General features: G+C 46.9%; 1 long non-coding RNA gene across 1 annotated transcript; it reads left to right on the top strand.

Annotated features, from left to right (window-relative positions):
- The first annotated feature begins 49233 nt into the window (after window positions 1-49233).
- On the top strand, window positions 49234-100180 carry LOC120888101 (uncharacterized). The gene is made up of 4 exons (XR_013431229.1): window positions 49234-49330; window positions 88877-88976; window positions 91346-91466; window positions 100010-100180. It is a non-coding gene; the product is annotated as an uncharacterized LOC120888101 (long non-coding RNA).
- Window positions 100181-144179: the final 43999 nt, after the last annotated feature.

Here is a 144179-nt window from a genome sequence, read left to right as displayed (position 1 = left end):
GAACGTGGCTCCAGAGCAGCAGAAGGGAGGACGGGCACTGTGAGCGGGTCCAGCAGAGCCTGGATGCCGTTGGCCAGGGAAGGCTTCCCTGGTTTCCCTGAAGGAGCAGGACGTCGACTCTGGTGAAGGCGCCATGGGAAGAGAATCCCACATGGAGTACTTTCTCTGTACAAGGCCCCGAGTGGAGAAGGGATGTGGCGATTCAGGAAGTGAAGGAGGCCGGAGGCCTGTGCACAAGGCACGAGGATGCAGGGATCCAACTCAGCTGGGAAAAGGTGGTGGGACCTTTGTCCTGCGTCCTGCTCTGGGCTAGGGATTTGGTTTCTTAACTGAAAGGAGAGGGGGATATTTTGAATGGCATGAAGCTGTTGTGACACTGAGACTTTAGAACCGTCCAATTCCGTGGCTACTAGCTGTGTGCCACGTGAGAACTCAAATGTTTAAAATCCCAAAATATCAAAAATTCAGCTTCCTAGTCACACCAGCCACGATCAAGTGCTCAGTGGCCACACAGGGTGCCGCTGCCACGGGGGCCAGCACAGAGGTGGGACACTCTGGCATCACAAAGGTAGCAGGGCTCAGTTCTGCCCCAGAAGAGGCACCTGGCTGTGGGGGATGGGGATACCAGGGGGTGTGGGTGCATTTGGATGGAGCATCCCAATATTCCAAGGGGACTTGATGGTCCTTCAACCTGAGATGGTGGTGTTGGATGTGGATGGGAGTGGACATATTTGAAAGCAACTTAGGGGGTCACTATGGATTTGGTTCTCGGATATTGGGGAGTTTCAGACTTGCTCTTTATTGAGCGCATCATCTAACATGGGTTGCTTACGTTGCCGGAGCCTCTGTTTCCCCGCCGTGCATGTGAACAACCCCTCCTGCAGTCGGGAGGCCATGGTATCAAGAACCTGGCTCCATGGGCATTCAATCAAGGGTACGTCTCAGATCCTTCTGAACCTCCAACTTGGAGTGGCCTTTAGATCCAGTTGAGAAGAGCTGATCAGGTAGAGTCACTTCAGAATGAGAAACACCTGCCGACCAGGTGGCCCATCTCTGGCTCCACAGTGGGATCAGGTGCCCCCACTCAACCTCACAGGCCCTTGCCCTAGAGCTGCCCTGTAGCGTGAAGGTCACTGGGAAGGGAACAGCGAGAAAGAGCCATACACAGAAAATGAGCAATTCTGTCCCCACCATGACGGCGGGGCGCCCAAATGGAGCTATTTTGCAGTCAGGATGTGGCATAGGGCCACACTAGGAGAGCGAGCTTGGGGGAGGCAGGGGGAAGAGCGTGCCATCCGTGTGGAGAAGATAATTGAATCCATGGGAGGTCGACTGGGGCTCATTTCACAGGGAAGCGCACAGTAGCACACGGCTCTCTCCAAGACAATACAGGTCTTCCAAGAGAACCGCTAAGGGGAGCACGTTTCTATATTAAGGGTCCAACGTACTCTGAGTGAGACACGCCGTTAGGCCTCTTCGTCCCAGCCACAGCCTGGAAATAGCCATAAAAGAAATGAAGTATATTTGCCTTGTTAACACAGTTTGTATTACATATTCATAAACCATTTTGTGAAACTGCAAGGGAAAGACTCAATTGTCTTGGAAGCTGATAATGGCCAAACAGCCATGCAGAAGGCAGGAAGCATGTGATAGAATTAGTTGCACAATGAATGAAACGCAACGCCTATAATAAACCCATTCAGATATAAATTACGGCAGAGTAGATGCAATGTTTGTTAAGCAATAAAGCTTGCCACCCTACACGGGAAACCAACTGAGATTTATCATAAAGTATGGTGCAGAATGCACTGAGAATCCAGCTCCCCAAACTGGGCTTAATCAAAACAATCTAGAGAGCAGGCTTCCAGGAACAGGAAACCAAAAGAAAATGATAGTGGCGGGTCCACGGGGCATGTTGACATTAAGATCCGAAATACTCTGGCTCTCAAGAAATTCCACAGAGGACTTTTGTGTTTTTATGAAATTTTGTTTTGGTTTTTCTTTGGAGAATGACCAAAATGTCTTGAGGTCTGGGAATACAAAATTTGAGCCATAATTGGTTTCTTGGTTGGATGGGGCAATCAAGCAGTTCAAGGACAGGGGACTTGTCCAAGTGACACTACACTTTGTTTTCCCTTGGGAATGGATGAGGTTGATCCTCCCAAGGTGACTGGCTCTCAGGCTGCACTGTGGATGGCCCACGTTTCACTGGGTCCTGGAAGGGTATGTGGCTTCTTTGCTCAGTAGACCTTCTTGAATCTTCCACGCATGCTGCTAATTGAGTATGAGGGAGTGCTGCACATTTCTTCCAGAGCTGGGAGCTTGAGTTTATCTGAGACCCAACTTGGTGGGAAAAAATAAAATGGAACCAAATAAAATAAAAGAAGAATTAACCCAGCACGATGCAGCCTTTCTGGTGTTGTTACTTGGAAATAACTGCAAATATTTTATGTCTTTACAAGTTGAAGTCAATGTTTTTAGTATACTGAGAACAATGAAAAATACCTTAGGAATGTATTAGAGTCCCAGAGTTGGATTAAGAGTGTTCAGAAGCCAAAAGGAATTTTCTGCCTGCTAATAACATTACTGGGCAATCTAATGAAATAATCTCTCTAAAGTCAAGTTTGTAGAATAAGCTGATTTCCCATTTGCTGTTAAACACAAAACACACCAATGTCCTCTGGTCAGTTTGCCACTCAGTCCATACACTGTTAAGCTGCTTCAGGTTGCAAAACTGCAAGATTCAACAGGTGAAGCTCAGAGACTGAGACTGGGGAATGCAACTGCACAGGACCAGCCTTCAGTGAAGTATTGGGAGGGTTTGAACGATTTGGCCACAAGCTCCAACACACTCCTAAAGTGGCTTTCAAGAGCATATATTATGGAGTTGTTACTGATGAATTCAGCTATAGCATGTTCACTGTGTCTTTCTTTCTGGTATGTGTATGTATGAGCATCCATATGTGCACATTCCTGTGTGCACACTTGTGCACATACCTTTGTGTGTACATGAAAATTAATATGTATATGCCTCTGTGCACCTGTGTGTGTGTGTGTGTGTGTATTTGGTTATATAAAAGGTGTATGTGGGTGTGGATATAAACTGTGTGTGTGTGTGTGTGTGTGTGTGTATAATATATACATATATATATATATATATATATATATATATATATATATATAAATAAATAAACTTCTGGGCCCATTAGGAACTAGATTCCAGAACTCACTAGCATATATATATATATATATACACACACACACACACACATACACACATACATACACACACACATATACCTATGTGTATATATGTATGTGTATGTATATATATGTGTGTGTGTGTATATATATATTAGCATATGTAATAAAATGATTGGAAAATATCAACACATAAGAGTATAAAACATTAATTCCCAAATCCCCACTTCCCTCTCCTCATTAAAACCCATTTCCTGCCCTTCTTTCCTAAGATGGAACAATAGCCAAGTATCTGGAAAGGCGATCATGGTGACAGGTGCTGAAATACAGCCAGTGCCCCTGCACATCCTACTGCCTTCAGGTGGCTCTTTCTGTCTTCCTTGTGCTTTTCCCATCTGTGCCCCATGGAGCAGGCCTCGCTGCTGCCATTTTACAGATGAGGAAATCAAGGAGGCTCATGTACCATTTAAAGAGAGAACCCTTTCGGGTGCCAGAAGCAGATGCCTGATCTGAAGTGGTAAAACCTAGGGATTTGTTTGTCCCATGTAACAAAGAGCCTTGGCCGTGAGCCTGTCAGATTGGATAGGGGATGCGACACACACCCAGCCCCTTCTCCCTTTCTCTGTCACCATCCGGAGACCCTCCAGGAGGAGAGAGGCGAAGGGAAGCAGTGGGAGCCAGGCTGCAGAGTGGGGCCCTCGTGGCTCGAATGCCAAAGCTTCCCGAAGCCTTTGCACACGTTGCACATTTGTTGATCAGAGCTTGTTGCTTGGCCTCCACTAGCTGAGAAGTGGCCAGAGAGAGGGGGCTATGGCACAGGGTCAGGACAGCAACCACAAGACCAGCCATGCTCAGAAATGATTCAGTGTTTACACAAGTGTGATTCTTACACTGTTTAAGTGAAGAACAAGGACCCAGGGACTCGGGTTTCAAAGTTGGTGTTCTTTTCACCACACCAAGCTACCTGAATTACAATAGCAATATTCCCCTTCCTTTTGGCTTGAAATTATACCTTTGTTAAAGCAAAGTTGTTTCAGGAACCAAGAAATATTATGCATGAATTAAATGTAAATCCGAATTTGCCCAATTGGCACCTTCTGGATAGTAGAGATCACACTGAACTTGACACGCCTTGGGTAGACTCTCCACACTGAAGGCTTTCAAGTCTTGGTTTATGATTTTGAATTAGTTTAATCAATATGGATAATTTAGCGTAATTTCTGAACCATTTGGCTTTTATGGAAGGACTTAGTGAGGCAGCTGTTAGGACTGATTTTTAGAGCCTTCTAAGCACTAGGGGCTCTACTTCCAGTCGAAAACTCTAATGTGCATTATATTCCTCTCTCAAATGAGCATTATATGGTCCTCACTCTAATGTGAACAGAGGTGGGTCGACCAGTACAATCGTGATTGCAAAACCGGGGTGTCAGCCATTTTCCCTCCTCCAGAGGACTGGCATCTGGGCACCGAGTTTCAGAGTCCAAGAGAATGAAAGGACATGATCCCCCTGAAAAGCCCCATTCACATCACTAATCTCTGTCTTGACTGTGGACACAGCCAGTTTGGTGTGGATGCCACGCGATGTCCACAGTTTAGTATGGCCACATTCCTCAGCACAGACTCTTCCTGCAGCACGTACGGGGAAGAGAGGCAGAGACAGAAGCTGAAGGGTACAACATGCTATGGGCTACACTGCCTTCTAAGGCAGCCTTTGCTTCTACGACAGTCTTCAGGGAAATATAGGAAGCAAGTATGTTATGGCCCCGAGGCTGCCAACACTCGGTCCACCCACAGGGTCTCTGTCTAACAGGGTTTGTCAAGGCAGAAACTTTCTCAAGGTTTCAGCTGCCTATTTCTGTACAATCAACCACCCTAAAGTTTAGGGACTTAATACAGCCATCACACATTGGCTCGGGGTTCTGCTGTCTCCTTGGAGTTGCACGGAGTGGCTCCTTCCTGTCTCAGGTGACATTGCAGTCCAGTGACTCACTCACCTGTGTGCTCCACAAGAGGCCCGGGGTGGCTCCGGGTGGCTGTCTCCTCTCTATCTCGGTCGAGTCTCAGCTTCTTTACATGACACATGGATCCCAGGAGAACGACAATAGAAACTTGCAGGCCCCGGAGAACTAGATTCTGGAACCCACACCAGCTCTGCCACGTCGTGTTGCTCTAGCAGCACACAGCTGGCCCAGATTTGAGGGACAGGGACACCCCTCCAGCCCCTCCTGTAAATCGTGGTGTGCACCCAGCCTTGAGGGAGTTGGTGGCAGTCCTTGTGGCTGACACCCTGGTTTTGCAATCACGATTGTACTGGTCGACCCACCTCTGTTCACATTAGAATGAGGACCATATAATGCTCCCACACGCTGCATCTTCTCCCTCTGAAGACTGCATTGACTGCTTCCAGGAGCCCCCCTTGGTCTCCTGGGAGCCTGTGTGTCCCACCCATGCAGCATCAGTGCCGGCAAGTTTCAGAGCCAGGGAAATAGAATTGGGTTTCTGGACCCCATGCCTTGCTCCTCTTTAAGTCTTAGTCAAGTTACTTAATGTCTGCTGTTACCTCGAATGAAGATAATAGCAGTTCTCAGAGGCAAGAAAGAAAAGAGCCTTTGTTCTTGCTTGTCTGTCTCTCTGGGACACTTTTCCATGTAAAGGTTAAAGGCAGTTCCTGACACATGGCTGGGGCTCAATGGCTTCGATTCACCCCATCTCCCTCTATCCTGTGAGCTTCCAAGGGCAGGACTGCTGTCTCTTCTCTGAACTTCTGGGGCTTTGTGGGATTAGAACGTTGCTGCTGCTCAGCAAATAGGTGCCATTCTAGTTTTGAATCTTCCCTAAGGTCCCACTGGCCTGAGCTGTGGTGAGCCAAGGAGAGGAATGGTCGCAGGACTAACCTGTGTGGGACCTTGAATCGAAATTTTACATGAAGTGCATAACAGACGTCGCCAAAGGAGTCCACACAGAAAAGTGGAAAATGGTTTTCCTTCCTTGGACTTTGTTACTGTATGTTTTTTGGTGGTAGTTTTAGGGGAGGGTGAGGAGCATATGTGATGGTGGTCTAAGGGCTGAGGGGAAGGTCCTCTTTCAGTTTCCTAGAGAAAAACCCCGAGTGTCCGGATTCTTTTTGCAGCAGGAATGAAATGATGATGATGATGCGTGACAGTGACAGCCATTTATTTCACTCTGGGTGCCAGGCCCTCTTACGTGCTTCACAAACATTATCGTGTTGGATTCTCACAGAAACCCAAGCGATCTCTGCCTCTGGCATCTTGCTTTTCCGGATGAACACCGAGACCCTGGGAGACGAAGTGTCTGCCCAAGGCTAACCAGCTGGGGACGTGAATCCGGATGCCTGGACCTTCTCTCCCCAGCACACATCAAAATTCTTCTCGTCTGCGCCTCCTCCCAAGAAGCCTCCCCAGACAGCGCAGATAGATGGGGAATGAAACTCGATGATAAGTTACAAGATGTTCTCCAGAACTTGCGGAAATCACAGGGTGGGAGAGCTGCACTGGTTTTCCAACAATGCTCCTAATGAGCAATTTAGCGACGAGCGGTGCACATGTGTGGCGGGTCCGCAGCGCAGGCTGCCTTCGGCACATTTGTATCATTGTTTTGGTGTCTGCGTGCAACTTGAGATTTCCAAAATGCTACCCGAGGAAGTGGATGAATGGCATTTCTACAATTTTATACATAAGGGGCTGAGGCAAGCTTAACGTTGGCCTCAAGTCACACAGGAAGATGATGGACACTGGGGAGGCCCAAGTGGAGAAGCTGTGTCCTGTGTCCTTCCATCTGATTGTGAAATGACTTGACTTGCAGATGAGATCAGTGTTTCCAGGAAAGGCCAGCTGGGTTGGACTTTGTCAATTAACTTCTTTTGTGCAATCAGCAAACACTAACTGCCTGGGGGGTCCCAGGCGCTCTATTAGGTTGTCAGCACTGAATGAACAGACATGGGCCCAGCCCTCCAAAGGCTGCCTGGTGGCTTCACCTGATCACCTACCATCCTCAGCATGTCCCAACTCATCCCATGGGTGGTCGAGGGTGTGGGCTAGATGCAAGCCCACCTGGGTTCAAATTCTGGTTGGTGTGACATGGAGCTATTATTACTATTATTATTAATGGTTTTCTCATTGATAAGATGTAAGATTGGTAGTACCAAAGCAAAAGAATTATTATGCAAATAACTGTTCTGTGGTTCTTTGAGGGTAAGCATCACCTAGAGTGCTTGCCAAAGTGCAGCCTCCCAGGGCCCCTCCCTCAGCAGTTCTGCTTCAGCAGCTTTGAGGCCCAAGACCTTGTTGTTTCATTTTGCTTCATTTTTTTCCAGTGTTTCAGGTGGCGGTTTTCATCATGCTCTCTGAGAAACACAGATGAGATGCAGAGCACGGGAAGCCATGGTCCTCATCCTCAGGTGCATGTTGAGCCTCCGAAGTGCAGGAGTCTGAGTTGCACATGAGAAATTCTATTTAATAGTTTGGAGGGGAACCTCGGGGTTTGCAATAGGCAGCCAAGGTGGACAATAGCTCCTATAAAGCATTAGACAGTGCCTAGCACAAACACACCGGCATTGCCTTCCTCTCGTCATCCCACAAGGACTAGAAGAGGACGATTAGGTAGGAAATTAAGGGTTTCGACTCATGCGGGAGCACCCTGAGTGGTTCCCTTCATGATGGCATTGACTCTCGTGGCTCCCTCCCTTGATCATTGTTGTCTTTTCCCTTCTCGATGCTAAGGCCCATGAGGAGCAAGATCACATTTCTGTTTTCCTTTCATTATATCCCCCAGAGACTTACCCAAAGCCTGGCATCTACAGTAGGTGCTGCCTAACTCTCCAGTAAATGGCATCGATGAATTTGCAAGGCATAGTAAGAACAAAACATGACAGGAATGGGGACAGGGAGAGTCTCAGATTGTCAGCACTTGCAGAATGATTTGAAGGATGTGGAGCATGGTGAGAGAGCAGTTCCCCTGGGGAAAAGGAGCAAATTCAGACGAGACCCTGTTTAGGATGTGCAGGGAAACACAGATTCAGACAGTGTCGGGTTTAGAAATATCACAGGGGTCTGAGCTAAGAGACCAGGTGGGAGAGGGTGGCAGAGGGTCTCCTGTGCCCTCTCCTAATTAATGGAAACCCAGGGACTCGCCCCTGTGGTTGGTCTGGGATTTGAAGCAGGCTCAGGTGACTCCACAACTCCAAGCTGCTCCACCCTGCTGTCACCTGCTGTCTCCTGGTGTCTTGAACAGCAGGGGATTGATGGAGGCCTTCCTGGGCAGATGCACGAGAACCTCAGCCAGACTTCCTAGAGCAGCATCTTGCTGGTTGTGAAGAGGGAAGAGGCAGAGGGGAGGAGCTAGGTTCTGGGAGAAGGGTCTTGCCCAAACCTGTCCTTGAGTAGGTGGGTGGCACACAGGCTTCCTACAGGCTGACAGATGCAGCCCCATCCGCTAGTCCCTGGACAAAGGTGCAGCTTCCCAGGGCCCCTCCCTCAGCAGTCCTGCTTCAGCAGCTTTGGGGACACATTCGCAGCTGAGTGTTCTGGCAGTTGACACGGAAAGGGCACAGGATTTATGGAGGGTGTCCAAGGAAAACAGAGTGGTCGCTCAGGGGCAGCTCAGCCCTTGCTGTGGCCGACACCAGAGGCAAGCCCTCCCTGTGGTTGGGAGAGCGAGGCACTCCTCCTCAGTGCTGACCCTCCACATTGCACTTTGGCCTCTGGATGGTCCTGGACAAGGTGACCTTGCCCAACCCTCAAGTATCTACTTGCAGAGTTTGGGGACTCAATATTTTAAAGCATTTGCTTTTGATATTATGGATGTCCTACACTACTGTGCTACTACATGTTGTTGTATACAGACACATACTAATTTTTATGTATGTATTAAGGAATCATACTTTTGATGATTCCACAATACATACATAACTCTTATTCCACAAATAAGAGTTGCCATTGTAAAGTAATATAAATCCCTACCATGTTCCATTTTATTTCTAGTGCTAGAAATATGAAGCTAGGCTTTATACATGTATATTACAAGTGTTGCTGTTAAATCTTAAGCATGTCTAATGAGTGTCTATAGCTACTATAGAGTATTAATAGGAATCTTGCTAGTTACATATTAAAACAGGATGGTAGCATCTCAGTTTTGTTCCTTTGAAGGGTTTATTCTGCTTTAACGATTCTTCTCACCCTTGGTGCGGAACCATGGGTTTTGGTGTTTGAAGCTGCCTTTGACTAATCTATCCACGAACTCTCCTCTATCCCTCCACCAATTTCCATGCATAAGGTGCTGCAAACTCAGCTTAAACATACCTTCTCGCTCGTCCAGTGTCATGGCCATCATTTCGACAGCAGAACAATATCAGGTGGAAGAAGAGGAAGTGATAAATAAATAGGACTTAGCACTCTCTCTGGTTGGCGCTGTGTATGTTACCTGTTGAACAAACAGCAACTTCAGGGACAAGTGACTGTCTTCCATCTCAAGGAGAGAAAGTGAGGTTCATAGAAGCCACACAGCCTGCCCAAGTTCACACAGCATGAGCAGCAGAAAAATCCAGTCTCTCATTTGACTTCAGTACCTAAGTCCTTTCCAGGGTAATGTTCATTTCCAAGGATTAAGATGAAAACGTAGATGCAGCGGGTTTTAGTTCCAGGTAAAGTGATGTATGGACACTCCATCTCATCTCTCCCAATGAATGAAGCTATAAAAGCTCCATATAATGCTAGAAGAAGCTATTTGAAGACTCAGAAAGTGGCAAGTGAATTGGGGAAGAAGAGCAGAATTCAAAATCCATTGACCCTGGGGTGAGTCTGCCACTTTCTCTCTACCTCTATCATAGGCCCAGACTCGAGGCAGCTCAAAACACCAAGTGAGCATCAATGAAGACAGAGCAGCCAGACAAGCCTTGCGGCTCCAGCTTAAGAAGCAGGAAGGGGCCCAAGGCTCAGAGAAGGTGCGGGAAATCCGCTGCTTTGGAAGTTGGACTTCATCAAAATTAAAAATGTCTGCTCTTTGAACGAAGGTACTATAGGAATGAAAAGATAAGCTACAGACTTGCTGGAAATACTTTCAGGTGATGTACAACAAAGGACTTATATCTAGAATAAATAACCAACTTAAAAATCAACTGCAAGAAAGGAAGTAACGCTTTAAAAAAATGGGGGAAAATCTTGGACAGATATTACACCAGCGAGGCTCTACAGAAGGCACATTAGCATATGGAAAGATATTCAATCATTAGCATGAGGGAAACGCAAATTAAAACCAGGAGGAGATATCGCTACCTACTGAATTAGAGTGGTAAATGAGAAAATAAAACACGCTGACAATGCCAGGTGAGGGCGGGGATTGGAGCAACCGGAACTCCCCGCACGCTGCCGGTGAGGATCTAGAATGGAGCCACTACCCGGGAGAAACGTGGTGGTTCTCGTCAAGCTAAGCACACACTCACGGGATCCAGTGTTCTTGCTTCTGGGAATTTACCTTGGAGAAATGAAAGCTTATGTTTGCATAAAAACTTGCACATGAATTTTTTATGATAGTTCTGGAAATTGTTAAAAACGCCCAAGAGCCCAAATGCCCTTTGGTGGGCGGAAGGGTGCTGTACAGGGCTCTGTCTAGTGGGGCTCTCAGCTGCCCACTAGAAGGAATGGCTGAGGTGCACAGCAGTCTGCATGTGTCCAGGACCTCACGCTGCGTCAAAGAGACCCGTTTGAAAAGGTTAGATTCCATTTATATCACATTTTCAAAACCATAGTGTCAGAGAACAAATGGTGGCCACGTGTTAGGGACGGAGGTGGCCACACAGGGCAGCACAGGGAGTTATCAGGGGTGTCTGTGTCTTGATCATGGCAGTAGTTACAGGGGACGACACACGTGTTGAAATTCATAGAACCCTACCCACAAAAGCCAACTTCTGGAGGCGAATCTTTAAAAAGTCTAAACTTAAAGGCAGCAGTTATTTCTTTTTAAATATTATTATTTTTAAAATAAGTTCATCCCCTAAATAAATTCTTACTGCAAAATATAATAATAAAAATGCCCATAAAATCCCTGTGCCACCTTGACCCATAGTGCCAGTCTTGCTCCTCGGCCAGAGTGGCCCCTCTCATGAGTTCACGTATGCACCTCCACAGTGGCAGCAATCTCGAGAGTTTGCAGTTTGATCTCAAAAGCTCGCCTCTTGAATTGTAAAGTAAATGAACGTGAACCAGGGAAACACTTGAGGGCTTAAATACATTGAGAATACTGGTGCACGGCGAAGTGAGGGAGTGACGAGGATGACATAGTCATAACGCAAGTCTGCCCACTTTGATTGGCCTAATTTATTGTTATCATTTTCTGTTGCTGCCACCACATTGGCTCATACCTGACTCCAGAGTTAGGCTACACTATTCACTGGAGGCCTGATTCATTCCTTTAACCCCATCCGAAACCTCCCCTGTCCATCATGGACTATCAAAACATCCATCTCGGGGCAGATGTCACCAACACACACACACAAAGGAAAATCCCAACAGGGGAAACAATCAATAAAAAAATCCTCCCCCTGTGTCTCCAGCTCAGTTCCCATGGTTCTGATTTTAAGCTTCAGCTTCATCCCTCAGATTTCCGTCATCTCTCCCATTTGGCATGAGGTCATTCCAGACTGATCTGCTGGTGGCACCCTTTGGTGCACCCTTGGGATGCCCCCATTGGCCAGCAAATGCCCCACAGACAGATCATCCTCTCACAGCAAGCAAAGCCCTGGCCCAGGCCTGGGGCCTTGGGCTTGGTTAGTCCTTTCCTGTCTTGCATATCCGCAAGCTGCATCTTTTCCTCTTTGCTCAATCATAGATGGTATCTGTGCCGCCAGCAACTCAACCATATTCTAATCACATCAGTTAGTCCAACTGACAAGCGGCAAACAATAGACCCGCCACTGAATAGTGAAGCTGAGATGGTTATCGAGTGGCGGGGTCCTCATGGTTCAGTGATGGTAACTGGACCAGAGGGAGAATCCGGGACCCAGTCATGAAGAGAAATGGACCTAACACAGTCCGTTTGGTCTTCTGGGGAGGGCCAGGCTCCGTTCTTTCCCCAACAGGGTGGCGGGAGCCCTTTCTCGATGGCCGTTGATGACCTGTGTTGACTTCTGCGACACTCCTTTGGTAAACAGTGTCCTTGAACCACCTTCGTCACAACCACAGGATGGTGGTGGGCTGCATGAGCTTCCAGCCCCCAGTTCCTCTGGCACTAATTATGTTGTTTAATAGCAAAACACGGGCCCGAATGAGTGCACCTGTAGAGAAATCAGCTTCCTTCACATTGAATCCCACAGGGCAGTGCCCTCCTCTCTGTCCACAGCTGTGTTTCCTGGCACCAGGATGAGGACTGCGGGTAGCATTCATTCAGCAGGCTCTGTCCATGGAAGGAATGGGGAGGTATGGGTATTGAGCCAGGCAGAGACTAAGGGAAAGTGGACCTTTGTTTTACTCTTACGAGGCAGGACAGGTTAGCAGCACTAGCCTGTGCACAGCACCAGATGCCTGCCCAGTGGCTTCAAAGGGCTTCACTGAGTGTAAGGTGTCAGAGACTCTGCCAGGCCCTTTAGTCCTGTGATCTTTTTAAAATCCCCACGGTAATTCTGTGAAGTTCATGATTCCATCTCTATTTCCCAGGTGGGAAAACAGGCTCAGAGTCAGGATCATTGCAAACCTAAAGTGACTTTGTTCAAACGAGACTCCTGGTAGACACAGTTGGCAAGTGGGCACAAGCGGGATTCTGGCCTTTACTTTGTCTCTTAGCTAGATATTTTTGTAGTGAGCAACTTATACAGCTATACATGGTGACTCAGAAAAGACAAGAAACTTACCCAAGGTCACAAATTTTAAACCACAGCTTTACTGAATGCGAATTTTCTTCCTGTTTTCACAAACTTCCTACTGGCTAATGAATAAAATTCATGCATTCCTTACAATGACGATATTCAATGGTGCAGACTTTTCAAAGATTGTATGAGACAAAATACATACAGTGGGTTTGTCCAAATTCGCTTTGATTTTCTCTTTACTCTGAATTTTGTAATGGTTTTTAAGTTCAGCCCCATCACATCCCAACCCCCACCTTTCATCTCCCCATGTCCCAACTTCTGGAGCCGAGTTCCACATCACCCTTGCTTTGTGTCATAGATAGGGCCCTGAAAATTGGCATTCTTCTAATGCAGTGAAAGCCACAACAGCATTAGAAGAATTCAAAGAAACTGATTTTCTTTCAGAAGCTCAAATACCCTGTGCTTTCCAAAAATATCTGCAGTATTGTCTAATGCAGATTTATAACTCGACTCCTAATAAAGCTTTATTCCCCCAAGTTGTGGTGTTTAAAATTCACATGATGCAATGCCGTTAACTAATGTTGCCATTTATTTCTATTTGAGGCATTATGTAGGGGAAGCATAGAAGAATAGCTTAACAGGAGTGTTTCAGAACGATATTAAGTGTTAATGAGAGCACAATAAAGTAAAAATGAGCTGGATTTTCTGACCCAGCTTGGAGGGAAGTTTTCCCTGAACCTTGTCCACCTCCTCATTAATTTGGAACAACGTGCCTCTCCCAATGGCCCCTCTACTTCTGCCTTATTGAGATGTGGGTCCATGATTCACTCTAGTGCCTTCAGAAGTTTGTGGTTAAGGGGCCTGTATCTGGAAAGAACCCAATGTGTCTATTTCATTAATAAATGGATGAGTATCTGGCATAGACAGGCAAAGTTGCTGATATAAAACACATCTAAAGAATCAACGTCAATGTGGTCGTTGTTCATTGGAAGTCAAATTCAGTGCAATGAGCACAGGGCTGATTTTGTCATATCCCAAATCTGAAAATGACAGGAGAGCCCGCCAGCAGTAGACGGGGCTCGGAGGGTTGGGCATGCTCAGGAAACCTTGCTGCCCTCACCTGTCTTCTCAGGACTCCCTAGTGTTAGCTGATTCCAAACTTATGACCATGTGCTCTCCCAGCCCCTGCACCCCGCCTGGGTGCACCCCGCACTTGGCTTGTGCATGTCGGCAGGTGCGCTGCCTTTCTGAGCCCAGGGTCCAGTGGGTGAGCTGCAGAAGTCAACTCTGATTGTGTAAGAAGAAATGATGGCTTGGTTTTTCCACTCCAAGTCCTTGGGAATACAAGAAGGGGAAACCTTGCCTCTTGCTCTGAGGCCTTGTATTCAGTGAGAAGATGCAAAGAAACCCTTGGAACAAAGGAAACACTTGACATAACATGATCTTTTGCTTTTATTGGCTTTTAAAAGAGAGAGAGAGAGATGCATATACTGAAAGCACCCCATGTCCTAGTGTCTCCTCAAAAGTCAAAATGGAAATCCATCTTTCCTCTCTCTCCTCATCCCTTGAGGTTTCTAGAATGCATGCTTCAGTAAGACATTTCAAGCCCAACATGATTGTTTTCTTCTAGATCAGGGATTGGAAAATTATGGCCCATGGGTCAGTCATGGCCCCTCACTGGTTTTGTAAATAAAGTTTTATTGGAATCCAACAGGAGTGCCAATTAAGTTACGCTATTGATGACTGCTTTTGCACCTGAACCACAGTGGAGCAGTTACGACGACACCCTGTCTGCCCCACAAAGCCTAAAATATCTGCCACCTGGACTTTCCATAAAATGTTTCCTGATCCCTTTCTTGTCTCCTCTTCCATCACATCTACCCCACAGAGGGCTTGCTCCAGCTCTTCCCTCACCCAGTTCCTGGGTATTTTCTTCAAAGCCTTTTTTCTTTTGTAACAGCTCAGATCCAGCATCTCTGCTGAGCAGAAGCCTGTTTTTCTCAACATCCACATCTGGAGATGGCATCCCTCTTTACCTATAGACTTGATTTCTGCCTGCCTGAAATTACAAGGCATAGGCTTTGCCGCATTTCAGGGATGCCTGTCATTCTTACTGGGTTGAGCTTCTAGGGAGACAAAAGGGACTCTGGTCCACAGAGCTCTGGACAGACAGTAGATTTGAGATTCCTGTTGGCTGGGTCATTGTCTCCCGCCGTCTCTAGTGTGTGTCCTCATCCATTTTTGGACTTATCTAGGGACTTCTCTGCGAGGCCAGGACCATGTGAGTTTGGACATGTTCTTAAGGGCAAAATGGTAGATCTCTCTTGGGCCTGAACATGGAAGTTATTTTTGGTCAGAAACAACAGAGTATGGGAATGAGAAAGTGTCAGCCAAGGATGCCCGTTAGCTCCATGTGAAAGGCCTTTGCCAAAATATCTCCAGTCTCAGATGGAGGCAAGGCCACCCTTGGGGCTGTATGTGTGCCTGCTGCTTAACGATCCGTGTCGCCATATTGAAACAAGAGCCTGCATTTTTATTTCACCCAGGACCCCACACACTGTGTAGCCAGTCCTGGGTGGAGAGGAAAATCCTTTCCTTTCAGACTCAGTAGGACCAGGGTGAACGTGCGGATGGGAGAGATCAGAGGTGACCTCCAGCAGCTCATTCACTCTGTCTTTATGGAACAGCTGCTCGGAACCAGACATTTTGAAGCCCTGAGGAGTCAAAACTTCCCCTCTGCGAGACCTGTGGCTTTGTCCCCTGTGTGAATTTTGATGTAACTGATCTGAGCCTCTGTTTCCACAGCTGTGGAATAGGAAGAAGGAGGCATGGGGCACAGAATCCTTGTTGTAGGGATGGAGTAAGAATCTGCACAGAAGGGTGCGGCTGTGGTCAGCACTTCGCCAGCGTCCGGTGACTGCTCTCCACTCTGACCTTCACCTTCACTGTTATGGGTAGCGCGTGCAGGGGGCCCTTAATCCCACCCAGGGAGAAGGGGCATTGTGAAGGTTTGTCCAGGGTAGGATGTTGCCTTTCGACTGATTTTGAAGAATGATGGTCTGTGTGTAGACTGGGGAGTATGCCTGTCAATGTCCAGGGTTTGTTTTTCCAGGAATTTTCCTCATAGTGGTCTAAATCTGCCTCTAGATCACTGGAAATGAGAAACACCATCAGAGGAACAGAAAATTACATGGCCAGTAGAATCCACTGGCCAAGTCCTTCTGATCTGTATCACAAACTAGACCATTACAAAGTCTAGAACATTCCATGTAGACTCTGGCCTTCTTATTCACACACTGCATGTGGTGGCCAGGTGGCTGCATGCTTGGCACTGCACATGGGAAGTACAGGAGAGTCTGTACAAAGATGGCGTCACCAGGGACCCCTCAGTGCTGGGAGGGAGCACTAGCCCCTGTGTCCTGCTGACTCTGGCTTCCCCCTGCATTCTGCCCCTTACATCTAAGCCCTGTGTAAAGGCGAAGGCACTGTGCAGGTGACTCCTGCTGCTCATTGGCACTCTAGCTTGTCATTTGTTTCAGACCACGGATTCATGGGAAGGTCTAAGAGAGCAGTGGGCTCCCTGAAAGTGGGAAGAACCGGGGCATGGAGACGTGAAGAAACAAGATGGATCAGGGAGTTTGAGGGAGTCATGCTGGTCTTGATGGGCTTGCTTGTTCTTCCTCTCCTCCCTCCCTCTTTCCCGCTCTCCCTCTTCCTTTCTTCTTTCCGTTAATTCAGATGCACTGGGCACCTCTCTGTGCCTGTGTGGTTTTGTAATGTGTCAACTGGGCTTAGGCCAAACTGCATCTCCCAGAACCCTTTGCATGTCTGTGGTTTGGAAGGGCCACAGGAGAGATCCTTGGAATTCACAGAGGGTGACAGGCAAGCCTTGGCCACTTCACAGCTCACATAGTTGTCCCCATCTGCCAGCTGGCCCTGTTGGCATGAGGCAGAGAGTCTGGTCCTACTGTGCTTCTATATCCCCTGGTCCTCCTCCTGCGGTCCAACTCCTGGGCCAGGGATATGTTGAGCTCAGGAACACAGGTCCCAGCTTCTCTAGCAGGCTTTCTTGCCAAGGTCAGAAGAGGCAGTAATGCCAAGGCCATCCTTGGTGTTCCAGATTGTGTTTGGGAGTCTTTGGTCTCCCCACTTGTGTCCATCTTTACTTCCTGACCACCTGACCAATGGACTTCAAGGTTCATTATTAGACCTGGTGACAACAGTGCTGGAGAGGGCTTACCCAGCTCCCACAACCACGTGAGGCCAATTCCCCCTAGCAAATTCCTTAATGTGCATGTATATTTGTCTGTCTGTCTGTCTTATCTATCTATCATCGATCTATGTATTATCTATTATCTATCCACCATCTCTCCATCTGTTTCTCCAGCTCACCTTCCCTCCACCTGTACATCTCAGTGATCCTGCTTCCCAGCGGAACTCCGACTCCTACAGTGACAGGTGCACTCTAGGCCCACAGAAACCTCAGTGGATGGGGAAGGTTCCGCTGTGAGGACAAAGCACAGGGAAAAAGACAAAAAAGAAAGAAAATGATTAAGGAGGACAGAGTCAGGTCACCCTAAGAGTTACCCAAAAATAAAATGTTGTCAAAAGATCCTCAAGAGGCCTGGACAGGGAGGGTGTGTGAGGTGTGTTTCACATGGCCACGAGGGCATCTAGGAAATGTTCAAAGTGACATCTGAGGGGCAGGACTCAGTCACGTCTTGATCTGGTGAAGAGCTTCCTGGGCACAGGAAACAGCAGGAACGGAGACCTGGAGGAGCGGGTGAACTGGAAGGGGACAGGAGCAGGAGCTACGCAACTCTCTGCCCTTCTTAGCCTTTCCACAGGCCAGTGCTAGAGTCAGCGCTCCCCAGGGGCTGTTGCATTTCATCTTTACTCCAGCTTCTGGTTGCCACCGCCTGTTTCATGCTGCAGGAAAGGAGGCACAGGGATGTTAACTATCTTGCCTAAGGTCACAGAGCTTGTGAGTCGGGGAGCATGTGAAGCCAGGCAGAGGGGTGCAGAGCTCTGGTCTCAGCCATCCGTAGCACTTCTAAAAGGTGCCCACTCACCATGCATGTGGTTTTCTTCTATCTCTGAAAAGTTCCAGGAGTGACCTTTGTCCTATGCGGTGAGACTTAGAATTGTTAGTGCAGATGCTAAGAAGCCACAGGCTTAGGATTAATGTGTGGACTCCGTAGAAGGACTCTGCCATTTTCTGCTAAAGCTTGACTGTCTGGGTTGCAGGGAGGTCAGGGGGTCACTGAGTCTGTTGTGCCATCCTGAAACAGTGGTCAGAAGTCCTGGCCCATCTCGCCCTTCCTGAGCTTCCATGTTACAGACCAAGATGGTGGATTGTGTGTCTGAGGACCTGCCCACCCAGTCACCTGTTCCTCTCTAGAGGCATGACCTTGAAAATAGCTACCTATGGTGCTTCCTTTGGCCATGAAGTTTGGTGGGTGTCCTCCTCCCAGTCAGGGTCCCAGTAGGTACTCCTTCCCCCTCAGTGCAATGACATGAATGGACACGGGATCCGACCCTGACATTCAGGTCTCATGCACGGAGAGAACTTCTGCTTTTGGAAAGCCATCTTCAGATCCATGGCTCCTCTCCTGCAGTGACCTGTGGTCACTAGCCTGGGTGTTGGGCAACAGGAGTGATTGGATTGGTAGAGACTGGATTTTCACTGGGAGTTGTAAAAGTCACACTTCCTAATGAGAAACAACATGGGGACTCCATCAGCCACGATCCAGGAAACCAGTCCAGTGGGTAACACCCTTGTAAAAGAGACTGATAAATAAATAAGCAAGTCATCCAGCTTGTCTTCTCCTGGGCAAATGAGATGAAACAGCTGGCCTTGGAAAGAGGCCCTGCGCTTTGTTAACTGGAAACAGATTAGCAAACTCAACTGGCTGACCGGTTTCCAGGCTGCGGCCTTACAACATTTGAAAAAGGGAATTTTTGTTGAATGTTCTGGGGCAAGGGCCAGGCAGTAAAATGACACTAGCTTGGCCTGAATGTTTCATGCTAGTGGGTAAAAATACCTTTATAAATTTTTTTTTTTAAATTTGGAGTCACATCTTTAACTTTCCTATGGGTCTTTGACAAAAACCCCAGGGAATTCTATAGAGTGCATGTTGTCAGTATTTTAATCAGCCTCAGCTGTCAAAATTCTTGTAACCCGCCTCTTCTATTTAAAATGTGTCTTCTAGGCATAAAATAATTAAAGGTGCAGGGCCATACAGCAGGCGCAGAGCCATTGCAATGTGACAAAACCCTATGGATGAAAGGTATTATTTCAGGAAGTTTTAAATATAAATTTTGTTTTGTCAGAAGGCTGCAGGGCACACATTTTCTATACTGTCAAGCTTGATAGTAACAATATTTATATTTCAAATAAAAAGATTAAATTGCAGTGTTACGTGTTTCTGGTTTTCGTCAATTTTTTTTTTTTACTAGTTTATCATAGTGCTGCATCTCCCAGTGTCATCGGAGACCCCCCCTTTTTGCTTTGCTGAAAATACTTTTGTTTTATTGAAATATTATGTCTTTTACTGTCGATCTTGGGACTGAAATAATGAAGGCAGACAGTGAGTCACTGGGGTTTGGTTGTTCTACAAACAAACGTCTCGCTTTGCACCTTGTGGAAGGTCCTGGGAAAGAAATGCCAAACAAGGAAACCAAACCTTAAAACAAACACTGCAGACCTGTGTGTTTAGCGCAGGTTGGAAGCAGCCGTGAGCATCTCACCTGGAGTCACCCGCGTGCCTTTTCATCTCGGTGCAGGGAAATGAGGCGTGGCCTGGCCGTCAGGGAGGGAAAATAAAGGTCTGCAATGCCCCAGAGCTTGTCAGGGCTGAGATCCCGTGTCCCCCAGGGGCCCGGGCAGCCAGGGGAGTTCTCAGAGCCTCAGGAGCTGCAGGGCTTCTGCACTGGCTCAGTGTCAACCCTTCAGTATCACAGTTGACAGAGCAATTGGGACGTGGAGAGTGACATCCAGGCCACCTGTTGCAGCGCAGCCTGAGCCTGACTGTGGTCTTGGCCCTGGGCTTGCTCGTTTTGAAACGAAGGGAGAGTTTTGGCCTTCAGATGGTGGCCTTTCTCTTTGAGATCCCTGTCCCCTGTTCTGCCCTGGTACTCTGCTCTGATGAGGAAACTCAACCAGTTATCGGAACTCTCCCCTCACCCTGAAGTCTCCCAGTGTGACCTTTTCAAGGAGGACACCCTCGTCTCTGAGAGGGCAGATCATACCTACCTGAGCAGGAAGGGATGTGTCCCCCTGTCTCCTGACAGACACGACCAGTCCACCTCCACACCTGAGAATGCCCGTCAACAGGGATCCCTCGGCAGCCATAGCCAAGCAGCCAGAGTTGACAGACAGCTCCGCCTTGCCAGCGTCCTCCGCAGGGAGCAGGGTCATTGGCCAGGTACACGTGTCCCCAGCAGCTCACGACTCAAAAAGCACTTGTTGTGACAGTGCAGTCCCGGCCCCCTGACAATCACACATGAGCCAGACTCCGCTCACAGAGTCCCTTCCCTTCCTAGACTCATGGTGGTCATCTCCATGTTGAAGAGGGAAAACCAAGACTTAGAGGGACTAACTCCTCCAGAGGCCTCCAGTCACCTGACACAGGCTGGACTTGACCTGGGTCTCCCAATCCAAAATTCCGAACAAGGGAATCTGAGCAGCTTAGTATTCCAAAGGAAAAGAAAAAATGAAAGGAGCAAGTGCTTGAAGTGGCTGGGAAAGGCCAGTGGGAGGGGCCGACCCTCACGTGGCCTGCAGGACGCTGGCTCTTTCCGAAGCCGAGAAGCATCCCTGAAGGGGTTGGGCCGCGGTTTCAGCCACATAGTCCTCTTTTCATGAAGGGAAGCTTCGGCTCTTCCTCAGGAGGAATGCAGAGGCTGAATACGCACGAGGCCATCTCTTTTCTGACCCTGTGACACTGGAGCAAACTTTTTTTCTGCCAGGTAGTTTGAGCCCCCACACACCCATGATGGCATCATTTCCAAAATATGGCTGTCATCTAAAAAGATAGCAGCCTTCTAGTGCTATGACCGTAGTTAGCACTTACCCGGGAGTTTCTCGGGCACCAGGCACTTTGCCTGGGGTCTGTTGGGCATTACTGAGTCTGCAGTTCATGGCCCACCCTAAGGTAGGGGCCGCACTCACAATAGTTCAGGAGCATGAGAGCCATGGAACTGACTTCCAAGTCACCCCAGGTACATGCATGAAGCAGGCAAAGGTCCCTGCAATGCCGAAGTCCCCGTGTCCCCCCTTCCACTACTGGCTCCTTACACTGTAGCCCCTCACAGTTAAGACAGATCTTGTGCTTTATAGTTTGCAAATAGAAAATCTGAGGTGGAGATAAATTACAAGAAGGTTGCACATCTGGGAACTCCATGGGTAGAGCTGGGCTGGGACACAGACAGGTCCCTGACTGTGGGTGGGGTACAGGATGGAGGAGGGGTGGGGGTGAGTGTGTGAGGAGGTTGGAGGGCGGCACGTTCACTGCAAGAGAGGGGAGATCGCTGATCAGGTGGGAGGCACCCAGCCCCAGGGGGTCCCTGGGACAGGACACTCTGTGAGGACGGTGGTAAAAACCCTGTGCCCATCCTTTCAGGTTTGTGAATGAGCAGCTCCTACTTCAACAAACTGATCCACTCTGAAAATCAATGCTGGGTGCTTCTAAATACTTCAGGGAAGTGGAATATTCCAGAGAATACATCTGTTCTTCCTAACAGTTTAATCTTTGATTTTTGTCTCCAACATTCCCTGGCACATATAGCCCCCAAAGGGGCCAATGGGAATTAGAAGAGAAAAAATGAAAAACAACAGACTGTGTGTGTGTGTGTGTGTGTGTGTGTGTGTGTGTTTTAAGTCTATCCCAGGAGCCCGATAACAATGCAGACACAGTGAAAGTGTGGTGCGGACAGAACCCAGGTGTGTGCGGGTGAAGTAGACAACATGGAAAAGGTGGACACAAAGCAAAGGGGCCTATCCCGTCCACGGTCAGGTGGCTTAAAACGGAACTGCTTCCTTCTCAGTCCTCTGGGTCAACTGGGGCTCTGCTGGTTGGTTTCTCTGCTGATCTCACTTGAGACCTTCTGCAGGGGGACTTCGCAGATGGCCACTGTGGAAAGATGGTCAAGAGGGCTCTCCTGGCCTTCTGGTAGCTTGGCAGGAGAACTGAGAGGCTGCACCAAGCAGGGATTGTTGGGCTCCTCTCTGCACATGGCCTCCCTGGGCGGTCTCTCCCGTGGGTTCTCATCAGGGTGGCTGACTTACTGCATGGCCAGGGCTGGGAGCTCTTGACAGCACAGGAGCCAGGGCGGCCATGCGACTGCTGCTGCCAAGTCTTGAGCAGCCTGAATTCTGCTCAGAAGGCAGCTACACTGGGCACACGTGCCTGGGGGCTGTCTTTAGAGTCCGTCTATCACAAGACCTGTCTGGATTCTAGCACGGATTTGAAGGTGACCTTTTTGCTCTGTGCCTTAGCATAACCACAAAGATCTCAAAATCTAGCTTTGATCCACGCAGGGTCAAAATGTGTGCTCTTTCCGTACCTGATCTTCTGTCTGCAAGCCTCCAATTTTCTGTCATTTCCTCATTGTTGTCCACCCCCTTTCATCACCTACTTACTGGAAAAGCAGGTCCCAGTGACCCTTGATGCTCACTCCTCGAAGAGTCAGGATGAGTCATTTCATCCCGAGTCTCTTGGAGCACCCTGGGAAGGAGGAGGTGGAAAAGATGGAGAAAAGGGAGAAGGTTGAATTGTGGGTGAGACCGCAGGCCTGAGGGCTTGAACCTATGATCAGATGAGCCCAGGCTGAAGGATTCTGAAACATTTGTTTTGGTGTGTACATTCGTGCACACACTCACATACTCACACGCATGGAAGTCAGCATTCAGAAGCTTGGACTCAGACATGATTCTCAAAGGAGTCATTCTCCCAATGTCTCAATCCCACGGCCTCCCTGGAGGCCGACTGATAATATCACCCATTTGAACACTATATTGCCACGGCATCTTCCAGGATGCAAACCCTGACCCCGGGTGCCCATCACATATCCACCTGTGTGTGGTGAGGGAAGCATCGGCTCTTCCACCTTCTGTGGGAGTCTTAGAGGCAGAGCCCTCTTGGCGTGTAAGAAACATAACTCCTTTGATCTTTATGTCTTAAGGTGCTCAGCAACAAAGAAAGAGCAAAAGGAAAAGGGGTTAAGTAGAAAGACACAGAGGGGTCTTATGAAAGCCCAGGGAGGAAGAATAGTCTGGCTTGGAGCCAGATTGTTGGTAGTGCAAACAGCAAAGGGGCCCCTCCCCAGAGGCATGTCAGCTTCTGTGTCCGATTCTGTATAGCCCCCTGCCCAGTTTGTGCACACGCTCTCTCTCTCTCCTCCTCTCCTCTCCTCTTTTTCCTTTCTCTCTTTGTCCCTCTCTTCTTCTTGTTACATGCAGTCCAGACATGGACATACCATGGAAAGTTCGAGATGTCCACAATGTAAGATCCAGTGTTTTATGCCCCGGTTCTATACTCTCAAGGGGAGGATCTGATTGGTCCATCCAGCTACTAAATATTTCTTTCCAGTTAAGGCACCCCTTTCTGCCCTCCCCGACATGACCTCTGTGGTAGGGAGGGGAACCTCTCCATGTGGCTTGGAGGCCCCTTCATGTATGGGGTGGACAAGGCGTTCTTAGATAAAACCCAGCGGGATGGATGGACAGAGATCTGAAGATGCTTTTAAGCCTTGTAATTCTTATTTGGTAGAAAAGGACGTGGAATTGAGAGACTTTATTTTTGGAGAAATAGGTTCTCGGCCACACCTTGCCTTTCACCCGAAGGCGATCCCAACAGGCTGTTGGCCAGTCTCCCCTGTATCCCAGCTTCTCAGAGTCTTGTCAATGTTTCCAAATACCAGACTTTCTTTTAGATCACAGAGGGGACTGTCACTATGACACAGCCTGTAGCCCACTGACTTCAGTGTTGACAGATCAAGGGTATGACCAGTCTGAAACAAACAAAATAAAAAAGGGCACTCCCCAAAACTCCTGGAGGGGAACTGCCACCTCCAGTTTCACAATCTCAAATTCACAGAGAATTTAAAAAGCCGTTTTGAATAGGTGATTAATAGACCCGGAATTACTGGCAAAGGAGGGTTAATTATCAAGCACCAAAAGAATCTTTGTGAAGCTTAAGCAGTGACGTGTCCTTGGGCAGTTTTCAAAGTTTTTCTCCACTTAGAAAAGTATGACAGAGCCCATTGTGGTTCACCTGGATCCATCAAATGACACCCAAGGCTTCATCCAGCAAACTATAGAACTCGTGTTGTAAAAAATGGAAAGAGAGGTAGAATAAAGAAATAAACAAAACAAAACTCAAACCAATATTCCAACTGTGTGAGATCATAGAGTTGGGATCTATTATGTGGATGTGTCCTATTTCTAAGAAAACATACAGGAGGACTTATTGGAGCACAGAGACAACAGGCCCCTTTTAGAAAACACAACCAAGAAGGAGCAGTGGCATAGACCTAATAGGCCCCCTGGACAAGCTGAGGGGGCAAGTTCCCGTTAGCTAGAGGAGGACTGATCTGAATAGTCATTTAATTGCAGGTCACCTCTGAATTGGTTTCCCAGGACCTGCCACAAAGGGAGAGATTCTGAGTCAAGTGCTTCTTGAATTAAAAAATTAAAAAAATTGAAAAATTAAATGAATATAAGGTTAAGAAAAGAGGTAAAAGTTTGCCTTATGCCTAAAGTCATGCTTAAAGGAGGAATTTATCTTTCCATTAGGGCACTTAGTTATAGGGAAAATAATGCCTACAAGGTGGAATAGCATAGACAGAGAAGATTCAGTCCTTTTAGGGGGAAGAGAATCAACAGGGAAGAATAAGGTGGGGGACAGGATGCTCAAATCCAACTCTACCATGAACTGTTATTGACAATACCCGCAAATTAATCAAGAGGCTGGCTGGTTTGATGATAAGGAAGCTGTCACTTTTCCTGCTGAGATTGGCATGCCTCATGACATCAGTATAATTGATGTCTGTTCAATAAAACTCAGATCTGTCCCAGAATCTGTGCAAGAACATCTGATAGTTGTGTCAAACTTAAAAGTGAAATGCTGGGGAGGAGAGTGGCCAGATGGTCACAGATGTTCTCAGATAAAATAAGATTTTTTTAAATTATTAAAAGCTGCTTAACAGATGCCATATTCAACAAAGGAACGGTTCATGGTGCATGTATTGGTTTTGGAGAGATATATGGGCCGGGCTGGGAGCAGGGACTCCTAGTTTCCTAAGAGGCACTAGCCCTGGCCCTAGCATAGCCCGTAGGAGATCAATTTGACTTTCTCTAGGGAAAGCATGCCTTCCTCCTGGAACATCTGTGGCCATTTGCTCAGTGAGAGTGGGTGTCTCTTCTTTTAGCCTCAATTATAAGTCAGCTCAAAAGAAACTGGGCACCCAAAGGGTCAGTTACTCACCTATACTGAATTTTATAAGATCTTGATTTCTGATCTAAATTCAAAGATCAGTATGGGAGGAGTGAACAGGTGAATTTGCACCACAGAGCAATTCTTTGCAAACTGTCTCTGGTATATAAATGTGTGGACAGAAATGACTGTGGAATTTTCAAGGACAGAGTCACTGGCTGCTTGGCAGTTACCCATAGGGGTGGTCTGGGATAGAGATCTGCACACTAAGGTCCGTGAACCAAATCTGACCTGCTGCCTGTTTTGTAAATAAAGTTTTATTGAGACTCAGCCATGATCATTCCTTTGCACAATTTTTTATGACTGTATTTGTATTGAATGGCAGAAGTTAGTCATTGGCACAGAGACTGTATGGCCCATAAAGTTGAAAATATATATTATTTGGTGTTTTACAAAAAAAAAAAAACCTGGTATTTTACAACAAACAAAATTGTAAATAAACACATGGTTTAGTTCCTTATTATTAGGATTAGACCTCTATCAGGAAAACCATTCTCCATGCAGAAGATAACAACTTTCATATATTATTTCATCCCTTCCACAAATATTTAGTAACTTCCTCCACTTTTCCTCTAATACATTTGATTTTTATTCTTTTTGGTGCTTGCGAAGGTGAATAAAACAATCGATAATCAAAATGCTTGAAGTATAGCAAGTAAAGTATTTTTTATCTGGTGGGCTGGGCTTCATTATCACTGTGGTGACAGGAGTGAATATCATTATTGGAAGTTACTCACATTTTTTGTGTGGTAACCTCGTGAACTGCAATATCTCCTTTATTGTAAAACTAGATACGAGGGAAGTAGCCATTGTCCTCATTTACAAATGAGGATGCAGTCTGCTGGTTCTTTGTCATTTGTCCAAGGTCATAATCAGAGAGTGATGGTCACTAAAAGAAACAGACTTTTAGTGGCTGCCCTGGCAGCAATGTTAATGTTGTCAGAATGGTCAGGATGGGTGTCTGAGCTTTAGTTCCACCTGATTCATATTTTCTTTGTGCTTGATCAGCCCCTGACCTGGCTAGGGACAGGGGGCAGAGACTCTGCTACTGTCCCTGAAAGCTATGTGTTTTCACCTAAGTTCAGCTTCGCTCTGGCCTTGGGCTCAGAGGTCCTGTCTGATTCCCTTCTTATGAGTATAGCAAGCCCTCTCCAGAGCAATACTGGGAGAACATCGCATATGTCCATTGATCTGCTGCCATGATTCCACAAATATGTGACTTTCTCTCAGGGATGAACAGTGAGAAAATGAAATGGGATGACTTACGTTTCTGGAATAGAGAACAAACCCATTGGCTTCCACAGCACACCCTGGCTTATCGTACTCCTCTAGGGTACTACCAACCAAGCGCTTGGGGTGTGCTAATTACTGGTGTCCCTCATGATCATAATCTCACGCTCCGACTCGGGACACCTGTAAGCCTCTCCCAGACCTAAAGGAGAGCACCTCAATTCCATTCTTCTCCCTTTGGACACAAGGGCACAGAAGCTGCTCAATAGCAGATAAGGTTTATTTGACAAAGCATTCTAAGCCCAAGGCACCCTGATCAGCCCCATAAGGTGAAAGTTCTGGGATCAATCTTTGTGGAACTCAATGGCCATATCTACAACATCACGGTCAGCTTTCTTGGATCCACAGAGGAGGAAACTTCCCCCTATCCCAAACTTTCAAAATCTCTTCTCCTAGAGGAAAGGAACTTCAATCAAGGAGAATAGACCTTTGATTCCAGAGTTGACAAAGTTCCCCATCAGGAATCAGGCTGTTATGAGCTTGTTGCTGGGCAACCCAATATTGAATTGAACACACCCACTTCTTCCAACAGAGAACTCAGTAGTTGTTTTTTTCCTTTCTTCCTTCCTTTCTTTCTTTTTTTTAATGTATGTTTCACGGTTCTCCTCCCCAAGTCATCCATGTGCCTCAGGGGGATGGACAGCATCAAAGTGAGTTTGGTTGTCCCAGGAGGTGGCTGCCCTGCCAGTGACTGTTCCATGAAGGACACATGACCCTGTTGGGCCTATAGGGTACAGGAAGTGGTTTGCTGGGGGCTTCCTCACTGTTGTGGGACAATTTCTTAGAGCTGTGTTGTCCCTCAAGGCCACTACTAGCCACGTGAGCCTACCAAGCACCTGGAATGTGGTGAGCTCCAATTGGTATCAGATCTCAAATAGTGAGTATGAAGAGTGAATGCAAAATCTCTTCTTAATATATTCTTTGCTATTGGTCACATTTTGAAATGCTGGCATTCTGTAGCTACAGGTTGGATAACTCTTATCTAAAATGCTTGGGATAGCAGTATTTTGGATTTGGGATTTTTTTCAGGTTTTGAAATATTTGCATATGCAGAATGAGATGTCTTGGGATGCAGCCCATGCCTAGACCTGAAATTCATTGATGTTTCCTATACACCTTATACACATAGCCTTGCATTCTGACTGTGACCTGTCCCATGAGGTTAGGTGTAGAATTTTCTCCCTGTGGCTTCATGCCAGTGCTCAAAACGTTTTAGACTTTGGAGCACTTTAGATTTCAGATTTTCAGACTAGGAATGTTCCTGTATTGGGTTAAAGAAAATATATTTAAGTAAATTTAATTTCACCTAGTTCTTTTTACTTTTTTAAGCGTGAGTACTAAGAAATTTAAAATTCTTTCTGTTGCTCGCATTGTATTTCCACTGCAGTCAGATGCACTAGAGCAAATCCCTCTTCTTCTGGATATTGTTGTGCGCAGAGTGGGGCCAATGACTGCTCCTGCACCTTGCCATCAAGCTGTGGGCACAGTCAGCACAGGGAGGGGGACAGATAGGGACTCTGATATGTGAAGGACCTTTGAGTTATACAACCCAAAAAGTATCTTTAGTACTCAAATAATTTTGAAAGAGAAGTTTCTTTTACCTGCTATTGAAAGTGTCTATACCTGTCCATGCCATGAGGCTGTTTGCAGAGAGCTTAGGAAACAGGTCTGCTGAGGCAGGAGTGTTTAGTCTGGAATTGGGAGCAAGCAGCCTGGTATCTCCCAAGTCTTGTGTCTAAGCTTCCAAGAAGCCAGGAGAGAAGCATGGATTCAGCCTCTCAAAGACAGGTATGAAGACCCTTATCAGAAGCCTGGGCACTTAGTGATGCCTTAGAGCCAGACGTCTCCATGGGGAGAAGTTTCAGAAAGAGGGCCATGGGACAAACACAGTGCACGGGACTGTTGGCCTTCCATACCTCTCCACCAACACCCCACAAGAAAAGTGAGGCTTAGACAACCTGAATAGATGAACCTTGGTGCTAGTAGATTCCCATTGTCTCACTTGACATCCTTCTATGCTCTCTCCCACTTGGAAGGCAAGATTTATCAAAAACATCTTTCCATTCTGGGCTTCAGTTGGGTTCAGCCAATGGCAAGCACCTTCAAGAGTTGAGAGAGACGGGGGTGTGGCTGGGTTCTCATTCTCCTGACTCTACAGGTCATCATGCTCTGGCTTCAGCCCTCACTTGGAGGTCTGTCTCCCTTCAGTTGGTTCTCTCCCCCAGGTGCCATACCCTCTGTTGCTATGTCAGGTCTAGTGATAAGATGATACTCCTTACTGCTAAACCATGTGGTTTACTTATATCTTGATTATATTTTCACCAATGGTCTTTTTGTTAAACTTTCTTTCAAGAACCCAATTGACTATGATTTTCATTAGACATCTGGTAGATACAATAGGGTTTCCTGCTCTCCCTTGACCAGGTTATTATCAAGTTTTCAGACCATCATATTCCAATATGGTGGGCATTCTTGAATCAGAGAGTGGCAATGTGACAAGATGAAGGGAGTTGACTCAAGGAACAAGCTACATGGGGTTGGAAAGGGGCATTGGATCCTCTGTGCTGATGGTAATGTAACTTTAGGAATGTCAAGATGGAGAGTCAGAATGCTTTGATCAGAATGCTTTGATCTTCAATCTTGGCTTGTGATCTTCAAACTCTGTCTTCTAATCACAGCCATATTTGGAATCTCTAGGTTACTGAATAGAGCTTCTAGAACCTCTCTTACGTGTATAGTAACTTCATATTGACTGGTGGGTGACCTGGTATCACGGTGTGGTTCAGCCCTGAGCAAGACAGGAAAGTTAGAAGTTGACATGGGTATTCTTACTTCTCCCACACAACTCTGCTGTGCCTCTTCTTCCACTTTCTTAAGTTTCTGAATCTTTGGAGGCTATTGACTCAGTAATTTTCAGATGTCAGTAATGCCTTTGTTTTAATCAGCTTTTTTGTCTCTGTGACCAAAAGACCTAAAAGAACAAGTAGAAGAGGAAGCTTATTTAGGGGCTCATGGTTTCAGAAATCTCAGTTCATAGATGGCCAGCTCCATTGCTTGGGGCATGAGGTGAGGCAGTGAAGAGTGTGGTGGAGGAAAGCAGCTCAGAACTGGCTACCAGGAAGCGGAGAGAACTCTGTTCAACAAGGACAAAATTTAAAACCAAAAGACAAGGTCCTAGGAACCCACCTCCTGCAGCCACACCTACCTGTCCACAGTAATCACCAAATTAATCTCTATCAGGGGATTAATGCACTGATTAGGTTAAGGCTGTAATAACCTGATTATTTCACATATAAGTTTTCTTGCTTTGTCTCACACATGAGCTTTTGGGAGATACCTCATATCTAGACCATAACACCTTTGTGTACTATTCAATATTTCTGCCAAATAATTGTAATTAATATTGATTTAATATTTTCTTTAAACTGATTTACTTTTTTGTAACTTTATATGACTTTCATGTTTTGTCCTAAGCAATGATATATGTGAAACCACATATTTGATAAATGACTTACACATACATGCAAATACATAACAATGATTAAAAAAAGAAGATTCATGCACCAATTAAGTCAGTCCAGGTGCCACCTGATATCTGGATTCCCCAGCACAGGAAACTCCCCACTGTCAGACTGAATGTGGACCAGCCCTGTCTGGAGAACTCAATATGGTGATCGGAAGTCCTTATCTGCCACAAGCCACTAGCTAGTGACACCTGAAATGTGGCAAATGTAGCTATGAGACTGGATTTTTAAATTTAGTTTCAATTAATGCAAATTTAAATTTAAGTAACCTCATGTGATGAGCGGCAAGCTTATTGTTCAGCGGAGCCCTGGAGTTGTTTCTGATTGAGGAACAAATTCTAGCAGAAGGGATGAACCCTGGGCCAGGTATTGTGTGAGCACTTTACAATTATTTCCTTGCTGGTTCCTAAGAACCTGGTGAGGGAAGTGTTACCTCACTGTGGTGGGTGCAATCAAGGATGGGCAGAGTTTCCACTGCAGCCTTAAATACACAAACAATGAAGCCATCCTGTTATTTACACACATGGAGACAGGGCTTCGAGTGAGCAAACTGTCATCTGAGCCCAAATACATTCAAGATTTAAAAGGTTGACATTTCCTTTTTTCCTTCTCTCTCTCGTTTTTAAACACCCAGACCTTCTCATTAACCAGATATCTTTATTCTCTAAATATTTACCACCCAAACGAAATTTACAGTTTAATTTGCTGTATAAAATCATTTATTGACTGATAAACCTCATTACTAAGCTCCAGCGCAGCCCGGGTACTCCCGACAGTTTTAATTCTTGTACCAGCAGGCTACTGCAAGAGAAAAACAATCCTGTCAAATTAACGGCGGGGGTCTAAATTATTCAAATACACTAAATCCATGCAGAACATTCCCCGGCTCATAATTTTTCTTTTGGAGCCAACAATTAACCGGCAACATTCTAACTTAAACAATGACAGTCCTTCTAACAGAATTCTGGGAACAGGGGACTCCGCACCTACCCACGAGTCCTTCTGTTCCTGGGGGCACCCAGGAGTGACCTCTGAGGAGCCCCTGTGGGAGGCTTCCTCTGCCCAAGTCCCTGACAGCATCAGAGATCCCCATCCTCGGTGTTCCTCCCTGCCCCAGGTCACAGAGTGCCTTTTGGACATGGAGGTGTGCGTCTGTGGGTCCATGTTGGTACCAGGTGCGCATCAGCCTGCAATTAGTTAATTGCGCGTGCACCTTTCTGCCTGTGGGAGAAGAAAGCGCCTCCAGTTTCCTCCCTGCAAACACAACCAAACTAATTACCGAGCTGCTGATTCAGACGACAGGCCCACCTAATTGAGGCTGCAATAAAAAAAAAAAAAAAATCCTCTAAAAATGATCTTTAGCTTCAGAACAATGCAGTGGAGAAGAAAGTCTTCCTCCCCATGTTACATGTCAGTCACAGCCTGCAAACTGAATGGCCCTGGCTGTCAGGGGACCTGGTTTGTTCGCCTAATTCCCCACAGTTTGTGATCCCCGACACTGGTGAATTCCTGGGCATGGCATTCAATGTCAAAGTTCTTAAACAGAAAAAAAAAATGCTGATCTTGACTGCTCATCCACTATCTGCTGAGCGTATGGTCCTTAGGATGTTTTTGGTGCTAAATGGATAAAGCCATGCCAAGGAATGACAGTTAAGACGTGGGGTTTAGCTTTGCCGATCAGGGTGGGTCTTAACTTCGAACCTGAATAACCTCAGAGGTGGGTTAAAAATGCCGATGAACTGGCCTGACTGCAGACAGCCTGGGCTGGAATCCCTGAGTGGAACCCAGGACTCTATCCCCAAGCCTGCCCCGGCCATTCGGCCATTCTCAGCCCTTCAGAGTTAGAAGCAGCCGCTTCATTCCTGCTGGATGGGAGGCACACCTCAGAGAGCCGTGGGCAGCAACGGCCCTGAGTGAAGTCCCAGTGACGGCGATAAAGACCAGACAGTAAGCATCACTGCGGGAGTACTGCATGCCCTGCCCAGGGTCTCCACCAGGGACAGCACAGGACAGCAGACCAGTGTGCACCGCTCCAGGGAGCGCCTTTGTGCAGTCAGCGGTGGTGGCCCCACCCATGGTGTTCAAGGAGACCTTTTTCCCCATTTTTATTTATTTTTCATCATAGTTTTGTTTAGTTTGATAAATGTTGTTTTTAACATTAGTTTTTATATATGGAAGAGTTGCCAGGACAGTACAGAGGGCCTCCACACACCTTGAACCCCGTGTCCTCTCTTTTAAAATCACACATTAGTGTGGTACATTGGTCACGATTAATGGCTTGATATTGGTGCATTACTATTTGCTAGTCTCTGTCCTGAGATTCGGTTGGGCTTTAGCTTGCTGCTCTTTCCCCAGCCAGGACATCACAGAGCATTTATTTAATTATCACATCCCCTTAGCTTCAACTCTGCTGTGATAGTTTCTCAGGCTTTCCTGGGTTTTGATGACATTGACAGGCGGAAGGAGGAATGGTCTACAAAATTGTAGAATATCCCTTGGTTCAGATACGGCCGATGTGTTTCTCGTGCTCAAGCTGGGTTATGGCTTTGGGGAGGAAGACCATAGGTGTAAGGTGCCGTTTTCATCACCTGATGTCACATTGAAGATGTACTCCATCGACACGACATATTGACCTTGACCTTGATCAGGGGGCTACAGCATGTGCCTCGGTTTTTCTACACTATAAAGTTACCTTTTCCCCCTCTTTTCCCACTGTCATCTTCTGTAGGAAGTCACTATGTGCAGCCCACACATAAGAGGTGGGGAACATGCTTGTCCTCCTTGAGCTCAGAGTAGCTACATACATTATTTGGAATTATTCTATATGGTGGCTTTGTATATTCCTCTCCATTTATGTACTTACTTAATCACTTGTGTCCTTATGAACTTATGTATATTTGTGTGGTCCTCTGGGTTGTCACCCAGCACCACAGTACTTTGGTGAGCTCTTTCAGTTGGCTTCCATGTTCCTTTGACACACCCTCATACTTTCATCTTGTGAGCACTTGCCTATCTATCTAGCACTAGAGGATGCTCCAGGTTCATCTTGTATATTCCCTGACCAGTCTTTGGATCAGACACTTCTCCAAGGATCCTGGGACCCCCCCACCACCCCTTGGAGAAAGATATTTAGAAACCAAGATCTGGATGATAGGTGTGTGCTCATTACTACTGGCGTGTCATGGCTTCTAGGCCCTCCTGGAACTTGGACAGGGTTGGGAAAGGCACGTGTGCCTACATGCCTCTGTATATGCACATATTTGCATCTGTATCTATCTATTTGTATATTAAGCTAAACTTGTGTCCAAACTGATGTCTCCAACTGTAATCCATGATCTCATGGATCATTCTAGATTTCCCTTCTTGTTTATCTTGACCTTCTACCCCAACAGTGAGAAGCCCAGTCCTGGCATCTTCTACCCATTTACTTATTTGTTGAAACTCAGTGAACTCCCCCCCCCCCATTTGTAGTGGATTCAGAGTTAACCTGTACCTTCATGGGGGCTCTGTTTTTACGCAGTGTCCATTTATAGTCAGAGTAATGTCTGTTGCCCGCAACCCTCTTTGGGATGCTGTGATCTGCAGGAACTTCTTATAAGGCTACAACACTAGAGATGCAATGAGTGCTCCGGGCCTTCCCTTCCTTTCTCTGATCTGTGCCTTGAGGTCAGGCTCAGCTAACACTGACTGCCACCACAGAGTTTTCCCAAGATTTATTCCAGCTGCCCTGCCTTCCTGAGCCCTAGTAGAGGCATCGATATCCATTCTAGAATCGCTTACTGCATGCCTAGTTTGTGCAAAGGATAGGGATATGGAGATTAATGTAAGTGTCCCTGTTCCCAAGTAGCTCTGTGATGAATTGGGGGAGGCCTTGGCCCTCATTGCCACTTTACCATTGTCACTTTGCTTCTCTCAGTGCCACACATAAGGGAGCATGGGAGGCCACAAGGGCTCAGAGGACAGAGCCTTCATCCAGGCTGGGACAGGTAGACCAGCCTCACAAAGGAGCAGCTCTTCAGCTGAGCCCTGAAGAATTGATGAATGCCTTTAACCTGCATCTATTGAGTGTCCAAGAGTGGACTGGGCACGGAGAACCTATGGAAGGGGTGGGGGAAGACCAGCTCACTGGTCTCGTGGAGATGCCCAGTAAGCGAATGCAGGCCTTCGGTAGCTTGAGTGGCAGTGAATCAGGTGAGGACATAGCGTTTCAGTCCTGAGGTTTTGCCTGCAAAGATTTCCTTCATTCCTCACATCTCTGCATCCCTGAAACCCCTCTGGGAAGATGCTCGGCACAGATTTCAAAGCCCCCAGCTTACCGGGAGCTGTGTGCTGATTCCTGCGCATCCAGCACAGGGAGAGGGGAGGGGACCAGGGTGCCGGTGGGACAGCATCCATTGGATCCTTTTTATATGTAAATGTGACTTTAAATAATATTTTGTAATGACCTGCATTCCTGTTAGGAAATATCTCTTGATGATTAATCTTTCTCTCTGCAATTACGACAGCCTAGTGATCTTGTTAATTAATGCCAAAGAGGGTTTTTCAGCACCTCATTAAAGGTTTTCCCTTTCAGGACACCCCACGCTCTGGTGTGCAGCCAGGGGCAGAGAAAGCCATTTTCTTGTAGGTGGAAGCTCCTCTTTTGATCCACTTCTTCCTTTCCCCCCTCACGTCTTCTTAGGGTGATCCTTTTCTCCAGTGCTGAGTCTTCCTCCTCTTCAGCTCTCTTTCTTATTCTCTTCCTTCTTTTATTCCAAATCAGAGCTGCCATATTGTTTTAAATATGTTAAAGTCCTTCCTCTTTCTCATGGAAACATTGTTTCAATTTCTCTTTAATCCAATCTATTCAACAAGTTTCATTGAGAATCTTCTACATTCCTACATTCCCAGTTCCCTTAGCACCAGGGAATAACGTCTGTGGGTGTCCCTTCAAAAGAGCAAGAAATGAACTAACAAATTGACAAACAAATGAAGGATTCTTTATCCAGTAAATTTTGTTAATGCTCTATACCTTGTCCCAGGGGGTTGGCATAGGACATTTTGAAGGCCAAATCCTGCCCCTTGCTTGTCTTGTAAATAAAGTTTTATTGGGACACAGCCACACCCTGTGGCTTACACAGTCACTAAGGCTGCCACAGTGGGAGGACCCTACAGTTTCAACCAGGAGCACCTGGCCCTTACAGAAAAGTCTGCTGACCTTGGCTCTCTCCCATTCTGGGGGATTCTGAAGGCTCAGTCTGTATTTATAGTGTGTGAAAAAAAAAATCTGCATCCAGGAAACTTGCTTTAGGTTCTTCCCATCCTTTTTCCCCCAACTGTACCTGACCATAGAAGCCTCTCCCCACCCACCTTTTTATGAGGTAATTAAGGGATATTTCCCCTGAACGCAATCGATGTTCAGTCTTAAATGCCCCCCCCCTCTCTGCTTGATTTCAGTTTGGTCACTGCTGTGCCTTTGTCCCCCCTCCTGGCCTCTGTAAAGATGCCCCCACTCCTAGGCACGGGAGGGAGAGTTTGCCAGCTCCAGTCTGAGCTCCTCTTTCCAGGAGCAGGGGTGAGCGGGGACACCTCTAACGGCAGAACGAGTTGGGTCAGTCTCCTTTCTGTCCATGGGTTTTTCCACTCTTGCCTTATCTGACTCACCTCAAAGAGAACTCACTGGGGTTGTGCTCCATTTTTCTGAGCCACTGTTGAAACCGAGATTCAATTGGTTTGATTTCAAAGACCAGCCAAACCTGAAGGAGTCGTGGTGGTGCTGAGAGGGCCAGAAAGCGCAGAAAGCCCAGGGAATACGGGAAGCACTCTGGCAGGAAGTCGCCCTCCCTTATCCTGGAAGACATAGAGGTGGCTTAGGGAGGAAAAACCAAACGTGACTCTTAAAGGTTACGATGAATAGGCTCCCACTTCACTTTCCAGCTCCGCCAGCTTTTTCCTTCTCAAAAGTGGGCCTGAAGAGAACATTGGGAGCCACCGGCATGGCATGGGGGCAGAAGGCCCTCATGAGGGTTGTGGGCATATAGTCAATAGGTATATGTCAGCCACAGGTCACCGTCTGAGCCAGGTCAACACCTTGAGGAATAAGGATTAGACTAACGTCAAGGGTCAAGCTCCAGGGCAGTGCAGCAGGCAGAACTGTAGAAGCCTGTTTCCCAGCCCCAAGAGCAAGGCTTAAGCCCTGGGGACATGGACACAATGGATGCCACTCCCATGAACTGTCTTTGCCCACGACAAAGGGATTTTGCAGATGTAGTTATGGTTCTGATCCAGTGACCTTAACCTGGGGAGGATGGTGATATTCCCCAGTCGGTGGCAGGATGGCAAGTCACAAAGACTCAACCCCAAGAAGACACACTGCTGCTGGCTTTGAAGTTGGAGGAAATGCCGTACAAGGACAGGGGTGCAGTCTCTCAAAGCCCGGAGTAGACCCCCTCAGGAGTGTCTGAGCTCTGAAGCCATAAAGACAACATAAACACTTTTTTCCTAGTAGTTGGATAAAAGCTGCCTGGAAATGGAGCAACACAGGGCAAACAAAATTTAGAAATGAGTAATAAGAACAGAGCCCTGATCCAGCATATCCTGAAGCTCCACACTTGGCAGAGGTCTGTGTGCCCTGTGAAACAAAGTAGTCACTGTCTATATGGGATTCGCAGTCTGGTGGGAGAGACATATGTCTATTTCTGCATTTGCTTGTAATTGTGATAAGAAAAGAACAGGAGGCTATGAGAGTAATTGCAAGACAATATCAGAGCATTTTAGAGGGGTCAGCATGCAAGTCATCCAGAGTAGGGGCCAGCAAACTAGGGCCTGGGGGCTGGTTTCAACTTGCCACTTAGTTTTATAAATAAAGTTTTATTGACACAGAGTCACACATATTCCTATAGGCATATCGGAGGCAGTTTTTGCGCTATACCAGCATGGATGTATAATTGTGACAGACACTGTGTGGCCCCCCTCAAAGCCTAAAATATTTACTATCAGGACTTTCAAGAAAACATTTGCTGCTCCTGACTCAGTACATTTTTAATTTTTTTTTCAGATGAGATCTAGCCAGAAATTACTTTTTGAGGACTATTTAATGAATAAGTGCAGAGTGGTCACAGGAATTCAGGCTTCCTGAACCTCAAATTTTGAGGGTCTCCTGGGAACCTCTTAAACATGTTGCAGTGGAGGAAGGAAGGGGAGCAGAAGAGCACAGGTGGGGGAGGAGCACTAACAGCCAGGTGTGGACATAGAAGTTGGCTGGGGACAGCTGAGGAGATAGTATTCCAAGGCCAAGTTGGACAGGTGAGGCCAAATTGGAGGGGAAAATCACCTGGGTGAGTAATGAGCTTACTGCTCCCCAGAGTGCATGAATGTCGACTTGGGCAGGAGGGAGGAGAGAGGCTGACAGGGGCAAACGAGTCACCACCCATTAGAGCTTCAGGCAGCAACCTTGCAAAAGGCTCACAAAGAGCCACTCCCTGCAGAACGCACGGTTGAAACGAAGGCTGAAATGGGAATCCTGGTTGGAGGAGAAGGCGTGGGGTGGGGGAGTCAGGTTGTGGGGTGGCAAGAGCCACAGATGAGGAGGCAAGAAAGAGCGGGAAAACACAAGGAACCCAGTGCAGGGCGGGGCATCCGGCATGGACAGTTTCTGCACCTGACCGCACTCTAGGGATACAGCTTCCTTGGTCATCCCCACGATAACGCCTTAGCTGGGACTTGTCTGTTCCATGGATTTGTTCAAGCGGAAGTCTCCCACCTATGAGAAGGGCTGCTGGTTCCTGGTCTGGCTCATGCTTTGAAAAAGAATAGGGTAGAAAAGAAAAAGAAAAAAAAAATTCACAAGATAAAACTTCTTGGTGTTAGCCATGAAAAATGGCCAGGTTTTCCTATGAGTAGTGATATCTTTTCACTGAGTTTTTTAGACTTCAGAGATTTTACTAGAAATGATGTCGGAGTCTGTTTGATTAAATGGCATTTATCAATGTTATATTGATTGACCTTAGGAGAAATATTTAAAATGGTGATGAATGGGGGAAGCTTCACTTGTTTCTTTCTGAAAATTCCAATGTAATAAACTTAAAAGTACAAAAATCCAGCAATTAGAGAAGGGGCGAGCGGAGAAGGCGGTTTTCCATTGGGCTGTGGTTGATCTTGCAGTCTTCATGCAACATCCAGAGACTCACCTTTCAGGTAAGCTAACTCTACTGCTGGGTTGGCGGACTGTTGTGAAACTTGTAGTCACTAATTATTTGGAATTTTTCTGCATAATATTATCATTTGAGCAAAAACGTAAGGTTAGCGTCTCATTTATTACAATGACTCCTCTTTATCAGGAATGAACATGGAATTTGAACATGGAATGAACATGGAATTTAAACACAATTTTCTTCTAAAGCTGTGCTACTTATTCTCATGAACATTGCCTGAATTCACTGGCAGGTCAAAAGCCAGCCTGTGGAGAGGTCCACGGCTAAGTCTGGCATGCCCTGGAAAATTCTCCAATGGGGCACCCAGAGAGCTCCTAGGCCTGAATTTAACTATGTCCCCAGTTTAATTTCCCTGAGTTGATTTCATACAAAAGCAAGTTTCACCATGGTTTGTAGGTGGTCTTAATTGAAAGGGAAGATCCTCCCCTTGAGAGAGTGTCCCTGGATAGCTGTCTTTGACACTGATCCGTCTCCAGCTTGGCCAGAAGCCACCGAGTTGGGCCCCCTCACGTTAGACTATTAATTGTTCTTCGCCAGGTCTGCACACACTGAGCTGAGAACTAGAGGCAATTATGCAAATAAGTCAAGCAAAAAAAACGCTCCATGTGCTCCAGTGAGCCTTGATTTTAGTTGACAGTGGTTTTGACTTGACTTGTCCAGATAATTGCTTCGAGTTCTCCATGACCCTCCTGCAAAACGTGTGAGCTCCTTCCCAGAGAGTGTGATTTTTTTTTTTTTTTTTGGCAATGCTACCATCTTCTTAAATGAAAGGGTGGCGGAGGGGTGGATCTACTGATGTCCTTTGTTTAAGTCAAATACAACCTCTGTTAGTTTGGGTTCCCCCAGAAATTAACCCTGAGACAGGAATTCAAGTGAAACTAAAAACTAAAGTCAGTCCAGGTGGTGATCCTGGGAAACACAGGCTGGGAAAATGAGGTTCAAATTACCTCCGTGGGTAACTAGTTTACTCCTACTGGGGGACTCTGAAGATCCACTGCAGACCTCTGCTTAGAGTTCTCACCTGAGGGAGATGAATTCCCAACAGTCATTGTTGGGGGCTAACTGGGGGCATTAACTCCATGGCCCAGGGGTCGGAATGGGCCCCAGCCAGCAGAGAAAGCCCTAGGCAAAAGGATACAAAACCTGACTTGAGGAGTCTAGCTGGCAACCCTTCAAGGAGAAATCTCAGGGAGACATCAGTGAGGCACCCACTGTTCTTCCAGACTTCCTCAAGCCCCAAGACATCAGGTTTTGTGACCCCAGAGTCAGATCAGCTTTTCTTCTCTTGTTGACTTTGAGAACAGGTAGATGTTTGGATGTGGACCTGATGAGTTCATCGTGTTACTCTGGAGGAGGCTGGTCCCTGACAGATGTAGACCTGATTTCTCAGTTTCCTGGTAAAGCTGAAGTGATTTAAGACACTCTAGTTAAAGTAACCACCAAAATGGCAGACTGTATTGGTGTAATGATTCCTCTGTAACACCAGCTCTGAAATGCCATGTGTTTTTCCTCTCAGCTCCTGGTTGGTTCCCCTGACTCCTCTTTTAAACTTTGAAACTGAAAAATCTCACTGTACCTGCTCTTGATTTGTATGTCTTCAACAACCTTTGGCCCAAGGTAATATAATTCTTCCCACATATTTTCTCTGAGCAACTACAAAAGTAGCCAGGCCATACCAACTCAACAAGTATTTATCTAGCACTGCATAAGTATCATGATTACATAAGGTAAACACTGTTAACCCACATACTGTGTTATTTGCTCTAAGATAACTCTAAGATAAACTTTTTTTTTTGCCTTGCCTGTGATATTATTGTCAAATAAAGTTAGGAAAGAAGCAGAAGGAGAGCTAATAATGGGTTTGCAGGGCAGAAAGCATGATTTCTTAGCATCTTGGTTCATGTAACATTCTTAGAAAACCTGAAATTTGGGAATTATCACTGAAAATATAGGATTTGATTGTAGCTTCTTTTAAGAATACTTGAGAATATCAAATTTATCCAGATGTGATATGCACAGAAATTTTGACTATTAATTTGACTCTAAAGGAGATCTACCCTGTATAGATAAATACCCAGAAGCATTTTGAAGGGACCAGTGCTTGTCTATGATTCTTACAAACTGGAGCATCATTTCACCCCTCCATCTATCCCATGATGCCGATCAGAGCGAACTGTGTTTCTGAGCCCTGGACAATCCGTGTGCCGCTCTATTATATTTATCTGTTTTATACCATAGATGGATTTTTTGAGATTTGATTTCTTCTGAATATGGATAATGTCGTATGCATTTTTAAAGTTTCCTCAAAGTGTTCCTTATTCTGATAAAAGTGGAGTGGAAAGAGAGAAAAAGCAAAGCAAAATGAAACAAGATCATTTACTGTCAGGGTGTAGGCTTAGCCAGCTCAGCACAGGAGGAAAAGAAATTTTAAAAGTATAAGGGTACGAAAGAAAGAAATACAACTATCATTAGGAAACGACATTATTGGAAAGTAGAAATCTGAGGGTACAAATAAACTACAAGAACTAATATGTGAATTTATCAAGGTTGCTAATTATAAAGTCAATATAAAAAATCAGTTGTATATCCGTATTCCAGCAAGAAATAATTAGAAAATGAAATTAGGACGAAGATGGCATTAACAATAGCATCACACACATTAAATTCTCAGGAATAGGCCAAATTAAGATGTGCAGGATTTGCCTGCTTTCAACAGCCTTGGTCTGAAGTAATACAATTCTGATCAGACATTTTCTTTAAGGGCTGCAAATGTAGACAGGCCAAGCAAACTCAACAACTATTTATCTACACTTAATATGTGTTGCAATTACATAAGGTAAATACTTCTAACACACACCACATTACACAGAAAATTATAACATTAGAGTTGCAAGAAATTAGGGAAGACCTAAACGAAGAGTATAAAGATGTGTTAATTGTTTCAGATTTACCTGTGCATTCAAATCGATCTTGACTGTGTGTGTGCCTAAAGGGGCAAACTTCTAAAATTTATATAACCATTTCAAGGGTTGCAATGAGGCAAGATCATCCTGAAGAAGAAAATTGGCTGTGGATTTGTGCTTTCAGATGCCAGGACTTAAGACAAAGCTAAAAATACTTAAGACTAAATGTGGGGCTGATGCACACAGACAGAAGTGAGACCATGGGAGAAAGGGGAGTCAAGAGGCACACCCATCTGTCACTTGCTTTATGGTATGGGGGACCCTGGAGTGAAGTGGGAAAGAAGGGGCTTTTCAATACATGGTGCCAGACCCATTAATCACATATACCCACAGATAAAAATGAAGCACAATCCCTGCCTCACACCATATACAAACCATAATTTCACGTGGAGAGCTAAATGTAAGAAGTGCAATGATAAAATATCTAGCAGTTTATGCAAGAGAAAATCTTGATGTACTTGGTGAAAAGAAAGAGTTCTTAAACTGGACTTGCATAACACAAACTTTAAAGGAATAGGCTATATTGAAATTAAGGACTTCTTTGTATTTTTTTAAATAGTCATTAAAAGAGTGAAAAGGAAAACTTGTAAAGTGGATATTTTGTCCAGAAAGGAAGTATTCAATCCATAAAAGAACATTTATTGAAATCCTAGCCCTTTTTGATGGAATTAAACTCACTTGGGAGGTAGTTTGAATTATTTAGTAGCCATGAGTAGGGAGGAGAATGAAATGGAATAAAATGAAGTCACATTTTCTCTGAATTATAGCAACTGTAGCACTCATTTGATTTTGGAAACAAAATAAAAACCTAAGGAGAAAAAGGATGGATTGAATCTATACAAATAAACAGTGGGTCCTGGTGAATCAGAACTTGCAGATCTTCTCTGGATCTAATGATATCTAGTCCTTGTCCCTGACGATACTGTTTGGGATAGTGATCACCACTGCCACTGTCAAGAAGCACCTGTTACATGTCCCAGTGTGTGTGACATGTGGCTGAATGTGAGGTCCATGTTGTGTCACTGCTGGGGGGTACTCTGAGTGGGGACAGTGCCCCTGGAATCTGACTCACAGGACACATTAGTAGTGTGTCAGCACCAGCTCACGAGAGGAGATGACACGCATTTCTTTCTACCTCCTTGTTTGGTACCTTCAGTCTCCTTAATGAAATGGCTAGAAATCAGTAGCCAAGAGCCCTGCTGGGAGTATCTACATCATGAAAACTGATAGAAGCCATGAGTGATCCCCTCTCCCACACCACTGGGCAGACAGATAGTGAAATAAGGCAGCCTATTGGCCTCATTAAAAGGTGTGGGGACAATTTTTGCATGTAAAGATTTTGTTTTTAAGTATGCAAATATGAATTGGATACTTGAATGGGGAGAAAAATCTCAATTGAGTCTCTATTTTGAGTTCCAAAGGACAGGAGTTAAAGCCATCTAATTTAATTAAAAATAATAATAATAAGAAGAATTCCATTGGTTTGGATTCAGTGAAAGGGAGATTTTTTTAAAAATTTATTTTAAAGTTCAATAAAATTATATTAATTTAATTAGTTCCTATCAATTTTTAAATAAGCTGTGGCTTAGATTAAATTTGCTCTCCCCTACCCTCTTCCTAAAGCTAACCTCCCCTGAACATATTGTTGTTCTTATAATTTTGCCAATGGAACTCCATGGGTGCTTATAAATCAAGTGAAGACCTTGGCCCAGGACTGTGAGGTGTCATTCCCATTAGGGTAGAGAATGAGGAAATGACATCAAACCAGTAGAAAAATAATTTGACTAGGTGCAGGAAGCGGGTTCCGTTTGTGGTGGCTGTTAGACTAACTAACTAACTAACATGGCACTGGGTTTCATGGTCAGAGAGTTGGTTTAAGAGGGGAGTGGAATTAGCAGGCACCACAGGAACAGGACCATCTGGGTCCACAGCTCTTGTACATATGTGGACATGAGACAGCTGGAGGAGGAAGGTGGGTCACACAGCATGATCAGAAGATGACCAAGATGCGCAGTTCAAAGATTTTGTCAGGAACATTAATAACTTAAGATTAGGACTGAAGCCATAATGGAGAGCAACAGAGAGGGAAAAAAAAAAAGTATCGATAAGTAACAAGAGTGGAGTCAAGTTCTGAGGAATGAAACTACCAGTACAGAAAGAACTTTCCCCAAATGCTTTCTTGCACACACTAGTGCTACCTGGTGCTTTTCACAAACAGGTTTGCAATCAAATAATTTAGCACGTTGGTGGCATACTTGAGTCCTCTTGGAAATGCACAATGAGCACTGCCGTATTTAAAGCTCTGCCAAGTGTTATCGTGAATCAAACTGCATTTTTGCTTAACCAACTCCTTTGAATACAGAATAACTTTTGGCTTCATAATATGCACATTCTGCAGAACCAGGTTCTATGCAAGACTGGTTTGAGGCATGGTACGGTGGAAAGTGCTGCACTTGGGGTTCAAATACACCCAGCCCAACTTCTAGCTGTGCCACATTGTAAGGGGAATAAATCTGGGGCAAGTTACTTCTGTGAGCCTCAGTTTCTTCATCTATCAAACCAGAAAGAAATAATACCTCACTTGCAGGAGGCAGGAGATAGGTTTGTCTAACATTGGATATGTAAACGGTCTTCAACGAAGGGTGGCCTTGGATTCTCCCTGCGCAGAGGCAGGTGTGATTCTGGAAGAGGCATTGTCCTCACAGGGAGAACAGGTGGGTTTCCTGTCAAAGGCGGAGGGCCTGAGAAGATCTCAACCCAGGATAGGAAAAGAAGTTTTCAGAGGCCAGTGAGCTGTCTGCCATCTTCTCCCAGATCTCTTGCTTTCCTGGGGCAGACTTGAGATCGACCATGTCACCCTTTGAACCTCATCTTCCCCAAGATGAACTATGTTAATCAGTGACAGAGTTCAGGGGCTCAGAAAATAAGTTCTGCACAGGCAATACGGCGTAAAATCACGCACGAGGGAGGGCCAGCTTCCTGGGTTTATGTGTGCTGCTTAGCACCTGTGTTCTTCCTTGCAAGCGTTCTGCAAGGAAGGAGTTCTCCATGTCTTCAGGAGGTTTCCCTGCTCTGAAATAAGAGGATTAAGTGAGATGATCTGTATACAAAACCCGGCATGAACTGCAGAGAAGGGAGAGGCTGTCTGCATTGTGATGATCCCCTAGATGTTTTAGGTGGTTTTACCTTGCAGCTTTTCTCAGGGTGGGGACTGCCTGGGGGAGGTGTGCCCTGGGATTAGCATCCAGCCAGTCTTTCTTCAGCTCTGTTTTCATTTTTTTAACATCACCCTAAATTGGCTGAGTCATGAGAGTTGGTGCAGATATTGATTCCTGAGCAATTGCTGTGCAGCCTACTCTGTGCCAGGCACGGTGCTTGCTCTGGGAGAACGACAAAGGGGAACAAGGCGCAGCCCCTGCTCTGGAGCAGCTTGTGATCTGGGCGGGGAGCAGATGCATGTTTTAACTGATGTCAAACCACCAGGCAGCGAATGCTGGGACAATCCTCCGAAAGGATTTAGAATACTGTCTGAGCACATGATAAGAGCTCAATGCGTCTTGATTACTATTATGATCAATATAATTATTATTATTAAACAAGCGGATTGCAACAGAAACCTCAAGGGGGAGTTTTGGAGGAGGGGTGGCTTGTTTTGCCTGGAAGCTCAGAGAAAACTTCCCAGAGGGAAGGTGATATTTGAGTCTTGATAGGAACATGCCCAGTTTGGCAGAGGGAACATGCATCCTAATGGTCAGAGAAACACACATATAAGCCTTGGTATGAATATTCATGCTGAGTATAACTGCAAAGATTTCAGCGTGGCTGAGGTCTGAAGGGAGGTGTGTGTGGGGGGATGTGTCAGTGCCAGATTAAAGTGGGAAGGCAGACGGCCACAGTGTGACAAGGAATTTTTCTGCTGAGGAATTGGGAGGAAGCCTACTTTCCATAGGAACAGGGCTTGCTGAGTTTTAAAGAAATGCAAATTAAAATAATTAAAAATCCTCACCCATTGATCCCAATTCTGAGAGTCTATCCTTATATAGCAGAATTGTAATGTCAAATTGTTAGGAAAAAAATTGAACAAAGAGGAATTGTGGAGTAAACTCTGGTTGGTCTCTATTATCCAATTATGTAACTATTAAGATCGTTATTAAAGAACAGTATTCTATAGCTTGGCAAAAGGCAAACAGTATAGCATCAAGTGAGAAAAGTCTAGAAATAAAACTGACTATAAAAAGAAGCTCAACTTTATTACAAAATATGCTTAGCTGGACAATTAGAAGGCAATCTTCTAAAAGGTTAAAGTTGTTATCTGTGGGTAGGAGGGATCGTGGGGAACTTTATTTTGTGTTTTATATTCCAGTGGGTGATGGAGGGGAGGGTCCTATGCCCTGAGGGAGACACCAGGTACATAGCCCTCGGGTTTCCACCTCCCCAAAGCCACAGGGCTTGTGCCAGTCTTCCCTGAGCAGAAAGATAAGTCTGGGGCGGTTTGCAAGTGGATCAGAACACCCTAATTCTGAATGGGGACCATAAGGCTGAATGGTCTCCAAAAGGCTATAGACGTCCGTAGGTTGGAGAGATCAGAGTGGCCAGGGTATGTCCAGGTGGTGGAGAAAAAACTGGGTTTTAAGTGTATGAAAGCTTAGATGGGGGGATGTAACCCAAAACCTCCTGTGTAGCTCTCCAATGAGAGGTTAACAGTCCTTCTTGAAGATTTGTCACTCACTGGTGCCATATCTATATGTCCGTGGATGCCTTTAGGGAGAAGAGCGCTCCATCAAGCCAGTGGCTGTTTGGAAACATGTTTATAATCTTAGAAACAATCAAAGAGCTGCCGAGGGCTGAACACTGGCTAAGCACTTTATCTGCCTTGCCTCATTAATGCTCACAGGAGCGTCTTTGCAACTTGCTGTGTTTGCAGATTGGAAAACTGAGGCTGGCTGGGGTGGGTGGACCATGGAGGCAAAGCCTAAGTGCTGGAGGTTGACATGGGGTTCTGCTCTGTCTAGCTGCAAAGCCTGGGAATGGGATCGTGGACACTTGGCAGCACACAGCGTTCCATCTGTAAACAGTGAAGCTCAACGACCCACCAGGTGTCTCAACTTGCCTGGTCACATCTGATGAGAGAATCCAGCCCTGTGACATGCTGCCCACACTAGGTGATGAAGGAGCCGATGAACATGAGGCCTTTGGGGTGTACTAGGGCAGGACTTGAGCTTGGTAGGTGGCACCAGTGTCCTTACTCCTGGTCAGATGCCAAGTCCTGAGTTCTCTAGGGGTGTTAGTGTGACAGCCTTGTCACCTGCTGGAGACACCTCTGAGCAAGCTGTGTGCCCTCAGGAAGATTCCTTCACCTCTCTGAGCCTATTGTTCTCACTAAAACTTGGTAGGGCTCAATTCAATGATTTCCAAAGTGTCTCTAATTCTTAGATGTGATTCTGCGTCACACCTTGGAAAAAAATATGGCTCCTTAGAACAAAATGTATGATTCCTTATAACAAGAAGCAGTGTGAAACTGCAGGAGTCTCCCCTGGAGTCTCAGATGTGTGAGCCAGGGGAGACGCTAGACTGGAAAAGTTTAACTCCCACAAATGGAACACTGGGTTAGAGACATGAAGCCATGTGGACGGTTCCCTTGCTAGTTCAGGAACAGGTAAAACGGACCTGGACCTACGGAGTCAGAAGTCAGGGTACGGGGTGGGGGGAGGGATGCTTCTGGGGGCCTTTGTTTCCATGGTGATCTGAATGCTGATTCCACAGGTGTGCTCACCTGGTGAGGTTTTGTTGACTTTGTCCTCTTTTCTACATGTTTTAAAAAATCACCTTAAAAAAAACAAATTCTAACAGCATCCAAAGAGAGTGATGGGGTGGGAAGTGCTCTCATGGGCGTCAGCGAGAGGACAGGAGCTCCTGGTCAGCAGGGGACCTGGGCAGGTCACCTTCTCTCCTCTGATCTGTGGGAGGTCACCGGGGCCACTGAGTCATTTTACAGATGGTCACCTGAGGGTCTGTGCAGTTATACCCCCAATCTGGAGCTTGCATGGGTGCAGGATGGGCTGTCCTGAAATCCAGAGCTTGCATGGGTGCAGGATGCGCTGTCCTGAAATCCAGAGCTTGCATGGGTGCAGGATGCGCTGTCCTGAAATCCGGAGCTTGCATGGGTGCAGGATGCGCTGTCCTGAAATCCGGAGCTTGCATGGGTGCAGGATGGGCTGTCCTGAAATCCAGAGCTTGCATGGGTGCAGGATGGGCTGTCCTGAAATCCGGAGCTTGCATGGGTGCAGGATGGGCTGTCCTGAAATCCGGAGCTTGCATGGGTGCAGGATGCGCTGTCCTGCAGCACACTGCCCTGAGCCCCGAGCCCTGGCAGGAGCTGCCAGCTCTCCTCAGCCTTCAACAGGTGGCACTCTTTGCTCAGCATCAGGATCACAGCCCCACGGCATCGGCCAGAGTGCTTACCTCTGAGACAAAGACCTGCCCTTCCTGGGAGTGGGTCTTGTCCCAGAGGTCCTCACTCAGCTACTCCTTGACTTAGACCCTCAGGGCCTCCAGAGGTACCCTGCACTGGTGGCCCCTCAGTCCCCTTCTGTGGGGAGCACTCCCCAGCCCTCTGCCTGCCTTAGCTTGGGCTCTGTCTGCAGTCGCGGTTGTCCTTCTTGGGGACTATCTTTGAAAACAAGAGAGAGAGAAATTTCTGGAAGCTTCAGTGAAAGCTCCAACAGAGAAAAGAGCATGAATATTTCATGAAGGCGGCTGCAGTTATTAAACAGCACTATGAAACCAAGTGTGTTGGCAGGAATCTGGGAAGACTTCGGCAGCCCAGAGTAGGGACAGCTCGGGGAGAGCCCCTGCAGGCCCCGAGGGAAGTCACCAGCCTTCCTCCCCTCCAGGTCTCTGAGAAGTGTCCCCTCTGTCCTCACTCCAGGCACATTCCAGAGTGGAGTATGGAGACAGGAGCTGAGCCAGGCAGGACAGGGGACAGCACTTGACACTAGGACTTGGACCCTGGGACCACAGTTCTAGAAGATGGGGCGCTCTGGGGCATTGCTTCCCTGGACTTGAGGGGCCTATAGGAAGAGGTGTTGAACTTGGGGTGCCCCAGGAGGCTGCCCGGGAGCCTCCGATGTCTCATCCAGGGGAGCTCATGGCTGGGAAGGCACGGTGGGAGCAGTTGCTGTGGGCCCTGGTGAGGGTGGGGCACACGGAGAGGCTCCCTGACCCCTGGTGCCCACATGGCCCCAGGCTGCCCCAGGTCCTTCTCCTCCATGCTTCCTGCTGGCCGTGGTCTAGGACACGCAGAGGCCTGTGTTTAGTCTCCCCCTAAAGAACTGAAACATTTTCCTGGGTCTCCTCTGTGTACCTCCCCTCTTCTAGAGCACCTGCCTTCTGCAGAGATAAGGAAAAGAGCAACACAGCCACAGGCTGGGGACGTCACTGGCCCAGACGCTGGGCTCACTTAGCACGTGGCGTACTTAACTTCTTGTACAGTTCTGAGGTAAGTACTGTTATTACCCTGTTCCACAGAGGAGAGCGTCAAGGGTTAGAGAGACAAAGTGAACTGTTCACAGTCACAGCACTAATGGATGTCAGAGAGGATTCGAAATCTAAGTGTGGGGAAGGCAGAGCCCACATCCTTAATCCACCTGGTTGGTTCCCAATTCCCTGATAGTCCCAAAAAGAGGTTTGGGGGAGGGGAACTTAGAGCAAAAACCAAAGAGCAAAGGCCTGGGAACCAGAGAAAGTCTGGGTCATTTTGAAGCCTGGTAGTTATGCTGAGCATGGGGTGAGCTGCAGAGAGTCTCCGTTTCCCCAGCTGCTACAAAGACTAATTGAAGAAAAAACTGTGAGTTGACAGTCCTGGTGCCTGGCATACAATAGGTACTCAATAAATGCTAGAATTCCTCTTTTCTCCAGGCTTCCCAGGGAAGCCCAGCCGGACAGAATTCTTTTACAGGATCCTTCTGCTCAGGAAGAGCTTCCTCAGAGAGACGGAGCAGAGGCTCCAAGCCTGAGCTAGGGGCCTACTGGACCTTCTGTCCCTGCCGTGGCCTCTCGTTGTCTCTACTTATCAGATAGTGCTAGCCCTCCACAACTGAGAGCTCGGGGTGGCAGAAAACATGTCTCCTCCGTTCACTGTGGGATTCCATTGTAGCAGCAGAGAGCCCAGAGAGGACTCAACAAATGTCTGCGGGTGGACAGACAGACTGATGGGTGGTTTTAGGGATGGACGGATGAGGGGGTGGGTGGGCGGGTGAGTGGATGGATCACTGGATGCGTTGATGGTCAGATGGAGGATCTTCATTTGCAGGGTTCTGCCTCACGTGTGTAGACACGGGTGTTTGCAGGCACACCGCCCTGTTTACTGCGAACTCCTTGTTTTTACCATCCTGGGTTAGGCAGGAACAATACCCAGGGCTGCCCTGCCCAAGCAGATAAGGCACTGTCCGGCCCAACGTCCACAAGTAAAATAACTCCTAGACCTTCTCCTCCTTCTCCAACTTCTTGGGGCGGGGGGATCCTCTCTGGCAAGAGTAGGTGCCAGACTCTATTCCTTGTTGCCAGGGTGGCCCTCTGTGCAGGGAGAGGGGCCACTTCCGACTGCTGGAACCTCATGCTCCTCTTCCATTTGTGTTTCTTTGGGTGCTGAGGGGAACTGATAAACACTGAGACCCGGCGGCTCATTGCTTTGCTTATCAGAAGATGGCTCTTCATTGCCCTGCGTATGTGGGGAGCAGGTGGTTCAAAAGGCCACATGATGTGTTTGTGAGAGGAGCCAGTGGCTTGGCAGGGACAGGGTCCCAGAGGAGAGAGCAGAGTTCAGGGAGGAGGGAGGAAAGGCGGGGCCAGAGGCATCTTCTGCAGATAATCTAATGTTCTTATCAGTGGCACGTTTCCCCAACACATGTGTTCCATGGACTTGACCTTAATCCCTGGAAAGCAAAATGGCGGCTTCAGTCTATTGGGCTCCAGGGGAGTGGACTTTGATGTTCTTGACCAGAGATAAGCCCTGGGTGTCTCTTGGCTGTGTCTCTCCCCCAACTCCTCCTGCCACACTCTTCAGCTTTCTTCTTCCTTGCAGAAGCCCGAGGGGGCTCTCCTCCCACCCACCCTATTGCCTGTCTATGCGGAATCAGATTAGGCAGAGCCCCGAGGTGCCCATGGCCGAGAGGCGCTCAGCCACGTCATCCTGCTGGCCATCTGATGGCCTGTATGTATTCGTGGAGTGACAGGTTCCCCAGGAAGACAGGCATGGCAGACTCCTGGGAAAGAGAAGCAAGACTCAGGAGGAAGGGAGGGAAGGCAGGGGAGGAGAGCCTGGCGGGGCCGAGCTCCTGGGGCTTCTGAGGGCCCTTTTGTGGTCTGTTATTACGATAAAATCCAAACCCCGTAGCTGGCCTGTGGGGTCCCTTCCCATCTGCACCCTGTTATCATTTTTAAAAATATTTTTTACCTTTAATTGAAGCTTGGTAATTGTGCACCCTTATGGAAGGCAGAGTGTACTTTCGCGAGTATCACAGTGTGTCTACAAGGTGGAATTATTGGACCCGAGGAACTGGCAAATCTGTCACCTTAAACAGTCATCACTTTGTGCTGAGCAGTCGAAGTCTTCTCTACTAACTATTTGAAATATTCAATGAATATCCGCTGACCATGGCTACCTTCTATGCGGCATGGAGCATTGAGAGTTACTCCTATCCAGCCGCGCCAGTAGCAGCGCTGACCGTGAATCCTCGTTCCCTACCCCCTTTTCATGCCCATGTCCCGGGGATTGGTTGTGCTGCCTCACTGGCAGGGCCCCTGTGCTGAAGTACTGACCCCACTCCCTTGTTCTGCCAGGTGTCCCCTCTTGTCCGCTGACCTGAGCCCTGCTGTCATTTCCTGGGGAAAGCATTTATTGATCCGCCATGTATCTCAGGTCCCCTTCTGCTCTGTGCCTTCTCTCCCATGTAACTCTTGTCATCACAACTGTATCTTGATTTTTGAGTTATCTGTTTTAAAAAAACGATGATAAACTCCATGATGCTTGGAATGGTATTGGGCTATACTATCCATTTCCTCTCTACTGAGAACATGGGATAGAGTCGGACATTTGTTGAATGAGTGAACAGACAGATGGAGGGAGGAATCGAGAGAGATGGAGGGAAGAGTGAAGAGAGGAAGAGAGGAATCAGGAGTGGAGGGTGGGGCTACCTCCAAGGGCAGCTGGTTTCTCTCTGAGAAGACATTCATAGTTGATCACAAATGGGAGGAGCAGTGGGATGTGATCCCAGACCAAAGACTCCTGTGAACTCCTTCTAATTCCCCAGGCTAAATTCTCACCCAAGCCCCATTCTGTGGAGCCCAGGAGTGGGGGACGCCATGGACTCTTGGCTTCGGCCACCCAGCTGGGACATTATTTATTGCTGTAGCCCTGCTGGCTGGTAAGGTGCCCATCCTCCATCCTTTTATCACGTACTTTCTTCATCAAACTGTAAACCAAGAGACAGGCTCAGCAATCATTAATCGCTGTTCTTGGATGAGCACTAGGTCATATAATTGCACATTTTACAGCGTCCACCCGGGCTGCGGTTCCAGCTCTGTAGTCATGCGTGTCCTCTGGAAGCATCACAAACAAGACTCCTTGCTAAGATCAGGGGGGCTGTGAGCGCCAGGGGGGCGGTCAGAAAGATCCCGAAAACAATTTACTCTCCGTAAAGTTGCTGAGGATCTTGGGGCCACTGCATTTTGGTTTGCTGCTAAGTGAATATGTAACTACTTTATATATTTCAACAAAATTAAACTTAAACCTACAGAATTAGGTTTATTAATTTCTGTCAGGGCTCAATGGGGGAATAAGAATGGCCATTCATTATGGACACACAATTACTAGAGACAAAAATGAAGCCCCGCACTATTAAGTACAATAAAAATGTTGAACACTGAGGAAATTTTCATTAAATATAATCTATTCTTTATATTACTACACTTAATCCTTGCTGTCTGCTTCTCTGTTTTTCTCCAACCTATTTAATTTTATTACTTAACTTTTTATAAATGTTTCTTAATATAATTATGATTAAATATTTGGGAGGAGAAAAGAACGTTAGTCTCTTAAAAAAAAAGAGAGAAGAAGGAGAGGAGAAACCTCCTTTCATTTCCCCTTTTGTTCACTCCTAAAATGGTAAAAAATGATTTTTTTTTTAAAACAAGTAAGTGCTAAGTGGGATTTTATATTGGGGCAAGGCTGACGCATGAGAGAAAGGGAGGCAATAAATAAGAAAGAAGCCCCAATCAGCAATCGTGGTTGAGCTCTTTATATTGCACATTTAAACAAAAATCCATCGCCCTGCTGAACGCGCCCATGGATATGAGCGGGGCTGGACTGTGTAATTACAAGATGGCCAGCTAATGTTATTGCTGGCACTGCGCGGCCACATTCAGGAACCAAGGACTCATTCTCCAGCCAGGATGAGTTCTGCTTCCTCTTGCAGAGGGTGATCACTGGTTCTGCTCACTAGAGGAAGAGGGTGGAGGGCAGGGATTGAGCACTGAGGGGTGACGGCCTCTCAGCAGAACCTCAGTGTTTTGAAAACAAGGTAGGCCGGTCCTGTGTCCGTGGGCAGAGGGGTCGGGGAAGCTGGATGGCCATGGTGCACATTTAATTTTCCCTGACAAAATGTGGCGCCGTGATCATCTTTAAGTTTCATGTCATGGCCTCACGTACTTTTAACACAGCCCGGTCAAGGAATAGTGATCATATAGGCAGGGGACCAGGGATATTGAAACTAAACAGTGATTCTCCCACTCACACCCATTAACGCTGCTTTAGGGACTTGCTCAGACCCTGGGGGCCTTGGTGGCACGGCCAGCTCACCTCAGGACTCTAACCTCGGGCATCTCCTGCACAGTTGTAAGATCCATCAGTTTCTGCTTTCTTCCAGCTGTGTGAGATAAGAATCAAGCTTTCCTTCAGACTCTGTCATGCATTTGGGCCCTATCCTTAGTGGACTTTGCCATCTTCCTTGGGTAGGCACTTGGCGTTTGCACTATAACGACTGCCATTCGTGGCTGAGACACATACGTGGAATGGTGACTTTTTTCCATTTATAAATTTGTTTCTTTGGCAACTGACATTGTTGGTGCCATTGCTATTATTTCTGTTTGTAGGATTCCCAATCTGGGTGGGTGGCTGGTAGCTGAAGTCTGGGAATCTCCTTTTACCACCATCCCTGGCCCTTTACCCCCTGGCATACTGGAGGCCTATTTCCTGAGCCCCTGGCTCTTCTCTGGAGTCCCCTGTGTGTTGCAGAGCATGTCTTGCAGGAACTCTCAGAGAGGGATGCGGGGACATAGAAATGCCAAGGACTTGCCCTGTTGGAGAAGTCGCCCCACATAGCACCATGGAAGCCTCTCCCAGCGTTTCCTACTAGATCATCTTATTTCAGACTTCTGCCTTATCTGCACTTGAGCTGACAATCTTCATATTATTTATTAGCTTCCTTTATTTCTTGGCTTCCCTATCAGGAAATCAGGTCATGAGAGCTGGGATCTTGTCTCCCCTGCTCACTGTGAGCCCTGTGCCAAGAACAGTAACAGATCCGCTAGGCACTCCATAAATATTTGCTGGATAAAGAAATTAATGAGTTGATTAGCGAGCTTGCTTAACCATAGGACTCTACCTGGAGCAGGGGGTATCGGGAAGTTTGGCCCTCACGGGATGTAGCTCACCTTCACACAGAGGGTGTGAGGTTCTCTAACAGAACCACAACACGCATCAGCCTTCAAAAATGAAATCAATAGCAGCCTCTGCCATGCCACCTGCTCCCAACACCTCCAGCACCGGCTCTTCAGCCAACTGAACAGAAAGCCCAGCCTTTGGGCCCTCGCCCCCTTGAGGGTTTGCTATTATTTTCTGAAACAGTGTGCATGAAAGCTCGATTCTCATCTTGCAGAGTTGGGAGAAAGTGGGAAATAGATTACGCTTGAAACTGGACTATGGTGGCCAAATTTGAGCTGAGATCAATTCACGAGAGGTCGAGGTGTACTTTCCAAGGATTCAAGATTCTGGATCAGTAGTCTCCAAACTATTTTAAAAATGTGTATGCGTGGTGTGCATGTTCATGTGTGTACACGGGTAAATAGGAATTGTGTACATGTATGCATATGCTTTTATAAATCATACCTTTATATCAACATACTAATATATTAAGACTATTACAAAGCATGTAAAATTGAATTTATAGTAGAAGAAATAAAAATAACGTTAAATAGAAATGTTGGTATTTTCTTTATATATCTGTGGAATCATTATATATATAACTTTTTGGAAACCCTGATTTGGGATAGTACTCACCATACTTTAGTTTATAAAGGAACCACCTCGAAGGCATCTTAAAACATGTGGATGTCTGGGCTATGGATGTGGCTCAGTAGCAGAGCACTTGCTTAGTGTTTGCAAGGATCTGGGTTCAATCACCAGCACCAGAAAACCAGAATAAAACACGTAGATTTCTGAACTCCTGTCAGAAGGTGAAGTCCCTAGGACTTGTGATTCTGCATTTCCTCCCACTTTAAATACTGACCTGGATCTCTGAGCATCACTATTTGGGCAGATTTAAGCAAAGCAACCTGTTGGAATCATGTAGCTTAGCTTCTGGTTGAGATGGCTTCATAAATAAGTAAGAAAATTGTAGGCTTCCGGCTTTGTTGGAAAGGCTTAGTTAACAAAGATAAGGGTCATGGGCCTCGCATTTCTGCAACTTTCCTTAATGGACTATTTTCAGTATCTTCCACAGGGGATATTGATGTTCTATAAGTCATGAATTCTTTAGATTTAGTGCTAAATGGTGTTGTTGCTTGAAAGTGGCCCAGTGACATTCACAGCCTCCTATTTTGGATCCCATACTTTAGGTCTCACTCAGTGCTAGTCAATTTTCTTTAGCACCCCCCAAGAAAGAGCGCCACGAGATTTATTACCAATTCACAGATGTGGAAACCGGGGTCTCGAGAAGTAATTTCATCAAGGTCTGGTCCCCCAAACAATACAAAGCAAAACAAAGGAGAACGAACAAAAGTCTCCTGGCTCCACACCTGCAGAGTGAGATATTAAAACCCAGGGAAAGTATAGAGATTGCGAAGGTCCACAGCGAGGGCTGGTCATGGAGCTGGCTGTTCCTGGGCCTCCTAAGTCCAGTTCCGTATGTTGTATACAACGCTGTTAGGGTGCACCCTAACACCCCTCAGCTGATGGCTGGCTGGACCTGCTGGAGCTCTTCCACAGTTCTATGTCCCCTCAGGCGCTGCTTTAGTCTCCTGCTCACTTATCACCTCCCAGGGACAATAGTGACCTGCTCACAGCAAACTCAAGCAGGATGCAATTCACCAGGCCCCACACTCCCACCAATGAAAGGACCCCAGAGCTCCGCCCTGGTGGCTTCGAGGTGCCACATTCTGCCATCCACGTGCTCAGCGGGTGTCCCCACATGCTTCCCTCTGCTCTGTCTGTGTGCTTGGCGTCAGTTAAGAGCAGCAGCCTGGTGCCAAGCGCTCTCCACCTTCTCCACCCGCCTGATGTTTTGGCATTGTCTACACGTGGCCTCGGGGGGCATTTTGATGGATGCTTTTTGCTTCTGTCACAGTAATATTAACCTTGTTTAATAATCTATTAACAAAGAGGATAAAGGTCTTATTAACATTCACATGTTTCTTTTTGCCACTGGAATAACAGTCTTTTGTCCATTCGAAAGACCTTTTTTTTTTTTTAATGACAGGTTGATAGATGTGGTGGAAAGGTCACTGGCAGAGACAGTGGGTCACCTGGTTCAGACCCTGGCCTGCCACTTACCGGCAGTGTGACCCTGGTGAGGTCCCCTGACCTCTCTGAACCTCAGTTTCCTCATGTGTGAAGTGGGGCAGTTGAAATCCACATTGCATCTTTCATTTAAAAGTTGAGAAAATGTATACACAGTGCTAACTTGGAATACAGAAGGCGCTCATATGTGTTGTTCTTCTCCCCACTCTTACACCCCACAAAATGGGTTTCGTGGATTTTAACGAATGCTGTCCACAAGTCCCCTGGTCATGAATGAGGCTTGACTTGGTTTTGATTTTATCCAAGCCCAGAGACAAACCCATCCTGTCCACACAGTGGGCTGCCTTCTCAGGAGCCCAAGAAGAACAGGAAAAGAAAGCAACGTGCAGGGCTATCGTGGACCTTAGGAAATAACCGGCAGGAAAGACAAATAGCCTACTACATATTTTTTTTTTTTCTGAAATGGCTCTTCCCATAATTACACATGTATGCCTCCATACCATCCTGAGCTGAGCAAATCAGGCTACCTCTCTGGCCATTAATAACAAGGCAGAAGCAGCCAAGGGGCAGACCAGCTAAATATTTGTAACTGAAGCCCAGGGATACTCTGATGTCCCCTTGTCCATCTCTGTTTTCCCATCATTCTGTCTTTTTCAGAGCCTGACTACAAACCCCCGCACACGTGGCTTCTCAAGGTGGCGAGTCCCCTGAAGCTGGGGAGACGGCAAAATAAACAAGTGACAGGGCTTCAAGTCACAGAGCCAAGTGCTAAGGGAGGACATGGAGACTCGAAACGCTTGTTAGAGGACAGAGGTGTCCTTCAGGAAGTGCACGTTTCTAAGTCAAAGATTTAAAATCCCTGAAATGCTAGGAAATTTGGGGAGAGGTTCAAAAATGCTACACACATCTATGGAGCCGCTCACACTCCACTGCTACCAAGTGGAGCTCTTGAGGAAAAAAATATCCACACCCAGCACATCCCACTACCCCTCCTCCAGGTTCACCCAGTCTGAGGTTCTGAGGTGGGATTCAGATGCTGACTTTTTAAAAAGCCTCCACCATTGAGAATAGTGCCCTGGCCCAAAAGGGTGGTGAAGGCTGGGTGGTGGAGGCCACTTGGGAGGGACGGACTCTGCCTCCCCTGTTCAGGATTATCTGGCACAGAAGCACAAATGCACTTATTTCTACAGGGATCCAGACTAATATTTGCATTTTTTTTTTAAAAAAAAGGAAAAAGTGCTTCCTAGGTGATATTTTTTTCCTTTGGTCAAATATATTCTTCAACAGAGAAACACTCATCCCCCCTTCTGGACTAATTGCAGCTGTTGCTGATGGTGTCTGCATTAAGTTCAGCGCTGCCTGCTGTGGTTAGGGATGAGCATCAACACGCAGAGGGGCAGCTGCTGTTGGGGGGAAATTATTACCATTTCAGATGTCACTCAGCTTGACGTGTGATTAAGGGGAACAGGAGGCCCCTCCTGTCTCGGCTGTGGGCAGACACAAAAACGGAAATCTGTTTCCCCAGACTGGCATGCCACTATGTCATAACCAATGCCTGGTACCCCAGCCACTTCCCCGCACATCCAGGAGCTTGAAGCATTTAGCTTCAATTATGGATGTCACTTGTCACTTCTGGGATGCTGACTACATTAGTAAACCTGTTTTTTTTGTTTTTTTTTTTTTTTTTTTGAGGATTTGATTCAGGTGTCTTGTGGATAAATAGCATTTATCTATTTTCCTTGCATTTCCATGTTGTGTTCACGGAACAACACAGAAGCAGAATCACCTTAATTTTCAAGTCCCTGGAGTGGACAGATGTGGCATTGCATGAAGTTTTCCAAGGGTCTGCACCATCCTTTGAGAGTTCTGTTTAACTGAATACACCGAATGGTTGAACCAGTAGCTTCCTTGTGCACCCAGGGACGCTGCGACCTTCAAAGGGGAAGGGACATGCTTGGCAGGATATGTGGAGCCTAGGGGAGCAGAATGGGGCAGACTGGACTCCCATGGGGAGAGTGTAGCTGAGCCAGGTCGGGAAGAGAAGGTGACCTGGGGGGTGGGGGTGGGGTGCATATTGCAGAGCTGGAGTGTCCTGTGCTAACATGGCCCAGCGTGGTTCCAATCAATCTTACTTCTGGGGGCAGAGGCTGTGGCAGTGCTAGGGTAGATAGGGTTAGAAGGAGCTGGGGTTGAGTCCTGACTCTGTCCTCAAGCACCTGGGTCCTGATAAGTCACAGTGGCCCTCAGTGTGTCCTAGAATGAGGAGAATTCGGCAGGTGACACCTAGGTACCAAGACCATAATCGTGTTGCCTCTTTGAACCACTTGGGTGACCTGCACAGCACATGGCAACCAAGGACAAGGTCACACTAGCACAACTCTGGAGCAAGGCCAGGTTAACTCTTTAGTGGATAGATTGTAGGGATACCTAGGAGAAACCATGTCAGCAGAGATGAGGCAGAGGGGACTATTACCGGCTGCACAGAGGTACTGCAGTATTTTATCTACTGGAACAACTGTGTTGGTCCAAACAGGATGAATATCAACCTTGGTACCATGGGTTGTTAACTGAGTGGCTTACTTTATTCCAACCTTCTGCTTAGACTAGATAATATCTATATGGAGAGGGATAGACTATTCCTCATGAATTCACTCAGAAGGTTCCTGGTGAGACCCTCTGTATGACTCACAAGTGCTAAGCACCTGCTGTTTACTAAGTATTATGTTACAGATTGATAAAGGTGAACAGGAAATATCTCAGCTCCCAGTGAGCTCATGGTCAAGGTCAAGGGAGGAAGACAGGCAGGTAAATAGGCAAGACAGAGCCTTCAAATAAATCAAAACCTCATGGAGGACAGAGGAGAGCATCTGCCAGGGGCACTTAGAGACAGTTTTAGAGACATTTAAGCTTTCCTCCTCCTCCTCCTCCTCCTCCTCCTCCTCCTCCGGAGTTTTATTTTGTTACAAGATAACACCAAAAATAAATACCACTTGTTAAAAATTAAAAGTTCAAAGATAAATCTAAAGACCCTTCACTTTAACTCAATCATAGATAACCATAATTATTAGTTTGATGTGAAAGTTTGAGTCTGTTGCTCTAGGAAATGGTAACAGTGTGTCGCCGTGTATGTCAGATGTGTGTGCGCGTGTGCACATAAGCTCTCATTTTGTGCATAACACCGTAAGCCTGTGCTTTGTTACTCTCAAGAACCTCCAATCTGCCAGGAGCTATGACACATGCCTACAATCCCAGCTACTCCAGAGGCTGATGCAGGAGGATCACAAGCTCAAGGCCAGCTTCAGCAATTTAGTGAGCCCTTGTCTCAAAGTGAAATATAAAAAGGGCTGGGGACTTTGCTCAGTGGCTGAGTGCCCATGCTTCCAATCCCCGGTTCAAAAAACCACCACCAGTACAGACAAAATAACCCTCTCCAATCTTCCGGTCCCTGTGGGGTAGTCACTTGAGTGTGGGTCCATAGTTTGTACACCTAGTCTCTCTTTGATGGTCAGTGGCACACATTATATTTTTCATATTATAAGCTGTACTACTGTTAGCATCCTATCCCTGTCTTCTTGTGGACCGTGTGAGTGTTCTGTGGGAGAGATGGAGATAAGCGTTTGTCGAGGTGTCAAGTGTGCCACAACCTCCCCACCCCAGGTAAAATCGATACACACACCTGTGTTTCACCAGTCAGGTACAGAAACAGGATTTTCCCGACCCCACTTTTGCATGGTGTTATCAAATATCTGCTCACTGTTTCCGGCAGGATGTGTGTTATCTCACGTCTTCACTGGCCTTCTGGAGTGTCATTTTCAGTGTGCACCAGCCATTTGTATTTCCTTGGACTTGGATTTAGAAGACGGTAGGCATGTTTGCCAGGGAAGAGAAAGCTGTCAGGGCTAAAGTAGCAAGTGCAATCAGAAGTCTGAAGGCCTGGGGTGTGCAGTGGATGAAATATGGGTACAAAGTGGGAGGGATGTGGTCGCCAAACCATGGGGCCAGCTTCTAGGTTTCTGGACCACACAGACAGTCCCCCTTCCATTCTCTCACCAGTAAGGCATATCTGGTACTTTCATGTCCTAAAGTTTTAAGATGAAGTTTGCATTTCAAAAGGGTGCCTTTGGTCACCTTTCGGAGGTTGGACTGAATACAAGGCAGAGTGGACAGAGAGACCAAGGACCTATTTCAGTAGGAATAGGACTAGGACAATGTCCTTAGTCTCCTATGGGATGAGGAGGGGTCGAGGCCAACCCAGCTGCTCAGCAGAGGTCTCGATTGCTGGTCACATCCTCTCCAAGTCTCATTTCTTCCTCTGGGCGCACCATTCTTCAGATGCAGGAGTGGCCACGGTGACTCCTCCATGGGGTGGAGAAGCCCGGAGAATTCAAAACAGGGAGCAAATATGCCCTCTCGTTCCAGATCCTGTCCCATCTCCAGTTCTACCCATGTCCCAGCACCTTCAACCTCACTCTTCTCGGAAGCACAGACACCTGTGTCCAACTAACCACGTGGCTTCAGCCAAGTGTCCTGCGTTCCGTTAGTTAGAAAAAGGAAAGGACAATTGTGTGCGATGGCCACCTGGTTCTGCTCTGTATGCTTGCATCACACCATTGTGTGTGGGGGGGGGGCGGGGTGTGTGTGTGTAACTGAGTTGAGAAAGATCTGAGGCTTGGTGTTAACAGCAGGAGAAAGTGCCAATTAATTGCTTAGAGTTGCCAGCTATTGCCACATGTTCTGTAAGTGCCCAGGTTGTCATTTGCAGAAACCTTCTCTTCTGACTCCACACACGTTCTGCCTACAGTGTGAAACGACACTCGGGGGTCTTGGGTTCTCTCTCTGTTCTTTCAAGATTGAATCCAGGCCAAGGGGAAATTCTCTTGGGCTCTGAGTGGAGTAGTGACATGGGAAGAAGGTACAGAGGAGAGAAGGGACACCTGATGTCGGCTCTGCACCGCAGAGAGCAGGTCTGGTTAACAGCAGGCTGGACCTTGGTGTTGGAATGGGCACTGTTTCCCAGCCACTCAACCAACGCCCTCTCTGCCAGGGGCCAGCCAACTCTAGCCCACAGGCCAGATCAGAGCTCAGCACGCCTGTTTTTGTACAACTCGCAAATGAAGAATGGTTTGTACATTAAAAGAAACAGAAGAAAAACCTAAAGAAGAGTATTTCATGACACACGCAAAAATTTTTGAGTGGCTCATAATGAAAAGTTAGACGAAATTCAAATGTCGGGGCCCATCAACAAGTTTTGCTGGAACACAGCTCTGCTGATTGGGTCAAGCACTGGGTATGGCTGTTTTGGTGCTGCGGTGGTAAGGTTGGCTGGTTGGGACCTCCATGGTCTACCAGATCTAGCACATTTATTATCTGACCCTGGGTAGAAAAATAAGTTGTCAACCCCTGATCTACTGAGCTGGGAAGCTGGAGGTTGGTGGTCACTCTCGCCCATAGTGTCAAATAGATGTCCTGGATTGACACAGCCTCCATGTGGTGATTTATTAAATTATTGGGAGGGATGGGGTAGTTTGGAGAGTTTTTCAATTTGAAAATTGGGCTTTGGGCGAGGCAAGGACTCAGGGAGCTGAAGCTCCTGCGCTCACACAGGTGTGAAAGAGCTTGCTCCTCTGCTGTGCCTTTCACCCAGGAAGGAGAGCAGAGGGAGGCACCATTGAAGAGGCCTTTGCTTTTGCAGGTGCCATTCGTTCCTTTTAATTAGGGTGTGGGCTGGAGAGGCCAACTCCACCCCAGAGGCATCATGGGAAGAGGGTGGAATCCACTTGACATCAAACAAATGGTTTGGGGTGAGCGCGTCTCACAGCCCGCGCATGCATAATCACGGGGCTCATCGCGCCCAACACGAGTTTGGGAAATCAAGATGCAGCTCAGAGTGGCATTTCCAACCTTCCCGGGAAATGGGGGGAAATCAGTTTTATTTATTAATTCCATCTTGCCGGCTCCCAATTTGGTGCAAACAGTTATGTTTTGCAGAGCGTTTCCACCATGCAACTAGCAGAGTTAATTTAATGAAATGAGTAGTCTTGTGGTGACCTGAAGGGGGAAAACACATTAATCTGGAAACTATCAAAGCCGTCTGACATGTATTATTGTAGGACTCAGAAAAAATAAACAGTTTATGTAGAAGATTAAGTGGCAGTGTGGATTTGCTTTTGACGTATCTTGTCTCCAAATCTAAGTTGGGGATTTATTATCGTGCTATCATGTCACAGCTATCTCATTTATATGATAACACATCTGTAATGTTTTACAAGTGCAGCACTACTTGTTCGGAATGGGGCTTTTTTAAGTCCTAAATTATAGTACCTGGAGAGGCTTGCATAATTATAGTGCGTGTTAGCAAATGAGAGGGTGCATTTCCTACCCGCGCTCAGCATTAATCGTCAGCACAGCGGGTGCAATAAAATCATAATTGCTTCTTCCAAACTTCTCATCTGAGCTGCTCAGGTTGAAGGCAGTGGTTTGGTGGAGAGAAGCTTACTTCGTGGTGGGTGGAGGCCTCGCTCTCATCTTCCAGAGGGTCCCTGGAGACGGCTGGAGACGGCTGTACAAGCAAGAGCTGCACAGGGAGGTCTCCTAATCCTGATGATACTCTCAAATTAGTACATGAGAAAACAAGGTTGAATGTTGATTGTGGGTCCTGCTTTGGGGAACTGGGTTTGGATTCCAGCTCTGCTTTTCAATTTTGGACCAATGATCTCACTTCTCTGCATCGCTGTCTTCTCATCTACAAATGAAAGATGGTAGTCCCTAATGCAAGGTGTTCTTAAGGCAATTAACATGCTTATAAAGCGCCAAGTAGACCTGCAATAAATGGTGGCTTTATTACGACTCTCCCTCCAAAACATTGTCTTAGCCTGTGCTGTCTGCTGTGGCCTCTCATGGCCACATGTGGCAACAGAGCACTTGAAATGTGGCCAGTCCCAACAGAGAAGAGCTATAAATCCAAAATACATTCCAACCTTTGAAGGTTTAGTATGATCAAAAAATGTAAAATATCTCAGTCATTTTTATATCGATTACATTTTGAAGCAATAACGTTTTGGCAATATTGCCTTAAATACATTAAAATAAATGTCACCTGTTCTTTTTTGTAGCTACCAGGACATTACAAATTATGTAAAAGGCTCATATTATATTTTTATTGGCCAGCATTGGTCTAGACAGATGAACACTGATCCAAATGCCCTGGATCTGTGTTTTGAGTTGTGACTCATATTTCTTGATATTGTTATTATTATTGTCATTGATTTATTATTTGTCTACTTTGGAAAAAGTATTTTAGATGGTTTGCTAGAGAAAATAGAGAAGAGTTAGCAATTTCCACAAACCACCTAATTTAACTCCAAGTACCCCTGTAGCTCAGGCAAATACAAGAAATCTACTTGGATCATATGGGGTTTTTAAGAAGTCTAGGGATTCACATAAGTTTGTTTGAAAAGAACAGCTTACTCTCTGGCACCGAATTTCAAAGGACTGTTTCCTGTTGCAATCCTGAAATTGCATAGACACCTGCACCTCTCCATCTTCCTTAAACAAAGCTTTTATGAACTTAGAATCCTATGAGTCATGCAAATGCAGTGATGATAATTACACCCCCTTTCGCTTATGTAAATTATCTGATTTGATCCTCGAAGCAGCCCTGCAGGATGGGCTGTGCAAAGACTGTTGTTTCTTTTTTATGGACGACAAACCTGAAGATCAGGGAGGACTTCATGACTTGCCCACGTTTTCATAGTCAGTAAGTAGCAAGGCCAAGGCTCAAAGCTTTGTTGCCTCAAGTGGAAAACTCCCCATGCTTTTGGCAGTCACATGCATTTTGGTGTGAAAGAGACTTGTAGCAGAAAGCAGAGCACAAGACCCCTTGTCAGGAAATGGGACACATATGCAACTAGGAGGTGGCTATCTCCAAAGATGAAGTTCGGCTTAACCACACAGAAGAAATAGATGTTTTTGCACACGCATTGCATTGCATTATTCTAGTAGGACACACCCAACTCAAAATATCCCATGTCTTGGCTTTACAATGACTGACAGGAAGGCACATTAGCTGGAAAGCTCCAAGAGCAGCTCTCCAATCACCTGCACCTGGTACAAGTCAGATTTTCACTCGTAGGCCCAGGGAGGGGCCTGGGAACTTGCATTTCTCACCAGCTCCCAGGTAATGCCTCAATTGTTGGTCTGAGGTTTGAATGAAGAAATTCAAGATGTTTATTATCTGCTTTCCCCCAAAACTGTCTCAACCATGGAGTCCTGATTCTTGACTTGAAAATAAACCAAAACATCCTTGGGGAATTTTTTTTTTTTTTAAATTCTGATGCTGGAGACCAGTTTTGGGGAATGGAGTTCTCAGAATGGTAAGTTCCCACCTGTCCCCAGGTGTTCTAGTATGCAGTGTTACTGGAAATATTTCAATTGGGAACCAAGGGGTTCACATAGCTTGGGCATTTTCCTCTAACCGGGAATTGACCAAGGGTTCCTCAAACCTGAGTACCAGCTACCCACAGAGTTCTTCCCCTTTTCTGTGTGACACCCAGTTGTTCATTCTTGAATTTGGTTTTTGAGGGTCCATGGTGTGCATGGCACTGGGTGCATATGGCAGAAACTATTCTTCCCAGTGTGTGTTTTCTAGGGAGTTAAAGTGTTGATTTGAGTGTATCTGGGAAGGGCAACAGGTGATTTCAAACAGTGATAAGTGGAAGAATGAAAATGGGAATGGATAGTCACTGAAGTAGGTGAGTGGTGGTGATTCAGAAGGGGCGACCAACTTTGAAGGGGACAGAAAAGTGACAGAAAGTTCCGCAGAAGGAAACTGGAGTGGGAGGAGACTCCAAGCTCCTGGAGTCTGGTAGTTGGGGTCCGCTACCAGTGGACCAAAAATCTGGGGACTCTATTTCCCACCCAGAATAGCTTTTAGGAACACTGGCAGAGAAAGATAAAACTCCAGCTCCCTGGGGCCCACCTGCAAGTAAATGCATCAGACTCCACGGAGTGGGCGCTCAGCATCTTTATATGGATGTTGTAAACAACCTGCAAGATCTGGATGGAGCCCCCAGCGTGAGAAGTTCCAGATTAGACATGGAAAAGCACCATCGTTAGCTAGAAGTCAAAGGGAGGGTGGGCAGCCCTTCTTCCTGCTCAATACGTGCTGAAATAGCTGGGCATGGTAGTCCCAGCAGCCTCCAGAATTCCCACATCACTCCCTTTCTTTTCCTTTGGAATAAACAGCTGGTGAATACGACATCAATTTAACTATAATGACTGCTTTTAATTTTCATCTCCAATCTATACCGTTACTATGTATTGGGATCCTGGCTGGTGCCAACTGCTCCGGCCACATGTCTGGTTTTCATTTAGGCTCTGAGTTCTTTTCGGGTAGTTGTCTACAGAGGCCTGGTTTAATGCATAACCCTAATTGCACTGTGGAATTAAGTTGGTGCTGACTATAGCATTTTCAGTTTCAGATTCAAGGAAAGTATCTATAGGAGGGGGAGAGAAAGGGCCTCCCAAGGGTTCTACCCTCTTACCAGCCCCTTATCTTTCTGTATTTTTTTTATATTCAACTTTTTTTTTAATGAAGTGCATAATATGGCTATAAAACTACAGTTTAGATAATGTGGTCAGCCTGCCAGTTTATGTATATGCATATATCTTCTCAGTTTCACAATGTCCCCTTCTCCACCTCCTAGGCTGACACAGGCCTCGTTTCCCATTAAAAATGCTGGCAGCTTTGACACGAGGATAAAAATGCAACCTGAGCTCCTTCTCCTGAGCTAGGCTTGGTGCTGAGTCCTCCTTGAGCCCCCACAGTCTTTGAGGGAAGCTAGGTTGCTAGCGGATACTCATTTCTAACAATGGTTGGAGACAGACATCTGCTACATAAAGGACGAAATGAAATATCCTCACCTCACTATGTAAGAACAAAAAGGATTTTCTCCAGGATGGCAAGTCCTTCTTGGTAAATTAGGATGGGGCCATGATGGTGAAACTTTGCCCACGTTCTGTCCTCGTTCTTGAGACGAGATAGAAGAAGGTACCCAATTAAAGTTGAGCAGTGGATGTAATCGAAGCTGAGTTGGAGCAGGAGGTTGGGATGGATCGAGGAACAAATCTGAATTCGGTGCAGCGCCCAGCCCTCTGCTGAGCGGAAGGCAGTCATTGATATACATATAGATCGACTTTCCTCCAAAATAATTCCCTTCTCGTGGTCCCCTCTTCCATTTCTTTCTCCAGGCTCTCATTCTACTTGCTGTTGGATAAGTCATTGCCATGCTGGGTGCTAGGGACTTGTGAGACCCTGCAAAGCACAGGAACAAGAGAACTGGGTTGTGTCCCCTCCCCTCCATGGGCCTTCCAGCTAGCCCTGGGACATAAAGAAAACCTGCAGTGAGAAATAATGTCAGGGGCGATTTTGTAAGAGGTGAGTGACAGCAAGTTGCCATCAGTTGTCTGCCCCAGACTTCAGGGGACGGGGAGACTGAAACTTGTGCCAAGAGACACTGAGTCTGAGACCTTCGGGGTGAGGGAGACTTGATCTCCGTGCAGCACCCGAGCACCCAGAAGTATCTGAAAGCTCTTGACAGCTCCTCCTGTCCACCCAGGGCCATTCTGCCTTCTCTGTGGCTGTCATCTTTCCGTTAAGTCCCATCGTGTGGCCTCACCTATTACCCTTCTTCCTTAGGCTATGTCATGCCCTGAGGACACTTGGGGACACCCAGTGGCAGGAGTGCCACATGTTCCACTGCATCCTTCCCAGGACACCTGCAGCTTACTTTTTCTCGGGATTTCTGCCGTACTCCTTCCTCTGCTCCCTGCCCCTCAGTGCAGTGAGTGAAGACCCATCTCCTAGTCTCCCAGCCCTCCGGGCCCTTCTCCTCTCCCTAGGCCCCCGTTATTAGGACTGCAGCATACTTGGACACCCCCTTTCTTCAGTTCCTTCCTGTCTTTCTTCCCTACTTATCCTCAGTACTCCATTCCCTCGAGTCTCTAGGTCACCCCCACATACCAAGCCCCTCACAACTTCTCTCCATCACCCGCCATCCCTGAGCTCCTCTCAGTGGTACTTACTTAACTGACAGTGAAATTTTATGTTCACACAGAAATCGCTAATCTATAAAGCAAAGTACTCATTAAGCTTTCTAGTGGTTACCGTTGTTTTACATTTGTAAACTCCCAACTCCATCTTGGACCTTGAAGTGCATTTATTTGAAAGATCACCTTATCCTGATATCAAAAGAAGGCTTGAGAAAGTCAGGACTTTATATTTGAGCCAGTGGGAGACTTGTCTAAGGCTTTTAAGCAGGAGAATGGCCTGACCAGAAGAGGCTCTGAGGTGGAGGAGGGATCAGGAGGTAATGAGGAGAGGGAGGAGAAATTGGGGGCTCATGTTCTAATGATGCCATGGGCCGGACCTGACCAGAGGCATCCGCAGGGTTACCAAGAGAAGGTGGAGGGGAGAGACTGAGGAGGTCTCCGACAGGGGACAGAGGAGGGAAGAGAAGGGGGGTCAGGGTGGTTCCTAGATTCTGGCTTGGACCCTGAGGCATACGGTGAGCCGTGGGTGGACAGAGTGGGTTTGTGTGGGAAACTGAGGAGGCTGGGAAGCAAAGCGCCTGGGAGGCCTGGGGTCACGAGAGGGGAGGGCGACCACCTTGAGCGGAGAGTCCCGCAGCGAGGCTCTGGTTGTCAGAGAGGCACTGTCCCGACACTCTCAGACTCAGAACACTCTTTTTTACCAGGTGTGGCCAGCAGTCATCGAGGACACCAGAGGGAAAGTGCCCAGGCCCTGTGACACCCAGCTCATAGGCTACTGCTCTTACTACTTCTTCACTCTTAATTTTCTCTTTTTACTCATTCCTTGGTTTCTTTTTCTGTGTGTATGTTTTATCCATTTGTTGGAAAACACTTCAAGTTCACCATGGAACAAAAGCAGCAAGAAAGAGAGGAAGGATGCTTGGTTTCTGCTGAGAAACTACAACCTAGCCCAGGAGCAGATTTGGCTTAAGTGAAATAGTTGGAGAAAATTAAAAAAAAAAAAAAAACAAACTAAACTCGGACCATGTCGTGAGAGTTGAGAGAAAGGAGAAGTGAGGGAAAGGGCAGAGCTTGAACATAGGGTTCTAACTGCGGGGAGGTTCCAAATGGTTAAGTTGAAAAAAAAAGGCAGCACAGGCAAGCCCTTCCAGTTCCTCCAGAGCCGGACACCTGACAGCCAGCCAAAGTCAATATGAGCTAAAGAGGTTTGGCCCCTGTTCAGTCTGATCAAAAATGAATTAGGAGGATGCACATAAACAGGGCTTAGGGGATGGACTCTCTCTCTCTCTCTCTCTCTCTCACACACACACACACACACACACACACACACATGCATGCCGTGAGTCAGGATAATAATTACAGGCTTTTAATAAATGCTAATGTGGTGATAACAACTTCACATAGTTAAGAGTTGTTTATGCCAAGATCTGACAGTAGATGATTTGGGATTTTCCCCATTAACCAAAAAAGCTGAGTGGTGAGCTCCTTCCTACCTCCTGCCACGCCTCTCCACCATGCCCCTCTCCCCCATGGCTCCAATCACTGACCTTGCCTTGGCTGTATCTAGGATCTGCCCAGGTGAACCCGCTGCTGGGGCCTGACTTGCTGAAGGTCACCTCCTACTTCCCTCAGTACTTGCTGGACGGTGCTTTGGTTTGTCTGAGAAGGGGACGTCCAGTAGCTAGCATGGACTTCAGAGAGGGTCCCAGTTTCCTTCCTCCAGTGCATTCCTGCTCCAGCCTTCTGGATCCTACATGTAAAAACAAAACCCAAAACAATGAAACAGACAGATGGGCAGGGAGCAAGCCTGAGATGGGAGGATCAAAAGTTCAAGGTCAGCCACATCCACTTAGTAAGGCCCTATCTCAAAATAAAAACCAAAAAGGGCTGGGGATGTAGCTGGATGTAGCTCAATGGTAAAGCACCCCAGGATTCAATCCCCAGTACCCTTCCCCAAAAAACCCCCAAAAAGAGAGAGAGGAGAGAGGAGGGAGGGAGGGAGGGAGAGAGAGAGAGAGAGAGAGAGAGAGAGAGAGAGAGAGAGAGAGAGATATTATTTTTTTTTCTGCAATTCTTCAAATCTGCAAAGGATGCACTGGGAGTCAGGATACAGAAAGAGGAATAAACCAGCAGCCCACGATTCCAGCAAAGCTTCAGCAGCAGAAACAGAACTCTGCACATTGGGTTGACTCTTGCTCTATTAAATCCAAAATTGTCCACCACGCACATTTTTATCAACTCAGACACGTTATTGCAAAGTTGGGCTTTAATTACGAAGGTCTGTGTCCAAACCCCAGCTCCCTGGTTTGCCCACTGCCATGGGAGACCAGCCCGATTCAGCCTTCTGCCCCAGGATCTTCATTTGCAAACCCCTTTGCATGGGATGAAGATTCAAGGTGAAGGGGAACACAGTCAAAATTCCCTGAGAGTGTCTGTTACATAGTAGGTCCTCATGAGAGTGTCTGTTATATAGTAGGTCCTCAGTTAATCACAGCCAGCATTAATGGGCCGGGCACTGAGCTCAACAGTGTATGCATGACATTTTTTTTAATTATTTTTATTATCTCTCCCCAAGTAAGTTTATATTATTATTACTTTTATAATCCTCCCCTGAATGAACTCCAAGAAGGCTGTGTAGGTATTCAACAAGTAATTGTTAAACGAACGGCCAGTTTTGTTTAAATTTCCAAAGAACCCTAAGGAGTTGAGTACTGTCAATGACTCCATCCATCAGGTGGAGAAACGAAGGCACATCAGTAGATGATCTGTGCGTGACCATGTGGGGCTGGCCAGCGCCAGACTAAGCATCAGATTGAAGTGCAGGCACTCTTGGGGGCTGCAGGCCTCCCCTCCCCACACTGACCAGGAGACTGACTCTGTGAACAGATTTATGGTGGAGAAAGCCGTTCCCCTGGCCTTCTCCCTTCCGCCTCCCTTCTCTGCCAGCTGCTGGTGTGTCGCTGGTCCTGGGGAAGTCTAGCTCAGGGCCTGGGTCCGGAGCCCGGGGGTGTGTGCTGTAAACACGAAACAGCACACGCTCCACCGAGTCCCACAGATGACGGACACCGGAGCCTCACAGAGGAGGATGCTGCAAGCCTCCTGCAGGCCCTAGCTCGTTCCTGCTTTGCCTGTGAGAAGGTGCCTGGCCAAGGTCAAGGCCACGGCCATCCAGCTGGCCTCTGGCCAGGTTTGAGATGGAGGAGGGGCTTCTTCCTGAGTTGGCTGCTGGGCCCTTGGGCTCTGTGAGAGGCCAGGTAGAAGGTGGGCCAAAGGGCACGGAGGGTGGGCAGCTGGAGACCCAGGTGGTTAGGGGTGGGGGGGTGGCAGTTTCTGGGTGTCTGACCATGGCTTCCCCCCATGCTTGAGCCCAAGCAATCTGGGTGTTTTTTTCTTTTCTTTTCCTTTTTCTTTCTCTCTTCCCTCTCTTCCTCTCCATTTCTTCTTGATCACTCCTTTTCCTCTCTTTCTCTCCTTGTCCACATTAGGTTCTCTTTTTAAAAATGCTCTCTCTCCTGTTTCTGTTTTCCTTGTCTTTCTCCTCATCCCTCCTTCCTCCTTTCTTACCCTCCTCAACTGAGGTCTTTTCTCAAAGTCCTTGCACCCTGGGGGAGTTAGAAAAATAGACCAAGGCATCTCCAACAGCCAGATTCCAGCAGAAGTCCACAGGAGTGTGGCTCTTAACATTCTGCAGAAGGGAGCAGTTAACATGCTTGGCCTTGACCTTCTTTGCTATCTGCCCTCGATCCTTTTCCCTTTGCTCTGCACATTACTCCCCTGTTCATTTCCACCACGCAGCAGAGGTTGGGTGGAGCCCATTCAACCACCCGTCCAGCCAGGTCCACTCTGAGGTGGGAAAACCAGTCAAGAGAGGAAAATCACCCTGAATACACAATAAATTCCCTTATCTGTTCCCTCCGGGAATGGGACTGGAGTCCACACTGCACCAGGCATGATTTAAGACGGGGTGGAGGGGGGGGATACTGCACTGAACAGGCAGAATCGGCCCTCACTCTCAGGGGCTTATGCTGCTCTCAAGAAAGGGACTAAATCTGCATGTGACGGTGAAGGGACAGATTGAATATCTGAAAAGGAAGCCTCTGACCTCATTGGGTACAAAAGCACAGGACTTCTGTTCTGGGATGCCAGGGCTTCCTGGAGAAATGGGGTTTGCTAGGAATCAGGTAGTTGTCTGTTTCCACAGAGAGAAGGTAGCCTGAGTTCTCCTGGTCAGTGGCTGGGCTCTGCTGGGGAGTCCTTGCAGGGCTCCGGGCTGCCTTCATGCACAACCTTAGGAAACCACGTGCCCTGGTCAGGCCACTCACACTGACACTGCCAGCTGAGCTCCCATCCAGACCCCGTGCCTGGGACACGCAGCCCTCCCCGTCCTCACAGTCACCCCGTAAGGATGAGCTCACTTTACAGCTAAGAGACTGAGGTCTCACTGTCAGACCTCTTCTGCTGCATCCTCACATCCAGAGCTTCTGGGCCATGTCCTACCTTGCTTCACTATTCTCAGAAACCCTTGGATGTCCTGTGATATTCCAGAGAAAACAGCTCTCCAGCTTTTTAAACCAATTGCATTGGAAAGATTCAAGGCTCCTGAAAAAGCATAGAAAATGTGGATCCTGGTTCCCCAGATCGGAAGCAGAACCTGGGGGTGAGGTGGAGGTTCAGCTGCCTCACTTTAACAAACGCTGGGACAGAGCCTCGCTTTCACCCCAGCTTTTACCAATGACAACCCAAAATCGTACATGCTGAAGGTAAGCCCTGTGACATTCTGATGTATGTATACATTGTGAACCGGTTGTCACCTCCCTGTAATGAACACACCCATCACCCCACAGAGTTACCAGCTGTACAAAAATCTATTTTCTTAGCAAAGTTCAAATATCATACAGTATTATCAACTGTTGTAGGAGGACGGGTCCCCGATGGCCTTGGTGACGCAGCTCTTCCCCTGCCCTCTCATGATTTGCAAAGTTCCTAGAGCACACCCAGAATGCCACATCCTGATCCCACAGAGGGGGAGGTGTCCGGAACAGTCCTGCCTGTCCTCCCCGCGGCAGGAACAGGGTATTCTGCCAGGCTCCAGCACCGAGAACTGAGGCAGGGGGAGGTCGATCCCTGGTCCTGTCTCCCAGCATTCCAGTGGTCAGCAAAGGAGCACATGAGGTCACAGGAGATGAGGGGCCTCGAAGGCACATTGGTTTATATCCAGGGTTTTCAGCTGGGGATGATCTTACACCCCCCCCCCCCGGTGACATTTGGCAATGTCTGCAGACGTTTTTTTGGGTGTCAAAACTGAAAAATGCTACCAGACCCCTGGGGATCCCAACCAAGGAAGCTGGTAGCCACCCTGTGATGCTTGAGACAAAGGACTGTGTGGCCCAGATGTCGGTAGTGCTGAGGTTGGTGACCCTGCTCCACGTCACGGAAGAGAGACTCAGATGTTGGGTTTAGAGCATCAGGTCCCTCGGAGCCTGGGTCGCTGGGTGGGTGGGAGTGGGTGTGGGGCTAGGGAAGTGCTGGGGGCACACCCTGGCTGCCTGGGGATCTTGGCTTGGTGGCGCTCAGCCAGCCCTGGCATTGAAGGTCTGTTTGGGATGGTACTGTCTGGGTGTCACAGGCAGAGAACAGGCAGACTCTAGGACAGCAGTGGCCTGCTTCAGGATCCAGGGCCACGTCACATGTTTAGCTTTTCGTCGGTGGCTTATTGAAGACCCACACTGTTGGGCCCTGAGGACCCTTGGGAACACAGAAGTGACTCACCTCCTTGAGTTTTCAGGCTCACAGGACGAGGCGATTTCTCCAGGGTCGGAGCTGTCAGAGCAAGTAGCATCCAGAGGTACGAGCTTATCGAGCTTATCGCGGGGAAGCGTGGAGCAGCCTGGATTCAGGCTTGGCCTGGGGCTGCCCGGGGAGCTGGGGCTCAGCCCTGAATCCTCTAGCACTGGGGCAGGCAGTGCACCCCTGAAGGAGGCCCATCCAACAGCACAGCAGACCTGTCCTACTGTGTGACCCAGTCTCATTTAAGGTCCATCAGGAGCCTAGGAATATGAGTAAATAACCAATCCTCAATTATGCCCAAATTATGTCAAAATAACTCTGCAGACACCTACTGTGAGGTGGCCATCGAGTGAGGCACGTTATATTGGAAGGTAATTTTCTGACGCACAGTGGCACTTACGTACCACCTGCCACGTGGCGGATGGTTCCTTTATGCTCACACCACCGATCCTGTGCTATAGCTGCTGCTGTTGTCCCATTTTACAGATGAGCAACTTCAAGGAGTGCCACAAAGGAGCTGCAGAAAGAGTTGGGGACCTTGAGTGCAGGCTGGGGAAAGATACGCTTCCAGGGAATGCTCCGTGGGAAGAGGGGAAGGTGATGTCACCGTGAAGGGACGGGAGGAGCTCACCACGGCCAGCCCACAAGGTCGGCACCCCCAGTGGTACTGATACCTTTGGCATCATGTGAGGAGAATGGAACTGTCCCTGGGTCCTCCTCTTCCAAACCCCTAACCCAGCCCAGCCTTGAGGAAAGCCTCAGACAGACCCCAGCCTGGGACATTCCGTAAGGCACCTCCTCGGCCCGCTGCAGAGCAGGCAGGTTCACCAGAAGAAAGAAACTCTAAGGAGCCGCCACAGCCAGAGAGGCCCCGGGAGCCATGAGGCTGATGTCACGTGGGACCCTGGATCTGCAAAGAGGAAAAACCAAGGAAGGCCCAGTGGAGATAGCTCACCACGGCCCTGCGCTGTCCTAACAAATGCACTGCGTCAGCATAAGGTGACAGCAGAGGGAAGCTGGGTCTGGAGCTCAGGAAAACTCTGTGCTGTGTTCACGTTTTCTGTCAATAGGAAACTACTCGATGCTTCAAAGAAAGTTAAAAACGAGTGGGAAACCTGACTTTATATTTGGGTGGAGAAGCCAAGGAAAGCTTGAGGGGAGACCTTGCATCTGGGTAGTATTAAATGAGCTGAGGTAGATGAGGAGGATCATGTAGACAGTCCATGGCTTGGGGTTGGTTGTATTCAGTTGGCACACGGAGATAAGGCTAGAAATCAGAGTCCAAATGTGAATATCCCTGAATAATCTTGAAGAGAGTTCAGACTTTATAGAAGGAAGAGTGAAAATAGAGAAAATAAAGGGAGACTACTGTAACATTAGAATATATTCAATTACACATGAGAAGATTGGAGGTAGGCTGGTTCAGTGACCCATGATGTCACCAAGAACTCCCCATTTTTTTCCTAAATCTTTGCTGTGCTACCTACATGCTGTTTGCTTTTCTTTTTCGAATATCTGCCTCGTAGTCACAAGATGGCTGCCATCTTGAATAGCACCCCTCCCTGCATTCAAAGGCAGAAAACAGGGTAAGAAAGGGTGAGAAAGACCTTTTCTCATCAGGAAGATCCAAACCTTCCCAAAATTCCCCAGCAAACTTTGTTACATTCCGCTGGCAAGAATCAGAGCCCATGGCTACCTTGGGCTGCAAGAGTAAGCCAGCTCCGACAAAGGGGAGTGGAGTTACGTTTTTGGCTTGGGTGAGTCCTGATTCATCTCCTGTGATCTGCACGTTAGTGTTTAAAAATATCCGGGTCCTATTAACAATAGGAAGGGAGAAAGGGCTGTGTAGCAGCCTCTGTGTCTGTCACAGCTGAGCCCTGTGTGTATGTGACCAGGTTTTCATATACATAGAAAGGAGGGGCGGGAAGGAGGAAAGAGAAGGAGAGGAAAAGACTCATTTGGATTTTTCAACTTTTATCAGGCGTAGATGTTTTATTCTACTATAAATGTTATGAAAGAGAAATGGAGATTAACTGTTGAAATGTGTTAAAGTGAGGGTGAAGGGGTGACATTTATTTCTCAGTTTTCATGATTTTCTATTATGAGACTCTGTCACCATGTAACTTTTTGCAGGGACTAAGCTCAGGGGTGATCCCTGGGGTGATAGGAGCTCTTCTAGGGTAGCGGGAGGGCTCAGGCTGGCTCCGCGGGCTGTGGCGATCACACAGGGCTGATGGTGCGGTGAGTCTGGAGAACATGGAAAGCAGAGGGGAGGTACGGAGCGGGGTCAGGAAGGCCTGGAGACTTCGTCTTGGACGAAGCATAGAAAGTCAGATAAAAGGCCACTCCCAAGGGGCAGCGTGTATGTGTGACCCAGCGGGAGCCACCAGCACAGCACAGAGTCCTGGGAAGAAGGGGCTCAGGGCAGAAGTGGAATGAGCTTGAAAATCAATTGGTTTCAATTCTTTCTTGGGAGAGTCAGGGTCCATGTGGGATCAGCATCCATTCCAAACTCATTCATCATCCCAGGTTCAGTTCCAGCATTTCCCCAGCTTCTGACTAGCTACAGGATCCTGGGCGTTTCCTTCACTCACCTGCCTCAGTGTCCTGCCGATAGACGTGGGTGCTGCTGATTCCAGCTGTCAGGGAGCGGGGCTCGGTGGGACAGCTCCTGTGGAGCTCATGGAACACACTCTGGACCTCAGCAGCTCTTGAGTAAGCATCGCCGTCGATGATGACGTTAGATCCTGTATTTTTCTTTGAGAAATGGACTTCATTTTTTGGGCTTTATTTGTATATCCGAATGTTTAGCAAAATCTTGGTGACCACGTAACAGTAATTCGGCAAACGCGTCCTGATGAGTGGTCTCACTGCTCCACCAGGTCTACACCTGTGAATTTTAAGACTCTCCTTCTTGCACGCCTTCTGCATCCATTTCGGTGGTTCCAGATCCTCTACAAAATAAAGCGAGGTCTGAAACATCTTTGAGAATCCTTCCCTAATTTCCCCAACGTTGTATAATTTAGCAATGCTGAATTACAAATAAAACAAAAAAAACAACTCCAAGCCTGACATGCGGTTTGTCCTGTGTCTGTGTGTCGGGTACTAGCCCTTGTCAGTTGGTTTTCTCTACCTGGGAAATACTTCCAATGTCTTTGCTCATTTGGCAAACTCCTATTCATCCTTCAAAACCTTTCTTAGACATCATCTTCTCAGGGATGTCCTCCTCGGGTGTCAATTCTTGTTGAATACTGCACTTAAACTGCCTATGTTATAGCTGCACTCTGCATTTATGTCTATGCTGATTTTGTTACTTTATTATAATTTGGGTTTTTTCTTTGTCTCTTCTTTAAAACTGTGCATCAAGATGGGAAGAGGCTCACTTATTCATCTCATGCCTGTAGCAGGGAACTCTAGTTTTGGGTGCATCAATAAATAAATGCTTGTTACTTTGCCAAGCGAGCGGGTCTTTTGTGCAGCAGTGACCCCTTGCATGTGTAAACTGCCACATTACCATAAAACAGCTCTTTGTTAAGCCTCAGAACCTGCAAGAGAGTCTCAGTTGCTAATGATAAAATAACTCTTTACAGATGCTCAGTGATTCTTCTAGAGTTGGTTCCCACAGCTTGCCAACTGTCTCCTGGCTTCCTCTTGTTCCTTCTGGGTTCAAACACATGGAGGGACCAAATTTCTCACTTAATTATTGCTAACAAATAAAACCAGGCTGTTCTATAACCCATGGCCAGACGACCGGTGGGTGGAGAGTGAGGGGCCTTCCCGTGTGGATGTGGGTCGTTCAGCCATGGCTCTGTGGTCACGGTCCCATCAGATATGGAAGGCTAAGGGGACTCAAGCCCCCACTTAAGATCCCCGTTTGTGACACGCAGGCACCCCTCATTGGCTGGGGCCGCAGTATGCTCTTGGCAACTGGCTGGATCAAGATTTAAGTCACTTGAAGGTGGCCAGAGGAGATACTGCTAAGGAGAGGACCAAGTCTCAGTGTCTGAGCAAAGGACGTTGTCCCATCCAGGGACTCACCAAGAGGTGATGCAGGAAGTCAAGAGCTGGGGTTTCAGGAGCAGGTCAGGAAATGGCCTTCATGTTGGTCCAAGACCAGATCTATGAAAAACATCGCAATTTCCCTTAGGTTCTTGTGGGTTGCCAGATCTGATTGTGGGAAAGGTCAGACGAGGATGAGAGAGAGCTGTCCCAGGCTCAGGCACCACCGATGGCCTGACATGACCAAAAGGGGGACCTTCCACTGCCTCTGCTCCCTGCCCAAAGCTGCCTGGTGGCTCTTCTGCTGAGTGTTCCCTGAAAACATTAGCAGTCCCCAGGCTCTGGAGGGAGAGGTGATGGGACAGCATTGAAGGCTTTGTCCATCACCCTATTGGAGTGAAATGTGTTACTTGAAAGAATTATTTAAACCTATGCAAATCAGTCACTATGAGAAGATAAGATTGGGGTGGGGGCAGGCAGAGTTGAGTCGGTGATAAAAATAGAGTTTTATCTCCATTTGGACTGATTTTGAAAAGGTTTTTTAACCATTGCAACTGAATCCCTTTCAGAACCCCCTCTCTCTTTTCTCTTTCGCGAGTTGCTATGAGAACATGAATCATCTCTTTAGCACAATGACAGCAAGTGTCGCATTTAGGAGCGGACCCTGATTTTTCACTGTTTGTTCTTTGCTCTCGACAAGATAAGCTGTTGTTATTTCTTTCTTCTTGAACAAGCACACCATGATTGCTGAAGTGGTAAGAATAATTGGACCAAATAGTCATGCGATTAATGCAAACAGAGAGAATTCATCTGTTTCGAGTACTGTAAATGCACTTCTGAGGACGGGAGCGCTGCGTTCTCTGTTTATTCTTGGGCTGGAGAACAAATGCTGCTGAGTTCCCTGCCACGGATCCCGGATCCGCGGCGCTTCCACAGGGTGGAGACCTTAAATGAACTGGATGAAGGGAAGAGGGTGGGGGGGGGGCAGGTTGCATTCAGGGGGCAAGGCTGCTCCGCCCCCGTGGCATCCTCCTCCCCACCCTCTCCAGCTGGGGGACCCAAGGCCTCTGCTTTCTCAATGATACATTGTCATTAAATGGAACAGGGATGCACTTCAATTACATTGAAACAGAAGGGCATTTTGAGCATGCAAGGTGCTTCACTGGCATTTACATACCACAGGCCTGAGGCCCGAGAAGGTTCTACCATCCACATTCTCCCCAGTGGATGGATAAGGACCCCAAGATTCAGAGGCGAATCTCCCAAACTTTTAAGGCTGGTACGTTCAAGTGCTGGGTTCGAATCCAGGGCTATGTGTTTCAGTGTTGTGGCGACAGTATATGCTCTGGGGATGGACTGCCTGCCTTCTTGAATCCTGGCCTGTCATGTGATGATGGTGTGACCTTGAGCAAGGGACTTGACCTCTCACTGCCTTAGTTTTCCCATCTGGAAAAAAAAAAAAAACTGAGATAAGAGTGTTTATCTAGTGAGGCCATTTTAAGGATTAAATGAGTTACATGAAAAGAACACAGAATCCTGCCAGGCCCAGGGAATGTCCCCAACACAGGCTGACCATGCTGGGGGTTAGTCAAAGCCCAGCAGAACACCTTCTGCCTCCCGGTGGGGTTCTCTGCTCTGCACGCAAGTGACCCGTCACACCTTGGCCAAGGTAATCTCCCTGAAACCCCACGTGTTCCAGATCCTTGATGACTTTGGCAGCTCCCCTGTGCCTATGGGGGACTTGACTGTCCACCCGTGTCCTGCCGTGTCCTCCTGGCCCACTGCTTTCCTTTGCCCCTCTCCTCCTGCCTTGGAGCGGCCCTCTGGACAGACCCCCAGCCCTCCCCACCTCTGGCCCTAAACTCACCGCCCTCCCCCCCCCACCGTGGGTCTGAATCCTGGGGAGTTTCAAGTCCCCAGCCCAACTCCGTGTTCTCCCAGAAATGTCCCTTGCAACCTGAACCCACAGCCATCAGCACCCTTCCTGGCTCTTGGAGTCCACGGCGTTGGTGACCCTGTCAGTGCTTCCCACCACGGACCAGGCAGGGAAGGAGCTCAGGCAGAGTTCCACAGGCGTGTGGGCCTGGGCCGCTGCCACCTCTGGATTGACATAGGAGCTGGGAGCCTGGTGAGGTGAAGAGGTGACCGTGAAGGTGGGAAGTGGCTGTCCCTGGCTTCCCGCCACATGGCCCCCCCACTCCACTTCCCAGGGCCTTTCTCCTTACAGTTGGGTGGACATTTTCACCATCCCCTCGTTTCCCGCCAGCCTTCGCTAAACAGAATGGAGACGAAATCCGATTAAATCGCGAAGCCCCGGTGCAGGCTGTGGCCGGGAGGGGCTCCTCTCTCTGCTTTTGTGTCTGAGGTCAGGGGTCTGCTGTGTCGTTGGCTGTAAGTGGACGTTCCCTCCCAGGTTGGAGAAGGTGTTCGCCGCCCTGCTAGAAGTCCTATTAGACCCAGTTTGGCCTTTGAGTTTGCCAAAGTACGAGACACTGGGGAACAGCTCTCCTGCCCGCCCCCCCCAGGAGCGGGCTCAGCCAACACCATTCTGCTGAGCCGCAGAACAACCCATACGGGTGCTGACCTCCTCCCTGAGAGAGGAGAATAGGAAGCTAGAAAAATAGAGGATGTCCCCAGCTTCGTAAGCCCAGTGAGAGGTGGTGGACAGCAGCTGTCCCCGGGGCCCTGCCCACACCCCCCCAGTGCACTGAACGTCCCCAGGCTGATCTCCCGTGGCCCGCTCCTGTGTCTCTCTGCCCAGGAGCTTCTTCTGCACAGCCAAGCCCACTCTGCCTGTTTCTGACCATCACCCTGGGCCAGGGCTGGAGGAAAGCCCCTGATCCTTAGTGTTGAGAGTCCTTGCCTGCTCTACACGAGGTCCCAGGGTCCCCAGAGGGTCAGCTCCTCGTACCTGCCGTGCCCCTCTCTTGACCTGGAGTTTTTTTGGTTCACTCTATTTCTTTCCTCCTCCCTCCCCACTCTTCCTACCTGTTTCCCAGGATTGACCTCCAGGCACAACTTGCACTGAAGCCCTGGTCCCCTGGTCCGCCTCTGATAGTAGATGGTGGCTGTGGTTGACTCTGAGCCACAGGCTTCACTGGGCGCCATGCTGTGGCCGTAGCACACAAAGGATTTCACTGGGACGGGACGAGAGTGGGATGGTGAACCCGCTAGGTTAGAAATGACCGGCAGAGTTTGCTCCAGGGCTCTTCTGTGATTGATTGGTGGAGGGGCTTCTCGGAGGATGAGTTTGAGCCTGTGTCCAGACAGTTAGGCACGAGCATCCTGAGAGCGTGTTGGGGATGTGCGTGCGCTGGACCTTTACCCCTGTCCCCGGCCTCAGCCCTGCCTGCAGGGAGCTTGCAAAAGGGAACAAGGAAGGCTGTGGCGTGGCACCCGGGGAGCGCTCAAGTTTAAAAAGTCCCAGTGAGGCATCAGCGGGAGGCGAGAGCCCAGCGTTGAACCTCTCAGGAGCCCTGGGCTGCAGTGCTGTGGAAGTGCTCCCTGGACAGGTCACTTTTCCCTTCTTTCTTTTCACTGATGGAGACATGAAGAGCAACTGCCAGGGTCTCTGTCACAGAGCTCTTCCTAGCCAGCGTGCCCTGGCCAGTGGGACTGGACCTGAAGGCCCCCTCTCAGGACTTTCCATTGAAATGGGCCCATCTTTGTTTAAATCGGTTGGGTGTGAGCCTTGTTCCTCTTGCAAACAAAAGCATGCCTCCCTGCCTTCCGGGGTGGAGGGTTGTGAGGTGCATGCCATTTCATGCCCTCGCTCGGCCTCATCTCACGTTGGTCTGACCTCAAGAACTCAGGCTCTTGCCTCATAATGATTAATAGGGGTTAACTCCTGACACCTTGATGGGCATTTCTGTTTTGAGGTGGGGGGAAGGCTCCTGCCCTCCTTCCAGCCCCCTCTTTGGGTTAGCACACTCAGAAACTCTTCCTGAGGAGCCCATTTCTCCGCTCTCTCCATCACCTCCTCCAGGATGTCTCTGCCCTGTGGCTGCAGCTTGTTCCTTTACATCATTGCACCCCGCCCCCCAGGCACTGTGATTGGTTTGGTGCTGAAGATGGAACCCAGATTAGAGAGAGTGGGGCCTTCGCTGGGTCTCCTGGAGTGCACCAACTCTCAGCCCTCTTGCCCCACTGTAGACCCCTACTGATGAAGTCCAGGCACCACCAATGACACCCTTGGTCAAGCCAGGCCTGAAGCTAGCCCTGTCTCAGGATGTTCCACCGAGATGAGCCCAACTGTTCTATTATTGTTTAAATTGGTTTGGGCTAAGCCTCCTATCTCTTGCAGACAAAAAATATGGAGCTAATTCACAGGTATAAGAATTTTACTGATGGTAGATTACATTTCTATGTTCACATCGAGTCTTGTAATCTTGTGGACTTCTCTTTGGCTCAGCAAACAGGAAACACAGACTTTTCCCTAGCATCCTCTACCTCATCCCACCTACAGTCCCACCATCTCTGTCTGTGACTATTCTCTTTCTGTCCTAAACAGAGAGAAAATGGACCTAAACAGCTTTTACATCCTAAGCAGCTGCATTTACTGTGGCCGTAAGAGGATTTCCCAGGGACTTCAGCCAGACATGAGGCCTTTGTGTTCTGAATTTACCAGTCGGTGGCAATTTGCTAAAATAATCGTCTTCACATTTGTTGTTAATAATCTTGCTTCAGGCTGTTACAACCAAATGGTTGGTCACTTCCAGTAATGACCAATTTTTCAGGGATTATTGGTAAAATGATTAGGCATATCGTGATTTCCCAGGGCACGTGCTTTGGAGTTGATCCATTAGCAAATAAAAGGCCTTCTGGGTTGATTTAGAAAGTGGGGGCGCTCATCTGAAGAGGTAAATATGTGCTATCTCATCTATTTTTTTTCCTTTAGCTGAGTCTAGGTTTTACTTTTTCCCTGTTCATTGATGGTTGATTATTTAGTTATTAGACAGACTGATTTTTTATTTGCTCTACACTTTTCACGGTAGATGGGAAATATCTTATAGCCAATCAGTTCAATCAGCCCCTTTTAGGAAGTATTCATTTATTTCTCTTTTCCAGTACTAGGGATGAAACCCAGGGTCTGGTGCATGCTAGGCAAGTGCTCTACAACCGAGCTATATCTGCAACTCGTTTTATTCTATTTTGAGACAGGGTCTCCCTACATTGAGACATTGAGACAGGTCTTCGGTACATTGCTCAGGCTGGCTTCAAACTTGCAATCCTCCATCCTCAACCTCCCGAGTAGCTGGGATTACTGACATGTGCCACTAAGTCTGGCTAGGAAGCATCCATTCCTGAGATCCTTAGAAATTTTGCATAATATCTCACTTAATACAACAAGGTCTTGTCACCATTTTGCATAGGAGTACAATGAACTCCTGAGGATTAATCACTTATTGCATGTCCTGCAACTAATAAACTTATGGTTCCTATTTGCATCCAGAACACTGAGCTCTCACCAAACCAGGAAGTCTACTTTGCTCATTCTACAATACTGTCTCTGGTCCCCACTGGCACCAGGGCCAAGCATGGCACCTGGGAGCCTAGCCAAGGGGGAGGCAGGTCAGGACACTGTCAGGTAGAGCCTGGGAAACCACAGCAGCAGCAATCCTGCTTTTCTTGTGGCTGCCTGGTTCACACCCAACGCCAGCCTGTCTGTTGCAAATGTGAGCTCTCAGCTCCAGCTCCTAATGCTGGAGAAACAAGAGAAGAGGAGACAGAGAAAAGGACTCTGAGGAGAGCATTCGAGGTAGAACTTGACCTGAAAAATACTCTTATTTACCAAAACAGAGGGAAGAAGGTGTTTTGACATTGCATGAGCAGAGGCATTTTATTGAACATGTCCGAAGGCCTTTATCTAGAAGTGGGGGAAAAGTCACATCATGATTCTTTGGCATTGCATGAATACATGCAAGAACAGATTGTACACAAGTGCGAGAGTATCAGGAAGCAATAAACAAAGGTGGGGAGGGTGAGGGGGTGAGGGAGAGACTGAGATTGTCTGGAATTTAAAAATTGAACATCGGTTGGGGCAAAGCTGGGCATTCTCTGCAATTTAGGATTTTCCTCTGTTACCAGGAAGCAGTCGCCATTCAAGTATGGGTCAACATGAACTCTAGGAGGAAATCCAAACATGACACATTAGTGAAAGGGAAGATCCCAACAGCAGACAGGTTTCCAGCCACACTGGGCAGATACTTCTCCAATAAGTTAGCTGCAGGCTTTGGCAGCCAAGAGCAGAACCACGCTGCACTTTTCCAGGTGCTGTATTGAAAAGTTTTCCTGTATGTATCTTTTCAGTTCTGTTTTTATTTTTTATGACAAAGTTACTACGTGTCTGCTTCAGAAGTTAAGAAAGCACAGGACCCTTTCCTAACTTGATAAAGATTGTCCAGCAAAAGGCAACCTCAAATGTCAGCCTTAATAGTAAAAGGGCAGAGGCATTTTAATTGAAGCCCTTAGGTGATCTTAAAAAGCTGACCTATCAATACCTACATTAAGTCTTAGTAAATTGTATTTAGTAAATGGTTTGTGGCATGAGCTGGGCCAAGTGCTCAACTCTGGCTGCTGGGGAGGGGTCAGTACTGCTCACAGTGTGTTGGCAGAACTACTTTCGGGGGGCTGAAAGGGAACATTTTGTACCTGGAAAGCAGACGAGGACTGGATACAGGTGAATGGAAATGTGTCACTTCTGGAACAAGATGGGTGGGATCCTTCATTGTTCTCCTCCTCTGCTGGTGGTGACTCCGAAACCTTGTGTTTCATATGGCTCAGCAAACAAGATGGTGGAGTTTCTATCAGCCTGAGTCCCTGAGTGACAGTGTGGGATGGAGTCCTCATTAACTGGGATCGAGAATCTTTGTGAAGTTAAACATTGAAATTTCATGGTTAATTTGATAATTTTTTTTTAACAACCTAGCCTTTCCTAAGACAGATGATTCTGCTGTCTCAGAGAATTTCTTTGGGACTTTCAAAGGAGGAATACCTGAAACCAAGAAATCCCTGATACATGCAGCCCCTATCCTTCTGGCCGTGTCTGACAGACCAGGACCCAAATGCCAGAATAGAAAGAGATCCAGAGAGGTTCCATTTTGCATAGTAGCTATTTACTACCTCGGATCTAAATCATAGGAAGAAGGAGAAAGAAAAGAGGTGACAAAATATTTTTTTCTACTCCAGAATGAAAAAAGAAAGTTATTTATAGGTAATCCAGGGGATCACCATAAGGACATACATGTCAAGATAAGGGCTTTGCCTGCATCTGCCACCTCGTGGCTGATTGGATCACTTGTATGATGATGCTCTTGGTTGTCCCCTTGTGTCCTGCTCACCCCAAGTCAGAGACTCCCAAAGTGCTCTGATTCAGTGGTAAATAAGTCTATTCCAGGCAGATGGTGACCAGGAAATACTTCCAAGGAGTGATGGCAAGTACCTGATGCAGAACCACTTACTGAATCAGAAACTCAAGGGCCAGGGCTGAGGAGGCTTCCTGTGAATCAGTTTCACAGTAACATTGTATCCACCAAAGTTTGAAATAACCACTCCAAATCCTCCATCTGGCTGACATGTCTGTTTTGTCTTCTGGATCTATTCTGGTGTCTTGACCAGATTATCAGCAGATGTGGTCTGTCGTTCTTTGCTCCTCAGCCACCAGAGCTTCTAAAGGAAACAAAGAAACACACTTCTCACCACGAGCAAAGGGGTCCTTCAGGTAGACCTGCCTAGTCCCAGAGGTGCTGGTTTGGGACAGTTCTCTGTTTTGCCTGTTATGCAGCCAGATAAACCACATCCCGCTCCTAGACCAGGTTCCCACAGGCGTGGGGGTGGCTGGAGAGGGTGAGTCACGCAGGCAGCGGGCCATCCTGCCTGGGTTCACATGCACCGAGATGACTGCCTCTCTCTCCCTGTGCACCTGCTTCCAAACCTCAGGCTGGGATTTGACTTGGGCTCCAACCACAGCGAGAGCCCAGGTTTCGTCACCTCTTCTGTCCTTTGTGGAAGGTAGGGCCTTCCGTCGTCACCCAAGACGTGCCAGAGATTCTGAGACTGGGTCTGAAAGGATGTCTGAAGGTGGGATTTGTGTCCGAGTCAGAGGTTGATCCGAATCCTTCAGAGCTGGCCAAGTGAGTCAGTTGGGTTTGTGTCATAACAGACTTTCAGAAGTTAAGTAAAACTATTTCCTAAGAGATGGAAAACCCTTTCAGATTCCGCTCCCCTCCCGGCACACTGAAAACAAACTCACCTCAATGAGATACCCACAAATGACCAAGCCCCAACAGATTTCAGGAATCGCCACTGGGTCCAGAAGTGTTCTCCTGGGTTCTCCTGTTCGTTCTCCAAACTCATCCAACGAGACAGCAGGGCAGGAAGGATCCTGGCCGTGCAGAGGGGGGCCTGGGGTACGAATGGAGCCAGCAGTCGGCCTGGGGACACTGCTCCCAGCCTGTGGCGCTCTGCGCTCCTGACCAGGAGCACTGCCATTTTCCTCATGAAGAAGCAGAGACTCATACTGAAATCCTGGCTCTGCTGCTTAATGGTTCCCCTTCTCTGGGACGTTTCCTTACCTCTCTGGGTCCCCCGTGTTTGCTTGTATAAATGACTATAATATCTTCCTCGTGGAATAATTGGGTGGTTAAATGAGATTTTTCAAGGTACCCAGCATAGCAGATGCTCAAGACGTCCACACAGGTTTCTCCTCTGAGTTCTTTGTTCTCACCACATGTGCTCAGGGCGTCTAGTATGTTCTGGAACTAGATGAGGCCCGAGGGACCGAGGAGTGAACAGAATGCACAGGATTCCTGCCCTCAAGGGGCTTGCTGTTAATTGCCACTGTCCCTTGAGCAAGGAAACCAAAAGCCTTTGTGACCTGACTCCTGAGCCTCTCTGTAAGCACACCCAGGACCACCCCTATTCCATCTCTGTCCATCCCCTGGCCCCTTTCTGCTTCTAGAACACACCAACCTCATTCCCACCCCAGGATAGCCACCCTGCTGGTCTTCCTACCCTGCTCTTCATGTGGCTGTCCCTAGTCCTTCAAGTCCCACACTCAATAGCCCTTCTTATCCTCTTAGCCTCTGTCATGGTTCACACAGGACTGTCCCCCAAACCTCCTGCGTTGAAGGTCCACAGCAGCGTTCAGAGGTGGCACTTTGGGGAGGAGAGGGGATCATGAGGGCTTTGCTCTCATCGGTGGATTACCCCACTGACACCCACTGATGGCTTCCTAGGTTAACAGGGGACTGGGAGACGGTGGAAACTCGAGGACAGGAGCCCTGTTTCGAGGAAGCAGGTCACTTCAGTGTGCCTTTGAAGGGTATATTTTGATTCCAGCCCCTGAGGTGAGCAGCTCTGTTCTTCCATGTGCTCCCACCATGATGTTCAGCCTCAGCACAGAACTGAGAGCAATGGAGCCAGCCAAACACGGCCTGAAACCTCTGAAACCATGCAACTAAAATAAATCTTTCCTCCTATAAGTTGATTTTTCTCAGGTATTTTGTCACAATGATGGTAAACTAACCAAAACATGCCTTTCCTTCAGATGACTGGCTGCAATTTATAGTTACCCTTTGATCTCTTTGCATATTCATTGGATTTTTGACTCACACAAAGCCATGAATTCCACATTATATATATTTGCCACCCTAGCACAGGACCTGGCACACATTATAGACTCAGTAGAAATGCAAAGAAAGTAAATATAAAGGAATGTGCCCTCAAACAATTCAAAAAATGAATTATTTAAATTTTATTTATGTATGCCATAAATAGTAGAAAACTATGGCTTTTAAGTGGTTCTTTGGCAAAATTAAACATAAGAGACATTTTCTCATTCATTTAACCAGAGTTGTGATGGCATGCAGTCTAAGAAGCTTTAAATTCACTATTTCCCCTTTACAAGTCCAAGGTAGACATCACTAATCAAATCTGGCTTCTTTTCCCCTGTTGAATGGAGACTCAGTTTTCTCAATACATGTCATATAGACACTGTCAATTGATTGCCGTGGGCCTAGAAGATCCTTCACACCAAACCTCAGACCACTGTAGTTGCTAGTAGTCCCTGCTCCTCATTCTTCTTGTGCCCAGCCCACCCTGATCCCTAGGCATCCTCTTGACCCACAAACTTCCTTAGTCATGAGGCCATCCTTGTTGTGGGAATGAATCTTGATTCCCAAAATGTGCATCATAGAAAAGTTGCTGGGATAGATAATACAGGCTTGAGTTGGGCATGGTGGTGCACACCTGTAATCCCAGCCATTCTGAAGGCTGAGGCAGGAGGATCTCCAGTTCAAAGCCAGCCTCAGCAACTTAGCTAGGCCCTAATCAGCTTAGTGAGACACTGTCTCCAAGAAATAAGAAATTATGGGGATGTGGCTCAGTGATAAAGCACCCTTGGGTTCAATCTCCAGTGCCACAAAGAAAAAGAACGGGGGAGAGAGAGAGAGAATGGGTGCTGGCTTCTACGACTGATACCTGTCTCCTTTCCCCGTTTGCTTTTATTTCCACGTGTACCAGTAAGAGATGAAGGTTTTCTCTCAGTCCTTTTGGAAATTGAGAAACTTTGTGTGTAAATCCCAGGCCTCCTGTCAGCTCTGCAAACACTACACTGCCAACTAGAACACAGGGAGCAGCTTTGGAGATTTCTCTCCCCAGGGTTGTGCTAAACCCACATCTTCCTTTCAACACGATTTCTTTGCTGCAGACCTTCCAAACTGTCTTCTTTGTGCAACTTCCCAGCTGACAGCAAATCAGTGATTTCTTGTGTTTCATGAATCCTGATTTCCCTGCAACCCCAAGCCACGGTTCCTATCCACCGGCTCAGTCTTTGGCCTTCCTGTAGAGCAGTCGTGTTTGACTGGGGTGGATTTTTGCCTTCTGGGTGCTGTTTGGTTGTCACAGTTAGGGGGCAGGGGATGGGGGCGCACTGTCATTTAGCAGGTAGAATTAGGGATGGTACTAAACACCCCCAATGCACAGGGCAACCACCCAACCAAGACTTACCTGGCTCCAAAATTCTGCAGAGCTGAGGTTGACAAACCTTGTTCTAGAGTGGTACCAAAGCCCCTCCTGACATTTCAAGGTGTCCGTCCCTAGAAATCTTATTGGGATTGGCATAGTCCACAAACACGGCCATTTCTTTTCTGTTCTCTGGCTCCGGCAAGCATGGGGTCATCAGGGGACGTGGATGCAGTCCATCAAGCACGTCTGTCTTTTCATCTGGGTAGGTATGATGACGTTGTTGCCTTAGGGAGGGTAAATTAAGAAGTCAGAAGGTGCAGGTACTGACCCACCTGGTACCTCCCCAGTCAGGCTTCCCCTCGGGAGCGGTTCTGGCTGCTTGTGATTCCCATTCTTCAAGGTTATTCTCCAGCACCGTCTCTGCAACACCAGGGTCTCTGTGCATGAGTGTTTCTTCTTCCCTCACTCTGTCCATGTGGTCATTGCCTTGGGAACCTCTGCTACCCCCAGCTTCAAATTTGTGGAGAGTGAATAGAATTTCATGTCACCATTTGTTTATGCTGTGAATACTCTTGTCCCTGTCTCCAGCTTGTACCTGGGGCTTCCATTTCCAAACTGTGAGTCCCTTAGCAAGAGGGCAGGGGAGCTGCGAGACTCCGGGACTTTCAAGGATGATGGTCACATCTAGGCTCAGGGACTCTTGGAGCACATTGCTTCTGACCATAGGAACCCACAAGAGCCTTTGCATGGGCCCCATCAGGACCAGAGAGATCATATCATCTTCTATCTATGGGACAGGAGCAGAATTTCAGGAAGATCCATGGAAAATCACTGGACCTGTGTCGTGGACACATCAGAGCCTATCTCCACACCTTTTTACTTGATGCAAGTTTACCAGGTACATATTGCTGGCTCCTGAGATCCATTCAACCCATTTTCAGATTTTTTTAAATCAAATTTTAGATTTTATTCAATGTTTTTGGGGTTGGAATATTTATGAGAAATAATTTTGTTTAAATATATTTACATGTCAGTTACAAAATGGACATCTTGGAACTACAGTGATTTTTTTTATAATAATTTATAGTGGACTTCAGAAATGTTTTATTGACGTATAACAAACACTCAGAGAAGAGCACAAATCAGAAGTGCATGTCACATAGACTTTAAACTCAAAGAATCTAATAAGACCCACAACCCAGATCCAAAATAGATAGTCACAAGAAGGACAATATCTCTATATATCATGTTATAAGTCACTTTGTGACTTTTCACTAGCTCAATGGTATCTTTGCATGAACAGACATTCTTTTTTTTTTTTTAAATGAGGGCCAATTTGTCAATAATATTTCCTAAGATTCATGATGTTTTTGTCCAGTTTATTATCCTATATTAAAGTCATAAAATGCACTTTCATTATATGTTAGAAACTTGACTATTTTAATTTTTACATATTGTTGTCAATCCACAAGGAACTGATATTTCTGTATAGCAAACATTGGAGTTAAGCCAGTTTTTCAATTAATTGATCAAGCTCCATATGTTGAACAAATCAATATATTGAACAAAACATTTCCCCACTGCATTTCAGTATCATTTATATATCATTTAAATCAAGTGATTACATATATATGAATCAGTTTCTTTACTTTCTATTATGCTTCATTAGGCTAACTGGGTCTTTTGCATTTCATATAAATTATAGAGTTGTTCGATTTCTACAAATATCTATTGATATTTTGATTGGAATTTATTGAATCTACAAATCAATTTGAGGTGAATTAATATCCTTACATCTTTTTTTATTTTCAGTCTCATATTATAGATACATCTCTTGGTAGCCCTATAAAATATTTTTCCGGTTTGATAATCTTTGTATTTTAATTTGGATACTTAGGCCATTTATATTTATTGTAATTACTGACATGTAATTACATTATATATATGAGCTAATATATAATGTGTTAGCTAATTCTAATACAATGTTTAATAGAAATGGAGAAAGCAGATATCCTTGTCTTATTCTTGATCTTAGAGGAAAAAACTTTCAGTCTGTATGTATGATGGTAGCTATGAGGGGTTTTTTTTGATACACTTTATTAGGTTGAGGATGTCCATTTCTTTTCTTAATTTATTGAACAGTTTCTTAAAAATTTTCCCTGAACAGGTATTGAATTTTGCCAGATGCCTTTTGTGTTTCAGTTGAGAAGATTTTTTTTTTCTTCATTCTATTAATATGGCATGTTGCATTCATTGGTATTTGTATATTGAGCTAACCTTGTCTTCCTGGGAGAGATCACACCTGATCACAGTGTGTAATTCTTTTAACATGAGGCTAGATTTTATCTGTGAGTATTTTGTTGAGGTTTCTTTATTATTGGCTTTTAGCAGACTTACTATGATATACTGCTTGGGTTTTTGTTTTGTTTTTTGTAAATGTGGTTTTAAAGTCTTTCATCAACTTTGGCAAATGCTTAGCTTTTGTTCTAAGCTTTTCTCTTTCTTCTAAGCCTTTCTCCTTCTCATCTCCCTGTTTGTCTTGGTTATGCACATATTAGACCTATGTCCTGTGCCTTACGTGTTGTTTGCTCTCATTTATGTGTTTTAATCTCTTATTCTCCATCTGCTTCAGTAGATTTTCTGATAACTTCCAGTTCCCCCAGCTACCCCCAATTCTTTGTGTCTAAACTGCTGTTAAACTCATCAGCCAAGTTCTTGGTTTCAGCAATTATAATTTTTAGTCCTTGAATTTCCATTTTAATTATATATATTTCAGTTCTTTTGCAAAACTTTCTTTCCTGTCATGATTATGTTAATATCTGTGTCTGATAATTTCAGGGTTTGCCTCCTGTGTCTTTTCCTTCTTTCAGTTTTTTTTTTTGTTGTTGTTGTTGTTATTGTTGTTGTATATTGTTTTGTCCCGACTCTTATTAGCCCTGGTGACTTTTTACTGAGTGCTAGAAACAGACTTTGTATTCAAACAGTATCTGAAGGTGTGCATGAGCCCTCAGCCCCTGGCAGGCAGTTGGGGCAGGACTGAGCTGCTCTTTCCAGCTGGAACTCAGCTTCCAGAAGATTCCATGTGTTCCCCCTTTACCTTAAATCAAGAGTGTTGTTTGTTCTTTCAGCATCCTGATGAGTTTTCCTCTGCTTGGCCTCTCTGTTGGAAGTGAAACTCCACATTTTATCTCCCTAGGACCATGAGACACCTAAAGCTCTATTTGCCTCTTTGGCCTACAGACTGTTCTTTCTTCTTGGTCTGTGTAGTTTTTGGACTGGTGCAGGGACCCAGCTTGGCATCACTACGACCATCGTGGTTGTGAGCACCATTTTGCCCACGAGGTGACCCTGCCATGCATCAAAAACCCTACAGGACAAACAAAGTCAGGTAAGCCGGGCACAACTGTGGCAGATGCCTGTAAACCCAGCTACTCAGGAGACTAAGGCAGAAGGATCACGAGTTCGAGGCAGCCTGGGAAACTTAGCAAAACCCTGAATCAAAATAGGAAAAAGGCTGGGGTGTAGCTCAGTGGTGGAGTGCTGCAAAGCCCTGGGTGCAATCCCCAATGTCCCCTACCCCACGGATTGTCATCCCCCCCCTCTCTCACACACACACACACACACACACATATGGTGCGAGGCCACAGTTGTCCAGAGTGGTTCTTAGCAGATATTGCATATGGGAGTAGTTTTGGGGAAAACTCAGGTACATTCTAATTGGCCACAGCACACCTGTGTCTTTCTTAATATATAAGCCCTTCCTCTCCCTTGGGGTGTGTGGACCCACCTGTTGTGGCTCTGAAACACACTTCTGATCATAAGGCCCAGTGCGTCCACTCTGCAGTCCTGGCTCTCTCGGCCTCTGTCCCTGCATGTCACGGCAGCTTGCTTCCGGTTCCCATGCCTCAGAACTATTGGCACAGGCGGGCTGGGGCTCAGGATCTCAGAGCTTCAGCCCTTTCCATCTCTGTTCACAAGACCTGAGCCCCTCCAGCCTGGCCTATCTCAGAAGTCCACCCTTGACTTTCTCCTCCTCGCGCCCTAAGCCTGTCCCAGCACCAGCCAGCCTTTTGGCTTCTGCCCGTGGACCACTGCTTGGCTTCCTGCTGTCTGCCCAGGATTCTTGCAAATTGGTAACTGCCCCAAAGGAAAACGCTCGCCTAGGAGGCCACGGCAGGGCAGGGTGTTTCTCTTCTCCCCGGGGCTGGGGCCCTTGTTGTTTCGGCTGCTTTGAGGCTCTTCGCGGTGGTGTTTGGGCTCTGGTCGTCCTCCGGGAGGGGTCTGCTTGCTGCAGGCCTCTCGGCTACTGCTCCAAGCGCAGCCCCCCACTGCTCTGGACTGTGAGCCCACAAACCCTTGCATAGGAGGACTGGTCAGGGCCAAGCGGACGCCAGGGAAGCTTCCTGGGTCCTGCCTCCGAGGGCCCCTCCTCCAGGTCTCATCACACCTTCCTTCCTGCCACTGTCCCTTCCTCCAGACGCTCTGTTTCCAATAAGGACCCTCCCGCCTTTCGCCCAGAAAAATCAGTGTTTCATGAAAGTATAAAGCAACAGGGAGTGGTTATGTTCCAGATGTAAACTCCTTATCTATTAGGCCTCCACCCAAAAGTGTTTAGAGATGGAATCCTGAAAACTCAAAATCTGCTCTAAAATAATCCTGCAAGGGGTTCGTTACTCAAGGTGATTCAGTATGCCCAAAATAAAAAATGAAAAAATTAGGCATGAAAAATCACAACTATGAAAAAATTACACCGACTTGCTATAGAATAAAAATCAGAAAGAGCTCCCAGACCTTTGTACAAACCCCTGCCTGCCCCTCCCAGCCCGGGGTCCTGCCCAGCTCTCTGGGGTTCCTTGCAAGTGCCATCGGTCTGCGTGCTGTCATTTCCTGTCTAATATCCTTTGACAAAATCAGCCCTCATTGTCCTCTTTCTTGTTCGGTGACAATGCTCAAAAGAGTTTAAATGGGAGCTCATAAGCCACTGGAGGGACAACAGAGCCCCCTGAGGAACTTTCTAAACCACCACTTTCCACAGAGGTACAAATAAGCAATAAGGCTTTCCACCATGTTCTGGAACCACGCCATCAACACCAGGACCAGCCTTCACCCAGTGGCCCGTGCAGGCTGCTAGGTGACTTACCGAGTTACTGGAGTGACTCCCCACAGCGCAGGCGTGCTGTGATTATTGATATATATTCGTCGTCCCTTTCACAGGTGGGGGGACTGAGGCTGAGCAACTCGGCGTGGCTGCAGGCAAGTTGAGTGAGTTACCTCTGACTAAACCGGGGCCGAACTTCAGGTGTCTGACACCAGACTTGCCCTGAACGGGAGAGTGGTTCTCTCCTTGCACGTGCATCCAAGTCCCCCAGAGGGCCTGTTAAAACCCGTGTGGCCGAGCTCCACCCTCAGCGTTCCCAATACAGTGGTTGGCAGGGCACAAGACTTTGTTTTTTAATAAGTTCCCAGGGGCCACGCTTTGAGGAACATGAACTAGGGTGGATTGTCTGAGGACAAACAGCAATGTCATTGGAGGCCCTGGGCTGAGCAGGACCATCTCAGCAGTGGTTCCTCTGGGCCTGGGGAGAGGCTCTGCTGTCTTGGGGGTGGAACAAATGACCCATGGCTTTGGGTGTCTTTGTTTGGCACTGGCCCTCTGGTCAGGAGACTGGACCTGCCCTGGGCCTGGAGTGCACTTGGAGTCTGCTGTGTGGGCTGGCAACGGGAGGCCACCTTCGCCTTCAGCATCAGCTCCGCTGGTCTCTGTCTCGGGGGCAACTTGATGATAGGTCCTTTAGCACCTCTCGGGGCTGCACTAGCGAATCTATTAGGTCCCTTCTTGGAAGGGCCCCAAATACATCAGAGAAAACTTGTGATTCTCTGCTCCTTTCCCAGCTCCACCTCGTGTCCTAGTTCACTCCCTCTCTTCCGGGGCTGGTCTGCAAGGTGCTTACAGCCAGGCTGGGAACGCTGCCCTAGCCAAGCCCTCCGTGTCCAGGAGGGGGAATTAGTTTCTGGTGATAGATGGGCTTAGTGGCCGTGAGACCTTACCACCCAGCGCTTAAGAACCTGCCTGCCTTCTAATCCAGCCATTGTGCGTTGAGCTGGATGGCCTCCCCAGTGCCGTGGTTTCCTCATTCAACAATTCAGACGATGATGCTCTGTATTCCACAGTTGCCCGGAGTGTTGAATGACTTATCATAGACACGGCGCTTCCTAAGGCGTCCAGCGCAGACTAAGAGCTAAGAACGTGACAAAGAGTTCTCCCATATTCATGAAGGACGGTGGGAGCCTGGACTCGGCATGAAGGTGGGCCTGAGGGCTGCAGCATGATGGGGTGTGGGTGACGCCCAGGCCTGGGGATTTGGGTGGGAACTGTCTCGGTGGAAGGGATGGGATAAACAAAGGCCTAATGTGGCCCAGGCAGGGAGTGTGGAGGGAGAGATTCTAGCCAGGAATTCCTTGCCTGTCCCTCCAGCCTCTCTTCGACCCACGGCTCACGCTGGGCTGGGAATCTGAGGACGTCTCACCTTCCTTTGGAGGCAGGAGCTTTCCAGCACATGACACCTGCCTTGTCTTCCCTGGGCTTCCTCCTCTAACATTTGGGGTGCTTTCCCTGATCCACTGGCAAAACCACCACTTCTTTCATACAACATTTGGTTTGAGAGCTTCTTGTGCCCTTTTGTAATGGTGGTGTGTGTGTTGGGGGCAGGGTAGGATATTCTTGTCTCCTTGTTGAACCAATTTTCTCCTCGTTCGTGATGAGATTTATCCATCTCTATATTCTCAGGGTGGAGTCAGGGTGGACCCAGGGTGGAGGTTTGGTAGAGGTCCATCTAATGGACAATGAATGGGCAGAGGAACGAAGGGGTGAGAGAAGAAAATATTCCCCAACTAGAGGGAAGTCCAGGGCACAGTGAAAACAGTTGCTACAGAGCCTTGATTCTTAACATGTGGTCCGGGGACCGGTAGCATCTGTCTCGTCTGGAAGCATGAGAAATGCATGACCTCAGGCCCCACCTCAGACCCGCTGAATCAGAGTCTGCATTTTAACAAGAACCTGGTAGTCCATGCACACCACAGATGGAGAAGACTGGCCTTCTGGTTACAAAAGCCCGGGAGACTGGACTTATTTCTGGGTCTGTGCTTTCCCTAGCTGCGAGGGCTTCCTGCCTAAGAGCCCTTGTTTCCACATCTGTCAAATGGACGTGATGGTGGAGGCTACTCCTGGGCCTCATTGTGAGGATCAAACGTGAGCCACAGATGTGAAGTGTTTTGCACAATGTGCTTGGCAAATGGTAAGGGCTTAACACATAGCAGCAGCTCTTATTATCTCTGTCCCTCCCATTGCCCGTGAGAAAGAAAGAGCAACCTGCTGAGGCTCTAGGCAGACTCTGTGTCCTGGGGTTTCCACACCGAGAGCTGATGGTGGGTCTGGCTGGCCTCTGGGCTGTTCCTTCCTGCCCGGGGCTCCCTCCGAGGGGCACTGCTGACGTGAGCAGCGTGGCCTTCCCCTCAGCTGTCAGCCACAAGCACGAGCTTCCTGGAGTGGAGGACACCAGCCAGACGGAGAGAACCACCCTTTCCCTGGAGCTGAGTCATGTTATCTCTATTCAGACTGGATCAGGGCAGGTGGGAAGCTTACAGGCCAGCAGAGATGCCCCAGGCGAGGGATTGGGTGACACGCTGGCCCGTGAGTCACTCTTATTACATAAGGGCAGATCAAGAGTATTCAAATGCCACACAAGCCCAAATCTGTCCCCACAGACTGAGAGGGGGTGTCAGGAAGGAAACCCGTCTACAGACACGTCCTGGGATCTCTGTGCCCGTGGACAGTATCTTCTTTATCAGCAGTAGCAGCGGCCCTCTTGATGTGGTTATAATTTGAAACAGACATAAAAATTCCATTTATAAGACCAAAGAAAAACTGTAGGTAAATTTAACAAAGAGATGGAGACGAATTAGCACCCAAACACTGGAGGTAGAGAAATTCAGTAACTCATTCCTAAATGCTGCATGAAAACAAAAATGTGGAGTCAAATAAGAAAGCAATTTAATAGAGGGAACGCATTTATTTAAAGAAAATGGAAATAAAGCTTTTACACTGATTGAGTTAACAAACATCTTCCTCTGATGTAAACATTTGAGGCTCCTGAACTGGGCAGGGATTGAGACCCACAGTTCCACCAACATGCAGGGAGCTACAGCAGCATTCTGGAGGCAAACTGGCCCTGGAAAAACTGGGGACACTGGACCTTCTAGGTTTGTGCCCACGACACTCTGGAATAACCAGTGTATTTATTTATGAAGAGGGCCACCATTGCTGAATTATTACTTATAATAGGGAAATTTTGAGAACACCTGATAAATTCAACTTTGTGCTTTGGTTTGTGATTACTATTAGCTGTGCCCCTGTGGAAGACTTGGAAATCCTTGGAGCCATAGAAAATGCTACTGATAACGTGCTGGGTTAAACTCTAAAGCAGAGGCAAGATTCCTTTTTAAACTTTAGGGCCAAAGCTGTGTTAACAACAACAAAAGGTGCCTTTACTTTGAAAAAATATCAAACTGTCAAAGACTTGAATGAAACATAATTCTATTACCAGTGGTTATTGGAATTCAGTAAAGATTTTCCCCCTTTGAGATAAAGTTTTTAAACTTTCCTTGTTAGCATTATTTTTATAACATAAATGTGTAAATACATATATGTGTAATACATAAATGTATGTGTAAATATATATATATAATTTAGTCAATATATATGTACCTATAAGTATCTATCTGTCTGCATCTATAAGATCAGTGTGGGTGGCATATGCCTATACTCCTAGCTATTTAGGAGGCTGAGGCAGGAGGCTGAGGCTGATTGCAAATTTAAGTTCTTCCTGGGAAATATAGTGAGACTCTCTCAAAATTTTATAAAGGGTAGGGGTAGCTCAGTGGTAGAGCACCCTGCATTCAAATCTTAGTACCACATGTACACACGCTTTCTCTCTCTCTCTGTGTATGCATACATACACACATATACATACATAAATATATATATGTATACATATATAACATATATAAACAATATGTGATATATAATATGAATACTCTGATAGGTATTAAACTGTAAGATTAAATTTGAAGGCAGACGACTCTGGCTAGTAGTTTATATCCATACATCGTATTTTCTTTTATGTGTATGTGCAAATGGTGATCAGCAAATAAAGATTAACAATATTCAACTTTAGCACTTAAGCCCAGTGAACTTTAGAAGAAAACTTGTATGGGTGTGTATCCTGTGCTGTTTCAATCCCCATGCACTGTGTATTTCTGTGTGGGGAATACTGACTGATTTCCTCATTGCTGGCCTCACCAGGCAACAGTTCTGTGTGGTGGGTACAGGTACTTTGACCTTACAGTGGTTAAATCAGGTGGCCACAGAATTGGTTCCCATTCCCTTTTATCTTTTCCATAAATGTCAGTGGCCTGGGTTCTTCTGGGTCATAGAATGTGCACATCAGGTCCAAGGAACAAATTGTTTGGCATTCCCAACCCCAACACAATTGAGGAATTCCGTGTCTCCCTGAATGTCAATAGGTCTGTGTTCCTACAACCAAAAATATAAAGGGAGCATACCCTACCTCTCACATAATCTCCAGAAATTTATTTTAGGTAAAATCTAACTAATTAGAAGAGAGTGGGCAAAACCAGACACCAATGTCCTGATACACCAACCTGGCTCGTCTACTGGTTCCGCCAAGCAGGGGGCTTCTGAACACACATATGAATCAGGAGGCACAGAGCCCTTTCCAAGCTCCGGCCCACCAGGAGAAGTATAGCCATGTCCGTCTCACAAAGGCCCAGCTCCTCTCCTCTGGTGTCCCCTAGGCAGGGATCAGCAAACCATTATCTATCTATATACCTACCTACCTACCGTCTCTCTCTTTATTTTTGATAAAATGTTTGGAATTCGTCATATAAATATGTAAGCTGCCTTTTGACTTCAATTTTGCCCAGAATATTTACTCTCTGGCTCTTTAAGGAAGCATTTCCTGAGGATTTGCATTGTTCCCACCCCAGTCCCTGGCTATTTCCCGTCTGAGGTCCTGTGCAGTTCTTATTGGTACCCCTGGCCCACTCTGGTCCTCCCCACACTTCTTTCTGTACAAGCATCCAAAATACAAACCGGAGTATGAATTTCCCTTGTGGAGAAGCTTCTGATGGTTGCTCACTGCTCAAATGAAAGTCAAGCCCTGCCTTGCTCTTCCAGCCCAGAGCCCTGCCTGCCTCTGCCCTCACCAGCCCTGGCTCTGTTGTCCCTGTGCCCAACCTTTCTTTTCCCTCTGACACGGAGCCTTTAAACATGGCCCTAGAATATAAGTCTTGTGAAGGCAGGGACGTGGTCTTGGTAACATTCCCCAAGAGGGTGCCTGGCACTTGATAGGCATTCAACACATACTTATTGAATGAAAGCAAATGACCTTGAATTTTCACAGCAAACTTTTGAGGTAGGATTTTTTTTTTTAAAAAAAAATCTCTATTGTGCAGATAAATAAAAAGAGGCTCAGCAGAGAGGGCAATATAGGAAGTGGTAGAATCAGATTGGAATGAGATCTCAGAGCTTTCTGACATCTTGCTCCAGGGAGCGCTTCATTCCAACACCAAAGTGATCCTTTGCTACACCCCCCACCACCAGTCACTAGATCTTTAAACGTGAGATCTTCTTCTAGAGGAAACTCCTTGGTCTTTGTGCCAGAGTGGCCTCTGCATTTCCTGACTGCAGGCTGCCGAGCGGTGCCACATGACTGAAGGTTTGCCTGCAATGTGCTGTAATCCCTGAAAGCTGGGGTCTGCTTTGAGCCTGAGAACCCTGCTTTCCTGCTAGAACCTTCCCATGTAGAGGGGGTCAAATACCCCTTGTCCATCCTTGCAGCACAAGGCCACTCCTCCACTGCAAGTGTGACTTCTGCTCATGTCCAAATGCCTCCTTGGGCTGTACCAGGCTCCTTGGTGATGGGTCGGGGTTGGTGGTTTGGTGGAGGGATCGGACACAGCGTTTTAGTCTTCCTGTTCATGTGGACTGTGTTCTTCAGTCTCCATTGTCACATAGTCTCCCCTGGGCTTTGGTCTTGCTCTTGCTACCCAAGAGGGTTCTACTCTATTGGTTCTTCTCCTAGACCATTATGCACTTACAGTTTTCTTTAAATCGTGCAGTTTTTGACTTGTCAGTTTATACAACAGTCTGGGACACCAGACCAGATCCCTGGCCGCGCTCAGAAGTCCATCCCAATGTGCCTGGCCTGCATCCAGGCCCTGCCTCACCCCTCTCCACGTCTCACGAGAACTGCAATGTGGTCCATTGTGAGCGTGGCCTACCGCGTGTCCTGGCTTGTGTGTGCCTCATTGTAATAATTCTCCCCAAGGAGCCTGCGCAGAGTGAGGAAGCTGCCCCTCAGGGGGGCGAGATCACCAGTCAAATGGCACCTGTTTGCTGCCTCTAGGGACAACTCCTTCATCTGAGATGGCCTTCCCTTCTCCAGGTCACAGTCCTTCAGACAGGAGTCCAGGAGCCCCAAGGATGCAATCCTTTGCTGCTTTTCTAAAACACTCAACAAACAGCTTGCACCTGGAGGACCCTATCGATGCCCGGTACCTGGGTCGCGGAGTCCCAGGCCCAAAGTGCTATTGTGTTGGACAGAGGAGAAAAACATTTTATAAAATGTTTTTTTTTTCACGAAGAGACAGAGAGTAGGGATGCGTTGGTGAACCTCCAAATCAGCAACAGATAAAGGGGCCTGCTTCTTTGCTTTTTGAACCTGGTGCAAACTCCGCTTTATCAGACGACACGTTTGCTTTGCAGCCAGCCCGCCATTCACTACCTTTTCTTATACAACAGTTATTTGTAAACTAATCAATAAACTCTTCTTGTTTTGTTTGCTCCTTTAGAACTCTTAGCAGCTGCCTGCTGAACCATGAAGAAACTTAAAATAGCGAGGATCCCCTTCCTCGCTGCCGCCTCTTTCCCCGTAGAACCGGCGAGCCCATCTGCGGTGTTTACACTCAAGGCCCGGTGAGGCTCATCTGTATGGAAATAAAGGATAGAAATATTCAGATTGAGTTTTACTAAGTGAACCTGAGGTTTTTCTCTTCCGCCAAATAGGCCAGGTAAATGTGTTTCTGATACAGAATAAATCACTGGTTGGAAGACCGGCAGTTCCCTTTCACCATTTTCTTGGAAGGAAAGAATTCACAGCCTTCTGCCTGGACAGTGGGAAGCACCAGTCCCTCCCCCAGGGAGAAATCTCCTGCCCTGACGGGGGCTGGAGGTGCTGTGGTCTGCACAGAGGGCCAGGGAGGGAGAGTCAGGGAGGTGTCTGCACCTTACAAGTCAGGCCCTGAGTCCTCACTCTGTGACAGGACCCCCATGTCACAGAGTAATGTCACAGAGCACCTAGGGGTGAAGAATTTTCTCCATATTTCTAATTTGTCTTTTGTCTGACCCCAGAGACTGGCCTTATTTGAATGATTAATGATCAACCTCATAGATCTCTATATGAAAGTCAGGGGTAATCTTATGGGGGAACTTGCCAAAATTCCATCGCCAAATCCTTCTCTGAGTTATGCAACCAGAGATCAACGTACTTAAATCTTGCTTTGGACAACTGTCCAGCTGTCAGTCACTGGGATGAGTTGCACACTAAATTAGTGGCCCTTAATACTAATTTCAATGGAATTAAAACTATTTACACATAGTGTTTGTGTCTCTGTGTAATAGAAGGCATCAATGAATTCTTCCAAATTCTGATGTGTCTGATATGAGAGCTTATAGGCAATGCTAGGAGACTAGAAAAGCAAGCTACTTATTTTGCATGTATTTTGATATGACATAGTTCTTTCCCTTCATATATTTAAATACCTTCTAAATCTGGAAGAGTTAAAGATGGTGGATAAAGAAATTAAATGAAATGGGAATGTCCACACAAGTGGATGCCTTCCCTGTGCTTCTTATTGAGGCTCAATGATAACATCTAATAGGAATGCAAAAAAAAAAAAAGCCAGAGTGCTAAGAACATTCCCATTAATATTATTTTTACCAATAATGTCAGTCATTACTCAAAGAGTACATATTTGGTGCGTACAATGTGTGGTGAGCAGTGAACGTGATAGACAAGATCCTTGATTTCATGGGGATTATTTTCTAGTGAGAAACAGAGACAGTGAGTGTGTAGACAAATATACTTAAGATGGAATTCGGGGTAATGAAATGTCCTTTAAAGAAAAACAAAGCGAGGAATGAGGATGGTGAACAACAGATTGGCTTAGGAGGGTAGTCAACGATGCTTCTCTGCAGAGATAATGTTTGGATTAAGAAAGGAGCAAAGTGAGTGAGTGAGTGAGTCATTAGGAAGTTTCAGAGTGGGGAGAGTGACAGGCAGAGAGAGAGGCAAACACAAGGAATTTGGTATGTAAATGAGCAAAAGGGCAGTGTGCAGTGAGTGCTGTGTAGGAGATGAGTCCAGGGAGGTGGTGGTAGCAAGATCATGAAAACTAAAGGGGAGAATCGGGATTGTACTCTGTGAGATACAAAAATACTGAAATTCTAAAAAAAGAAACATAGCATCATCCAATGCTTACACACACACACACACACACACACACACAGGTGTGTGTTTTTTGTTTCTAACCAGGCTCACTTGGGCTGTGAAGAATCTACTTCAGAGGCAGGATTGGAAGTAGAAGGATATTACAGGGGTCTGACTTAGGAATTCATTGAGGCTCCAGAGTTGGTCATGAGAGACAAACTTTTACATTTGTTAAGGTTAAATCCAGCAGAACTTGCTAATAGACTGGATATAAAAAGGATGGAGTGAAGTAAAAGAAGACTAACTTCTTGGTTTTTGGATTGGGCCACTGAGTACATGGAAATGATATTGACTGAAAGAACAATAAACCAGTTTAAGGCAGGAAATCATGAATTCTGTTTTGCATCACCAACACCTGAGATACTTGTGAGGTCTCCGAGTAAAGATGGAAATAGGAGTCCAGAGTTCCATGGAGAAATCAGATCTAGATGTGTAAAATGTGAATTTGGAAGTTCTTGACACAGAGGAGTTATGGCTAAGGGACTAGAGAATGGGTTGTAGATGTGAAAGAGAAGAGGACTAAGGTCAAAATATTTGGGTAAAACAACTTAAATATTGAGAAAAGACCTAAGAGTTGTATCAGCCTGTGGAAAGGGGGGGGGGGACCAGGAACATGTCATGACTGGACAGCTAAAGGTAGTGAGAGATCTCAAGAAATGACCTTAGTGGGCCAAGTGACACTGAGCTTGAAGGACAATGCAGCCTGCGATGTGGGAGGTGGCCGATGAACAACATCAGGGAGTTTAACCAGAGTTGTTTTCGTGGAGTTAAAGAGGAGAGCGTTGAATCCTGCTGATGGCCTGGCACGGAAATGGTCAGCGCTGTTGAGAAGTGGTGAGGTCAAGTGGGCTTCCTTATTTATAGATGGGAAGTCTTCTGGCATGTTCTAATGAGGATGATTAGAATAGAAATTGTAGGAGTAAAGTCCTTGGGTTGATGAGAGAGGGTGAGTTCATGAAGCAGCAGGGATAGCTGAGCCGCCATCATGATGGAGGAGAAGAGGCCAAGTCTCTGTGTAGAGGTACAGGTCAGAGAAAATGCTCTTCTCATTGCTTCTGTTTTCTCAATAAATTCAAGAATCCAGGTCATCTGTTGGAGGAGTGAGGGGAAGATCTCACTTGTCATCTGGATAAGGAGGAGGAGGTTCTGCCTGGGGTCTGTGGTTGGCCTTTCGAGTGGTCCTGGAGGCCCACTTGAGTCATGCAGTCATAGATCTAAAGCGAGGCCAGGAACCGAGGCTGAGAACTTTTCTGCAGTCATCGTGCAATGCTCAGGTTCAGGTATGAAGCAAGAAGAGAGATGAGCTTAAACAGGGGTGAGATGGACAGCAGCAGTCACTGAGGGAAGGGAGTGGAGGGTGGGAGGGGGTGTTCTTATAAAGATGAACCATGGAACCCAAACTGGGCAAAGTGGGGTGGTGGAGTGTGAGGCTGGGACTGGAATCTCTAATGGGATGTAAGCACTTTTGTTGGGGTTCACTGATTGTTGGGATTCAAGTGGGAGCGCTCTGATTCTGACCTGAAAAATCTGATGTTTGAAATCCAAATCAGGTCTAGGGTAAAACTTAGGAAAGGGGTAGCTAATATGTGCAGGGGGAAAATCACTAGAAATCATTATCAATTTGGAGAGATAACAAGAAAATATTGACATATTATTTTTGGACAGTGGCTACTGAAAAAAAAAGGAACATGGGAACTAATTTCTAATTTGAATCACTTACTTCTGTGGAATAGTGAGTCCCACCAAATGCATTAAGTCTCTTCTGAGCTGTTACTTTTTTTTTTCTGAGCAGCTTTGAGGTCTGATCATGCCATTTGTTGCTAATAGTGAAGTATTAACATTTGACATAATGCTTCTTTTTTTTTTTAAAGGAAAATAGACTTGAAGTTAATCATCATAATAAGCTCACACTATCTAGCACACATTGTTCATTTATTCTTGAGAGAAGATGGATTTAGAACAGAGTGGAAAAATGCTACAGATTCCACAGCTTCTCTTGCCCACAGTGTAAAATGTAGTGAGTGACCTTGAACTTATGTGCCATTAATGGCTGTGGTAACTGTGAATTTTTGTGGTATTTTGTATTTCTCATGCAATTCAGTGGGGGTGGGATGGTTCATGAACATCTGGATACCCCATGCATACATGTTAGTCATGTGAATGGCATCCACCATGAGTGTTTATGGAAAAATATGTGAGGAAGATGCTGTGGGCTACTACTCTAGCAGACAAAGCGGGAGCCTCTGATAGAACTGGCCCTGTGAATCACCCCTCCCTGGGCACATGCTACTTTGCAATGTGACTTTACCACTCCTTCCACTGAGATTGAGAAGGCAGCTTCTTTCTCCATCCTGTGAGTCTAGCTGAACTTGCAACTTGCTGGTATCACTAAAATGTGGTCAAAGTGCCCTGATGTGACTTTGAGCCTAGGCCTCAGGAGGCCTTGCACACTTGCTCCTGCTTTCCTGGAACATGGCTGCCTCCTTGTTGACACTGCTTCTGTGGAGGATGGAAGAGAGATGGAGTAAGAGGCTCAGCAGGCAGCCAGCACCTGTGAATGAGGCCTTGTTGGATCAGTCAGTTCCTGCTAAGTCCTAGCAGACTACTGCCATATAAATGACCGCGCGCTTGAGACCAGCAGAAGAATCATCCTGCTGAGCTCAGCCCAAATTTCCAACGCTTGGAGTTGTTAGCTAATGAGTGACCATTGTTTTAAGCCACTAATTTTGAGGGTGATTTGTTACACAACAATAAATAATTAATGCAATCATTAAGCATTATTAACAACAAAGACAGGGAGAGAAGTGGTGCTTACCAAGTACCTACTTTGTGTTAAGCAACCCTAAGAATATTATCTTGATTTTGCTTGATTACACCTCTCTGAGGAGGTATCATCTTTCTTCACTGGGTGAATACTAGAGGTCAAAGAAGTTCAGTAACTGGCCCAGAGTCACCTGTCTAGTGAGTGATAGAGCTAAGTTAAACCCAGGATCTGGCCACATGCCTGAATTCGACTTTTTAGATGATTTTTTTTTTCTTGAGTCGACAATATCTTCATAAGTTTCAGCGGATCTTCCTACTACCTAAACTCATATTTATTATAAATTATCTTCTTTAAATTGACTCACTGGGATATGAAGCTAAACAAACACATATATTTAAAGAAGAAACATTATGTTACTGTGACTAATAACCAAGTCAGATGTCTATTGAATGCTTTCCCCTAAGGTGAGCTATCTCCCGATTGCTTTGCGTGAATGAATTACTTTAACTCTTACCACAACTCTTTGAGGCTGGAGCAATCATCATCATCATACCTATTTTACATATGTGGAAAGTGCAGCCTGGGAGATTAGAGTTGCTCAATATCACCAAGATGTGCCTGGTTGGATATAAAATCAGATCCCAACATTTCACACGTATTCCCTTGGCCAAGGGCCTTAACCAGCAGCATTTTGCCAGGGGACGTTTGGTCATATCTGGAGACAGCTGCTCTTTGCCTAACTGCAGGGTGTGATACAGGTCTGATGTTGTAGGTAGAGACTGGGGATGCTGCTAAATACCTGACAGTGCACAGAACACCCCCACCACAAAGAACAATCCCCAAATGTCGATGTGCCGAGGCTCACAGGCCATGTTCTAGACTATTCTACCCTTCTAAATGGTAAGAAGAAACAAGTTGTTTTTGCAATCAATAGAAAACCATCAAAAAACAATGGTAAATGATCTCTCTAGAAATCATTGCTCATGGAGGCTATGAGGCTTGGGTTTTTGTTTGTTTGTTTGTTTGTTTGTTTTTGAGGAAAAATGATCTGCAAACATTAAAAGGACAGTGAAGACCAGCGCTCTGCAGAGGCTTCCTTCTTAGTTCATTGGAAGATGATAATGCTAACAATCAGAATTAAAGCTCATTGTGTGATGTTACGTTACTTGCACTTTGACTGTGTCTCTACCAAACCATCCCACTACCCACTGGCATTTATCCCATTCTTTTGGAAATGGGATGCTGTATCTAAATGGGAAAAAATGTTCTCCCTGGGCCAAATCCTTCCCATTACCTATTTTGCAAATAAAGTTGGTCATGCCCCTTTATGAATACACTGCCTATGGCTTCATTTGCCTGACAACCTGAGTCACAGAGTGATAGCAAAGACCCAATGGCCTAAAAAGCCCCAAATATCCACTGTCTGTCCAAATACAGAACACCCTTGCCAACTCCTGCCTAGAACTATGCCTGGCACACAGTGGGCACTCAGCAAATCCTTGCTGAATGAGTAAAGCCTTCAAAGACACCACTTGGGGCTGATGTCCTTGTTCTATATGATTTTGCCGAGTTCCCCCCACTAGCACCCTTCCTCTTGCCCCATCTCACCCAGCCGGTTGGTTTGTTTGTTTATACATTTGCCCTCGCCTTAACACGAAGTGACAGCTCCATTCTTAAAACAAACACTTGTCTGCTGTGTCGTTGATCACTGTAAGCTGCTCCGTTTTAGGGCTCAGAGATACAAATGGATCTGCTTGAGAGGGGACGGTGATGGATCACCATCTTCTCGGGCCCGAGTCGTTCCCTTCCTTGCCGTGGCTGTTGGCATTCACTGCAGTCTCTCAGCTCCAGCGCTAAGGGATATATAATAGACACGGGAGGGCCCATAAAAGTAACATCTGAAACTGCCGCAGAGCTCAGTATTGATTTATTCATTACTATAAATTTTTTGTCATTACTATGCAATTGCTCTATCTCAGGAAGAATTGATAGATGCGGTGGAAGCTGCAACCCACTGTGCAAAACTTTTTCCCCCTTCTATAATTTCCTGCAACTCTTCTAAAGAATCATTATTCCTTATTACATAGCCCTGGCATGCCACCTATTTAGATAAATGCATGAACAAGTGTGCAGTAAATATTCGTAGTGGCCCATGTGTCAACGATATATGTCACTAATTAGATAATTTAGTGGTTCAAATAAATAAATAAGAAAATAGAAGCACACCCAGGAAAACAGTGAAATAAAACACAGATTTCCTCGTGGGAGCCTGGGCATATAGGGCAGCTCTTCAGGCTAGCATTATCTAGTGTCTCGGGAGCTTATCTCAGAGTCACAGGAGAGTTTAAGGGGACTGGTTCCACATGGAAAGAAGACAGGCCCACAGCACACAACATCTGTTTGCTGTTTGCTCCTTCCCAGCAAGCCGTACACTGTTGCCTGAGCAAGTCCACAGAGGAGTGGTCTTAGGGGATTTGAGGGCCTTTTTAATTGTTTATTTTGAGACAAGGCCTCTCTAAGTTGCTTAGGGCTTTGCTAAATTGCTGAGGTTGCCCTTGATCTTGGGATCCTCCTTCCTAAGCCTCCCACCTCACTGAGATTACAGGCATGCACCACTGCACCCGCTTTCAGGGTCTTTTTAAAAGACTCTTCTATCCTCTTTGTTTTGTAGAATCTTCTATTTATAACTGTGTCCATGCAAAGAGGACTGAGATCAGAGTCTGATGGTGATGGGTTCAAGTCCCGACTCTGACATGCCATGAAAAATCCCTTATCCCACTCGGGGCCTCACTGTTGCTATCTGCAGAGGGCGGATGATTATTATTTTGATGAAAATGGCAACGGCAGAGATGACAAAGCTCCCATGAGGCAGTTTAAGTTCCAGACAGTCCACGAGTTGATTTCAAGTCAATGGAAACTGGGAGCTAGGCCTGGAGAGCACCTCTTCAGAGAACTAAGAAATTAGGAGCTGCTGTTTGCTAGGTGCCTCCTTCGTCTGCTGGGCGGGTCTTCCTATGCTAGAACCCAGCTAGGGGAAGGAAAATCTGCTTTTCTCATTTTACAGACAGAGAAACCGAGGACTAGAGATGCCCAGCGTGACTTACCCAAGACGGCAGCACTGGTAAGGGGGACACTGTCAGGCTTCACACCCCACATCCGCCGCGTGCTGTTGCCTCTAGGTTTACACCTAAAGGACTTTATTTTGTCTTTTAAGAAATAAAAAGTTTTCAGTCTGAGTTTTCCAGATAGCCTGATGGTATTGACCAGACTCACAGAATGATCCGCCCCATTTGACACGGGTTCCACGGACAGAGTCCTGTCCACACACACGTAGTCAGACTTAAGTCAGTTTGATTAAGGGTCTCCGTGGTGACCTCATCAGGCAGTGTTCAACAGAAATAATTGAATCTCCTGAATCCTGAGATCCAACTGATTAGCTCCTAATGCAGGGATCTGGCCGCGGGCCTCCCGGTGATGTGTTAGAACATGAGGCAACAGGTTCCCTTGCCAGAGAGTTAGAGCTGTATCCCCAGACGTGTCTGGTCTAGTCATGGCCTCGTGTGGGCACATTAATTTCTCAAATGTAGATGGCATGGATGCTGCACACTGCCATTAAGCAATCACATAAAAGCGAAATCACTCCTATCAGCTAAATTATCTGATCGAGGCGCTACCTTTCAAGTTCAGGTTTATCTAGTCATAACGAAGAGCATGCATTAATTTATTTGGCAAATATTTAATTTACACTTGCTAGGTGTCAGTAGCAGAGGAAGATACCCAAAATTCAGGGATGAGTCACATTTAAATGATTTTCACTTACCTCTGAAATTCTAGTTAGGAGCACCTACTATAACTGTTGAACCAGGAGGTGGAGGGGTGGATAAAATATGAGTCTGCGGGTAGGTGAATTGGTGGGTGGATGGGTGGAGGGATAGATGGATGGAGGGACTTAATCATGGAACCCCTTTCTAAGCTTCTTTCTGACCCAGAGGAAGTCCCAGGACTATTAGTTAATATGTTCTTTGAACTAAATTTCGTACCTCTTTTGAATGAACCTCTTTGTGGTTCATATCGATGTGACCCTATTCCAGTTTTTTCCTTTCTATTGCCAGCTGGAGTTCTGGATTAGTCTTTTGTCTGGGTTCTGTTGTTTTTAGCAAAGTCTTGCAACTGGCATTTTGGTTGTATTCCCTGCCTGGATTTAACTCAGGGTTCATTGCTATGTGTCTCTCCCAGCAAACCTGAGATCCACCTGGTACTCAATCCAGTGCCCAGGGGAGGGGAATTCTGGGTAGTGGATGAATGAGTAGATGCTGATCTATGACAGGTTGGTGGGCGAATGGGGAATGGGTAGCCATATTGTTCATCCTTGTTCCTCCAACATCAGCAACAGTGCCTGGCTCACGATTGGTGCTTATAAATCAGATGAATAGGTGGTTGGATGATTGAGTAAGAAAGTCTTTAGGTGACAGTGTGGCATTGGTGGGTGACTGAGTAAGTGATGAATTAAAGAAGTTGCTAAGTGGATGAATGATTAAAAGGGAGTTTTTTGGGGGCTTCCTGCACTGTAAACAGATGAATGAGTCAATAGATGAATAGATGCACAGGATGAGGGGGGTGACTACATGGATGGACCGCTGCCTGGGTAAAGCTTGGGAGGGTCTAACATGGAGTGGATAAAAGAATGGATGATGGGTCGAGTGTCTGGATTCTAGCCCCAGCCTGTTGGGCATGGGGGAAGAGAGGCTGAGACTTCAGCTCTGCCCTGAGTATGGCCAAAGTAAACAGCTCTTTTGGTTTAGGGAAATGACGCTGCTGCTTTGGGAAGATTAAGGGCATCACACACGGGCATGGAAAGTCTGGCTGGCTGGCCAGAAGAGTGATAATGACCCCTGGTTTCCAAGCACTGTTTATAAAACAACCGAAAAGACAATGAGTGTGTTTCTTGGGTTCCTTGAGGCCACAATGAGCAATGTAACCTGACAAGGGAGGCCAGCCTCGTACAAAACACCACAGCACAGACTCAGGGAACCTGGAGCTCCAAGGCCCACTACTGATCAGGTGGACTTAGCTAATTTTTGCTTCTATCATCTATCTTTCTCCAACTTTCTCCCTCCCTCCTCCCTCCCTCTCTCTCTTTCTCTCTCTCTCTCTCTCTCTCTCTCTCTCTATCTGTCTCTCCCTTTTCTCTTCCTTCCTTATTTTCTTCTTACTACCAGTCAAAGATGACCCACATCCAGAGAGCAGAGCTTTTAAGAACGGACCCATACTGTGCTGTAAAATTTGGAGGTCAGTTTAGGCCTCCAGGTGAGCTGGCCAGAGGCCGGTAGCCTCTGATTAACTGTGAAGAGCTGGGACTTGGTGCAGTGAGGGAGGCCCTTGGAGTCAAGCAGATATTATTGACGAGTAACCTTGGAAAGTCTCTTAGGCTCTCAAAGTCTACTTTCTCTGCTAAAACCGATGGAATAAGTATAGGAAATTAAAAACACTTGCTCATATGGTCACCATGAGAATGAATGGAGATGATGTGGAAAAGTCAGTACTGAATTAGCACATACTAGGCACCACATATAACTTAGTCGTTCTTTTTTGTTAATTGCTTAGCTTCTCTTCCATGGTCAGGGAACATCAACCTATTTGAGAGCTGGGCAGCCATTGAAGACTGGTGTCCAGGAACTGCAAAGGCAAAGGCTCTGATATACCCACATCCATGTGCTCAGACAGCCTGGCTAGGCTGGTTAATGCCAATGTGTTTGAGCCATTCTATCCCAGGTTGGAAGAGAGGGACCATCGATATCAGGTAGCTTTCTCCATGTTACTAGTGGTTTTTATTTTATCATTAGTTCCACTGAGCTCAATGAGATAGCTAGCTATTTACTCACTGTGCCTTAGACCCTCTAGAACCATTGAGGGCTGGGACTTTCTAGGTCCTGGATGAGATTGTCCTTGTCAGATGTGCCCTGAGCTTTTGCTCTATAATGTTTTCATGTTGTACAGTGATTTCTTATGCACTGTCTCTCTTTCCACTAGGCCGTGAGAGCCCTAAGGAAACAGGCAGCATCAATTTGCTGGTTTCTAGGAATACACATGTGGTACAACCTCCAAAAAAAAAAATGTTCTTTAAAAAATGAATAGCCAACTTTGGTCTTATTTAAAGTATCAAAAGGGGTTTGTTCACCATTGAATCCCCAGCTGCTAGTACAACGTGTAGAAAAGGAGGAGAATTCAGAGTTCTTTGAATATAAGCAACAGAAACGAACTCCGGTGAACTCATGCCCCAGATGGGGGTGTGTGCGAGGCTACCGGGAAGGCCCCAGGTTACCAGGAAGAGGGCGGGCTGTTAAGAGGTGGGAAGGATAGCCGCGGAGGATTTCCAACCAGTCTCTTAGCACAAAGACATTGGGAATTATTCTGCTGCAATCTCTTTTTGACTCAGTGTTTCCACTCAAGGTTCAAATTATCAAGTGACAGCAGCTGGCCTAAGTTCTTGGTGGGAGGGATGTGGATTTTTAGACAGATGACAGCGGTGGCCCCCAGTGATGAGAAAAGAGGTAGTGTGGCAGGAACCTTTACCGTTCCCTGACACTTAGAAGCATTGAAAAGATGCCTGCATCCGACTGGGAACCCACAGAACAAAGTGAAGACTTTGTCCTGCAGGTAGCATGGTGTACGTGGAGAACCAGCTGTCTGCTGGAATCCTGCTATGGTGCATGAAGCACTAGAGCCACAATTATGGTACTCTAAGGACAAAATTTCAGACTTTGCTCTGGCTTTTGTCAGCTTAAGACTCTTAAGGTAGTTTACACAAAGATTTGTGTGTCTGAATTTTTTGCTGGCAGGTTCTCATTATGGCCTAGATAACACAAACCCCAAATACTTGTGGTTAGCAACAATAAGGAATTTTGAAGTTGTCTGACATCTTCTGTCCACATAGATCACCACCTCGGATCAATATTCAGCCCTGAGACAAAGGAAGAGAGAAGGATCACGGGGCATTTCCACAGTTTCTGCAATGTCTGAGTTCACACTCCTTCTCTCACGCCTTCTGTCTTTCTCTCACACACTTAACCCATGGCTTTTTTCCTCCAAAAGACAGGAAAAAGAGCCGTGCAAAGGAAAACGCTGGTATATCCCTTTAAGGCCTCATCACCTAAGAGCCAACAAAACAGAGCAGAACACCCTGCTGTTTCCAGGCCTGCAGAGGGTGGAGGGGCATGAAAAGTGAGGCTGGGGAGTGTCTTTCCTTCACCATCTCCCAGTCTGGGTTGTACCCTTTGCTTCTGGATCTTCCCAAGTTAAGCAGAAGAACTATACCACATCGGGTAAACAGAAGACTGTTTACACACAAAAAAATATAGATTTCTTTAAGCACTTGGCTTAAGTCTTCCCTACGTCGTATTTACATTATTATTGTTTATGTTCCCAGAAGTGGGCAGGAGAAGACGGAGCTGCTGTTCCTGTGGTTCCGTGATTCATCCTTGAGGAGGCAGCTCGGGTGCCGGGCGGGGATGTGCAGCGGGGTAGACTCAGAGAGGCACAGGGGGGACTGCAGCCGTGGGATCTGCAGCCAAGGGCCTGAGGATTTCTGAGTCAGTCTTCCAAATTCCCAGACGGGTTTATCAGTTTTGAGTTTCCAAACTGGCCCACCCAGGGTAAAACCCTCTTGCACCTGATGTTTCACTCGGGCTGTGTGCTGGGGATTCCGAGAGAGAGACTCCTTCCCCAGCTGTCAGTGTGACAATATTCAGCTACTGTGCAGGGCTGCAGAGTCCTGCGAGTGCCCCCATGACCTGTCTCCCCACCCTCCTCCTTCCTTGTGCCATGGCGCTGTGCAGAGGTGCTCCTGGGCTTGGATGGCTTGCTGGGAAAGGGAGTCCAATCCCCTGCACCAGTCTTTCCTGGCTTCTAACTTGGCCTGCTCGGGATCACATTCTATAGTCACAAGCCAGGTTTCAAAGACCCAAAGGGGACAACTAAGAGGGTGCACATGTCCTCTTTTAAGAAGCCTTGAGATGGGATGGATTCAACCCCACACTTTGGATACACTGTGAGTTTGTTTTCCAACTGTGTTATTCCTTCTTTATTTGTTTATTTTCTTTTTAAGACAGGTTCTGCTACTTATTAACTCCATGGCTTTGGGCAAATTTCTTAACCAACTGTACCTTCATTTACTCATCAGTAATTGGGAGATACTTTGTACCTCATAAGTTTCTGAGAGGATTAAAGGAGATAATAAATCTAAGACATTTGGCATCATACCTGATAAACGATAAGCTCCAAGAACCTGGTAGCAAGACATAAAATATTTTTGTCACGTAAAGGTAGCAAGCAGGAAATGAGAGGTATCTGAAGTGGTCGCAAGTCAGAAGGAATTAACTGGGTCGTGTTTAGAGGCCCTCGGGGCATTTGTGTGTGTTCTGCTAGTGACTCCGGTGTGGAACTCCAGGGTATGTAGAGAAGCCCCGTGTTGCAGGCTTCCCGAATCTCAGGCTACTTCCATGAGGTTGCAGGTCTGGTTAGGGGCTCTGGTCCTCAGAGACTTCACAAAACCATCGTCTCTCAATTTTTCTGGGCAGTATCTGTCCTGGACACTTGATATTTTAACTTATAAGCCTTCTTTGATCAGATAGGGTTACTGGAGCAATTGTGTTTGAGAACAGTGTCTGTTATCAAAGTCTACTAACTGGGACAACCAGTTCTCCACCTGAAGCCAACACTTTAATTCTCATTCCTTTCTTTAACAAGTGTCTCTTGGGTATCTACTATGAACCAGCATCTGTACCCTGTGCTTGGAGTATTATTGTAAGCAAAATACATGAGAATGTATTGTCATTGAGCATGGATGAGTGAGAGAGACAATCACAAATTATCATGCAATACCTAAACAGAACAATTTATAGATTATTAGAAGTGCTATGAAGGAAAAGTACAAGCTCCTATGATAATATAGGAGGACATCTGAGAATCTAAGCTGAGGGTTTTCAGGAAGGGAGTTGAAGAATAAGAAGGAATTGATAATGGACTGCAGGTAGATAGAGAAGAGTCATAGTGTGTTCTGCTGCTATAACAAAACATCCCAAAACCTGGGGCAAAAAACAAATGGATGATAACAGCTCCCAGATCTGAATAACTGGATTCAGCTGAGCCAATTTTCCTGTAGTTTCAGTCTGTTGTTGATTAGACTGGAGACCTGTGATAGTGGAAGGCTGGGCTGTACTGACAGCCAAATGACTTTCTCATGTAACTGGGAGTCGCTGCTGGCAGTGGGCTGGGAGCCCAGCTGGACCTGTTGGAAGCGGTCTATACATGTGGCGTCTCAGAGAACTTGGATTTCTCCTAGCACGGCAGCTGGCTTCTGACGGGGAGAAGCTCACCAAGGTGCTTCAAGAGCCTCAGGCAGAAGCTACAAGTCTCCTTGTGACCTAGCCTCAGCAATCCCAGAATGTCACTTCCTTCCCATTCTGCTGGTCAAGTGTGGCCAAAGCCAGTCCATATGCAAGACAGGGAGCAGCAGCTTACACTTCTTGGTGGGGAGGAGGATGGACCTACAGTGAGAGAGGAAACCATTGGTGGTCATCTTGGAAATAAGTCACTACGGGTGGCCTCTTGGCATCTACTGTTGTTCTTCCTACGGCCTGGAGTGGTCTCCCCCAGTATTCACATGTCCTGCACCATCTCAGTTTAGTACGTCTCACTTCAAACTAGCCTTTCCCCAAATCCTCCTCAAGAGTCGTTGACCTTTGCAAGTAGTTACTCTCTCTCCCATTCCCCTGTTGAAGGTTTACCCATCACTGTGATCTGACCTCTTTATTAGGGTTTTACTTGTTTTCTACCTTCCCACAACTGCGAGACCCTCACACACGTTAGCCATAAAGTCCTTGAGACCAGGCTCTTTGTCATCAGTGCGTCCCCTCGAAAAGCCCCCGACATTTCCTGGGCACTGAATGCTTATTTGCTGAGGGAAGGATCAGGTTTCCAGGGTATGAGCAAAGACCCCGAGGCAAGGAGCAAGAGTGGTAATTTGCAGAAGTGAACAAAGCTGAGTGTTAAGACCCCGGTGGGAGGAATAGCCACACGTGAGGACTTTGGGCACTGCAGCTTGCTCCACCATGACCCATCTGAGTGGGGTGACCCTGACAAGGTCACCATTTCTGAAATGCAAAAGCTTATTTCTGGTATGCAAGTGCTTCATTTTGAATGTTTCCATTGTGAATCCAAAAGGGGCTTATTTCATGGATAAAGGAAGCCTACTGAATTTGGATTCCTTCTCTCTCTCCAAAAAATAAATGAAAGAAGAACAATAAGGAAAACACCAGCAACAAAGTGGTGCACTGTCCACGTTCAGGGCCGAAGTTTTGCCGTGTTCCGCACAGATGCCAGAGCATCGTTCCATGGATTTCTGACAACTTCTCTATGGGGTTGGCATTCACCCTTGTCAGCACCTGAGGCTCGTATTAACTTATAACTTCCATCAATGTATATTTTGAAAATAACTTCCTTTGTATGATATTAATTTATGTTATAAAAAGCTTATTGTACTTGTGGTTCCGGAAGTTCCAGACCAAGATCAGGTGGCCTCTGCAAGATCACACCCCAAGGCCAGCGCACAGCAGGAGGCCAATGGCTTCATCCTGAGTCAGAGAGCCAAAGGGAGACAGGAAGAGGCCAGGGTCCCACAGTCACTTCAAGAGCCGCCCTCCAGTCACCTAATGACCCTCCAAGAGATTCCAAATCCTAAGTCCTACCTCTTCCCAAAAGCACCCCCTGGGAGACTGAGCCTTTAGCAAGGGGCCTTTGGAGTAGGTTTGCATCCTCATTAGAGCAGTATTTTAACTTCAGATTTAAATTGGTGGATGACGGCTGGAGCTTGGGAACCTGCTGAGTTTCTCCAGTCTAGAACCCAGAGATACTAGGGTCTGATGTGCGCTGTTTTTCCTCAGAGCCCACAGAGTCTGGGCGATAACCCAACAGAAGGAGAAAGAACTCAGGGAGGCGAAATGTCCAAACCTAGACTCAGAATGATGGATTTTCCCCGTGGCATTGAACCAGCTTGCTGAGCCCCACAGGGTAACTGAGTGGGCCCCAAAGGACAAGAGGCCACGTCTAACCACTAGTCCAGGATCGGGTTCCTCCTCAGTTACAACTGAATAACCACCAGTCGGGAGGCAGGAAAGGGCCGACGGGAACCAGGGGCTGAGAAAGGTCTGCTGGTTGCCAGGGCTGGGGATGAGGGCGGTCACAACTGGGGACACTGTGGTCACCCCCCATCCAAACCATCAGCCTGTGATGTTGGTGACCAGAGGTGAGGCAGGGGGTGTCATGGGGGACTTGTCAGTGATCCGTGGGGGTTAGCGTGGAGGGGAAAAGGAGTCTTCTCTCCTGAGACCTTGCAAAGTCAACCTCACTGTGGTTGCAGCTGTGATGGGGCAAGGCCCGGCCTTCCCCAGAGCCCCTTACCCTCCTGGTCAACGAGGCCTGAGCCCTTCATCAGCACAAGTGAGCTTCCTGTCCTGGGGGCCACTCATCCTCCAGCCCCAGGGTTCTCTGCCCTCCCCCAGGCCAACCAGGGTGATTTCGACGCTTTTCTGCGCCTCAAGGGTCTCCCTTGCTGTCTCGGTGGGTGTTCTGAACTGTTTTCCCCTTTACTTTTGTTCCATAGGCAGAAAACGTAAATCCGTTGTTTCACGGAGATGGCTGTGAAAACCTTCCTTAAGTCAGACCATCTGTGTCATGGAAAATTTAGATTTTTGTCTGGAAAACAGAAAGTTTTTCTTTTTTGTTTTGTTTTGGTTTTTCATGTTCTTTGGAAAATCCAGGGAACAACAAAGGACCATAACAGAAATTTCAAAAGGAAAAAAAAAAAAAGTGAGTGCAATTAGGATGCCTAACAGAAAATTGAGGAAAATGTGAATAATCTGGCATTTCCCTGGAGGAATGCACAAATAGAGAGAGCACTCATGTTACCAAGGCCATTGCCCTGGTCCCAGGGCGCCATGGAGCACGCGACTCATTTCTTCCCTGACACGTTTGCACAATGGCCCAGGTCAGTTCCCCAGAAGGAACAGTAGACAGGTTTGGACGTTCAAGAGAAAGATGGCGGTGGGAGTCCAGAACTCTTGGTCCCAGAGACTGAAGTTCTTGGTCTCTCCTTGAATCTTTTTGTCCTCCATCGACCGGGAACCTTCCAGAAGGAGCTCAGAGCCTTCAGCCCAGTGCTTCCCCAGCCCATCTCCTTCCCTGGCTCACATCCACCACCATCTCTGACACCCGACTTCACACTATGAACAGTGAAGGTGGATGGAATCAAAAATGGACTGAGGAGGTCACAGGACTCCCACCTGCTGGACCAACGTGCCCACGACCAAGGACACTTTACTGGATGCTCCAGCTTTTTGTGTTTTTTTTTAAGTGCTGAAGATCAAACCCAGGGCCTCGTGCATGCTAGGCGAGTGCTCTGCCACTGAGCTACAGTCCTGGCTGATCTTTTTTTTTAATGCATATTAATTATTCAGAATAACGGATTTCATGTTGGCAAACTCATACATGTGTGGAACCTACTTGGTCCCCCTTCTCCTCACCCCTTCTACTTGCATGGCACCCTTCATTGTCTTTTTCCAGTCTTCACGTATGAGAGAAGCACACAATATTTGTTCTTCTGAGTCTGGCTCTTTTAGCTTAACCTGATGCTCTCCAGTTCCATCTGTTTTCCTACAGATGACAAGGTAGCATTCTTCTTTATGGCCAAATAATACTCCATTGTGTATATGTACCACATTTTCCTATCCATTCATCCCTTGACAGGCACCTAGGGTGATCCCATGACTTGGCTATTGTGAATTGTACTCGATACACATTGGTGTACCTCTGTGGTGTGCCGACTTTTATCCCTCTAGGGCAGCCCTGTGCTCATGGTAATGTTGCTATACCCAGGCAAGAGACCGAAGTGTTTACAGTAAGGTTGTATAAAAACTCCTCCAGTAAAGTAAAACTTCTTGAAGTGATTTTTAAAGGCCTTTGGGAAGCCTCAGTCTTAAGTCAAAGGGTAAAAATGAATTATAGCAAGACTGGCAAGAAACAGTGTTTAAACAGGTGGAGTTGGTGAAGACTGTCCCTCCAGTTACCTAACTTAAGTCTGTTTCTCTATTTGGTCCAGTAAGTGGTACTTGTTCAGGAAGCCAAGCCTGGAAAGGACTTCCTTCTACCAATTTGTTGTGTGATTCAAGGGAGTTGCCTGCCCTCTCTGAGCCTGTTTTCTAAGATACAAGTGAAGAGTTCAGTGGTTTTTCCAATCATGCCCCTAGGATTTCCCAGAGTAACCCAGAGGGCTCCTGGGTTGTAACTGCTCATCTCACTCCAGCCGGATCATCTGTTCTTATGTGCTGGAAGTCTGCCTGAGATTTTGCTTATGAAAGAGTTGTTCTGTTTAGACCTGGTAAGGCTTGATGGTCTCCAGCTTGGTGATTCTGAGACCCATAGATTCACCTGGGGTCTCATGGAAATGCGACTCGGTAGGCCTGGGGTGGGGCCAGGAAATGCACATTGCTAGTGCTCTGTGTGGCCCAGTCCTAGATACTATGCTGGGTCTTGGATGTAAAATGTATTGACCTGGGGTTCTGTTTACACAGCAAAGTGACCACAGAGAAGCCTCACCCCCAGGACTGGAGGAGGAAACTGTTACAGGGTCATTTTATTTGGGGGGGGGGATAACTCCTGGGGCCATGGGGCACAAGGGCAAAGCTTTCCAGCAGGTGGCAGCTTCCTCAGGACTCAGGGTGGGAGGTGAGGTCAGTGAGAGCCTCGTGGTCTCTCGTCCTGTCCCCTCCCTGTGATGATGGCCGCAGTGGTGACTTCTCCTAGTTCTGGGGAACAGGATAGAGATCTGATTCCAGACACAGGAAGAACAACAACCAGGGTGGAATGTGGGGCGAACAGGCAGCAGCCACAGCCTGTTCCAGTCCGTCTGGGTATCAGAGGCAGCAACAAGAGCAAGGGTCGTGCCATGGAAGGTTCTAGAAAGGCCAATAGTTTGGAGAAGCTCTGATCCTCCAGACTCCACAGACCCCACCCAGTCTGACGCCAGCGGGGAGGTGGCGGAGAGCTTACCAAGGGGCTTCCTCCAGTGGATTTGCTCCTAGGTCTGAGCGAGTCCGTCAGAAAGTACAGAGGGGGAGTGGCGTGGGATCGGAGTCATGCCGATTAATTACTGAACAGAACCCACCGCACTCCATACCCAGCTGGTGGGACGCTCGGCTTCATTATTCGACCTTATCTTGTCACTGTTTTAATCCATATCAGCAACTTCAAAACTCAACATGACTCAGAGGCCGACGGTCCACGGGGCACTTTCCCTGCTAATGAGACAAGATGAGACGCCGTCTTTGCTCTGTATCATCAGAAATAAAACCGAGAAGTGACAAATCGTGATCAAAGGGGAAAAAGAATAGGATCAGAAGAAAACAGAGACACAGAGGGCAGGTCGGCCCCGAGACCACAGGCCGAACGAAGAGGGGCCAGTGACCAAGAAGCCTCCCCAAGACAGAGCAGGGCCTCCCGCCTCCCGTTTAGCCTCTGAGATGACCGTCCTGGGAGGCCGAGGCTGCCAAATAGGCTGAGGATCGACTTTTAAAAAGTGGATGTTTTAAATGAAAAATGGAAGAGAGAAATAGGCACGGAGGTTTTGAGATCTTAGGCCCTGGAGGTACTATGAGGGGGTTTGAGCTCTCTGTGTATGTGCACGTGTGTGTGTGTGTGTGTGTGTGTGTGTGTGTACATGTGCGCGTATGTGCATATGTGTGCATGTGTGTGTGTGTGTGTGCATGTGTGCACATGTGTACACGTGTGTATGTGCATGCGTATGTGCACATGTGTGTGCATGTGTGTTTATAAATGTGGGAGGGAATTAGGATACAGGAGAAGAAAGGATCTTATTTTCTTACGTAGTTTTTAAGTGTTGATTTCAACTACGGGCAAGATACGATAAACCCACTTCATGGAAGAGGACACTGAGGCAGCAGAAACGCCACCCATGATCCGGGTCTCTGGGAGCTCACGGCCCATTGGAGACTGGACACTCAGAATGTGATGCACACATCCGCCTCCAGGGGCCTTGTTAGAATGCAGAGTGCTGGGCCCAGCCCCAGACGGCTGGGAGTAGGATGTCCTTTTTAGGTGGTCCCCAGGCCCTTTGTAGGCACATTAAAAAGATGCGTGAAGTGTAAGCGTGAGGCACAGGGAGAAGGAAGTGGGCAGCCCAGGCGGTGGACCCGCTGTGTACAGGAGATGAGCCATGGGAGCACGTTCAGGAGACGCAAGCCCCTCCGTGAACCGGCAGGGAGGGGGAGGGGGAGGGAAGTGCTTGGAGCCAGAAGCAGGGAACACTCAGTGGTTTTGCCTCTGGCCAGCTGTGAAGTCTCACCAGCCTCAGTCTCCCTGTCTGTAAAGGGGGCTGATGAGGTGGTTGGTGAAAAGTCACAGTATGTAACATACTTCGGAGGGTCTTGACCCCGAGTGTGATTTTTTCCTATGCACAGCTGCCCTGAGGACTTCCTGTGTGGGACACACTGCCCCCTGGAGGGGTGGCAGCTGGAATGAAGCTGGGCCCAGTTGGGACTGAATGAAAATGCCCAGAGAGGCTCTTTTAAAAGTTAATTGTTATGGTTGTCACTGTCCACGTTTATGGGCGCAGTGTGGTGATTCAGCACGTGGGTACAATGTGCACTGATGAACGAGTTCCATCTCCTTATCATTTCTCGTGTTAGGAGCCTTCTAGCTCCTCTCTTCTGGTTATAATTGTCTCAAGAATCACCCCTTTTAAAGCCATTTACTTTTTACATTTTTATTAGTATGAATGATGTCCCCTCGAATCACATAATCAATCATAGATAATAGCAGTAATGATAGGAAGCAACGTTTGTTGAACAGCTATTATCTGCCAGGCACCGTGTAAAACCCTTTACAAGCATTATCTCCATTTAATTCTCTGAAAATCCTTATGAGAATTTGAGTAATTTTCCTCCTATTTTTACAAATAGGGAAATTGAGGCCCAGCAGACAAGAACCCAGCTGTTGATGAGTGGCAGGAGGAAGGCCCGGGAGTGTCCACTCCCAGCCTAGATGTCCAGGCCGCAGCCTGCTCTCTCAGTGGTAGAGAGAACCCCGTGGTGGCCCCTCAAGATTCCCATCCCCTGACTGTTTGATATAACGCAGGTACTGCCGTGAGTCGATGTCTCAGAGGTCATTGAAGTCCCAAGCCAGGGTGGAGGTGACCCAGGTGGGTCAGATCCAATCAGGGGAGTCCTGGTGGTGGCAGAGGGCAGTCAGGGAGACAGAGGACAGAGACTCCCCGTGCCATTTCTAGCTTTGAAGACGGAGAAGGCCATGGGATGAGGACTGAAGGGGCCCTCTCGGCACTGAGAGTGGCCCCAGCTGATAGTCGGGAGGGAGCGACCCTCGTCCTCAGGCAGCAGGGAGCTATGTCCAGTGAACACCAGGTCCCCCACCAGGAGGAGCCCGGCTGGCAGCACCTCGACCTTGCAAGGCCCTAAGCAGAGAGCCTGGCCAGCCCACCTGGAAGCTGTGGGACAGCATCTGTGTGTCATTTACAGCCACCCAGTTGGTGGAGACTTGTCTCCTGGTGACAGAAGATGCATGCAGTCTCCATTCAGGGATACCTTACGGACACCCGCAGTTCAAGTGTCACGCCGTATCTGTTTTGTGAAATCTAAGGACATCATTCTGCTCTCCTCTCCAACAAGTAGACACAAAAGGTGATCGAAATGTTTCCTGAGAGAAAGAAGAGACAAGGTGCAGCGGTTTCTGCTTCCAATCCCAGCTTCTGGAACCAGGACCCCCTGATCCCAAGTCCAATTTCCTCCCACAGGACTTGCGTGGCTCTAGTTATTATTTTTTATCAGTCTCCCTGGGCCTCAGTGTCTACGTCCATAAGATTGGGATAACAACAGGGTTGTTGGGAAGATTAGAGGATATAATACTCGTAAAGGGTTGGCCGGGTCGCCCAGCACAGACCCATCAGTGCTATCTGCACGTGTGATCTTTACTGAAGTGGTTCAGGGAACACTCAACTCCAGCAAGAAGAGACAGGATTCTGGGCACAGGGCTCAGGTTTTGAAACTCAGACCACACTTTGAACTGGGTCAGATCAGCATGTATTCCTGAATCTGGAACCCGGATGGATGGTTCCCACGTGGGTCAGGACCCTGAGATGCAGGATCAAACCTGAAAGGAGATATTTGGTCAAGCAGCTGCAGACCCTGCTCAGGGGCCAGGATGGCTGAGTGGCTCATTCCGACGATGCCCCTGCAGATGTTGGAACCACTGCCCAATAGTCAGTCTTCCAAACTACTGAGTCTACAAATGAACCCCCTCAGGGGGTCCCGGAACAAGAGGACTGTGGGTTCAATAGAACTGTTTAGCCAGCAGCCCCAGGTAGACACAGCCAGACTCAACCACAGCCTCCTGCACAGCTGTTTATTTCAAATCTTGCCAAGGAGCTGGAGGTGGAATCTATAAACCTCTCTTGTTTTAATTGAGTGTTACTCCTTTTTTTTTTCTAAAAAAAAAAATCTTTAAAAGACACTGGGACAACATGTTTATGGTTTACTTTTTTAAAAAATTCTATTGTGCTTCTTCTGAGAGAAAAGTTTTGTCACTTAAAGAAGGAGAAGGAGAAGAAGAAGAGATGTGTAAGGTGAAACAGCAGCTTGGCACACAGTGGCCACTGGATTTTTTAATTAGAGTTGAAAGCAACCTGATGTCATAAAATTCATCATATGGGGAGGGAAGGAGAGGTTCCATCCACACCCAGATGATGACTGAGTCTCTCTTGCAATTTGACTACCAACTTGGGGGGCTCTAGTGCGTCCCCTCTCATTTGCAGAGCCAATGTGCAAGTCCATCCCTCGTCTTAATTTTACCAAGTCGGAAAACATCGAGGCGCACTGCGGAGGAGGGAAATGGAATATTTGAAAATACCTGGTGAATGCAAAGATCCATTTCACTTGCGGGGAAAAGAAAGAATGCAGGGTGGTGCACCGTCCCTGTACAGGGGACACTCACAGTCTGGCGCACAGAGGAGGGAACACAAGCTGCTGCGAGGGCTGGCGGAACAATGGGCTGTCACAAGCACCGTGTTATGTAACTGGGTTATTTGAATTCACAATTGTGAAGGCGACGATTGTAGGAGGAGGCCTGTCCCCCTGCTCCACCATGGAGCAGCCCTCCAGCTGCCCTGGAAGCAGACTGTCCCTCCTGGTGACGCCAATAGCTGGCATTCAGGAGAGAAGAAGTGGATTATTGCTGACGCCGAGAAGGTGCTCATGCACTTTCAAGTGTTTTTAATAATAGTGACCATAATAAAAGGCAGTGAGAAAATGAGGCCCCTTCTCCACTGTAGCAATTGGCCGTTTGCAAATGACCTGATTCTTGGCACTCTCCTGGCCGCCCTCTGGGCTCCGTGATGTTTTCTGAAGGGTTCTCTGCAATTCACATGCTCAGTTCACAGCTGGGTCCAGGCGTGGGGATGCGAATATGCAGAAGGGCCACGGAAGGGGGACATCCTGGGATGCCTCTTGCATTTGGAGGTAAAGACACCCTGTGCCATCCTCAAGGTCATTTTCCCTTCCAGCGTCCTACACCTGGTGCTTGGTAAACTCAAGCATGAGCAGGGAAAGAAGAGTTTCCCTGACCGGCCCTCTGGGTTTCAGGTTGAGCTGCAGCCGCGCCCAGGGAGGACCCTGCACGTGCTGTTCCCTGGGCCAGGGACACCTCCCAGGCCTCACCCTTGAAGACCAATCTGTGGAATCCTGCTAGAATCTCACTCCCCATACAGCCCTCCTCGGGCACCCGCCCTCCTCCTTGGGCACCAATAACTTCAATAACTCTGTGGATTTAACTGCAGAACTCCCCCCACCACCACCACCACCATCATTGTAGGCTGTTGGCAAATCTGCCCCCCTTTACTTGAGTGTACCCCATTTGAGGCTAGGTGGCCTCATAGTGCTTGGGCATCAGGGGGTTGTCCCTAAACCCTGGGTGCTTGTGCAAAGCTGTGGAATTGATAAGATAACTAGCAGGGGCAAGGCTCAGACTTTTTTTCCTTTGTAGTGTGGTTGTGTAGTTGTAGTGTGTTGTTGCGTGGGTGTGTGTGGATGGCTCCTCCTGTCTGGGCCATTTGCAGTTCCCATGGGTCACCATCTGCACAAGGAGGAGCTTTCTGGGTAGGAAGGGGCAGAGGGACAAAGGGCTCAGAGACTTGCTCTCTCCTCGCCTGGCAGGTGGAAGTAGATGGTGAAAGACCAGGATGACAATAATCAGGCACATGAGTGAGTGCCTTGCAGGGCCAAGTACTTTCCCTTCTTTTTCTTGTTTAGCCTGAGAACAGAGGGTAGACAACTTGCCCACTGTCACAGCTTAGGAGAGTCCACCCGAGCCCACGCAGCAGCCACACTCCAGAGCACGCTTATGTTTACAGGCATGTGTATGCAGAGGGACCTGGTGGGACGGTGTCACGTGCTTGTGTGCACATGGGTCAGGGTGTGCTGGGGCGTATCTGAAGTTGCTTGACACGTTTCAGATGTGTGTGTCTCTGTGCCCTCATGCATCAGGAATAGCATCTGGGTCTGAACAGGGCTCAGATTAATATGGTGGATGATTCCTCCAGGTGGCCAGTGACCCTGCCCCAGCTTCCTTGGCCTCTTTGTCCACTTGCACAAGAGCACCTTGCCTTATCTGCATTTGGTTGGGTGGGGACTCTGTCCTTACCCCCAAGCAGTGCTGCAGAGAACTTGCAGACTATGGGAGGTGAGCTTCCACTAGTGAGGACTTGCTTTTCAATGGCAAATTTGCATTTAAATGTACCCTGTCATTTTTAATCTCAGGCGCTTGGCACAATTAGCTCCCAAGGAGCAGGCTCTATTTACAAAGTCTGCTTCAAGTGGGGAGGACCCAGGCTGCAGCAAGCCCACTGCAGACTCTAGGGCCCTGTGGCGTGGATGGGTGTGGATGGAGAGGCCTGGTGATGTATGCAAATTATACTGTCAGGGGCAACTCAGATGCGTCCTGAGGATAGTGCCAAGAGGCATTTTGTGTTACCAGGCCATGGGCGGTGTCCCCTGAGACAAGATTCCTGCAGGTCGGAGGTGGGACCGCAGAGTGGCTTGTTCAGTCCTATTAAAGGTGAGAACGCTCTGACAGGGTGGAAGAGCAGCTGTTTGTCTTCTAAAGAGGAACAGTTGACAGTTCAAAGAGAGAAGCAAGCCCTCCCACCACCTCTATCCTGGTCTCAAGTCCTCTATTTAGGATTTAGGGCACAGAAATCTTGGCTGCTTTCCTTTTTCTTTTCTTTTTTTTTTTTTTTTTGTTATCAGAAAGTAAACTTGCTTCTGGGTTTTGTTGTGCTTTGCTTCATTTCTGTTTGACTTCATTGCAAATTATTTTACTTCATTTGGACTTTGACGTTAAAGATGACCAGCAGTGCTCTCTTGATGAGGCAGGAAGAAAACCTATACCAGGTAGCTTTGGCTTTACCCCTTGTACCTACCTGAGACATCTCGTCTGAATCTGTGTAAAAGCTTTGGGTTTTACAAAAGTCTCTATCTGAATTAAAGTGCACAACTTCTTTTATAGCATCAAGCACTCCAAAAGAAGTTTTTAAATGTTTGCTGTGGGTCTGGAGCCATGAAAAGCCTTATTGTTCTACCCAAGAAGACACTGAACTGAGGGTCTGGCGACGTGCCTGAGGCCACTCAGGGAGTGAGGAAAGCGGAGCAGAGAACCCAAATGTGATGCAAAAATATCCAATAAAAGTTTCCACTCATAAACTTTGGCAGACCACAGGACGATATGAAATGAACACCATTAGGAAGAATCAATTAAGAGAGGAGAGGGCCAGAAACAAGAGATGAACGGCAGGTAGGGAAAAGACTATGGCAAAGGGAAAGCTAGCTATTGATCTTTGAAATTCTGAAACAATGCTTCTCCATTCTAGAAACTCTGGAGGTAAAATAGCCAGAATGTATAATAAAGGGTTACCTAAGTGTTTTTTGCTTCTACTGTTGCTTGGATTCCTTCTTGTATTTTTCTCTACTCCTCTGAAAGTGTTGATAGCAGAGTTGGAGGAGGGTGGGGTCCTCAGCTGGCTGGGTAGGGGGAGGCAGGGGGATGCAGGCATTGGTCCTGAGTGCAGGGACTGTGCACATCAAATAGGACTCTTTCACAATGGCACTGATCCCATTCTCCAGGGCCCCACCCTCAAGCAGTAATCACCTCCCAAAGTGGTCACCTCCTGATAACATCTCATTGACGATTAGGTTTCAACATAGGATTTCAGGGGAAGGGGAACACAGGAATTCAGACCATACCAATGCCTGAACACCAGTGGATCTGGACAAACTCAAAACCTTCGTTCATAATTAGATATCTCATTTACGGCGGACGGAGGGCCTCAGCATTGTCTGTATTTAGAGTTTCCTAGTTTTATTCTTGAGATAGAGCAGGTTGGCTTCTCTACACCCTTAGGAACTTGGAGATGTACCTAAATAATGCCTTTGCATATCATACAACAAAAAAAGGAAGATGTTTTAGAAATGCCTTTAAAAGAATTCTTAAAAGAATTTAAGAAAATAATGTGGGTTGTTTAAAATGTTTAAATCTGTATTTTAAATGTTCTTCTAAAGCTCTTTTTTCCACACTTATCTGTGACCTGTTCACTGAACCCAGAACTAAGAAATCACCATTTCTGGGGTGGGGGCCCAGGCACATGTAATTTTGATGACCTGGGAGTGATTCCAGTGGCAGTCAGGCTGGGGAAACTTTGACACCAGGTCACCGGTTAGAATGCCTACCATCTCAGGTGTGCTATCAGTGGACAGGCCTCTAGGATCCCCGTGTCCTCCCGTGGCTTCAGTAAATGATGATGAGGTAAGGAACATCTGCTCACCTTTCACACACGGAAACCTGGTCTCTGAGACTTCTCTTGCCCAAATACACCCCATCACTAAGAAGAAGTGAAGTTAGAACCGGAACCTCAGAATCTCCCCAGGAGAGGACGGTCCCTATTGTCCCACTGATCCCTCTCAGTCAGGGTGGCTTCAGGGTCTGGTCAGGAGCACTGAATCTGCATTGCTGCCTCTGGAGTGAGCCAAGCCACCCCTGCCTTGGATGTTTCCGATTTCTCGCTTGGCAGCTCCTGGTATTGGTCATGGAGGAGACAGCAGAGATCTTGCACACGGAAAGGCTCGGAACATTCTGATAGAAGAGATGCATGGAGCCATGGAAACCAGGTCCTAAAGTCAACCTGGATTAGAGAGGGAACCCCTCTGGGCCGCGGCTGTGTTAGGAAACAACCCCGTGAACCACAGTCTCCACACACAAGGCCACTCCACCACCCAAAGTGAGCTCTCTGGTGATTCCCACCTGCTCTGATCCCCTGCCAACACACCTTTGAGCATGCCACCTCCTCACCTGGATTCTCCTCACTGATACTTTTCCCTTGAACAATTCCTACCTTCCCTGTAGGAGGTCAAGGTTCAAGCTCTGCAGGCAGATGGCGGCCTCTCCTTCCTGTGTCTCCTGTGGCTGCCCATCTTCCCAGGAACGTCTCCTTCCCTCTGTGACCCAGCATCACCCCCGTGGGAGTTCAGCTCCTGCAGGGCCGGGCTTGGCCACGTTCACCTTGGTATCCCAGGGTCTGGATTCAAGGTCAGGGTCTGGCAGGTCGCAGTTTCCATGACTTTACAAAAATAAATAAATGATGAGTCGGTAGGATGTTTGAGTCTTCTGAACTAGACCAAGGGAGCTCATGTCACCAGGAATCCCTGCTAGTTCTCCAACTGTATTAAAAATAAAAACACCAGCGAGACATATGGGGCCGTTTGCTGTCAGCCTGCGGTTCATTTTATCATGGGAAAGTCACATGAGCCTGGAGCCTGAGCCCCCGCTGTTTGGAGCATGTCCTCAGCCCCATTAAGAGGATTCCCCCCAGTAATTGCAGGGTAAATGACTTGTTAAATCCGGAGCCCTGACAATACATCTCTCGACATGCAGTTCATATTCCTTGGGCAGCTCATCGCACTTTCGGGTAGTACATATTTTATAGAGGGAGAGCTCTCCAATTAATAGTAATTGTGATCGAAGCAGTAATGCTGGTCTCCAGCCGCGTTCCGCAGGAGGAGACTGGAAGGCCCATGTTAATTGCCACAAAGAGCTCTGTCTATCTGCAGCGGTATATGAATAATAAATTTGAGGCAGAAAGCACACTGCAACTGCTGTGGTCTTGGAGGAGGTACGGATATTTATGTGGTGCTGATTGCTAAAAAATCTTCTCTGAGTAATTATTAGTAAATGTGGAATGTCTACATTTGTAAGGGAGTTTTAATTAAAGGGAAGGTGGCTCTCATTATGGGGAAGAAGCAGCGTTTGGAGATTAACATGCAGGTCCAGGACCAAAGCGCTGGGTCTGATTGGCTTTCCCCCGTTGCTACTTGGACACCAGCAGGAAGCCCAATTCCTCTGGGTTCAATTTGCCCTGGTTTTGAAGCCAGAGAAGATAAGGCATTTGTAAGTGCCTGAAGTTGTTGGGTAAAAAGTCCTACGGGTGGAGTCTTCTTATCTGGTTCAGCCCAGGGTTGTCCAACAGGGCTGGGTCAGATATCCACCACTTCCAGGTTGGCTTTATATGGAACAAATGAGATCACACGTGCAGAAGGACATGGAACCATTTCTGGTATATCACGGACTTGTAACGATATTATGAGAGCGACTTTTGGTCTATTGGTTTAGTTTCCTTTGATGTAACTGACTGGGCTCTTGTGATTCAGGTTAAAGTAGGACATTGCTCTTGACCCTAAGCCAATCACCACATGTAGTTGAACGAGACACGTGAATGAGATGCTCTCAATTCTTTTCCATAAGATCACTTTCTGTGTCATCGTAGTGAATCTTAACATCTGTGTTTATTTGGAGGTGGGGTATGGGTTGATGCCAGCTATTCAGTCTCTCCCATAAAACGGCACACATTTTATTACACTTATTTTGTGAATCCCTGTGTTGACATAAATATACCTTTCCTTAAGGACCCGGGAGCTAGAGGGATAAACTAAGGAGCCTTCCAGAGCTGGGATAAGGAAACGGAGGCAAAAACGGCCCCAAGTGACTTAACGTGCCTGGGCATTGTGGGAAGTTTGCCTCTTCCCCCCGCAGGAAGACAAGGTAATCTCAGACCCAACCAGTCCTCTTGCCAACACATCCAAGAGGAAGTGTTCCGGATGTGCATCCATCAGCAGATGGCCAGGGGTTCTCCTGTGGTCTGTGGGAAACACTGCAGAGTCTCACCTCCCCACTATCTTAATTACACACGGATGCAGACAATCAGGGGAAACTGGCCCTTGGAAAGGCAGGGCCACAATTCAAGCAGAAGAGGTCACATACATGGAAACGGACTCAATAGAAGAAACAGAGAAGTTTAAGTGAATCTAATGTCTCTCGAATGATTAGGTGGACAATAGCATTAATATTAAGGACAACTCTATTGTTAAAACTTTGAGTTCTGGGAGGAGAGGCCAGCCCTTCAGTTAGTTAAAGAAATAACTGGAAAAAAAAAAAACAACGCAATCAAAGATTAAATGGATAAACTAGAGCAGGATGACGAACTTCTTAAAGGACTGGAAATTAAATATTTTTGGCTCTGTGGGTCAAAGTTCTCTGCCACCATCAATGGGCGGGACTCTGCTGTTTGTCCTGAAGGTGGCCACCGACAACACAGGAACTGGGTTGAATTTTATGTAACTTTCACCTTCGCTATGTGAGCATCCTCATGGCTGGTGACGCACTGCTGCACTCCGTGTTTTGTAAATGGTATCTCATTTCTCATTCCCAAGTAATTGAGAAGAGGAAAGATGAAGGGGAGAGCTCAGTCCTCTACTGCTGGTAAGGGGCAGAGCCAGCATCAGCACCATGAATGGAAACATATAAATGCTCAAACCGACTCACCAAGCCTTGGAAGTTAGTAACTTCATTACTCAGTTTTTCATTCCATACAAGTTCAATTTGCAAGTCTGTGCAGATGTAAGGGAAGCCTTTATATAACAGTAACAGTGGCTGGCATGTTTGGAAACCCCACCTGGGCCAGAGGCTAGGCTGAGGGGGTCTCACATGTGATTTTCACAACAGCCACATGGTGGAATCCTCAGGAGGGTCCTAGTTCTGCAGAGAGGAATGGACGCTTCCCAGCGAAGGGTTCTCATCTACGTGTTTTCTGTGTACCCTGAGTTGAGAACAGGGCCCGGTACATAAGTAGATTATTAAAACACTTGCAAATGGATGGAATGGGTGAAGGAATGAATCGATAGATAGGCCAGTGGGTGAACCAGGGAACCCTGGGACAGACAGTCAGTGCCAGGGGATGACTAGCCAAGTGTCCACACCTCTTTACACTCCTAAACACAAAAGTGTGAAAAATCACCTAGAGCCAGAGGGGAGTAAGGAAGAGGGCGGGCTGCCTCTCTGGATGTGCTGGGAGCTTGTGGAAAGAGGCTTTTGGAAACCCGTTCCCCACTCTCATGGACAGGCCCATCTGCAGAACCAAGTACTACGCCTACCGTCAGGATGTGGCAGTGGGGTTTTCTAAAGCACCTCTTATTTTCTTAAGGTGTTATGAGCAACATAGCTCCTACAGGAAGAGCTTCATACAACATTGGCTGCTGTTAGGGGTGGTGAGGGGGTGCCAGGGGTTAGTTGCTGTGCCCCAGGAGGAGGAGAGTACAGCTCCCCAGAGCCTCACATCCGGGTGCCTTCAGAGGGTGACGAGAGGAGACAGAGACAGGAGGGGGAGGGAGAGGGACGGAGGAGGAAGGGAAGGGGAGAGGGAGGTAGATTGTTGATGGGAGCCCAAGGACGGGTAGACCAACAGGACATGGGCGTGCCCGAGACTGCGCAAGGGTGTCCGGAAGGTGAAAAGGGAAGGCCAGCCTGTGGGGGAGCAGATGGGATGCTCCTGGGAGATGGAACCGCGGTACCCGGGACTGGGAATTTATTAGGTGACACCATGGATCAAAGTTCATCGCAGTCACCAAAGCCACCTTGGTCAGAAGACCCTTCCTCTGGTCCTGCCGGAGTGCTGGGCTGCTCTCCGTCAGTCAGGCTGTCACAGTGGAGGCTGATTGGCCTTCGAGCTGACGGGCCTCTTAAAGGGTTCAGCCCACACCAACAGAACCAGCGCCATTCCCTCAGTGTGTGAGTCCGTGTGGTCACAGGCACACACCACCAACACGTGCTCACAAGTGCAGAGAAACAGGTGTATACCCCTCACTCACACTCCCTTGCTCACTCCGATACACAGACACACACACACGTACTCATACAGAAATGGCCCCCCAGAGTCCCACATGGTCACACTGATGCAACCCCCCACTGTACACTGTCACACACACGGGCACTCACATGTTCCCACGTGTTCCAACACGCAGGCTCGTGGCACACTTACAGTTACACATGCAGGTACACACACACACTCTCACCTGCATAGTCCCAATACACACATGCATACCCAGACCCTCAAATTCACTCACAGTCATGTGCACTCGCACACACAGACACCCATACTCACACACTTGCACACACTCAGGTATCGTCTGGACAGGTTTCTTCTTCTGGAACCTCTGAACCCATTTTCGTCTCGCGAGAAGAACTCAAAAGAGTGCTGTGTAAATACTGTTGGTCACTCCCAGAATTCCCTCTCGGCTGAGGGACCCTTCTGACAGTGTGAGGCTTCCTGCCCAGCTCAGGTTGTCCCTTCCTGCCAGAAAACTCTTGAAGAGCAGGTCAGGCAAGTGCGTGGAAACCCCGGAGCAGGCTGGGGGAAGGGCCTCGGCTGGTCCCCAGCACGGCCATTTGTGCAGCCGCTATTATTCCCTGCCTTTGTGTCATTCAGAAATCCATACATTGTGTTTGCCTTTTGTGCCCAGCTTCCAACAAGCCTCCCTTTGTCCCTGTCACAAAGGCCAATAAACTCTGTGTGGCAAATAAGTTTCAGGGCCTGCTGGACATTATGACTAATTGTAATGCAGTCTATATCCTGGAGCCTATGAACTGATATCGGGAGACAATGGCAGAGAGAGAGTCCATTGAGTTGAGAGAGCCCCCTGGTAACCCCACGGGGGCCGAGATGGGCAACAAGGAGGCCATTGACGATGGCAGCCCCAGCACGGAGCTGGGCGAGGGGGAGCGGGCGGCATGACCACATTGCTGGGCTCCAATGCTGCTTCTGTTTGCCCAGCAGTGAAAACTGGCACATTAGAATTAGTTCTGCTTATTTTTTCAGCTTTGTGGAGGTAGGGGTACAAGCAAAGACTGTGTTGTGCAAAGGTGTACAATGTGCAGACTTGACACTGGTACACAGGGCAGATGACAGTCATCATCACGTTAATTGACACCACCCATCACCACCCACAGGTACCATTTGTGCATATACAGTGTGTGTGTGTGTGGGGGGGGGAGAACACATAAAGCCTGCTCGCTTATAAAATTTCCAGTAAAAACTCCAGTGTTATTAACTGTAATCACCATGTTTTACATACATCAGAACTTAAGACAAAAGTTTGAATTCTCTAATCACCATGTTCCCAAACCCAGGATTATTTCTGTGTAGATTGTTCAGAAACTTGGAGAATATTTAAAAAAATAAAAAGTCCAGAGAGAGGCCTTCCCAGTCCCTTCCCCAGCCTTTGTGTGCTACCTGGAGTTGCACTGCAGGGGCCTTGGGGCAAGAATCAGTGCCAATCCTTCAGTGTGTGAGTGCATATGGTCACAGGCATGCACCCACCAACACAGGTGGGTGCACAGCCACAGAGTCACGCTAAACGGCAATGGATGTTAAAGACACACAGGAGTGAACTCATCGATGCCTGTCCCACTTACTAAAACATACCTCTTTCACCTGGGGACACCTGTCCACCCTAGGTGAGCAGGGTCTGGACCTGCCCAGATCTCCAACACTGAATTCCCAGGAGAGGGCCGAGCATCCTCCAGAGGCAACAGGCCTTGCTTTTTCACTGAGCAAGTATTTATCCCACATTTTCTGGACACCAGGGGAGAGTGAGGTACCAGAGGAAGAGTAAAGAGTGAAGCTGGAAAACGTCTTGCAGTCTTTTTTTTTTTTTTTTTTTTTTTTAGTAATAGAATTTATTTGATTTATTATTTTTATATTGAAAAAAAATCAAATTGTCATTAAGATTTTTTTTCCCTGCCACAAAGCATCACTGAACAGCTAGCTAGTGCACGGTGTTCCTTTGTACATTATCAGGAAGGACCTGGATTTCTAAATGCAAACCAAATATTGGATTATGTTCATTTTGATGCTCTTTCCCGTTAAAGTGGGCCTCCAACAACTCCATCCTGGATGCACGGTATTTCTGTAGAAAATGCATTGTTCTATTTTTCTGTTCTGATCGCTCATTAGAGTCTCGCCACTCCTCCCCTCGGAGTCTCATTTCTACTCGCCACTTGAGAATAGGATGCACCTCAGCTTCCTGTCCTATTTTTCTGCTGAAGGCTGAGAAAGTGAAGAAGGCAGTGGACTCCTGAATGTCACAAAATGTCAGAGACTGCTACATTTGAGTTACTTTCCTTACAAGAAGCACGTTGGCAAAGGAAGCCTCTTCCCAGCAAAACACCCAAACTTCACCAAAATCCTAAAAGTCTATCTATTTTAAACACATACATAAGCATAAGCTTAATGTGACGTGCATGTGCGGTTGTCAGGTCAGTATTGCTGTACTGTTAGTAGTAAATATGGTGATGGTGTGGCCTGGTCTATTTCCTCCCAAACAATAAAGAATTTAAACAGAGCAGAAATCCATGGGTTTGAGGTCGACTTCCTAAGTCCCCACTGTTTTCCAGGCATTAGTACAAAGAGAAATGGAAAAACTAAGGCAGGTCTAGTATTATGGGAAAAGTAGGCAAAAAAAAAAAAAATCAATGATTTTAATAAAATAGGACAGGTATATTCCAGGTACTGGAGAATACCAGGGAAGCATCAGCCAGGTCAGGAGAGGAAGAGGACATCCTTAGATCAGGTGATAGGTGACCAGGGCAGGAAGTTTCCGATGACCATGAATCAGGAAGAGCAGAAGGGGATGTTGCAGCTCCATGTCCAGCATCTTCAAAGGCCTAAGGGTGTGTGCCCTTGGTGTTTCCAGGGACATACAGGTCAGCTGGACTGGAAGGAGCAGAGGTGGGGTGCTGACAAAGAATCAGGCAGCAGGGTCACCACTGTGAAGCTTCTCTGCAAAGCCAGACGCAGAGCAAAACCTTGGAAGACAGTCTCATTTGCCCTCAGCCATTCCGGGACTTGGTTCTGCAGAATAACAGATTCCCTTTGCATGGAGCTCCGCTGAAATTTCAGTTTTCATCATTTGCCCCCTCAAGCATCCTTCACTGTGCCAGAGTACATAGAAGATTCTGCAGACCACCACAGCTGCCCAAAACTCAGGTGTGACCCACTCAGGGCCCCAGATCCCTTGGCTGGCACTCTAAGAAGTCATCATCCAGCTAATCCAATTTTCAAAAATTAATTACACTGAATAATCCGTCAAAGAGATAGGCAGGGTGCGCGATTCTTTCTTTCTGGCATTTAAAAATTATATCACGTATCTCTCTCCCGGATGGCTGTAATTTGTCACGGGTCTCCAGGGCCTCAAGTCTGGCCCACCCGTCACGTCACCATGTCCCTGCTCCCACACTTTAGCCAAATGAATTTTCCAATACGCTAATCAGATCATGCATCTCTCTCCTCCCCCAAATGATCTCAGGAGAAAAGTGCAAAGTTCTTAGGGGTCACGAGGCACCCCAGTCTCGGATGTCTTCCACACTCCCTGGCAGCTTCTCTCCCAGGTCCCCCAGTCACCCTAGAATCTTTCCAGCTCCCAGAACATTCCAGACGTTCTCTTCCAGATCCTCAAATACTGCAGCAACCACGATGAGCCCCCTGTTGGGAAACCTCACCCTTCCGTCAGTGCCTCCTTTGCCTGCTGAAGCTCACTAATCTCTCTTTGATGCCGCTTCCTCTGGGTAGTCTCCAGTAGGAGCCCTTTCCCTGGACACCTGAGAAGTCATCCCTTTTCCTGACTCTGTGGCAAACATGCGAGATGACCCCCCAGACCAAGTCCTCTTTTCCTGGGAGCACTGTTGGCTAAAATTTCCCAGCCTCCTTAGCAATTTGGTGGGTCCTGTCATGGAGTTCTGGCCGAAGGGAAAGTTATTGGGATTATAGAAGAAAAGAAGCACACACGCCAACATCACCCTCTCCAGTTCTTGTAAGGGAAGATGGCCCGTCGATAAGAAATTAAGCAAATTAATCTCAGATAGGAACGCAAGCTACCAGGAAAGAGAGTAATGGGTTATACGCCAACAAGGAGGCAGAGGGGAGGGGAAATCCTGAGCAGCAGGAACTCAGAAACCATTTCTGGAAGGATGACAATGTTCTGAGGATGAATGATGGGAAGGGAACACCTACACATAATCCATTCTGGTACGTGGGGAGCCTTCAAATGCATATCCTTGCTTCATTCCCACAGACCCTCTGGGCTAATAGAGCCAAGTGGGGTCCCAGGCATTTTACAATTAATTACTCATCGATTCTAAGGTTACAATTTACCCTACACTGACCTAGGGGACCAGCTTTCCCCCACAAACAAACCAGAGGTCAGAGGCCAGCAAGGCAAAGTCACAGTAGGTCAAGTTACGAACCCGAGTCTCGTTCTGATTGCTGTGGGAAGTCACTGGGACAGTGTCTTGGGTAACAGGATCCAAGTCCTGTCTATGGAAACAGTAGAGAAGGGGTAAAAGCAGAAGTTACAGCAGTTGGGAATCCAGGACAGAGGATGGGAAGGCATCAAAAAGATTAGATACAGTGTAGGCATGGGATCATGGCTGGGAGGCGAGCATCAAAATGAGAATTAGGGGTGACTTTCAGGATTTGGGGTCTAGGCAACAGGGTGGGTGGAAATATAACATATCCGTGATTTATGAAGAAGTCTGCAGAGGAATGGCTGGAGGCTGGGGGAGGTGAAGAGTCCTATTTTGGGTGCCTTATACTTGAGATTCCCAGTGGATAACCCAGTGAAGAGGTTAAAGAGTTGTTAGGGAGACAGATATGAACACAGAGGAAAAGAAGTTGGAGACACAAATGAGAAACGTGCTGTTTTACGGGTGACCGCTCTAAGACGAGGTGCTTTGGCAAGTGGGCAGTCCACCATGTCAAGTGGAGCTGAGCCACTGGCTAAAGAGCGCGGGCTGTTGACCCCTGGGCTTGGCAAGACCTAGGTCTTCCGTGACCTCAGTGAAAGCTATGAATGTGGCAAATGGACGTCGAGGAAGTGAGGGGTATGGCTGAGGATGACTCCAGAGGAGTTTCAATATTAAAGGGGGCAGAGAAAGTGGGCTCTGGCTGAAGGGCATTGTGGGAGGCCTTCTGTCACGGTGAGACGGGCTGTAAATGGATGGGTGTGCCTGTGGATGATGGAGGGACGGACGAGTGCAGCAGTGAAAGGCAGCTGCTTGATACAAACGGTCCTCTGGCCTGTGGCCCCGCAGAGTGGCTTGTTTGGCATTGGCTTATCAAAGAGACAGTGGATTTCTCAAATGTCCTCATGGAAAAACAGCTGTAAATCTTCCTTTTGGGATTGGGGATATTTCCAGGTGTTTCCTGGCTGATCCAGGTGGACTTATGAAGCCACTTCCCAGGGAGGCTGGGTACTTTCCTTGTCCATCGGGACAAGAAAAAGTCCTGAGAAAGCCTGTTATGCTTATCAGGCCTGAGGTCCCCGTTTTGAGCTTATTGATAACATACGGTGGCTCTCTGGGATAGAATTTAGGAGAAAAATTAAAGTGAATTTTCCAATCCGTCTGCCTTCTTATTTATTTCCAATGTACCTGCCTTAATTCCCCTCCCATCATCTTCTATTTCTTTTTGCTTAAAAAAAGAAACCCAGGAAATAAAAATATGCCAACCCTGTGTTATTTCCTGAATTTGCCTAAAGCAAACCCCATCAGATCAGGTGTTGTATCCCGCAATCTGTTATTTTGGTGAGGTTCTGAGCTTTTTGTTTCCCTGGGCCTGAATAATGTTTTTTGGAGGTTGCCTCATCAATAAACCACCCTGATGAAGTTTCGCAGGCCTAGATTAATGAATAACAATTAGGTGCATTTAAAAAGTAATATTTTTTCCTGCAATTTGGAAATTGATTTATGAATTTGGGGATCCTCCAATTTCATCCAATAAGTGCTTTCTTCAATTTACTTCTTTGGACAATGTGAGAAAAGCCCCCTGAAAGCTGGCAGGTGTGTGGAGCTTCCTTGCCAGTGTATCGATTTCAACAGAGAAGAAACGTTTGGCATTTAGCAAAATTTGACCATGTGTGTGAGTCAAGTCCAGAGTCATTTTCACCTGGATAATTGCTACATGGAAATCATTTCTTGAGCAGTTGGGACTTCATATCACCTAAACCCAGTTCTCAAGAGTATTTTCTGAGGAATTTTTGACTTGAATTTTTATCATGAATATTTTGAAAATCTGGAAAAGAAGGTACCAAGTGCATCTTCTCATTACTAGAAAGCAGTAGATGATTGATGATGATTGATTGATTGATTGATATGATTATGAGTTGACGTGATGAGGCCCTGAAATAAAACATCACGTTTTTAGATGTATATTTTGGGCTAAAGAAATAAAATTACATGTGTTTCAAAGTTCTTTCTTGCCCTGGTCTTTCCACCATCCATCCCTACCTACACTGGTTCATCTTTCCTGATGTGTTGTATCTCATGGCTGCAAGTGAACTCGGAGCCACATACACCCTCCTACAAGACCAAGTACTTTAGGAACAATTAGAGATGGGGTCAGATTTGACTTTTCATCACCCTTCCCTAATTGAGCCAAAAATGCCACCTCTGGAAGATTTCCTTGATTAATTTTGAGAAATTTGGAGTCATTTCTTCAATGTACAAGTCCTGGGATGACTTGGCTTAGAAAAGAGAACTTATGTTGCACATTTACAAAGCTCTCAGATTTGAAATAGGCCCTAAGAATACAGAGATGGACAAGATATTTCCCCACGCCCTAGAATTTTTTCAACCTAGACTCTCAAATAAAAATGAAATAAAATGGAAAGTGGTTGGCTGACTCCTGTATTTTGCATTTGTTGGTATCATGGCACGGAGGTGAATTTGTTTAGTATCCCGTATGATAAACACAGAGTTTTTTCTTTACTTTGGCCTAGAGGCTTCTTCCCTGATATATCCACATAATGCTTCTTAATTGGCTTGACTCTTGAATCAATGATGTTAAACCACAAGGTCCACATGACGTCTCAAGCATTTTATAGAGAATAGGAAGTGCCAAGCAGCAAATTCCAGGGCTGGGCTAATCGCTTGCTCTTCAATGGATTGAGCTCTCACCTAGAGTCACTGGCCTACTTACCGTTTGTATCAATGAAAGCCAAGGGACTGATCTTCATGCATTGGGCAAGATCCTAGCTACAATAATGTCCAAATGCTCTCCGAGGACTGTTTTTCTCGCAGATAAGCAAAATTTCTCACTATCTAAAAGTCAATCATGTTCTTTAGAATTCCCCACCTCTGTTTTCCTTCCCTGGGTTAACTCTTTAGCATTAATAATCAGATTGAATGCTTTTGGTGTTTAACTGTAGTTCCAACCTTGGTCGGATGCATAGATCTGGGTATGAGGATACATACCCTCAACAGTTCCACCTGGATATTCTGCCAACATTCAAAATTCACAAAAAGTAGCTTCTCTGGCAGGTGGAGCAGGCGGACCTGGGATCCACCTTTCTGGCCTGGGGGTTTAGAGCCACAGTGCATGTGAAAACACCTGGATTCAATTAGTCTGGGCTGAGGCTGCTGTTGTTTCTTTACATGTTTCCAAGGTGATTCTAACACACCCGGATCTCAGCCTTGCTTGGCTTAAAATATCCAGGGTTTGGCCCATACCCCTCATCGACTGCGTGAGAACTCTTGAGAGTTGGTCCCAAGCACTCACAATATTTAAAGTTCCTAATAATTCTAATGTGCAATCAAATAAACAGCACCTTAACCCTGATACTGACTAGCTGTGTAACTTTGACAAGTGGTTTATCTTCTCTGAGCCTCAGTCTACTCATCTCTAAATTGGAAATAATCATCACGCTTATCCAAGGAAGTGTTATAAGGATGAGATGAGGTATTATATAGAATATTTCATAGTTTTTTACCACATAATAAATAATAAAACCATCATCATCTTAGCTTAACTGTCATGTAAAATACATGGACTAAATAGCTTAACAACAAATATTTATTTCCTTACAGTCATGGAGCCTAGCAGTCTGAGATTTGTCAGCACAGTTGGGTTCTGGGGAGGACCCTCTGCTTAGTGTTCAGATGGCTGCCTCCTTGCTGTGTGCTTACATGGTGGAGAGAGATACAGTCTTTTCTTATAAGGCTGCAGTTCCCTCAGGTTGGGACTCAAACATGGTGCCTTCATTTAACAGTATGACCCCCTTAATGGCCTATTTCCTGATGCAGTCACATTGAGGGTTAGGGTTTCAACATACAAAATTGAGGGGGACATAATTCAGTCCATAGCCATCGTCATTATCACCATTTTTATAATTTCCTAAATTCTGTTAGGGAAGGTCACTGTCTGGATTTGCCCAGGATATTCCTGGTTTCAGCATTTGAAGTCCTTGCATCCCTGGAAACTCCTGTCATGGTTAAAAACCACACCCATCCCCCGACGTTGGACTCCTGAACCAGCCTGAAGTCTTTCCTCGTCTATTTTCTGCATTTGATCAATCATTAAACTCAAGCAATTCTAACTTTTAAAAATATATTAGTTTTGCATCCCCAACTGCCATCCTAACTGCTCCCTCCTTTGATTATTTCCTCATTATCTCCCATCTAGATGATTACGGTGCTCTCTAAATGAGTTTTCCTCCACTGTAAACCAAACTTGGGCATGAATTAGAATCCCCCAAAGACCTGTTCAAACACAGATTGCTCGCTTCTCTGCCCTTCCTGTTTTCTGACAAGGCTTGTCAGGGGAGGGCCTGAGAATCGACATTTCTACTAGGTGAGGCTGATGGTTCTGGGCCCTGAAACTGGGGGTTCAGAGCTGAGGTCCCGGTGGTTTCCACATCCAGAGCCAATGGGGAGTCGGAGCCCGCTGGAGATTCCAGAAGCATGTGGGTCACGCAGCAATGACACGTTGCCACCCAGGCCCCTTTGTGAGCTGCGGAGCTCTGCATCAGCAGGAAAGCCCTGGCACCAGACTAGCGCATTGTCAAGTGACCTGCTCAGCTGGGAGCTCTTTGTATCCCAACCTAGTTCCCATCCACAACAGTCACTCCTAATACAAAATGCTGAGTCTGTGACTCTGAACAGACGATTTGGGTTGGGGCAGCCCTGACTTGTGATTTGGGCTGTGGCATCATCCATCAGGATCAAGATCTCAGCTAGTTCCAGACTCTCCACGGGCTCACACAGAACCAACGTCTCCCAGCAACTGGAAACTGGCTCCTCCTAAAAACCATCGCCTCGTCTAAATCTGTCTATTAGTAGTCGATCGGCGTTGATCAGTCCTGGATTCTCTTCACTCATTTTTTGTTGTTGTTGTTGTTGTTGGTTTGCTCGTTGGTTGGTTGGCTCAAGCAGGAATTATTGATCATGCCATCTGTGTCCCAGGCCCCCAGGAAGCAGTGATGAAGAAATCCAGAAACTCTTCCACATCCCATGGGGTTTAGAGTCTAGAAAAGTTCCTTTATGTCTGAAACTTGAGAAAAGTTCTGGTTCCGGCTTTCTCTGCTCTACAAGAGGCAGAACATTTATTTCTCTGCTCACGGGCATCAATAATCTGACTAACTCCTGAATTTTCCACCCGTTGCCATGTGTTTAAGGTCTGAGTGTATCCTCACATATGTATCTATCTTTCAGAGCACATATTCATTAATTCAGTGAAGTTTCCACCCACTTACGTATTCGTTATCACTGCTGCATAACAAATTGCCCCAACACCTCTCAACTTAAAACATCACAGGCCATAATTTCCGTGAGTTTGGAATAGGAGTCAGAGTGCTGCTTGAACTGGGTCCTTTGTTTCATGGTGTGTTATGAGGCTGGCATAAAGGTATCCTCTGAGAGTCTGCATTCTCATCTGAAAGTTTGACCGAGGAAGGATCTGACTGGAAGCCTCCAGATGATTGCTGGTAGCAGTTCCTCATGGGTGACTGCACCGAGGACTTCAGTCCTCCTCACAGCTGAGCAGGTCACTTAACAATGAGCTAGTCTGGTGCCAGGGCTTTCCTGCTGCTGCTGAGCTCTGCAGTTCACAAAGGGGCCTGGATGGGAACATGTCATAGCTGTGGGACCTAATTGCTTATGGAACTCACTGAATATTTGAAATCCTACTAATTGGCACCACTTTTCAACCATTTAATTCTACTATAAGTAATTCTTTCTATAGTTCAGCTGCATAGGTAGGTAGAGATAGACTCTTAAAATTCTGGATGAAATAAAGTACCTAAGCCTAGTCTATCGCGTGGAAGACGGCATACCTGGGAAAAGTTGGGCATTCCATCTGCCTGTCTGCAGGTCACCTGTCTCCTTGTTCTACGGACTTCTCTTATGGCCGTTTTCTTTGTCCTGTATGTGAATCGAGAAGGCAATAGAGTCTGTTGGCAAGACGGCAGTCCCAGACATTTGTGGTCACCGTAGGGACGGCATCCCACTCCCTTTACCTCATTTCATTCGTTTGAAGTAAGTCATGCAGTCTGATCCACACTGCAGGGGAAAGAGGCAGGCTACCACAAGTGGGAGGTTATTGGGCACCATTTTGGAAGTCCAACTTCCACACCACAGTCTAGCTGAGGACATCTCTTGTGTATTCTCTTAGTATCCCATGCTCAACAGCAATGAGCCCTATGATGACTGGTTGTATGCTTCTCCTTGGCTAGGCCATGTACCTAGATATTTGGGCAGATACCAATGTCAATTGAAGGTATTTTTTTAGAGGAGATTAATATTTAAATTAGTAGAGTCTGAGTAAAGCAGATTACCTTCTATAAGGTATTGAGCCTCACCCAGTCAGTTGAAGACCCTAAGAGAAAAGGCTCAGGTCTCCCAAAGAGGAGGGACTCTTCCTTCAGGATGAATTCAGACTGGAGGCATAAGTGTTCCCTATGTCTGGAGTCTTCTCTGCAGATTTTGCAATCACCAGCCTCCGAATGACAAGAACCAATTCTTTAAACTTCCCCCACCCTCTGCTGTGAGTCCTGTCCTTCTAGAGAACCCGGGTTAATACAAGGCCCTACCCTTATTGAATCATCTAATTTTTATATCACATTTGTTTTGCCCATGAGCCTCTACTTTATGTGAACTCCGTACTGTTTCCATCTTGTTCAATACTTTCTGGTCTTTGGCCAGTAGTGGATCTGACACTGACAATATACCCAGTGAAAGTTAGTGGAATTCACACATGCTCATGAGTATAACCTACAACATTCCCTAAATATTTGAAAACTTACTAATTAGCATTTTCTTTCCACCAGTTAATTCTGCTATAAGCTATGATTTGTATAGTTTAGCCGCACATATAAGCATAGATAAAATCTTCTAAAATTCTAGAAGAAATAAACTGAATAAGCCTAGCCCTTGGACATCACTGATGATACCACATGAAAGGTGTCATACCTGTGAAAAGACAGGTATTCTATTTATTATAATAAGACCCTAGCCCATAATCATCACTTTTCTGAAAATCCAAGGTTGGAGAGTAGATTCTCCTTATATTAGATGCACTTAAATTTTTCTTTCTAAGAGTAGAACATAAAAATCCACTATAATTAACTGGGAGGAGGCAGTTTGGGTGAGAGCTGGCTCGTGGACATGATAGCTCCTGAGCTGTCCTGATGAATCAGCAAACTGCTGGTGACTCAGCACATCAATCATGAGAGTTCCACTCTCCAAGTAAAGCCCTTTCCCAGTTGTATTTTCTCAAAGCTTTCTCTGTGACAAAAGCTCATAATGTAAAATGGGATCAGAGAAGGAGAGTCCAAAACAGGAGAGTAAAGACATATTTATCTCCCATTATATTTTAACACCAGCTCGTGTGAAATTTGCAGCACCAGGCCCTATGTGAGTATGTGGGCTGGGGCTGAATCTCTAGAACACAGTACTGACACATGAAGCAGGGTTATTAGTGGCTTACTTAGTGTGATAACATCAATTGGTGAATACTTCCCAGGGTCCATTTCCACTGATAAGAACTTATCAGTGCACATATTGATTGGAGATTTATCTGTACCATCTGTGGCTCTGGAAACTAATGATTTGGGGCTGTGTTTCCTCCAAAGGTGAAATACTAAGAAGAACCATGTGGATATGGAGTAAGCTTGCCTGATAACGTCTTGTACTCAGGCCAGTGTTGCAAAATGTTTTGTAGGATAATTTCTGGGCTGTTGGCCTGGACCGAGATGTGCAGGGACTGTATGTCCCAGAAGCAGAAAAGGTGACCTCTCGGCCCCGAGATTCACATGGTCTAGAGAGCTGGCAGAATTCCACGGAAGGTGGGGCCCACAGCTTCAGCCCCAGAAGAGCACAGAATGTGAGCACTTAGCCACGTGTCCTGGTCAGAGGTCTATTTATGGCCTGAGAAAATTTCTGGGACAAACACCTAGATGGGGAGGCTCTACCTAAAACCTCCCACAAGAACTGTTTCCCTGTCCCAGGCAAATTCGCCATTAGCTGAACAGACAGGGGCTCTTTCAATGACCGAGCGAGGCCCTGCACAGGTGAGGTGAATTGGGATATTTTACGAGGTCTCAGCTTGTCAGAGTACTATGAGAACTAGAGGGATAAACGTAACCCTAATACTATGGGACACATTTTTAGGCATTCCAGGCTATAGCTTCGTATTTCTGATAAAGGGTCAAAGCCATGAGCCGAGTGGCAGACACACATGCCAGTTTTAACACTAACACCAGAAATGCAAACGATTTATTGAGAACCAGTTACAAGATGAGACCTTGGGCTCACTACTTACATATCTCCCGCTTATCAAAATCAGCATGATGCCAGTTAAATATCACTATCCCCATGTTAAAGATAAGCAAGCCGAATCTCAGGTTAAGAAAACTTATCAGAAGTAAACAGCTAGCGAGTGGTTGGAAGCTGAGATGAATTCAGTCATGCTTGATGCCAAAGTTCAAGCGTGAGGACACTCCCGAGTTATAGAATATTCTAGAAACAATGGTGTTATTCTTCAGTAGACATTTGTAAGAATCATTTCTGTCAAGGAATTACTAGCTTTCTGTTTAAATATTCCAGGATCTGGACACCTGCTACTTCTCAAGATAGCCCAATTTACTCTGGGACACAAGGACATATTTTAAAGTTCGTATTTCAATCTGTGTGTGTGTGCACTCATACAGATAACTGTTTTGTGAAAATGCTTCAAAGGGACTTTGAGGAGATCCCTGTTTAAGAGTCTCCTTATACCAGCAGGTTGGCAAACTATGGCCAGCGGCCAGCTGCCAAATCTGGGCATTTTTTCCTCTCTTTTCTCTCATTTTTGCATCTGTTTTTGTAAATAAAGATCTCCTGGCACACAGCCATGCCTACCTATTTATGTATTATCTATGGTTTC

Source organism: Ictidomys tridecemlineatus, chromosome 15 (assembly GCF_052094955.1).
Source record: "Ictidomys tridecemlineatus isolate mIctTri1 chromosome 15, mIctTri1.hap1, whole genome shotgun sequence".
Lineage (NCBI taxonomy): Eukaryota > Metazoa > Chordata > Mammalia > Rodentia > Sciuridae > Ictidomys > Ictidomys tridecemlineatus.
The sequence above is the reverse complement of the archived record's forward strand: the minus strand, read 5'-3'. Positions and strand labels throughout refer to the sequence as shown.